Raw genomic sequence first — 144,179 nt, 5'->3', positions numbered from 1 at the left:
ACTAAGAGATCGACCTGGTAAGGAAAAGGTCCCAATAAAGTCCTTACCTTCTAAATACGGAGACCTACAAGCCAAGTTCTACCTCTGAAGTCAGTGCACTGGGCTGGAAGTTACAAAAGAAATGACACCTTTACGATGTAGATTGTCATAGGAAAAAAAAGAAGATACATAGTACAGGATACTATACTATTGCATTGAATTTTTTTACCTAACCCTTAATAGCTTTGGTGATGATAGCTGGATTAACATCAGTCAAACTGGTTGCACAAAATGGGTGTTAAGGACTAGGATAATTGTCTGAGAATGGTTTTGAAGTGTGCCTATCTGGGACAGGTAAAATATGTTAGATTAGTCTCTTGTATGATGTACAAATATATACTGACTGGTGAAGAGCTACTAGCTGAAATTGCATGCACGTGGTATCATATCAGTCTAAAGGAGAACGACAAATAACTATTATTAATTAATATGCAAAAAAAAAAAAAAAAATAAGAAAAGTCCTTTAGAAAATCTTTCATAAAGTAAGTTCTTGTCACTATTTTTAATAGCAATATTTTTCCATTATTTATTTACAAAATACTCAATTTTAAACCACATCTATGATTTTGTTAAATATAGTCTCCTTAGCCACTGTGGATGATTAAAGAATATAAATACATGACTACTAAGATCAACATTTAAACTAAAATTATCGGTGTTAATGGATCTAAATTAAAATTTAAATCATTTTGTAAGTCATTATCTCTTGTTTGTATATACAAATATAGAAATTATTTCTTTTATAAAAGGATGCTTATGGATTTAAATCTTACCTTACTATCTAAATCTATTAATTTATAAAAAATAAATAATTATAATGAATTTTTTTAATATCAAAATAATTAATATTATATATATGTACTGCATTGAGGACCAAAACGTACCAAACCTAAGTGTGGTATAACCCCATACCGTTCTAGCCCTAATAAATATATATTATATTTTGTAAATTATGTAAGATAAAATATAATATCAGTTATTTATAGAATATCCAACCCATCATTACAGTTAATATCCTTTAATTTGAATATCTTGGTATTAATGACGGTATATCAGAGGAATCATTACAGTTAATATCCTTTAATTTGAATATCTTGGTATTAATGACGGTATATATCAGGAATGATAATGAGGAAAACCTTCAACTTGTGGCACCTATCTATCAGGCACTGGTGGAAGGTTTTCCTTTCGATGAATACTGAATGGGGTACCAAATTATTAAAAAAATGTAAAAAAAATCAGGAATCGAAATTCATTTTCTAACAGAACAAAGAAGGATCGAAATAGAAAACAACAACATCAATATTTAAAACCTATATTCAAACAGAACAAAAGATTCAATATTTCCCTTACAAAGATGAAATATTTTTTTTATAAATTTTATTTTGTCAATCTTGAACGTACATAGAAGTGCTGAAATTGAACTTGGTGTAATTAGAAACACCAATAAATTAAAGCTGTTCAACATTTAAAATCACGTTAACTATACAAATTATATTCTCGAGTGATCTCTTTCTACCTTTAAAATCAAGATTCTGGAGCCCTTTAAAGGTATTTGTTTCATTTGAAGGACTGTAAAAGTGGGCTACGACTAAATGACTAGGAGGAAATGTGGGTTTTGTCGTGAGCCCAGTTGATAACCCTTACTTTTTTAAATTTTTTGTCTGCTCGTAAAAATTTAATACAATTTTGTTGTTTTTTATACAAAAGAGTTAGAGTTTTTACTATTTTTTACCAGACTTTTTTTTTTAATGCATAGAGATAAACTTCAGCACAGATGTTGTTAGGGAGTCGTTCCAAACAACAATTTGATTACATCCTATTTTCACAATATACATTATTTTATATAATTTTTCTTTATTATTGTACATGTTTTCTTAAATATAACTATAAGCCATCCATCAGCAATTATGCTTAGAGTAAAAGAGAGAGAAAATATATTGACTAACTAAGTTGCATATGATTTGATTCATTATTATATGGTCAGTGATACAGAAAAAACATGCCCTGCCTGTATGAGGTGGTCCATTGAAATCTGAACACTTACTAATTCAATAATTAATGAAGGTTCATTGACTAAAATTACTTCATATTTCAACATATCAAAGAATAAACAATTAGTTGCGAAATAAAACAAACCTCAGTTCTCTAGCTTATGTACAAGTGAATAAAATGACACTTGAACGTATTTGACAAATTTCCATTAGCGCACTCCAAGCATTTGGACGTCTCCTGGATCACGGTTTACCCCCTCAGAAAGTCTAAAACTGTGGGAAGGAAGAAGGGTTCAGCCAAAAAGACGAAACTGGACCTGGTGAAGCGAACTAGCAAATCTCAGGCTAATCTCTTCTAGTATGAGTGCCCATGCAAGAAATCTCGAAGTTTCACATTCGCCTCTCCAGAGAGCTATCCAAAATGTTGATAGAAAGAACTTTGTGAGGGTGAAGATACCATTTTTGACACTTGCAATAAAAAAAACCATCTCCTGCGTTACTAGTCTCTTTTGAATTCTTTTGAACACTTTTTTGACACTTCGGCCCCTCTACAACCCTATGCTAACCCCAAGATTAGCAACAACTAAAAAGCCACTCCACCTTTCTAACATATATTTCATACAACCCGGTATATGTACATTAGACCTAATCAAAAATATACTTTTTTGAATTTTGATAGGTTTCCGCATTTTTTCCGATGTTTAAGATGTGATAAGCTCGAAAATCATTTTTAAGGGATCTAAGTATGTTCTATAACCTGCCTCATCAGCTTTAATGTTTTTCCAAAATGCCGTTCTTGATGATTTAGCGTAGGTTTTGGACAAAAATATAAATAAAGCACCCCAATGAATCCCAAAAAGTTTATTTAACAAAAATATATATCCATTTTTGAAAAATACTTTGTATATATTTTATTGTTGAAGCATTAAGATTATCCAATGAAATGAAGGTAAAGAGAAGCATCTAGGTGTGTGGACCGCAGTATAGCCCCATCTATCAATGTTACTTTTTCTTATATTTACTCATTTTTTGCGGAAAATATATTAATATTTTTAAAAGATTATACCCTTAACACAATTTCTTAATTTTAAACAATTTGTTAATACCAACTTGAGTATCAGAATGAAAAATATTTTATATATTTAGGTAGATTGTATGATTTTATGACACCATTATTACTTTGTTGATGTAGCTGTCGCCATGTAATTTTGCCTTGAACTATTTTGCTTTAGAAAATTTTACCTTAAAGCCAATTTGAGACAAGAATATTTCATAATAATATATAAATAAATTATGTTTATAGGTCATTTTTGGCTAAAATTGATGTTCCTTTGGAATTTTTGAATCAAAATATGTAATGTATACTAATATAAAACACATTAAATGATTGTTTTGGAACCATGTTTTTTTTTGTTTTTGTCATGGAAAAATGACACCAACCAAATATCACTATGTAATGAATTTGAAGCAGAAACAAAGTAGATAGTAAAATTAGTATAGTAAAAAAAATATAAATTCACATGGCAACGATTCAAATAGAAAAATTGCAAATCACTTCTCTGTTAGGAATTATGATTAAACATGATGTATATTTTATACCAAAAAACATGCTTAATATGAGGCAAGAGTATTATGAAATCATTATTCCAACACAAAAAAAAAATATTTTAAGAAGTTTATAGTAATAAGTATTACATATTTTGATTTTGAAAATTTAGAGAGGACTTCAATTTCACCCCAAAACAAACTTAAAAGCCTCATTAATTTATATATTATATTAAAGCGAAATATCCACAAGGCAAAATAGCTGTAAGGCAAAATGTCCTAATATATTCATGTAGTAACTACCAAAAAACCCTTTAGCATTATTGTGTTATCTTCATCAATGACAATTATCTATGGAAGAATGAAAAAAAACCAACATTGCACACTCAACAGCTAGTTTTCCTTTACTTTTCACTAAACCGTGTTTTTTCTTCACAAAAATGACATGCCTACTTATGAATATGATTTTATATACCTAATGCTTTTTTAGCCTTACATTTTAATTTGTAAGCTTTCCTTTGTTTTAAAATTACAGATTTTTTCAAATATTAGTTTGACATAATGGTACAGTTTTTGGTCGATTAATAAAACTTAATTATTAATGCAAACATTTATAATTTTCTTCTGGTATACAAACCTCATATTATGTAAATAAGCTTTTGTTTATTTTTAATCTATTAGTTACATTGCTAATATTCTTAAGAATGAAAATATTTTATGCAAAAACTTTGAAAAATATTAGGTTATTTATACTCATATTCCATTAAAAAGGTATCTAACAAAGAAACAAAACATTTCTTAAATATATTTTTGTATTTTCACATTCAATCCATAAATTAAATGCAAGATTGGATCCTTTTGAGACTAAGTAATCGAGGTTTATATATTGAAATATGACCTAATTTAAAGTTTTTAGTAAGGCAATTTCCCTCAAATGGGAAAATATTACTTCCAATGTGTACTTTTAGAAAATGAATCATAGCTTAAAAGTGTTATCCACTTACACTTCAATGAACCATAACTTATGCAACATTTATAGAAGGTTATACTTAAGAGTTGTAGAAAATATGACGTAAAATGCATGCTTAGTGGGATTTGTTTTTATTCTTCTAATCTTCAAGCTGCTCGTATTTAATCTAATGAAACATGATGAAAGCTAAGCTGCTCTCTTCCCATATCAAACTGTCAGGGTTACTACGTTAATTTTCTGTTTTTTTGTATGATTTTTTTAACATACGGGCATTTCATAGTATTTCAATCGATGGTCTAAGCCATATTAGATTTTTGGTTGACATCGTAATAGGATTTTTGTATATTTCTGTTCTCTCATAGTTGATTACAGTTAATTTAATGAAACGTCATGACAGCTGAGATGCTCTCCTCAAAAACATTCTTCCAATTTTCAGGGTTACCTCATTAATTTTTGATTTATTTTTATTCTACATATCGGCATTTCATAATTTTTGGAGTTTTTGTCAAAACCTAAACCCCACCCAAAAAATAATATAATGAAATTTCATGATAACGAAGCTGTTCTCCTCAAAAAAATTTCAAATTATAGAAGTTTATCATTTTAATTTTGAATTTCTTTCCCGGCAGGTTATATGTTTTACAATTCTACTGATTAATTGTAATTTTTCTAAAGGGATACATATAGCACGTAGAAAATTGTTTGAAAACTGTATTGTTTCAACTAACCCGCATATTAGCAAACCAACCCTTCTCTCCCTCAACATATACATTACTCGATACAATACAACTTTTAACATAAATATGCAAATAACAAAATAAAGAAATAACTTTTTTACATAAAAAGTTACTGCAGCTGACATAATAACAATATATTTCATTGCAGTTTGCAATTTTTGTGAAAGCAACAAATAACATTAATTAGTTATTCAATTATTATTTTGTTACGAATAGTCTAAGCATCTACTCTAAATACTGGCGATCTTGTTTGATTTTTACATGCGGTGGAGGCATTGGTAAATAGGAAAATCAAGTTGGTCCTAATTCAAGACCAAATATTTAAGTTCATTCATATATTCCCCATAAATTATCCAGTAATCCTATGGCATATGTGGAGCCTATTCAGAAATAAATTGATATTCCCTCTGACAAACATAGTTTTCCAGGACTAAAATGCAAATATATTTGGATACTTAGAAAGGCTAATGTTAGAAAAGAGTTAGATCGAATTAAGACAAATGATTTTTGCAAAAATTGTTTATTAATTGTATCTAAATTAGTAAACTGATTCTATTTAATCTACAATATATTTCCCGTAATCCAGTAAAGAAACAATTCTCAAGACCACACAGACCAGACAAAAAACTTTATAAAGTCAGGATAAATGACTGATGATGATTATGCGTAGTTTTTTGGGCAAAAAATATTGATAAGACACACCATTAAATGATATAAAAACATTAAACTAAAATAAAACCATTTTTAAATAATACTTTTATATATTTTATTATCTAAGTATCAAGATTGCCCAGTACAATGAAGGTAAAGAGAAACATCTAGATGCGCGGACCGCAGTACTAAAATTGTATACTCCCATCTATCAATGTTCCTTTATCTTATATTTAGTCATTTTTCGCAGAAAAGACATTAATATATTTTCGAAAAATTATGCACTTACCGCAGTTTCTCTAACAATTTTTCTAATACCAATTTGAAAATCAAAATGATATATATTTTCTTAGACTTCTATATATAAAAATGTAAAAATCACAAAAAAAGTGATTATTTTTATTATGTATTTATTTATTGAAGATCTTTTGTTTCAAACAATCAAATCAATGCCTATTATATTCTATGGCTTGAAGGAGATACTCTCTTTGATAGGGATTTTGATTTATTATGTTTGCATAGTCAGTCATCATTTTTATTCCTCTCTCTTCCTTTCCTCTGAACTTTCCTTAACAACATTTCCCAAACTGAGCCTACAACTACCTTCCCTATATGCTGTCTACATCCTATGTAAAATAGCTTAATGTCTCATTGGTTTTATATAAGCTTAGCAACTCCCTTGTGAATTCCGATATTCCTGGAGGTGTTGTCAAAAACTAGGGCAGTTATCCTATCTGTGAATTTGTATATCTCTAATAGATCTATTGGAACATTGGCTTGGTATTCTCCTCTTGAGCTGCAAATCACTAGCACTCCCAACAGTTTTCCTTCAGGATATTCGAGTTGGTTCCATGAAAATCTGTCGACATCTTGATATCTCTATGTAGTGCATCAAATGAAGGAGGATCTCCAATGAAATTACATCTATATTTAATTAATTTTTGGTCCTGAAATCATCATGTTGAACAAGTATTTGATGTATATACAATGAAAAGATTTAAGTCAGCCCTTCTAGATTTTTGACTGGCAAAAACAACGGCTGTTAATGTGTTGTCCAGTAGTCCTAAATGATCAACAGTATTGCATATTAATTCACATTTAATACTTTTTTGGAGTTAAGTCATTTGCAGTGTAAGTCACTTTTGCCAAGTAATTTTATTAATCTTAATTCATTAATCAGAGCAAAAAAATTGCTAAAATAGTTTATTTATAACTTAATTCAATAACTTCTTGTCGTATTTTTACGTTTTTAGTAATAGAAGTCCAAGAAAATATTTAAAATAATATAAAAGGTTTATTTTTCTGATTTTCAAAATGGTACTAGAAAAATTATTCAAAAATAATAAAAATGAGCTAATTGCATAATCTTTAGAAAATATTAGCATATGCAAAAATGGCTAAATTTAAGAAAAATATTAAGAAATCATCAAAAAGGATTTCTGGAAAAGCTCTAAGGCTGATGAGGGTGGGTATAAGACATACTTAGATCCCTCAAAATTATTTTCAATCTTCTTACATCTTAAAGCATGGGAAAAAGTGCGGAAACATATCAAAATTCAAAAACATTTTTGCACATATTCCTAAATAGTGTGCAAATTGAAATATGATATAATCAATGATAATCAGTAAACACACCCTATCAGATTTTTATCCGAATTGAGTATGGATTTCATTTGTGTTCTTTGATGCCTTATCTACCATTTCTATTGACAAATTATTCCAATTATTCCTTTAGAGACACCACAAACTGCACTCCAAGTAGCATAAATTCACTGATATCTTGTTCACATCTGACATTTTTTATTTTTGTTCCGTATTAATTTGGTCCTAGTTTAGATCATATATAAAACAAAACAAAAAAATTAATGTATTAAACAAAGGAAGGTTCATTTTCTGGTAAATCTTTAATATTTTGATTAATGTAGTAGATCAAATGTTTGTTGAATTTACTTATTAAATAATAGGCTTTATATATACTAAAATAAACTTTTGAATCTTCGTCCTCCTCTGCCTGCTACAGTAGGGTTTTTTCCGGTAATAAGATTTTTGTACCACACTCTACTATTAAAAATTAGAAGTGAAGGGAATATTACATTAACCCCTTGATTCGTCTGGGGTTGTTGCAAATAGTCAACATTAGTATTTATTAGTTTTGCTACCATACCAATATTTTAGTTCATAAATTGGTAACAGTTTATCGATACTCCTTTATCTAAAAAAAGTCGTTTAGGTCATTATAAGGACTATTTTATGAAGATAAATTTTGTTGTATCATTAATGTAATATCAGCTGTTATTCCATATACCGAACTCAAATTTATCAAAATTAATAAGTAAATTTTTGTCACCTAGAGTTCCTTTTTTATTGAAATAATGAATTATAATTTTTTAACTATAAAAATAACAAATTATATCTTGTTGATACAACAAACTAAAGTTATTCAGATTAGAAACGAATATACAATTCTGTCATATTTGGACTAACGCTTTAATAACTATATAAAATAAACTATTCACTAACAGTAAGTTAAAAACGTCAGTACCTATGCACCAATATATCAATGTGACTATATATAGGGTATGTCGATAGGAAACTTGCAACGCAGGCTGGTTGACGTTAGCGACAACTTTTTTGATGAGGTCACAATGGAGCTAAGTTTAGTGTTACTGACTAGTTTACCGTATTAACTCATATTTTCCAAGAATTATGTCTTCTTCTAGAGGTATTAGGCGTATTTGTGCTGTGGCAAGCTGTACAAATCCATCAGATGTCCACTATTTCTGTATATTTATTTGAAAATTTATGTTTTGACCTTTTTTTCATTAAATTTATTATTTTAAATAATTTTTGTACTATAGTCGTCAGAGGGCAAAAATGTACGCTTATAGTATTTTCTGATGGGAAAATAAATTACTATATTTTGTCGAATAATTATCGATGTTTTATCGATTTTCTTCCTGAATTGGTTCTTCTGTGTCGTCACCAGTACAATTGTAAACAAAAGCAAATAAATCTCTTATCGGTACTTCTTATGTATAGTAACCATACCAATTTATACAGTAATGGTCTACAGAACAACTCTAATATTTATACAGATTCTGTTTCAAACCATAATCTTTGAGTAATATTATTTTTCATAACCAGAATATATTTCAAACCTTTCAAAATACTGGAAACCAATCACAGTGTGTTAGAATAAGATAATAAAAAACATATAGGCATACACAAACATTAACAAATGTTCAAGACAGAAGCCTAATTGTATCTAAAATCCCAATATAGTTGTTTAAAATAGTTATCACGCACCCTTCAAGCTGGGTTGATGCAGAAATGAATGTTCACGACCACTACCTGATGATATATTTTGTCGTTGAAAGCTTGTGTGAAAAATCATTTCTGTTCACCGAGTCTCCGAAGCATTCCTTTACCAGTTCTCCAAGTAAACAGGTTTTAAAACAAGGTAATCCCATAGAAACTGTTGATCTCTCTGAACTGCAGGAATAACAACAAGGATCCCTCCGGTGTTTTTGTTCTAACCAGATACGCTCTAACTAGATTTCTCGTATGGAGATGAACTATGTAGCTCATACATACCTAAGAAGCGGAGACCTCGACGTTTCTGCGATTTAATATCGATTGTACCGTATCTAATTACGATTCCAGCCATAATTTTCGAAAGGATTTAACATTTATTTTTTGTACGTGATCTCGTGAATGGGAGGTAATTTACACCAGGTAGTTTGCAAATGTTTTCTTTCTCCAACAACATAATCTGTGAATATTCTTAATTTATTTGATGAGACTATAATCATGGAAAATTCTGTATTTACAGCATGGGTTCTTTATTTAGACAAACAACACGATTTAAAAAAAAAAAAGGAGGATTTTCTTCTATACTAATCATCTGATTTTAATAAAAACCAATTCAAAGGAAAACTGAGTAAATAAAAAAAAATACTATTATGCAAAATAATCGTTTTTTGCCATCAATAGTGTCTTCAACTCCATCAAGCAGGGATTGATGACCATTTACATCGGGAGATTCCGGAGGTCTCTTCTGGATCCTAGACATTAGCTCAAATTTTATGCTGCAATAGGATTCGTTCGTATGTCACTCAACTGCTCCCAACACAAAAAGTCTATGGAGTTAAGATCCATTGAGCTTGGAGGGAAAATACTGGGTCCAGCAAAGTAAAAAGAAAAAATGACGTCATCGTGTGATCAGCACGCTTTGCTATTGATTCATAACCACCTTTGGGCTCTTCCAATTCTTTCCTGACTCTCCAGACAATGGACTTGTCCAGGTATAAGAAGTTTGCCATCTCTACAGTGTCTCGTTCAGTGTGGATCGTAACAAGGACACCCTACCTTTTTCCACAATTGTAGAATAAGTACTTTTTTGAGGGATGTCATTTTTTTAAATGACACCATACACTTTTGGCTAGCTGCTAAAACAGTATTCTACATGCGCATGCGCTCAGAGTTTGTTGTTAACCAATGGCCGCACATTGTACGTATGTAAAACCATCTTATGTAAATATTGAACGTTGTCTAGTTCATGTTCTAGTTTATTTTGCCTACTCATATATACCTATGTAGTAGAGTTGAGACTCGGCCCAGCACCGATTTTTTTCGGTTCGGTTTTAAGTAATATTTTCTAGACGGATTTTAACCGATTTTTGGTCTTGACCACGGTTTCAGACTGTAGACCTATTTGGATTTGGATTCGGTCTCACTTTATGGAACTATTTTTTTGGTCTCAATTTATGGACCAATTTTTTTCGGTTTCATATATTATGACGGACCATTTTTTTCAAGATACCCTTTGTCATACCTTTTTTTCAAAAAAATCTAATAAGTACAAGATAAGTTTCTAGAACCAACAATAGCTATAGCTGTCTCAGACCGATCTAGGATTTCCAGACCAAACCCCAACACTAATATGTAGGTACATAAAGTAACAGTATACATATATATTATATACAATGTATATTTTTATAAAGAATTGTTATTAAAAAAGATATATTTTTATATTTATTAAAATATACCATGGGAAGATATGATGGGAAGTTTCCTTTTTTAGTATTCTAAGAATATATGAAGGAATGTAAATATTATTATAACTGAACTCTGTGATTTGATAAGATCGTTTAGCGATTTATGATCAATGGGTATAATTATTTCCATAATTCACATTTTAAGAATTTTCCGTTTATTAATGCGTTAATAACATTATTATTTTCTTTGTGCAATGACAGATTAATGTTTAATTAATAAATAAAAACGAGGCTAAAAAAATGTGTTGCAACGTAAGTTTGATGTCAAAAATTGTCCATTTTGTTCCAAGACAATCAACCTTTTCTTTTCTTTATCAATTGAATAAATACTTGTATTAAAACAAGTTTTATTACTCACAAAAGATCTTTTTTTTAAAGAAGGAATATCGGACTTTGTAGATAAAATAAAATAATACTTTTCAAATTATGTCTCTATAAAACTCCAAAAAATTACAATGTGACGTTTAAGAAGACAATAACGACCCTAAATAATGATAATTAATCTTTATTATGGGACAGATACTTCCCAATTTAAACTATTGTCATTGTACGTTTTTCTATAGCTTGTGCAAGCAATAAGTGTTTGTCTTAACGTACAAAAAGGTTTTATGAAATAATATGTGGATTAATTTTTTATTAAAAGCACTAAGATTATTGTTCGAATCAGACAGTGAAATTAAAGATTATATTAGAATTGAAGCTTTCATTTTATGCATAAAAATAAGTTTGGGATCGAACTTTTACTTTAGAGAACCACTAATATATGCAAACTTAACATAAAAACATATTGAATATTATTTTTATTGTATCATATGTTAATTTTAATTAATTCAGCTAGCAACTCACTACTATTGGGTCAACAAAAGATAAATTTGAAGAAGCTGATCGCAAATAGTGTATCGAAGGGATGAATTTGGTCCATACAACAGGCTAAGTGACAGATAGAGAGATGTTTAAAAATTAGAACAAGAATAATAATCAGATTTCTATGACACTCCAGTATGTGCCTAAGGTCAGGGACGCCAAGTTTCTGGGCACTGTGAGAATACTTTTTGAGTGTAATGGAGACTTGAGCCCACTCTTGGTCAAGGAAATAGCCGACAACCGTCCCTGAGTGTGTCAATATATCATTGTTCCCTGCTATGTGTATCAAAAGTCTCTGGAATAGTATGAAAAGTAATATTACGACTACATCTCAAAGGACACTACGTACCCTTAGCTGACCATATTTGAAAATTATTTACTAATTTTATTCGGGTGTGTTAGAAGCATAAGCCAATAGACATATTCATATATTGTCAATGAAATGAGAGATTTTGTGCACGACATTTAAAATCCCCTGATTTTGTCCTTTGTATGAAATTGAAAAAAAAAAAAATGTTGCACGATTTGAAAAAGATTAAACTTCAATCCATGGTCTTTACCAAACTATCAATCCTAACCGATCCACTAAGAACCATGTAAGACCGAACCAAAAAATACCGTTTTCAGATCTAGTCTCATTATTAGTATTTACATACATATTCAAATATAAATGATCATTCTCCCATCAAATTCTTTATTTTATAGCCTTTTTAAAGGTTATAAATATTTAGCATAATTAATCTAGTTTTTAGAAGTGATAATAATACGATAAAGTGATCCCAGAATATAATAAATAGTATTTTAAAATGGCTAAAATCTTCAATCTTTTGCAGATAATGTCTTAGTTTTTTTGGTTTATGTACATTCATGTACAGTCAAAATTGGTCTAACGGACATCTGTTTTATATGTGTACTAGGCGGGAATTTTTTAATTTGCAATTATTACAAAATAGGACACTAGGCTTTAGAAATCACCTGCACTTCAATTTTTTAGTTTCCCTAGTCTGACTTCTTAATACAGGTTCGACTGTCTAATATATATATATAAATTGTCGTAAAAACATTCTTACAGCATTTTATTATACGAAATATCTGCATTTAAAAAAAAGATGTGTTGTTCAATTTGCTAAAGGTTCGTGGAGATATAAACCTATTATTTATGCAAATATATATATATATTTATGTTTGCAGTACATATGTAGGTATAAATTATACATGTATCAAAATGAAATATGATAGAAAGAATTTACATCAAACTCTTTTATTTTACATATTTGCCCTTGTGTGAAGTTTAACAAAGTTTGAGGGAAACACAGAGCTTTTGTAGGGCACATTTTACACTCATCTTCTTCTTTCCGTTTTTATTCTGTCATTTTTCGTCTCGCCTTAAGATTATTTCGATAATAAATATTAAGATTTTATATATTTAAGTTAAGCTCACGACATTTTTTACAACTAATCTCCTGTAACGTCAATGATATAAAAATGAAAGAAATCACTTTTTTTTGTTTAAGGGTCGTTTCTATCGGTATTTGGGGATACTTTTGGTCCTTATGACTGTCGGTACTAGAACTGATTTAACAAAGAAGATTTTTTATATATTTGTGTCTTCAAGGGCTGTGCTTAATATGTTTTTATAACTGATATGCAGGACTGAACTGGACTGGATCGAGACTCTGCTGGACTGGATCGAGGCTGAACTGGACTGGATCAAGACTGAACTGGACTGGATCGAGGCTGAGCTGGAAGAGACTGCAGTCTTCAGTCCTAAATAAGGACACAAGTACAACATTAGTAGTCTATGATCATCCTAACTAGATAGGGAGCTTTGCGTTTATTTACTTTCTCTTAAAGGTCCTTGCAGCTAATTTAATAAAGCGCCATGGAAGCTCAGTTTTTCTCTTCCTAAATATTTTTTAAATTGCCAAAGTTACCTTTAGTATTGGCTCGGTCCATATTTATTCAGCCCAGTAGAGTCCAGTCTTAAGACTGTTCATATCATGAGAACGGGTCCTTGGAATTTGTAATATATATAAAATAGGTATTAAAATTAATGCACATATCTTTAAAAAGATACTATTTTTGTCATTATAACACTGTACGATACGAACACATATTATATTGTTAATTGGTAATATAATTATTACAATACATAACGGATTAATTAAAAAAAAAAAAAAAAAAGATACCCTCATTGACGTCACAAGGGATTTATTTTACTTTCTTTAAGGGTCGACAAGGGGGATTGTCTATATGGGACCGGACTGGACTGCGGTCCTTTGTCCTAAATAAGGATCGACGCAACACTAGTTACCATGTCAATTTTAGTTACTTTTTTTACATACCGACACAATAAACATTTACATCTCTAAAAATAAACCTTTCTCCCTTGTTCAATAGGGAAATCCCTATTTTGGAAAAATTGATATTTATTTATGTCAAATGGGATTTTGATGGGCATTTGTGTAATAGTTATTGAAGCAATTTCAATTTTTCAAAAAATCTGGAACAGAAGTTATAATTTAAATATCAGTGTTATAGTAGTAATAATTTTCATTCAAATACAAAAAAAAAATCTGTGTGATCCTCACTCAATTCATAATCCTAATCTTTGTATGGTCCTTTAATTTGGACACTTAGGTAAATAAAGAAAAATACTCTAATAGAGATTTAAAAGTTTCTACCAAAAGTTTTTTTAGAATAGAATTTATTAACATTAAAAAAACCTTCGAAACCCCTTGGTTAGTGAGTCAGGCTATTATTGAAAAGAGAGGTTTAGTGAATTTAATAGAAACTTTCATTTAAAATTCGTTCCATTGTTTTTCCTTTTGACTTCTTGGATTCTTTCTTTTTTTCAATGAGAGGACTGAGGACAAAGATATCTTTTATTTCTATTACTGAGGTGTATCGCTTGAGATGTATTTTTCCTGAAGGTATATTTTATGTAATACACGCAAGTAATGAATATTTTATTGAAATTTTTACCAAATATAAAAATTAAATGTTTTTACTATAAGAAAAACATTTTGGATCTTTTTGAAGCACTAAACTCATTTTCTTAAAATCATTTTAAAAAAATATTTATTTATTTCCTGACGTCACTAACGAAGGGTTAACAAATAAATTTAATATAGTCCCGTCAAAATTAGAATATAGAGAAGACAAAGGCCAAGTTACCAATATTATTTTTATGAATTGATCAAGTGAGTTAATTGTGTTTATCCACGTCTACGTCTCAAGAAAATTAAGTTTAATTCAAGTCAAGTCAAAAATCATAAATAACCCTGCCTGGTATATTCTTTATTAAAAATAGGAAAATCAAAAATATTTCCCCATTCATTGGATAATTTATTAAGTTTAAAATAATAAACAATCCAAGGACAACAAGAATTTTTAGTCATTAAATTATATTTGTAAAAGTTGTTTGATTAGAATAAAAAAAAACTCTCATATAAATATTTGTCAATGAATTGTAAGTAGACTATTAATTCTTTTAACTATCATTGCTTTTTTATCCTTGAATGTTTATTACTGTGGAAGAAGGAGCACATCATCTCATTTGAGGATTGTTCAATGTCTTGAAAATATTTAATTTTAATCTAATTTTATTTATCCTATATAGAAGTAATTACATACAAACAATTTAAAAAAATTTCAATTGCTCTAGGAGTGAGTATTTATTTTTGTACAAATAAATTAGTTATAAATTTTGTAAGTTTATAGCCCCAGGGATGCACAAAAAATATGTTACAAGGCTTATAAAGCTTGTATATTCAAGTCTTAGCTACAAGGGATACAGTGTCCTCAAATTGTTTACATATTGTATATTCCCTTCCGAACTCATAAAGTCGCGTCTGAATTGTAGAAAAAATTCCTCCCATTGAATAATCTTTACATATTAACGTCTTCATTGATATTAGCCAATAACATCATAATTAGAAATGTATAAAATATCTGGCAAACTATTTTTGCAGATAAATGATACTTTTATGTATTCCTTTCAGTCTAAATTTAATTGCTAATACTTTTAAGTATGGTCATGAAACATTAAATCAGATTGTATATATGTAATTCTTAATTCCTCTTAATAATGTATTGAATTGGATCCATTCATATACATAGCAATTTTTAAATGAGGCTTGGTGAACTTCAATAACTGTTTTGCCTAAAAGTCGTTCGTTTGTTTTTCATTTTTATTTCTGAGATTCTCTTTTTTTTTCTTTTTTTTTTTCAATATAAGGACTAAGGCCTACAACAGTAGCTACATAAATGTAATATTGCAGATATTTTTTTTTATATAAGGCACGCAATCTTATAAAACGTGATGCGTTCGGATTTGATTCCAAAAATTCGTACAAAGTAGTGTTTGTTTAATTTTTTTTTATCAAAAGTAAAAATGTAATGTTTTTACTATAAGAATAACAAATTATACCTTGTTAAACACATAGACTCATTCTGTGAAAATTATTTAAAACTAAGAATATATTTTTTCTCGATGTAAGTATTTTTAAAGCTTTAATTGATACTCACGATTGCAAAAATGGATGAAATAATTAATAAAAGGATTCAAAATTCAAATGACGTAATTATTAGAATCGTTCAACTATTTATCATGTCCGATTTTAAGTCTAATATAAAGGACTAATACAGCTCTATTAGATCCACTTTTTATTTCTTAATTCATTTTTTGTCGTCAATTGTTAAGTTATAAATTACGTCACAATACTTTCAAATACAACTATAAAGAGTTGGTTGGAAATGAGAAATAAAATAAATAGATCAGCATTATTAGGAATCATCAAACAAAAGATAATTTAAGAAGGATACTAAAAAAACGGTTGGTTAACTCTATTCTAAAATAAGTACACGGATATGAAAGAAAAATGGTTCAGATATCGACTTTTAATATTAAGTTTCTTAACAAACTAATTTGTAATGAACACATTCTTTGAACTACAAGTAATCCTGCAACAAAACTCAACTCCTTTCGAAAAGTGTCGAGAATGTTTAGCTGGGACTAATTTAATTATTAATTGATTTTCCATTGCTAAAACTAAATAGCAATTATAATTTTAAAGTGGATTATATCATGAAAAAAATTATGAAACGTACAACTTTACTTATTAAACTAATAGGGTTTAAATCTTGTTTTATATTGATACATGACCAAAAATAATTATTTATATTGTATATATATGGAGACTAGTGAAGGAGATTGACTAAATATAATTGAGCAATCTCCACTCGTGAGGAAGCAAATTAGAAAATTAATTTAAAAGTTTCTAGTGAGATTAATTAAAATCTTTCAGAGAATTACTTTCTTCAGTAGTTATCTACAAATATATATATATATATACATTCCATTTTTTTATTCCACCAATAATTTCAAAGATGGAAGCCAAAAGGAACAAGGTACTGTACTGATGAGGAGGTATCCCTCATCGATTCTACAAAGCATCCCACCTCTGTGACGATTGTTGGGATCGTTGCATCTAGTGGCAAGATAATGCCGCCTTATTGGTTCCCTAATGGCCACAAAATCGGCAACAAGGAGTACTTGGAGATCTTAAAAATGGTAGTATTGACATGGCTGAAGTCAAATTATCCTCACGGCAATTCTGTTTGGCAGAAAGACCTGTCACCTGGGAACCATGTCAGGACAACGTAGTCTTAGAGTCTCAACCCTTTATGGCATCAACAATGGGACCCCTCTCCACTCCAGACTGTAAACCCTTGGACAGCGGCATCCGAGCCTCTGTTGAACAGAAGACCTATGCAACCCCATACTCAAGTGTTGAAGACTTCAAAGCCCCTGGATTGAGGCCATGCAGTTGTATACTCAGATAAATTTTAAAATTTTCTTTTGTTAAACTCTGTGTATTTTTGAGAAACTTGAAGAGGTTTATCATTGGTGAAAACTTTTACAATATGCTTCCCAAAACTATACTAGTCTACTATAAAAATATTGATGAGCGTGCGCCTCTAAAAATACCTACTATGAACATATTTTGAAAGGAAGTTCATAGTTTTTCAAAATGGCAAAAGTCGCTCAACCTATCAACTAAGTAAATAAGAAGATAAAGCATTCATTTGAAAGAGGTTTTTTAATGTTAGGCAGGAGAGGCGGGAACACGTTTCTAGTCATTACATACAATGTTCAAATTCGATCTATAAGAATTTAATATTTATAGAATATGTAGGTAGTAGTTACGTTCTGCATCATGCATGCTATGAATTCATCTTAACTCGGGTTCCAACCTTTGAGCTTTTAACATCATGTCCTTCCAAGATTGCAAGTGACAACTCTGTTGTTAAATCAATTATACTCCGGGCATACGAGAATGCGATGCCAATTAATATTTTAGTGAGTCATTAATTAAAGGATATTCATCTATGTAAGAACATTGAAGAACTAGACCTACGTTCGTAGAATCCTTCATATAAGGAAATCTAAGAGATTATTTTCTCCAATTCCGTAGTCCGCTATCATCACAGATTGTTATTAATCAGATCCTTCATTAGAAATCCTTTATTTATTAATGAACATAAAACGAACTTTGTGAAATAAGTTCGAACTTTAAAATTGCATTTTATGACTAGGAAAGTGGTTCCCGTTGGATAAACACGCCTTTCCGGTCTGCCACAAAAAAAAGAACCTTTCAAATGAACATTGTATTTCTACTTATTTACTTAGTTGATAGGTTGAGCGATGTTGGCCTCAAGAAAAAACTAGGACTCACCTTTCCAAATATGTGCATAGTTGTTATTTTAAGGCTCGTGCACCCATCAATGAATTGTACTTAAGAAAAGATGCGTCATGCTAGTTAAAATAATAATGAATCAAGAAACATGAATTGCAAATATGCTCACACATTCACACACCCTCGATCTAAAAATGACTAGAAATGATAAATTTTTGAGGAGTGTAAGGTGAATAATACTGTAATCTTATACATATGTATGTACAAAAATAAACTATTATATCTTCCTCCTCTTCCTCCTTTTTTTCTGCCTAGTTGATTCGTCTGGAAGTTCTCCAATTCTAATGAATACTTATGAGAATTCAACCCGTTCAATAATTTTTCAGGTAGGTATATGAACGGAATATAACCTTCGTGAGTTAATTAGTCTTGGATTGATGTAATTCAAATGAACACTGATATTAATTCAATATGGCCAATAAAACCAAATAGCGGCATTGTATGACTAAAGATGGACGCGTTTGATCAAATAAATTACTTTTTTTAGATTAGAAAATGAAAATGGTTGCTAGAATTTCCCTGTTCTTTTTTCTTCTTTTTTTGTTCTTATTTTTTAATAATTCTTGTGCAACATCTTGCTCTAGGCTAAATAAAGACTATAGTTTGCCGCTTACCTTGGTGCAATGTTGAGTATAATTAATTTTATCAGTCAAATACCGTAAAAAAATCCCTCCCCCCCGGCTGAATTGTAATTCATTGAATCTGAATTTATCAATTTTCCTTAGGAGTTTAGGAGTTCATAATTTTCTATTTGGATATCCTACCCACATGCCTTCTGATCCTCTCTTCATTTTCTGTACAAGGGATCCTGTCTCTGTGTGCATCACCCGGTGGATCTCATCTTCTTTAATGGAAGTATCGTTCATTGTGCAGGTGCCCCTTCCCATCAAAGTCTGTGATAGTGACTTCTGACAACGTGAATCATTGCTTTTATACTTAAAAATACATAAATTCCTCCAAATCTTCCACAGAATAATCGTATACTGCTATAAGAACTAATGAGTTCCATAAAAAGACAGAATAATCCACTTAAGGCCCAAGTGAGGAACAAAAAGAGTTCTCATCCTCCATCCATTGCTCCTTCATTGAAATTCTAAAGTATTTTTCTTCATAATAAGTCAACAATGCTTGGTCTCCTACTCCAATAAAAATATTTCATTGATAAGAGTCCTTTAGTTTCCTCGATGTTTATTAATATAACACAGAAATAACTTATCTCATTTACAATTTCATTTGTAAGGTGTAGTTTTTATTTATGTATAACCTATTTGGATAATTAGTATAACCTGAACCCTTGATTTCTATATCACTTGTGTGCCTCTTTTGTCATTGGAAAAGGAGTGGAAGATTATTGTAGGCTCCTAAAGATACTGTGCCTTTCTTTTCTCAATAGTTTTGTCTGCATTGTCAATGCATATTCTATTCTGCTAATAAGTATATTTATTTATCTATAGAAATATCTCATTTTATTGGATATGTATAATGTCATTGATAATTTGTTGAATCTATTTATCTTATTTATAATTAATAACTTCTATATTGTACCTTTTTTTATTTTTAAATTTGTTTGATTCTCTGCTTATGACTTCTATTACAAGTTATAATGAATATAATTCCTTTTTTAATTGTTTTTTTATGTTTTAAATTTATCCATATTCATTTAACTTACTATTATTAGCATACGTTATAATACTTTAATATACTATCTTTATAATGTTCACTATTTCAATGTAACGAGAAAGACGTCATACTTTGTAATAATTAATATTTCTATATAATACCGTGCTTCGTACAAATATTGTTGTTAACTGTTATTGACTATTTGATTTACAGAATTCAACAATTTTTATCATGGAATTTGCACTTTTAAAGTGCTTCACGTGAGAGTGCAAATTTGTTTGGTCATCGTCAAAGCATGCGTAACTGTGGGAGTATTGCCGTACAGAATACTCGTTCAGGAGTAATTCTAACGAACTTAAACTTTTTTTTTATCAAACCCAGGAGGCCGCCACACAAAATTTTAAACTTGGGATTGACTTATTTTCTAGGTTTTATTGATAAATATATTCAGGTTTTTAGGATTTTAATAATTCTTCTGGAATAAATTAGATATTTTTACATTCCATTTAAATAGAAAAACATAAATAATAAATTACATTATTTATTTGAATTTTTAGATTACTTTACAGACAATAACATGGACTATACACCACCAGCATTTTATTTCCAAATGCGTCCGTAAAACGGACTGGCTCATACTACTAATAGTATATATAAAAAAATCCTATCCTTAATAATACAGCAAGTCAGATGTTCATAGAGTGTTTATAACTCTCAGTATTCAAGGTAACATTTTTTTTCTCTCGTTGATTTGTCTTTTACCTATTCCCTTGGAGTATCTTTATTCTACCCTACTCCATAAGGATGTCTTGATGAATAGTTAATAGGATTGTGTCAAAGGAAGGCCTTTTACCGAGACGGAATCTTCATAAATCCAAATAGTGTACATCCAATTGCAATTGCAATCGTACATGATTTTTTTTTTACTTACAAATGTGTGATTTCGATGTGAGTAAGGTTTGATCAAATTTTATCTTGTTTGAACAAATTGCTCTGTACTTCTTTTTTCAGACATACCTTTTTTATGGTGATACTTAATTTTTAAGTAACTGTTCGGGAATATATTAGAAGTATAACTTTGAAAAGGATATACCTAGCTAGCAGCCTACATAAAAAAGGAGTTCGACAAAAAATAAAATACAATGGGGCATTATAACGTTGGTCGAAATTTGGGTATTTATGTGACTTTGAGACATGGCTTTTCATTTACTTTGAACGTAAATGAATTTTAAGACATATAGATCCAGTTTATACTTAAAAAATTAGCATTTCAAATTCTGGAAAAACAATAATTTTGGAAAATCAATGGTATATTTAGAATCAAATATATATTTAAAATTAAAATACCGCTTATTTACACTTCAAATAAACTGCATTGTCATTATTCTTTTTCAAGTAAAAGTCTCAAGAAAAATATAGCTTTGTATCTCTAAGTTGCATTTTATTAGGGTCGTATGACTCCTAATGCAATAAAAACTCATTTTGAAACCAACATACAATTTTTTATTAAAAATTCTTTTATTTTGATATATCTAGATTTTTTTTCTTACTCAAAAATTAACTCCAACCTATAAAAAGATTAAATATTGCCAAAAAATTTCAAATCGAAAAACTCTCTTGATATGAAACTATTTCATAGATCCAGAAGACAATTTTATAGCACTCAGTATAGAAGGTGAAAATTATTTATATTGATAAGTACGTCACCTCGTCAAAAAATGGCTCAAATAAATCCAAGGAGTGTACTTCCCAATCATATGCCAATCCCTATAGAGATTCAACAATTACATTAGTCCAAATATCTAGCTACTTAAACATTTTTAATCATCTTGAATCCAACATAGATTTTTGAAACTTTTTGAAACTATTGTTGTTTGTGTGTTTTGCTATCTATTATTTTATCAACTAGTTTGCTTGTTTTTTTATTATTTCTTGTGCGTTTTTGGATAATTTATTTTGAGCTTACACAAACAATGGTTTAATATAATCAACTACAAATAAAATATATTACCACTTTTGTTACAACACAGTTGCGATAATATGGTACATTCATTTGTTACGAGTATGTGAAGTACTCCTAATATAATATATGTATATGATATTTCTCATTTATTGCTTTTACTTCGTCCAAGAAGAGCTCATTTTCTTACAGACCATTTCCTTTACTAAAAATGCTGTCTCCATAACTGAAAACGGACTGAAGAATATGTATGTCTTTTTCTTTTTTAAGACGAATAGACTTCATGAATGATTCATTCAAAATAAAACTCAGCTTATGATCTAATAAATTTTAAATTTTTTGGCTTACTATAACATCGATGCATTTGCTTTTAAAACAAAATTAAATGTACATTGAATTGTAGTTAGAATATAATACAAAATTTTCTTTGTTTTACATTTTAAAAGTTAAAACCAAATGTACTCGTAGGAACTACAATCCTGAAATGTGTATAGTAAACTATGCTTTAATAAGTTTTTTGATACTTTTAGCATGTTATTATACTACTAGAAATGAATTGCGATTGTATTGATATCTTTTCATAGAATATATTTGTAGTGTCCTTAGACACTACAAATTACACATACAACTTGTAAAAGTATTATGTAAAAGAAACTCACTTGTGAGTATGCCAATTGCTAATTTATTATCTATAAACTAAGATACAATTATAAGAAATACAAAAAATAGAAAAGAAGAACAGATTAGAAACACCAGAAAAACCCCGTACTGATATTAACATATGATACATATGTTGCAGTCACTACATATTTCATGATCTATTTTTCTTAGATTTATCACATATTTTGCATAGCTTAATAAAAGATGTATATTGGAATTAATAGATTTCCAAAAACATTAAACTTTATTTTTCCTAATCCAAGTATTTATTTCCTCTGTGAGATTTATTATAAATTCTTTGTATCAATTTATTGATCTCTTCTGTATGTACGATAGACCTTGGACATATTTTGTTCTCACGTCACATAGTATATTTTCTTCATCTATTTATATCTATTCACACAATGGGTATTTCTGATGATGTTTTTTTCATTTCTTGTTCATGTCTCCAATATTTCCAATCGACGAAACATAATTTCATCAAATTAATTCTTGAGAACAAATCTGATGATATATTCTTTTAGCCAGATATATGTTTCAATTTAACATTTATTTTCCTTAATTATAGAAAATATCTGTGTTATTTAGTAGTCCATTTATGATTTTTAAGGAATTATGCAGTACTGTATGGTTTATAATCAGTAAAACACATAATATTTCTTCCTTCAAAACTGTGAGCAAAATGTCGAATTACTTCCCCAATTGCTAAAAGCTCACAAGAAAATACAGATTATTTTTACTGTCTGTCCAATACTGCTTGACTTAAGAAGGCCAAGGGAAAAAATTTACAGCTTTCTCCTTGCTCAATAACTGCTCCAATTCCACTTACTGAATTCTAAATCTACATTAAGAATGTTCTTACATATTCTTCTTTACTGTGCAAATAATTTCACAAATGTACATTCAGATTACTTCAACATGGATATTAATAAACGTTATACAAGCATTTGCTTCATTTCTCCCCGTATTTATAAATATAAAAAAAGCAATGGATCGAATCAAAACTAACCAACAACAACAACAACAAAAAACTTTTACGTCATGGATTGCTTTATAAAGTGCGTTTGGAAAGAACAAATACAAAAATATATCCAAGGGGCAATTTTTTTAAAGATTTCCTTTAGAATCACAAATGCTTTTAAGAACATTCTCAATATGAGGTAGATGCGGCTTTCTGAAGGTATATCCATATAAAGTATATAATATAAAGTCAAATATATATATATATGAGTTTGTTTGTAGTATAACCAAACGAAAAGTTCCATTTGTATTTATGTGAAATAGTTTTTTAATCACAAAAAAATAAAAATGATATTGCTGTAGGGATGCAGTCGTCCATCCGGCAAATCCTACAAATTAAATTTTAAAATTAATCCGAAAAAAATCTTTGGATTTACAACTTTAGTAAATAATTAAAGAAAATTTATGTCTTTTTATATTTATTTAGTGCTGGCATTCTATATGTAATTTATAGATATTCATATTTAGAGAATATATATGTATTGTCCTTTGATGTGAAAATTTCAAGTATGAAGAAATTTTTATCATTGAATTACTCTAGGCTAATTATTAAAAACAACCAGTAATTTTAATACTGTTATGCTTGGAGAATACTCAGAAACATGTACTTTTATTTAGTAGCTTATCATGCATATTTGTTGATATCTTTATTTATCAGTTCGTTTATTTTGTTTCTAAATATCTAATAACAGAAAATAAATATCACCATCAAGAATAATTTATCAAAAATTTATTGGATTAATTGATGAGAATATTTAAATAACATTTGAATCAATTAAAGAGTTTCAACTTTTTCATTCAGTATATCTTTGTTATAATTTATTTAATTTTAGAAGGTTATAGAGGCATTGCTTGAAGTTATTCTTCGACATCTGTTTCCTGCTTATTTTTTGAGTCCTAATTGCCTCATCTCTATTTTTTAGGATAAATACTAAGAAGAAACTGCCCTGACCATTTGAACAACCCTCTCACACTTTTTTTTGTGTGGTATGGTCATTTCAACACTTGCATTGGTGTTTGGGTAAATTTCATCAACTCAAAAGTTGCTTAGGAGCAAGTGAAACGTGGTACTGATACTCCTTTTGACCAGTCCATCAGGTCAATGATGCAAAAAGCTCCACTTTTTATGGCAGGCGTTTTCTAATCCTGGCAGATAGTCTACCCGTATGGCCGTTTTATCTACTCTCTCCCCTAACTGCCAAGATTCGTTTTACTCTTATGATGCTCTCATTTTAGTCATCAGAGCAAACCAGACCTTGTAGGATACAAGCAGATCTTTTCACTGTGTGTATCACGAGTTCATGCACCTATTTTTTCTGGGACTAGAGAAAATAAAGTTGATATATGTCACTTTGGGATTGGACCAAGATGGACAATACTCACCAATTATAAACTTAACTACAAGTCTCTGATTGTTTAGATTTTTCTCCTTCAGTTCATACTTTGATACCTAGAGTCTTAAAAGTTTGTTAGCGATTGTGACCCAACGGCTGTGGTAAACAGATCCAATCTCCGAGAATGCCATCCTTTCAGTTAACACTCCTTCTCCGATAGCACACACTATCATATAAAAATTGTGTTGATCAGTAGATTAATTTGGAATAACCTAGTCACACAGTTTGAGTAGTGGTGGGTTTCGGGGAAAGTTTGGATTGATATCCAAGTCAGTAACTAAGTCTATCAGATTTTCCATTGTTCCAGATAATTTATTATCAGAGAGATTGGGCCATCAACCTGAAGAATTATAAAGCGTAAGGGAATTTGTTACTATGCAGACTACACGTCAACCAGACCAGTTTTCTCCCAAACTACGTTTCAAATTTTCCCATAACTCCAGCATTTACACCAGTGTTCAAACTTTTTATGTCCCCTCCAATGCCCATAAATGTTTTATCAAAACCTCTCTCCTTTAAGAATTTAGATATAAATTTTGCAATTTGTGCAGAGTGGCATTCTTCCTTGTTTGTTTTCTTTGGTATAAAGTGGAACAAGAAATTACTCCCAGGCTCACTATCAACAGTATAGTGCCCTTGCTTGATCCTACCCATAAATGACTGTTCCTTGTCCATTTCTTTCATCACAATATTAGTCAACTCGATTATTCCATCAAAGAGAATACACGAAATTGGCTCCTCTTCTTCACACCTCTATCTCAAACTCGTCTTTCATCTTTTTCATCAACTTCTCCTATGATCTTTTTATCTTATTTTTGTCAATGATTTACGTTTACGTTTCATTAAATGAATTCATGACTATTATTATGTGTGGTAACTGATATAAAGAATATGTAAATTATATTCAAATAAATTTTGACTATGGATTCATTTAAAATTTAAAAGTTAACTTAAGCTACCAATTGGGCTCAATTACGACTTTTATATCTACACCAAACATCATCCGTTTGTAAACTTATTTAACTTAATATTAATTTTATGATTAAAATTTTAAAAACTTTTACATCAAGGACAATAAATAAACATTCCTTTAATACGAATATATGTAAATTACAAAAGAAAAGCGAGTATTTGAAAATGTATTAAATAAAAACCACTTTGACTAATTTTCAAAGTGAAATTGATGTTTTTAGGGTTATCCTATCTTTTTGAAAAATGAATTTTTGTAAAGTCTAGGTGAAAAAAAACAAAAAAAAACAGTATAAAAACACTACTGGTTTTTGATTATTGAAAAAATAAACTAACGACTCAGTCCAATGTGTAGTGATATGTATCTATGATCTTCTCATTGCTAAAAAGCGATTAAGTTAAAGACTGTGCTAGGTAAGGACAATGCTGCCAGTGATATTTTAAAATGTTATAAGTCAGTCGCGTCGCTAGCCACTTTTAATCAGATGTATAAGATTTTACTTTGAAATAGATCTTTTAACGAAACTAATCACCGATCTTAATAAAAACCAATTAATACAAAAAATAGATTATTGTTCAATATAATTTTTATTGCCATTAATAAGGCACTCTACTCGACTTCGAAGCAAAAGCAGGTCTTGGTGAAAGTCTGTTTTTGCAGATTCCAAAATTCTTTCCGGATTTTGGACATCAACTTCTTTTTTTTTGTTTTTTTGCAGGAGGATATATTTGCCTATCTCTAAACAGCACCCTAAACAAATAATTAGTCAATGAGGTAAATATTCAATAAGCTTGGAGCCATAGCAGTAGGTCCAACAATGTAAACAAATTTTTGACCTCATCATTGATTCATAATCACCCACTAAACTTTTCTAGTTTCTTCACAGATTTTCCAAATTCTACCTTGGAACCTATCTTAGAATAAGTATTTTGCTCTTAAACAATGACTTAACGCTATATTATATATATACAGCGTGGACAAGGTACATCCGGAATAACTTTTGACGGCTAATTATGAGACTTGCATAAGAGATAGTAAGATAATTTGTTATATATTTGAGAGCCACATTAACTTTAAAATGATTATTCATAATGAAAGCCTCCGTTCTCGATCATGATATGTACATGACACCGGAATGCCTTGCTTGTCTTTGCTACCAATGATGGATCCATACCCTTCATTGTATTGACGACGAAGGCCTTAAAGGCTTCAACTGAGGCACAATTATTCTTGCAAGTGATCCTCTCTACCCTGCCCCACAGGAAAACACCACAGTCTCTTTGGAATATATATGGCTTCCCATCAGTGACCTCATTTATCAATGGGAGGAATACATCCTTGAGAACGTCCTTTTATACCTCCTTTGTCACCTTCTGGTCATTTTGGAAGTAGTGGGGGCCTCACTTACCACCAGGACCATAACCGAAGCTGGATTCTTTTTTTTTTCATGACTGTTTGGACCTCATCAGAGTCCAGAAAGATTCATCTATCGTTTTTACAATTCTGCTAGGCGTCAATGGTGAAGATTTCCTCGTCCGAAAAAAACCGCACACAACCACCTTTGCTCTTCATTTGGTTCATAAGAATCTTGCCTTTACTCATTCTGTCGGGCTTATTCTGCTCTGTTAGAAGATGCTTTGAGGCTCTGACCCTAAGCAAAAAATACATGACAATCCAGATGGCATTTTTGATGATCCCTTTGCTCACGTTGTAGTCTTTGGTCCCCCTCGAAGTTGGTGTATCTGGATGAGTGTCAATTGATCGTTTCAAGCGAGTATAACCTTTTATTTTGGATTTTATAAGATTTTGTTGAGTGAGCTACACTCTTAGTCTAGCCCCCTCATCATAAGCTTTAATCATGTCATAAACTGTTGATTTTGGATATTTGAAGAAGGAAATTATCTCCTGTGCAGTGTGTCCCGCTCGGTGAGCTTCGATTATGTAAATTCTTATGACCTTTTCTATGCTTGAACTACGAAAGAAAATCTGTTATTAAATTCGACAGCTACCACATTTAGCTTGTAAAAAGTGTTACATTTATTATCACAAAACCTCTCCAATATTCATAATTAGCCGTTAAAGCTATTCAAGATTTACCTTGTCCATCCTGTATATATATAATAAAGCTATTTATAATCCGGCGTTGATAATTTATTGGAAATTTTATAAATATTACAGGTGAACACTCATTCTTTACTAATGGATTCAAGCCAAAAATTGAATTTATCTTTGTGTGAATTATCCAAAACGGATCTCAGTTGTTCTCTCAGTCATCTGAATTCTAAAATATGTAGGATTATAATAATTCGGCACTTTTATCGTCCAGAGTCATTTTTCTTGATTAAAAAATGTTTTTTTTTAAATTCTGTATCTTGTTGTGCACTCGATATATTTATAATTTTTAAGGTGAAAAAGGATGAAAAGCTACAATCTTCTTTAGACCCTTATAATTTATTCATAAAGTATAGTGATGAGGAATATTATAGCTTATATTATTGAAAAATATTCAATGTATAATTTAAAAGAAATATCTATTTTAAAAGGATTTTTATTTCAAATTGTATTTTGAGTTAACTCTACTCCCTTTTGAGGTATGGTTGTTTTACTTGAATAAATCCTCCTCCTGTCGTCCCTCGTGGAATTCAGATTCCAAATTCGAACATTTCTTTAGATGGATGATCAAGTTCGAAGTATCTTCCTTCGATTGCCTCAATCTTCCTTTTAGGAGGGTTTCTTGTTACACTGATCATAAACCTTCACTAAGAATCCCAAATGGCCAATGGAGTATTATTTGTATTTTGTAGAGCTGAGCGAAAGAAACATAAAATTAGATCATTCTTGGGGTAAAAATAATGAACCCGCCGATTACTTATCGTGAATGAATTTGCTTAAGTTAAATTTCATGGACTTGGAGCAGTGGCTAAGAGAGCAAATGGAAGAAAACGTGAAAGCTTCTTATCCCTTGGCAGAGTGGATTGAAGTTGAGGGGGAAAATATCCTTAGTTATGTTAAAACCAAGTCTGCAAGGCCTTATTTCCCTATGTTTTAAAAATGTTCTGCAATGAATCACACAGGGGATGAAAAAACATTAAGAAAAATTCAAGGCCAGTATTTCTGGACTCCGGTGTCTTCCAACATAAGAGATTACATAAGTCGTTGTGACGTTTGCAGCAAATAAAAGGAAATGGGATTAGCCTATTGACCGTTTGAAAAAGTTAAGTCCCAACAAAAAAATTCAATCATATCTACCTTGATTTAGTTGGGTGATTTCAAAAAAGCAGGGGACAAACAATGGCTCTTACAGTGATAGACAAGGTAACAAAGTGGTTAGAAGTTTATCCTTTACCAAATGTGAGCACTGAAAACATTATTAACCAGCTAAAAAAGAATTGGTTTTGTCGATTTGGCTACCCTAAAATCATGAAAAATGACTGAGAAGGTGAGTTTGGGGCATTAGTTGGAGATAAACTGGTTAATGATTTTAATATCTAAAAATATAAAAAAAAACCTGTATCATCCCCAAGTCAATGGTCTAATAAAACGGGAGGATCGAACCTTGGAGGAGGCTATGCAATGCAAGATATGGGAGACAGGTAGTGGTTGGGTTGATGTTCTATCAGATATATTGTTGGATTTAAGAACCACCCCTAAATCTTGTCAAAATTATTGCCCTGCAAAATTAGTTTTTGGAGAGGATATTCGATCATCTGGTTCTTTACTAAATCATGAGAAAAGTGTTCCGAAACAAATATATATACCGACCACAACCAAAAATATTTCCAATTCTGCTTACAAAAAATTAATGAACACTACTAACGTATATTTTTTTAATCCTCCAAGTAAGTCTTCCTTAGAACCTTTCTTTAGTCTACCTTATAAAGTCGTTCGAAGGTATAGAAAAAGTTTTATTACTGAGCGGAATGGTAAAACCATCTATTTCATTATATAAACTAAAAACTGGTTGAAGTGGGAAGTGTGTAGTGACTGCAACATAAGTGTCTTATATTAATATCTGTAAGGGGATTTTCTGGAGTTTCTAACCTTCTTTTTTATCTTTTGTATTCTTTATAATTGTATCTGAGAGTCAGTAATAAATAAGCACTCAACATGTTTACTAGTGAGTTTCTTTTTTAGGTGTCTAAGGACACTAAATATAGTCTTTTTTTCGAGGATATATCAATTAATCACGTATAGTTCGTAAATTATGTATAAACATTTTTTTCTTTATCTGAGAAAAATTTAATAAATATATCCAAATTAATTATTATTCTTGATTTTTATTATTAATTGGAAGATAACTTAACAATTTTTCTACTTTTATCACAATTCTTTGGGCTGTGTGTATCTGATATTATCATATTAATGGCACTATTAAGATTTCTACTATAGCTTTTTCTCATAATATTAAGTAATGAAATCAAAAACTGAAAAATTAAACTTGTTAAGGAATGATTAGAACAAAAAATTATAGGATAAGTAGCTATCAAAGTGATAAATAAGTTCACAATATAAAATAGAAAATAGTTTTCCTAAATTTTGGAGTTGAAAAAATTGAGACTTTGATTTTTATTTCTTATTATAACTTGTTCCACCACAATTACTTTGGTGGTCATATTAAAAGAAAAGTCCTTTGGAGAATAGACATCTCCTCTTTTAATTTACTCCAAGAGTTGATGTGTAGACTTTTCGAGATCAGATTCACTGAAAGTAACCGAGGGGAAATATTTGAAGATCTAGAAGAGTCGAAACAATAATTGCATTTAAGTTTTGAAGTTTGCGACTGTGCAATATAGCCAGAAATTTCATAAAGAAGAGCTTTGTCACTTCTTTTTAGTTGATAAGTCATCTTGTTTTCCTCGTTTGAAGCCAAAATTATTGTTTTGAATTTGTTTATGCCCACATCTTGGATTTCAGATCCACTTGAATTAATGTTCCTTATTTCTGGCAAATTAAGCCCCATCAAATTTAACAAGTGATAGAATTCAATTTTTTTTCTTAGCGTCAAGTATTTGTCTTAATGAAACATAATAGTTTGCTCCAGAGAACTGACAGTTTGGATTCTATAAAATCACTTTGTACTTGGCTTAGAAGAAGGTATTTAAAGTCCCAGTTCATGAGTAGATGTTGAGCAAGCCTTATTGCCACACTTGTAGTTTGATTCAAGACTGTAAAGGTTTCCATTGTAAGTCCCATTTGGTTATCTTTTGTTTCATCCTACTATAGAATTTACTAAGGCTCCAACTTCGAAAGATATTCATAATTATCGTATCCTGCGCTGAGTGGTTCCTTTGAAGTATCCCCTTCTCGAACTTCCTCAAAGGGTGTCTTACAAATTACGAGATTCCGAGACTTTGTTACAGCGGAGCCATAGTTTCCAGTAACTTTCCGCTCAGTGTACGTTGATGAACAATACTGAAGAACTACAACTGTGCTTTGGCTCCTCCTTGGATACAGATCTAGTTAAGCGACTGAATAGTTATCTTATCGTGTTATATCATAAGGGTCCATATTTTGTGAAACCTATTTCATCACTACTCAACTTGATTTATAGAGCACACTAAAATATTGTTGGAGTGTTATCCATTCCTTTACTATTTTAATGTACATCACACTTTTTAGTGTTTATTTTTTTTATGTTTTTTTTACAGACCAATATATACAAATTGTAATAGAATGTTCTATCCTTTACCTTTGTTCTTTCATGACACACTACAACCCTGGTTTTTGTTCAAAATAAATCAAAATTGAAACATAGCGTCATAAGTTACTTAATACACAATTTTTTTTTATAAAAATTTAATTTTTATTATTTGAATGAATATTATGTGAAACGTACGTTAAGAGATTAAGGAAGAACCATTCCCAAACCTCTGACTGAATCATTATTCGTATTATAAACATTATATTGAACATATTGTAAACCTATATGGTCCCCAGATTTTTATACTTTCCTTACCATGTACAGACAGATATTGGTAGTATAGATACAAAAGCATTTCACTTATTACCTAGGCTTATAAACATTTTTTTAAATGAATTATTATTATCATTATTTTTTGCTGATGTGCAGAGATTAAAATAATATTAAATGGCGGTAAGTTAAAAAAAGAAATCAAAAATTAACGTGGGTCAACTTTAGCTATGAGATGAATGCCACACGAACCCCACTCCGTATCTAAAAATGATATAGGCATAGATTACAGCGATGTCCATCCTCCACTTTACTCCCAGTCCAACAAGGACTTACCCTTATAATTCCACCACAAATTTTCAGAAATTATTTTCATCTTTTACGGACTAGTGATGTATTATTGTTCTCTCGTCAAAAATAAAGGTGATAGCTTTTGTAAAAATAAAAATTCTGGTAATAATTATGTAATGTAAAACCAGGTGTAAACTCCGTTCTATGAAACACATTGTGTTGAATGATGTTATCATGAATACGTCTCATCTATCAGGGTGATACATAAACATCTAATCTGTGTATGAACGATAAATATTTTAATTAAAGTATGTTACTATATGAATGTACACTCAATATAACGGGCCGTGCAGAATTATTTACCGATTTTTGTTCAGAACATATCGCAGACAATAATGACATTTGAATGACTTCAGAAACAATTTATTCATACATTTTTAGAATAATAAAATAGTTTGTGATCAAATTTAATCAATGTAGCCACCATTTGACTCAATGGCACTGGTCAGGCAACGTCTGAAGCTACCACAGACTTGCTGGATGTAATCAACATCCATGGAGGCCCAGGCATTGTTGACTGCAGCCTTTAAGGCATTTATGTTCTTTTGTCGTTTTTTGCAGCCTTGGTCTCCACGTGCGCCTAGATAAGGAAGTCTAGTGGATTCAGATCTGGGCTCTGAGGGGGCCAGTAGTCCTTGGCCAAAAGTTCATGTTGTCCTTGAGCCACTCCTGAGCTTTCTTGGAAGCGTGGGTGGGTGCTCCATCATGTTGAAAATCCCAAGGAGAGTTGCCGACTATGGATTTGATCCACGGAAGGACCTTGGACGCCAGAATCTTCACATAATCCTCCACTGTTAATCTGAGCCAGTGGGGAACCATACCGGCTTCATGGCCTTCCTGTTGGATCTCCAAATATCTCCAAAGCTCACAACACGGTCATTTTGCCTGTTGAAAACAGGATCGACCGTAAAAGTTTTCTCATCTGAAAAAATGATGATGCGTCCAGATGAGCTCTTGATATCATTCAAGATTTTCTTGGCACGCTCAAGTCTGACTTCTCGCTTATATTCAGTTAGCAGAGGGCGTTCAGTACGCCTCAGGGACTTTCCTCCAGCCCTGTTCAATGCCTCTTGAAAGTCCTCTTGAACACTGCCTTTACTTGCCTTGTTGAGACAGTGGGCTTCCTGCCAGTCCCAGGGGAATGCTTGAGATCACCCCAGCCTCCAAGCGCTTGGAAACGTTGTAAATTGTCTTCAACGAGGCCCCAACCTGTATCTTAATGTTGTTATGAGGCACTCCCGCTCGGAGGAGGGCTGCAATTTCGATCCTCTTGGATCTGATTTGACATGGTCTCACGTGTGGAAGTTGTTTCGCTCTCACAGGAAGGATTTTTGTTTATTTTAACAGTAAAAATACGAAACAATCAGATTGGTTGCCACAAAACCTCTTAAAAGTATATTTACATCATTGGTAAATAATTTTGCACGCCCCGGTATTTCTAAGTTCTTTAAATATTATTAATTTCAAGCTTTAACAATTCCCTCTTTTAAAATGAAGAGGATCTATGATTGTGAATTTTCCTTGTTTGGGGGTAGAAAATTCCACCTTGGTCATTTTCATAATTTAAATTTTGAATATAACAAGGCCACATTTAAATTAAATAATTTTTTTATTTTGAAATGAAGAATGGTTGAGGTTTGAAGACTATTAAATGCAAATTTCGTTGACATTTTTTCATATTTTTAGTTTTCTAATTACACTATTTCAAAGAACAAAAAATCCCAAATTAAAAACAAAACTACTTATTGATTTGAAATGACTGAGAGTTTTTAATTTAGGAGTTTTATGTAATAAAAAGATCACTGGTCATTTTTTTATTAATAAAATATCTTTTTTGTTTAAAATATTCTCAGATTAAGACAGTGGACCTTAATCTTATAGGAGATACCCTTTCTGATTGGAAAGATAAAATGTGATTTCTTTGGAAGATAAGTAAATACTTTAATAGTGCACAAAATTAACCATGCATCAGTTTCAACCAAAAACAACGGTCTTCATGGAATAAAAACAACAAAACAAAACATGAATTTTACATAAAAACATAACTCAATGAACCTTTGCTGCAAATCAATGTGTATTTTGTAGTTGCCTTTCAGACAAAAGTTCAGAAATCGTAGCTACACTTTGACAAGTGCAACACTCTTATCGTTTTCGCAACAGGGTCTGTGTCTTTTCTGCATTTTTATTTCGACCATCCTCGAAAAGGATTTATCAAAAAGATATGTTGGTACAACAAGTATGAGTATATCCTGAGCTTTCTTTACAGTATGAGGGTATGGTACAATTTTCTAACACCAAAACGTTGACAGCATCGTTGTTTTGAAGAGTTGCTGTTAAATCTGGCTCTTCTAAAGTTCAATGATTTCATCGATATATTCATCGTTCACGTCTGCAGCCCAAAATAATCAAGGTGAACGCCTCTCTCACTCATGACCATTTGGTGGGGAAGTATCCCTCAAGATACGTTGCAATCTCTTCTAGACCTTCGAATGATATCATTTTGTTGAGTTGACACTAACTATCTCTGAAAATAAATGGTAAAAGATAACTAAAAGCTCACCCTTTTCATATTTATTTCCTATAAATAAATATTCTCTTCCTAATCTCACTGTTATGACACATTTATGTATCAAATACCTATTTACTACTAATGGGCCTATCAATATGAGTATGATTTATAGATCAATCTTTAGGATATTTGTGATAAGCATTAATGGATTTGTGGTTATTTCTTAAATGTTATAGCATAAATGGCTATTCATTTTTTTTTTTGTTCTTGTAAAACAATCATAATGGATAAAATCGTGCTTGGAATAAATTGAAATATGTTTGTTTTGTAATGTGATAGTTATATTTGTGAGAAATAGGCATTTTGCATATAATACGGGGATTTCCATGCTTTTCAAAACTGCAGAGCCTTATAGCATTTTGTTTTATATCTTACTGCTTATAATATATGCTCAACCAAATTTATTACTTGTTTAGTCCCTCGCGGAGCACAAGAGTTCCTAGTCTCATATTTATAGGTGTAATTCAACAAAAAAATTCTTTTTTTTGACGAAAATGTGATACCTATAATGGTGTGATTGAACTTCATTATGATCCCCCCCCCCTCTTTTTTCTATAAAGGTGTACGTTTGATCATATCATATTTTTTTTTTCTACACCATATATAAATAAAGTGATCTTTAATTCCACAGCTTCACCACTCTATACTTTTTTTAAAAGATTTATAAGTGTGTTATTAATAGATGAATAAAAAAATATTATTATCAAAAAGTACGGCCCTTCAAAAATTGAAAGTCAAAAACTTAAATCAAGCTTAATTTTTATATTCATAACAAAAAACAATTTAATTTAATACAAAGATTTCCTGTATCAAGAAGACAGCTTTTTAATGGTTATTTTATTGTTTTGAGTTTCCATGTATCACAAAGCAAATATTCATCAGCAATGTTTATTTTTTCATCTTTAAAATCTCAAAGTTAAATATAATTATTTTGCAAAATTTCATTTTTAAATAGGTTTACTGTCTTATCATACAAATTTAAATCAAATCCGTCTCGTCGTGAAAATATATTTCGGAATAACCCATATACATAAATTAGATCAGTGGTTCCCAACCCAGGATCCTTGGAACCCATGTGTTCTACGAGAAATCAAAAAATTAATAAATATAATATTTGGATATCCTCTACAATTAACCCATTCCAGGCGATAGGTTAATTAACTTACTACTATATATATTTAAGTAAGAATTTTCTTATCTACGTGAAATATTTATTAATTAATTTTTGTTTATCTGTCTTTGGAGTATGTTACTTAACATTATTAAAAAAAAATGAAACTATAAATTATTTTTTGGAGGAGTCCACATTACTCAAGAGTCTAGCTCGAATCAAGAGTGTTGTTCAAATTAAAATCATTGCTTCCAGGAAAAGACAACTCTCAATGTGAAGCATAAGGTATACATATTCAATTTTATTTCTAAATGTTTTTGTGATCCTTGATGTTACTACGAATGAATTATTAATCATTTCTATATATTTTTTACAGTTTTATTCATTTTGAAGTAGGTGGTAAAAAAATTAACCTCTTGTCAGTAAGGTAACCATAGTTAATTTTAGAATATATTGTTTTCATAGGAAATATCTTGCTGTTAACAAAATTTTAGAGACAGTTTCAAGGATATTTCATTTTATATGACAAGATACCTCACCAAAAGGAAAAATATTAAAATGTCTTATGACCTCAATTTTGATTTAAAAAAATTGAAATACACTTGCAAGTACCCAATCATGTATTAAAAAAAATTGCCCATTTTTTATGAAAATGAAACTTAGGAACATGTTCAGCATATGTACGGGTATTTCTGTATTGAAAATCATGTTTTTCTTATCAAAGCTCTCAGGGTAGGGATTTCAATGTTATATTACTTTTTTCTGGAAATTTAGACTATTTTACGCACTTATTTATATCTTAAACTTATTTTCAGATTTAAACAAACTTACATATGAAAATTGAACTTAATTAATATATGTAATATTGATTAGAAGATGACAGATTTAAAAAAAATAGTAGTAGGGTACAGGATGTGGATGGTCCATTGAAATTTAAACACTTAATAGTTCAATCATTAATGAAGGTTTAGTGGTTGAAATTAATTGATGTTTCAATATATTCAAGCATAAACAATTACTAGAAAAGAAAAAAAAAATCTGACATTTCTAGCTTACGTGCAAGTCGCAAAAATGACACTTGAAAGTGATGGACGAATTCCATTCGTACACTCCAAGCAAATGTGCGTCTCAAGGACGTCTCTGTCTACGCTGTTTACTAGTCCAAAACGTTGGAGAGGAAGAAGGGATCTATCAAGAAGACTAAACTGGCCCTGGAGGAATTGAAGAAAAAAAAACCTCACTTCCATGAGGCTCCATGCAAGAAATCTCAGGATTTCACACCAGACTGTCTAGAAAGCCATCAAAAAAAGTGGGTGGTAAGAACATTTAGGGGATGGAGATGCCCTTATGACTCAATTATGAAATACTGAAATAACCCATCTCCTCCCGTGGCAAGACTCTTTTGAATGAGTCATTTGAGTTCTTTTAAACTCAAATTTTGACACTTTTGCCACTCCCATCCAGCCCTATTGCTAACCCCCTCCATTACACCTTTTGGGTGCATACCAAGGAAAATACCTTCAGTGTCCTTCATTCAAACACCGAGGCCCTCAATGCCACTATGAGTACACGACAGAGGACTTTATATACTGCAAGTATCAGGCCTTCCGCAGTCCGATGAAAGTCATCATTGCCGCTAAAGGTGGCTACATTAATGATTACGAGAGCTCAGATAAACATCTATGTATAGTTTGTATTTTGTTGAAATTCTATTGATAATTCATAATTCATCGTAGAAGTTTATTATTCAAAGTGTTCAGATTTTAATGAGCCATTTGATAAATTATAAAGCGGAACATAATTTTAAAATAGCTTGTTTATTATTTTTTAGACTAGGAACAGTTGTCCTGTCGCTTCTTGTTGGTGCTGTTATCATATTAGTGTCGCTAAGCCTTTTTTTAGGGGTGCCATTCTCTTAAATGTCTTTAAAGCTCCTTAAGTAAATTTAAACTTAGAAATGATTTATTTTTATTCTAATTGATTTGAGTAGATTTTTCTATATGAATCAAATCAAATCCCATTATAGGATCGTCTTGTTCTTGCTCTTGATGAAATTGACGATGATAAAATAAGAAGAACGATGATTTTTTTTTTTTGTAAAGGGGAGGGAAAATTGAGAAAGGAGAAGAAAAAGCAGGGGGAAATAAAAAAGAAGTAGAAAGGAGAATCTCGAAGAATGGAGTAGTTAATCTATGGCGCAAAAAATCCCCCTTCCTTCATTATAATATTAGTTGTAGTTTTAATATGGTAAGAACCATCGTGGAGAAGAGTAGATGCTCAACATCCTTCTGTACAACTCACAACAACATCTCATGAATTCTTCCTTTTTCTAAAACAATAATAAGTCATGCACTATTTTCAAGTGAATTGAAAAGAATTTTCGGTAAGCATTTACTCATAGTATCCTAATTTTGTTGTTCTTTATTACTTAATAATTCCATGGCCATAGATTTGGGATACACTATTTGATATTATTTATCAATATCAAAAAAAAAAAAGTTGAACAAAAAAATAAATCCCTTACAAAAATACCCAGATTAATAAATGGATTTCCACAATGTATTTTATTTTATTTATGTGTCTGATCTTTTAAAAGCATAAACATGTAAAAGGTTTTTCTTGTTTTGTTCTTTACCTATCACCAATACTGGGAAATCATATGCGGAATGATAAACAATAACTAGCCAATTATTGTATGTATAATATACATAGAGTATTAAGATGGATCGTGATTGATATATTACGAAAAATATATTTGATGCATTGATCAAAGCTATCTCTCTTGAAAACAATAGTTTTCACAATTCCTGTGGAGATTTCATGAGGGCTTGTGTATTAGTATTCTATTGCTAAGATACTTGTTTTTTTTAAAGCCCAATTCATTTTGTGCACATTTGATTAAAATCAACATTTTCAGTAGTTTTTCAAATGTTTATTTCTGCGCAGAGCATTTCACGGGTCCCTTTTTTTATAGGACAGAATGTAGTCTAGCGTGGCAGTTCAATGAGACATAGCCCTCTGTTAATTCTTCTTAAAACATACTACAAGTATTTTGCTAACCGTGTTCAGCCGTTCCAACATATAATGGTTATTTTAGCAATATTTATTTGCTCTGAGTAGTTGTTATATATTGTATGTAATACTATCAATATCTGTCCGCAAATCGATCACTATTTATTAGGACTGGTACGGTGCAGGTTTTACAGTTCCGTTTGGTATGCTTTTACCCTCGGTGCAGTACGCATAGATTCAATCACAATATTAAATATTTTGATATTATGAAATTTGGGTTATTTTTTTATCATTCTTTATTTTGTTCATATATTATATATAACATAAATAAATCGAAGTAATTGCTTTGGTTTGTATTTTTTACAAAATCAAACAAATTTTTTGCCTCATAAATAAATTCTACGCCTTAAATATTGATATAATACTTACAAATCTGAGTCAAAAGAAATAATGACTCACTAAATGAAAACATGTATCCCAGTAGACGAAACCCCAAAATTGTGTTACGTTAGTATCCTTCAAAAATTTAACCTTTATTTTTATGCAAATGCCACTTAAATAAGCAAAAAAAAGTTTAGTTCTCTATTAAAAAATATTTTTTCTCCTTTTACACAGAAATAAACTAATATATATTTTCATTTATTGATTTTCAATTTTGTGCTAACTTGGCCCATGGATGAGACAAGTTGGCTCAAAAAATTGCTAAAGTTATAGTTGATATTACAACTTCAGTACCTCTACTTATTTGATGAAATACATAACAAAAGTGGCATATTCTTTGTAACTTTTCTAACCAACTAAGGAAGTCTCAATATCACTTTTACAAACTAGAAGTGCACCCACCGACCTCACTTTTCCCTATTAAGTTACCAAGTTGTTTGCAATAAAAAAAAATCTCTATTTGTTATTTCTTAATTGGTAGTACTTCGATAGCACTCAGATTCAATAAAAAAATTTATCTCATTGATAAAAGAAATGAATTAACTAAGTACTTTGAAAACTTACAAAAAAAGTTTTTAAATTACAGAAAATAAAAAGGTATATTTGCTCAAAAGACGATGCAATAGCACATACACCTATTTGAATATCATTAACCAATTAATTATTGTCAGCCTACAGAGTTGGGAAATTTGCCAAGCAGTTTGTGACTCTACTTGGACTAGAGTTTCCATCTTGAAAAATGAGGGTTTTGGCCCTTAAAAAGCGAGAAGTAAAATCATATTTCCCTAAATAATTAGTGAATGCCAAAGAAGAGAAGACAAATGGTTCCACAATATAAAGTATTTTTTATCCAGTTCATAGTCTTACGGAGCTTAGGCTAAGAAATTTCTCTCCTCTAGTCGATAAGAGCAATATTTTTGTAAAACCATTTTTTTATTGAAACAATAGGAGAGAAATATAAAGTTATACATATGTATACTGAACTTAGAGAAGCTCCATAGCCATATTGGTGTTTGGGGCAGAAAAAATTTGTTTATGTTGTAAAAAACAAAGAAAATTACAAAATAAATGATATGTAGCTCAACCTATGATCTCATGCGACAAAGATTTATAATTTTCCCTGTCAGAGAATTTATATGATTAAGATTTTCTTTCAACATGTTATTTTATATAAACGGCAAGAATTAACATAAATGCTTATAAACACTAGATTTACTGACATCCACGAACGTCACAGAAAGCAAAAATCAAGATATTGTCCTTACAATTTGAGTAATATTTGGGAGGAGAGAAGCTTAGCTGTCATGATGTTTTATTAAATCAGCTGCGATCAACTATGGGAAGAAGGAAATAAGGACGAATTTCACTCTATTTATAACAAAGAATTACTTCGATATCAATCCTCAATTAAAATACATTTGATAAGTGTTTCTAGGCAAAAAATCATGAAATATTATGTGTTTTTGTCAAATTATAAGTTGTAGTAAAAAAAAAATGCAGATGACACGTTGGATTGAATAATTCTAAAGAAACCTTGAAAAAAGTCTACTGCGTGAATTCCTCACGGCTATAAAATTATATTAATGTCTAGCCCTCCAAAAATCTTGTTTCCATGTATGATGGGAAACTTTGACTCAAAGCCGAGATGAATAAAGTAAAATCCACTTGACAAAAACTCTTAGGTTTTTTTTAATTAAGTTTTGTCTACAAATTTAGCTTATTAACACAAACGAAAGCTAAAGTTATTATTGTAAAAATTGTGCTATAATTGTATTCTTAAAAAAATATTCTGATTAATCCCAAATTGCAATTTGCAAACATACATTATCGCAATCAAATAATTAAAAATTGATTGATGTTTATGAAAGACAATATCAGTACCAAATTAAGTACCATAACTCAAATTAAGGTTGTATTTTAAATAAAATATTCTTGGATATTTCAACTCATTCCCGCAATTGTAACTCAATATCTATAATTGTCCAAAATATATCCTTTAAAAATTGGGATGTAATTATACCTATTTGATGCAAAATACAAAAACTATAATAATAATAAGTTAGACATCCTTTTTTTTCTTAATTTTTGTGTACTTTGCTTAAATCAATCCAATGTACTTTTGTAATTCAAATACTTATAGTAAAAAAAATGCAACAAATTCATTTTAAATTGGAACAATAAATATAGTTATTTATTTTAATTATAATGTTAATAGTATGATCAATTTTTCTTTTTGCTAATCTTTGAACAAATATGAAATAAAAGTTTTCTAATTCTGTGGGTTTAAAGACTCTCTATTTTGAAATTTTGCAAATTTCAATTATTTTTTTAATTATCTATTGTAAACTGCAAAGTAACTACTAAGATACAGTGATTGAAAGTTGACAAACCCCGTTTTATTTTAATATAAAAGAGATCTAATACGCTCATGGAAAAGATGGAAAGGGACAATCCAATAAAACGAGGCAAACTCTTCCGTTCGGGCAACTCTAAAACCGACAGAGCCGAACAGGTTAGCGTGGACAAGATGGTGTGTACAACTTTCCTGATTTTAATGTTACCCTTGCTCGATGTGATAATGTAACCTAGTGCTTTCTAGGTAACTATATGTCCTTTTGAGACAAGACAATGTGAACACCATTTTTCTCTAGTGCCAACCCACTATTCCTTAGCGTATTGTGAGAGTTAGTCCAACCACATGCACCACCCCATTACCAATACTCAGAGTGTCTACGTCAATGTAGTGTGAAAAAAGATGGAGAAAACTCTTGGGAGAAGGATACACATCACCTTTAAGACCCATTTCGAGGTCATTAACAAAGTTCGGACATTCAGCTCTAAATTATAAGCAACAGTTCTTTTTTTTTTACTCTTGTAAATCTAGTTTTCTGGCTAAATTTAGATGAATTTAAAAAAAAAGAATATAGGAAAATAGATATCTGATACTATTCTATTTTACTGTGAGTAAACTTTAATGAAACGATAAACCTTGAATGTATTAACCAACATGTGTAATTAGTATGTCCTTTATCTTTTCTTTTTATGGATCTAACATAGGAAGAAACATATTTAAAAATGCAACTAAAATAAATAATGCATAAAATTATAGAATTGAATTATACTGAGTGCACATGTTATGTTTGCCACCATTTTGACTTACTCTCATTTGGAAAACACATTTACCTATGCAGATGATTTTTTTTTTGTTAGATAGCTTATTAACACTTGCACCAGTTGAAAACATTAATTGACGAATTAGTTATCCAAAATACTCGGAAAAGGCGCGGAGCCCTCCTTGGAATCCACACCAGGAGCAACAACGTAACAATTGTTTGAACTCAGTGACTCAGTGAGACGTTCATTTGAAAGATTAGGATGTTTTTATATGTGGCAAAATGGCTCAACTCCCTGTCACAGCTCCATCAAGATAAAATTCCTGGGTTTGCTACGGAGCCAAGTGGTGAAGGCCTGCTCACGCTTTCAACCTCAAATAGAGACTGTAATTAAGGCTGTAGGTGATTTTATTAATTAAAACAAATTCGAATCTATCAAACTTTCAGAATCCAGTTTTTATAATTGTGTTTGAAAAAAAAAATATATATATATTTGTCGTGTTTATGTATTGAAACTAAAAATCTAATTTTGAAAGAAGGTTACTTGAAAGGTTTTTGTTATATCCTTAAGAGAAAAGCCAACTACCGACAACATGTAATTACTAACAAAGAAAATAGCTTCAAGATACACATACGGTGGTTCTTTTATTTGTTACTTTGAAGCCTAAAAGAAAAACATATTTTTGAGTAAAAGTAAACTTTCTTTGAAATTCAAAAAATTATGTAACTTGTTGGGTGAATAAAAAAAATTGTGGTACAGGAAAAACTAACTGTTCTATTGAGCATGCATTTGTCAGGTCGTTACTTTTATTGTATCACGCAATCTTCCTCCAAAAAAAAAAAAAAAAACAAGAAGAAAGGATGAAATCATCTGTTAGTTAGACAAATATGTCAATTAAACAAACTATTATTTATCTCTTAAGTCCTCCTAGGTAGATTATCATTGTTATATTATTTTTCCACAAATTTTAAAACGAATTAAATATATATTTCATAACATTTGATTTCATACTGTATTATAATATTACATAGTAATATTTAAATACAAAAGCGTAGATATACATTTGTATTTCTATATGAGGCTAAATATTTATTCATAGAATATATAAATATATATATACGAGGAGGGATCAACAAGAAATTGTATTCCTGTCCTTTTGGAAATAAAGTAAAAATATAGTATTGCTTATTACTTCGTTTATTAATGGAAAAAAAGACATAATGAAATAGCCATGACGTATCAATGGAATCGACAGCTGACAACAAAATACATTTGATATTTTTTGGTTTGCGAGGTAACGTTGTGATGTTCATCTATAGGTAAATAGATCGTCCAATCTCTGAACTATTATAACTATAAGATTAAAAAATTTGTTTTGCTTGAGGTTGCAGCCGTCCCAAAATTTTAAGTCTCGTCATGTTTCGTCATAAATCTTAAAGAAGTGTTCAAATTCTACGTAAAAGACATCGTATTGAATTTTTTTTTTCACTAAACGACGTCATTATAGATATCCTTCAAGGACGTAATCCTTTAACAATCTTCTCCATTTTTTATAAGAATAACAAACACTTTAATTCCGGATTAATTAAGAGTCCTAACAAACTATTCCTGTGGAAACCATAAAATATAATTAAAGTTTAACTACACCAATTCAATTGATAAAGTGAGATGTTTTACTATACTGGTTGTAGAATAAGTACTGAGCCTCTAGGTAGTCATTAAAATACTCATATTTGATTAGGATGATGTTGTATAAGGAATATATTATTTGATGATATTTTTAAATATAACAATGTACATTGACTATGAATCTGGCCACCATCAGTACTAATGACAGCCTCCAACTATCTCCGGAACCCCTTGCACACATTGGCAATGAAGTTTTTTTATAATCCATCACTGCTGGTTAGCGGAAGTCTTCAGGGCATCAATATTCGGCTGGCAAACTTTGCAGTCCTTTTTCTCAATTTTACCAGCAAACGGTGTAATTCAGTGGATTCAGATCTGAGGGGGGCCAAAGGTTCTTGGACCAGAAGCTCATGCTGCTAACCATCAACTCTTGTACAATATTAGCAGTATGGGCCAGAGCCCGTCTTGCTGAAATACGTACGTGGCCTTCATGGTCTTGGTGATCTATGGGACCACATTTTCCAGCAAGTAAGTTTTCTGTGGGTAACTAGTATACATAAGGAAACCAAACTGGAGGTGTTTTCTCTCCAGTTGATTCCACAGGCTCGAACATCATCACAGAGGCCAAATATTTGGTCTTGGTGACTGCCCTGATGATGTTGTCAGCCTTACCAATGCGTACGACTCGATAATTTTTCTTGTTGTGTTGAGGCTCAACAGTAAAGGTCCTTTCATTGGGGGAAAAAAATTACCTGGTTACTTCTGTGCTTAAGATCATTGAAGAGTTGTTCACATCACTGAAGACGTAGTTCTCTTTGACATTGGGACAGGAGGGGCCTCTCAACTCTTCTAAGCGACCTTCCTCCAGCCTTTCACATGGCCTGCCCAAAGTAGATCAATGCACCTTATTCTTCTTGGCCTACTCTGACATCCTAATCATTGGGTTGACCTTAAAGGTATCCATGGGTCTTCCACTCTTGTGTTTGTCCTTAAGGTTGTCCATATCAGGCAAACGATTTCTCACCAAACAGACTGTGGCTTTGCTGACATTTAAGTTCTTCTTGATGTCCGAGGTGGTTCTCCCGGTGCAGACTAAATTACTTTTGATGGCTTTTCTTGCCTCCATCGATACATATACATAATTTTTATTTACACCATAAACATCATTCAAAGGCTTAGAAAATAAGTTATTCAAAAATAATCGGAACTTTATTCAAAATACCTATTCAAAACTGTATTTTTAGAAAGTCTCTTTACTTTTTCTATACCCAAATATATATATGAATGAAAAAATATCATTTGGAAATGATGTTTTAAAATTTGGAGCGTTTTTTAAGAACCAATAACAGGGACAGATCGAATTATAAGTCCCCATATTAAGAAAAAATACAACTCTAGTATTGCTTATAATTTGTCATGAGTTAATATTTTTTCTATTATAAATAGTTTTTTCCCATCTCTTACAAAAACTTCTGAAATTTGAAAACGTCTTTAAGTCTACTAAATTGATTATGCAGAATATTGGTATGTAATACCTTCGTGACATATCAATGGACATAACCTATTATTTTAATTACCATATAGACCCGACTACTTCTCTTTTTATATGTTCTATGAATAAATGAAATTTTTTATTCTACTAAATTATATTTTCGAATATTCTTATCCTCTTCAAGCGCCAAGGTATATGTGAATTCCGTTTTTGTACGTAACTTTATGTTCATGTCGTTTAAAAAAACGCTTTGATCAAAAATATTGGAATATAAATTACCTAAAGTTTCCACCGAATAAGTACATCGCCTACACCGTTTATGTGCATCTATCGGCCAACTTTTATTTGATGATAACACCCTTTATCTTCCTATTGTCCACATTTAAAAAAAAATTGCCACTCGATTTGATCACAAAATCAAAGACTATATACTTAACTTGCAAAGTAAAGACTCGCAACTCGATTTATATGAAATTCATTACTACGGAACTGGACTCGATAAAAATATTGAAGTACTTGGATTTGCATTATAAAAACTTATCTGACCTTTGTTTAAGACTATAGTTTACCGCTATAAAAATAATCAAAATGATCGAAGTTGTGCATTGAGTATAATTTCAGGATCATATTCTCACAATACTTTGTTCAAAATATTATAAATAGAATAACAACAAAATTAATAGATAGGCCCTTAAATAAGACTATTACTATGTTATTTAATATTCTAAATTTTATTAGTATAGACACTCTTATTTGTTATAAAGTTTTACAAGTGTTTGGAAAATCCAACATATACATATATATTTACGTTAGTATCTCGATTTTTTTTGTGTGTATTTTGGGAATGGTAACCTATCGCAAGTTTTTCCTTGGTATAGAAACATACAATGACAGGTCTGAGTCCCATAGAAAAAGATTTAAAGGTTACACAGATAGAGAAAATATATACCTAGAGATGACAAGACATGACTAAAGGGTGTTTCATTGCCTTCAGCTATTCACTTTTGTCGTATGATATAGGGATATATTTAATATCTTATTCCAACTCGGAGATTTAAAAGAAAATAAAGATACAAAATGTGAAAGAACTTATTCTGAGTTTTTAGAGTCATAGAAGTCAAATTATTTTACCGTCACTTGGGAAACAAATATTGATTTAAGGAATGACTTGTTTTAGTCCACATTGGACGAAAAGTTCTTATCAAATTTCAAAATAATCTCTTAAGAGATGGCAAAATAGTTACTTATCAATATCAATTGGTTCACAAATTCATTTTCCTCGCCTTCTCTGTTCGAAATCGAAATCCCGTATAATGGATCCTGAGAATAAAAACGTTGTTCTGTCGGTTCATACTCCTATGGGAAGGGATGAAATTCAAATTTAAGTAGTTTAAAGTACAAGATAATTCATTTTCCACAAATTCTAAAAAAATCTTAATCAGTTCGATCATACTATGTGTAAGACCTATATAACGTTTTGGACACTATGGGAAGCTTTGGAGAACCAGATTTGTCTATAATATTTTTCACTTTTATTTCGAAAATATTGACAAAGAACAGAATCACCTTCCCATCTACATCCCCCTCTCCCCCCTCCCCCTCAAGACGAACATCCACGAAAGACTAAATAATATTATTAAATCAAATATATTCTGATTTAAAAAAAATATCTTAATATGTTATGACACTTTTATATCTTTTAATTTTATTGTTAACCATTATGTCGGACAATACTTTTTCATGGGAAGAAAAATATATTTTTTTGAAACCAAATGAATAAGGTTGATGTAGTGATTATCAATTCTTTCTGACTTTTCTTAAACATGTCTTGATAATCTTTCGAAGATGATTGACATATTTCTATTAATAAGGACTTCTATTAACAAAAATGTAAATGCTGCAATGTGAGCCATTTTGCTGACGAAATATTTTTACAAACAGAAAAAGAAGTCGACAAATAGACTGTATAATAAGCTTCTATTCGGATTATTAGTTTAATAACTTTTGAATGAAATTAAAGATGGACAAGGATCTTCTTAATTATGAAATAATGCTCTTTGACAAATTATACATTTAATAACTTTTTGCAAAACATACACATAATAGTCTGCAATGTAAGAAATTGAAGCACTACACAGATGAAATGTTTTATTATTTGCTTCGTCATTGCAGCAGTTCAATTCAAAATATGCCTCTGTAGACTTGTTTTGGTTGTTTATTTAAATAATTTGACGTTCATCATCAATACCATTGGTCACAGTTAACAATATAGTTTCATCTTGTGGAATACAGTTCCCAGTGACATTTTGAATTAGTCCTCTTCTACCATGGCTGATAATTTCCAAAATTAAATATTCAACATTAAAAATATAACAATGCACCAAAATTAAACCACTAAACATTTTAAATATTGTCTGGAGGCACATTTAAATTGATTCTTTCATCTGATTGCAGCAAACAGATGTAATAAATGATCTTACTAAGTTTATGAGAACAAACATATTCAATATTCATATCAAAAGACTTTAATAATTCCACAAGATGCCTTAGAGAATATATGTATGGAATTTAGAAAAATGGGGAAGTGCGTCGCCTAGAAGCAATTATTTTAATCCCGTCACTTCTTGTTAAAACTTCATACAAATGAATTACTTTTTTGAATATTTCTTCTCTTCTGCTTGAATTATATAAGATGGAGGCATGTTCCTTAGAATTTGTAGCTGTACTTGGATGTACTATTTATAACATCAAAACCATGATTATTATGTCAAATGAAAATTGAAACTAATAGCTATAAACCAAAGAAAATACGTTAATTATAATTTTTAATTGATGAACGAATCGTTGTAATTATATTGAATCTTCTTTGGTTTTAATCTGCCGATTATTTGTCAATGAATTAATAACTCCGAAACTGCTCTAAATGGAATAAGCTAAATAGATCTTCCTGTGAATATAATTAAGATGATGGTTCAAATAATTTAAGATGTACTTAAGTCAAATAAAGTTCAATTTTTTCCTTCGGATTAGAACATATCTTCAATTACACATATTACAACAACTGCATCCATATTTTTATGATCAAAATGTTTCTTCGCTGTTTGCTTAACTAAGCCAAGTTAGAGCTCTTGTCACCTATATATATTTCTTTCTGTATGGTTAGGCATCACTATTGAAATCTTTAATTTTCATATTTCCCTAATAATAAACTGTTAGGTAGTTGTTTTTTTTTGGTTGTATTTTTTATTTTATTTCAATGCCTTATAAGAAGTGTTACAATCGTTGAATTGAACCCAAGTATGCCCCGTTCTGCTTTGATAACTTGTTACGAACGAAAATCCAACTTCTTAATCCCCTTCTTGGCGCACTATAATTCACGACTGATCTGGTGAAGTGCAACACTATTTAATAAACACTAGTAGTATACACTCACACCTGAGGACTCAAAAATTATAATCCTTTTCGAAACCGTCTATCCTCAGTTCAAAAAGTCTCCCCATTTTTTACTTGACGCTATTCGAAAAAGCTGACAAAAAACTACAATTAGATGTTGATTTTGTTTTTGCACAATCAAAAATGTTTAAGTAACAAGCAAAATGGTAGAGGGTGTAAGATCTCCTTCACGCATAAGTGTATCTCCGACAAGAAGATTTTCATTGTGGGCACTGTTCTGAACTGGAGAAATGATCGTTCCTTGGCTATATCAAGAACTCAGGTCAAAGGAACCTTCAGGACCAAACACCCAGCTTAGTTCAGGGTCCTCGGCGTCGTGGTGTCCAACCACAGTAAAGTGCTTCCCTAATTATTCAAAGTCAGCAAAAAAGTCAACACGGACGTCTACTACAACGCCCTAAAGTATCAAGTCATACCATGGTTGAAGAACACGTTCTCCAGGAACAACTATGTGTTTATCCAAGACGGGAACCTGGTACACAAATCCAAGAAGGTACCATTTCTGCAGAGATAACAAAGCTGTCTTCTTGCCGGCAGACTTCTGGCCTTGTCCTCACCCGACGTAAAGCCCCTGGACTTCGCTGTTTGGTGTATCTTGGAGGCCAAGATGAACATGACTTCCTACCCCAATGTCGATTCCCTGAAGGCCGTGATCACGGAGGAGTGGAACAACTTGTCCTTGGACTTGATTAAGGCTAGCTGTATTTAAGTTATTCCCTTTATTACATCCATCACTACGAATGGAGGCAGACACATTGAATAAAAAGTGTAGAAAACTGTACTTAAAGAAAAATTATAACTTCATTATGTAATCTTTGAGTCTAGATACCTTATAATGTTCATAAAGTTGGGAATTAAAAAAATGATTTTGTGAGTGGTGTCTCTTGTATATATAAACAAGGCTTTCAAAAAGTAACTATTTATTTTAAACATATGCAATATACATTTATTGTCCCTACAAAAATTTCATTACTCAGCAGTAGGATATAGCTAGCTTAAATATGCTGCATTTTTTGATATATACTAGTGACTATTAAAATACTGAGCAAAAAACTACATTCTGTTTGCTGCCTTTCAAATACTAAGGAATAAACTTATAATTATATCATAACTATTATACGCCAATACAATTATTACAAACAATAGAACAAATCAGAATTAAGTAATGGCTAAATAACGCTCGTATATAGATTTAAAAAGACTTTACAATATGTTAGCTCGAAACCAACATTGCATGGCTTTCTAGTTTACTATAGCTTGTTAAATTTTAACAAAAAGTTTAATTGGGAGTGTTTGCGAAAAGTAACATTAAATTACAAAAATTTATATATAAAATTTTTTTTCTGGTTTGAATTGTTAGCTTACTATTATCTTGTATTGACTTGAACTGTAAGCACTTTTATTAAATACAAAGTAACATATCCAAAAATTTACACAACTTCTCTTTACGCCACTTTTGTGATATGTACTTGCAATATCTTTAAAGTTGTGAAATAATATACGATCCATAAAATGTAATGCAATGTGAAACAAACATAAAATATATTTTTCGGAAATGATAAAATATCACGAGCTGACATTTGAGGTTTCTTGTTCATATCCATCATGGAAGTAAGCTTGTTTAATTTAAAAGCTTAGTGCAATTTAAGCTATTTGAGGATGCTTCCGTTTTTTTGCAATGAGCATTTCCTTTTAAGAACGTAAAAGGAATATTATTATATATATTTACAAAAAAGTCAACAAGTTGAACGCTACGTGTGGATAGATTTTTATAGTAAGTAATTAATTGTTTATGTACGTTACATCAGTAAATAGTAAATTTTTATTCAGATCTTTTTCATAAACGTCATAAATTGCAAGTTGAAGGAAGCCATCTAGGGCCCTCAAAGTTGACGTTTTTAATACATAATATTGATAAATTTCCAATAAATCCTCATGAAATTTAATTAAATCTCTGTATAAATGAAAAGGGCATTGAATGCAACTTGATTTGAATTATAAAAAGTGTTATTTGAATTAAATAATAATAACATGCACTAAAAGTAATTATAAATTGCTAGATTTGTTCAATTTTTTAAAAATTCGATTAGGATAAGAAATTTAGGATAATTATAAAAAAATATATACTATTTCCATGGTAATAACGTTCGATGTTTTAACGAATTATTTTTCAAGTATTTTATGTTCCATAATTTACAGAAATATTGCAATAGAGGTTAATACACAAATAAACTTGGTTGTTTAGGACCCCTTCCCCCCCCCTGTAAAAATAAGTGGCCTACATCAACAATGCTGACGTCATGTGAAAACGTTCTATATATGCATTGGAATGCTTCTTTTTCATACAGGACTTATTGCCAAAATTTTATTATTGATAAATGATACTTTGCTTATATTTTATTATACGTAATAAATTTTATTAAGGATTATTATAACAGAGAACTGAAGCATTCAAAATTAATGTTTCCTTTTTGTTTTCCTCGAGGTCAAAAGAATTGCAATCCATGTCTTGTGTCTACTCCTACAATTGATTATTTGTAGGCCTAAATGTATTTTTCCTAACTATAACAGATGAAAAATATTGCACAATGCAACCATTTTGATCGTAGCATTTATTTGTTGCACTGTCTAAATATGAAGCTATAATCACTGAAGAATCCAAGTAAATGTCTATTAAAAAATATAATATTATATAGGACAAATTGAAATTTAAAATAAAGATTTAATTATTCTTCACATAGGTTGGGGAGACCGGATAGAGACAGTCATAACATGGTTATGTCTTTTTCTTGAGCATCAAAAAAGATACAGTCACAATATATACATAACAAATGTGTAAAATAATACAGATTGTGGTTGGAAAAACAGTTATTATTATTTTTCAACAATATTTGTGTAATAAGGTAGTCAATTTTTTCATTGTTCCTTCTGTAAAATATGATTTAAACTATGGATTATTTTGATATCTGTTGACATGTTTTTATTAAAATTCAAAACTTAGTTAATTTTCAAAAATTTGAGATATCAAAACTTTATGTTGTACAGAGGGGTCAGTTGGGGCACGTACTGAAGTTTTCTTTATATTGTGTATTCTTCTTCGTTGTTTTATATATACAATGAGCATGCTTCTTAGTAGATTTAGGACTCTTGAACGATTTTTTTGGCCAAAATGAGCAACAAACAGCTCTTTTTTGAGAAATGAGCACGCAAAATAGAGAAATTTGATTTCAAAGAGAGATACAGGTTTGTTAAGAAAGTTAATGCTCATTGGTTTTTTTATATATTTATCATAAATTATTTTTAAATCTTGCTATATTATATTGACAAGTCAAGGTTTTGTAAAGATTGTCTTCCATCAACTTTTTCCTGCCATTAGTATTGGTGGTTTTTTAGCATACCTAAAGGCATTTTGACGTCCATATTAGTAGTTGGATCCAATTTGAAATTGGCGTGGTCTTCAAGAGTTTTATTATGATGGAAGCATCTCATCTTCACCGCCACTGATTATACGTCCAACTTTTTCGGAGAAATAAAAGATCAGGATTTTGCAATTTGGTGTAAAAGTAATTTTCTTTTGATGCAAGATTCGAGGGAGATTATTCATTATTCAATAGTCATTAGTGATCTAAATTTCACCTTAGTCTAATTGGCCAATGTCAGAACCTGGCCCTCTCACAAATCCCATAATGTAATAATAACCCTGATTACATCATTTATCATTCCAAAGAGAGAGCCAAATGAAGGGAGTTTTTTGCGTCTGGATTTTCCTTCAAGAAGTATCATCAAAGAATGATCTAAAGCTGAATTGTAATCTAATTATATAGATTCCAATTTTTCTAAATTTATTTTACAACAGTTTAGAAAAAGGAACAATTTTCACACACAAAAGGGGGCAAAAAAATCATTTTTTGAGGGATGGAGCAATCGCTCACAAATCCTAAGTCTATTTCTTAGCTAAATAAGGGCCTTGTAAAGGATTATAAAATTGAACTTCTCTGATCTATGGTATACCTATTATTAAAAATTAATATGCTACAATACATGAACAGTAATAATTCAATTTCTTAAAAGGTATTTTTTAGTCATTCAAAATAATTATATAATCTAATTTCCCTAATTTCTTACTCAAACTCAATAATGCAACCGAGTCGTACTCAAATGCAATTTTTGAAAAGACAAATGATTGTTGCAATCTATATAATCAATGCAAGGTATGTTTGAATCTAAGTATGTATGTCAAAAGTAAGTCATGCTTGAGTGTCTATTCATGATTAGTGATGAAAATGGTGTATACTTTGAACATGTTAAAAAAGAGAAACAAAAAATCAATATGGTAACCCTGGCAATGATTAAAAATATCATCTTTTGCACAATACTGTACTCTGTAATTCACGAAAATTCATTCAATTCTATTGATATTTAAAAAAGTTGTGTTGTTTTATTCAAATTCATATTGTATTGGGTCACAGTTTTGAGTGTAGGTTATAAGATAAATACTACAAAAAAAAGGTGTGAAATTTCAATAATATATTGCAAATGACTTAACTTTCTACTGGACAGGTTCTTTGAAGGAGGTAACTTCGTTTATGGGAGCAGTTTTTGAGACACTGGAATTCTGAAAACAAAGTTTGTCTGTTCGTCGACACCTAAAAACTGCGGCTATACCAAGTACTACCGTTAGTCTTTAAATAAATATGTTCGTACTTTGTGCTATATTTTGACGTTTATAAGACAGACCAGTTTCGAATAATTGAGCCAAAGACTATTGCCACTATCACACGTCTCCGTTGCTTAACAAATATAAGTTATTGTTTTTTGTCAAATTATAATCAAATGCCCTTTATGTCTTTGTAAGATTTGCATAATTTACAAATAAGTAAGCAATAACTGTGTATATTTGAAACTATTCCAAACATTGATTAAGCAATTAAAAGTTAAAAAAGATAGAAATATGTATATATTTGTAGCCGGCAATCATTGTTTGCTATTCTTCTTGGGACACCAGCTGAAAGAAATAATACAATTATTGATTTTTGATGTGCAATTGTAAAGATGTACATATATATTGATTTTATGTAATATTTGTATGTCTATTGAAGTATGTATAAAAGTAATGCGCGAAAAACATTCGCCAAATTTTTTATTAATGTGCAATATTTTATTATGATATAAGTTTGACGTAATTACAGAATTGTAGTAAAAAGATTCTTTCATGCAATGGTTTCTATATAAGTACATACAGGGAATAGTGAGAATGGTCGATATGAGATTTAGATTACATAATATATGTATAACTTATTCACTTTTAAAATTACAAAACCTCTCTAGTATAACCAAGACTGGTTTTATTCGAAAATATATATTATTTTATCGTCAATTAGTCATAAATAAATATATAATTGGTATAGAAAGTGATTGTTCTTCCTCTACGTAAAATATACCTTCAACTTGCGCGGTTGTTGCCACACTGGCAAAAAAATCTGGTTGAAAGATGATAAAATAAGAGCTTCTTTGCCAAAATGTCCAACATCAAAATTCTTGATAAATGTAAATCAGCTATACAAATTGATTAGATATCTGATAAAAAACACAATATATTCATTCTTGTAATATCTGATGAGTGTTTATAAACAACTATTATTGTTTATATAGATGGTAAATCTGGTGATATCCCTCAAAAAGTTGATTGCTGTATTATTTTGAAAAATGAAGATTTTGAAACAGAAACTAGGTGTACAAATAGAGAGTTAAAAGAACGGTTGTTCAGGTAAATGGAATACTTTCTTTAGGATTAAAAACAGAAGACCCTATTAAAAAAGTACTAAATTAACGTAAATTGCTGATTTGAGGTGTAAACAGAAAAGTGATGGAATGGAATTAAAGAAGCAAAAAAAATTGACAGACCATGACATTTCAAATATATCGGAGAACAAACAAAAATTCGATATAAATTGTTTACCTACAAAAATAAGAGTAAATTGGATAGAAAATGAAGTATATATTAAGCTACAGAATGAGATATTTGCGTAAGAATATCATGCATCAGCGCCGATGATAAGTAATCCATCATATTATTTTCAAATAAAATTCATACTTATAGAAATGAAAAAGAAATTATAAGTTTATTCTAACAGGTTAATTTATAGGTGAATTACTCTACATAAAGTGATCAATGAGTTATTCCAATTGAAGAAGATTAATAGCAATCATATCTAAGTATAATTTATTATATAAAGATCAGGAAGTAAAAATTGAACTTGCTATCACAAGAAATTTTTAAAATCAGTATGAAATGCAAGAAATATCAACTCAATTTCACAAATGTGCCCTGTCTACATTTTGAGATATGGCGATAATAACTATTTGTGAAATACTAATTCATACTTAACATGTTGAATAATCCACATGTAGGTTTATAATACATAATATAAGTTTAACATTCCTAAAGTGTAAGGTACATATTCTTGCAGTTTTTTTTATGTAAACATATGTACAGGGGAGAACGAGGCATGCCTGATAATAATTTCTTTCTAAAATGAACTACTAAGGTAAAATAATTCTTAAAATCAAATCAAAAATACTAGTTTAACAATTTTAAAATTTATAAAAGGGATATTAAATCAATTTTACAAGAGGTGAGACATGAACTGCATGATTAGTTAATGATAATCCATCTATAGATAATAACAGCTTCATCTAATTCAAGACAAATACGATTAACTAAGAAATAACTGAAAATCTAATTAAAGTGTCATGGATATTCCCTAGAAAAATGTTTTCCTGCGATGAAGTTTAATAACAGATCCTTCTTTCATGCTCAATAATAAATGCAAACTGCGATTAGAAGTTAGATGGAAAGGGATATAAAGAAATCTCTAATAAAAAATTAGCTCTTTCTTCGAGATAATTGAATCATACTTGATAATTGCAACTTTTTCAAGTTTCACCCACAAAACATGAAATTTTCCAACAAGATCTTTCATCAAACCATCCACAATTCCATAATTGATTATTTAGACGACAAAGTAGGAGTTTTAATGGATTATAGGATAAGTCCCTGTCTCCATGTTCATGATTCATCCCCTTTTAAATAGAATGGATTGTTTTTTAACGGAAGGATTATTTATAATATATTTTCAAGGCTCTCTCTGAGAGGTTGCGTGGCTAGTGTATATCCAGTTGTTAATTAATCTATGGTTTGTCTCTCCAATCCTTTATTTCAAAAACTGTGCCTAAATATATATACATCTAGGTGTATAGATATAAGTTTATTGATAACTATTTTATGTATATGAATTATTTTTGTCATCGAATATTAAACAGGATTTCATATGCTTTTATGAACCAATTCTATTTATGTACACGTTTATTTTGAAGCAAAGATGTATTCGAGTCAATTCTAATAAAAAATGATTGTTTTTTGCAATTTTTTATTTATGAGATGCTAAAATGCTTGTCGAAGTTATAACTTTTTGTATGCAAATGCTGGAAAGAAAAAAATAAACAAAATATTATTTTTGGTGTTGCATACCCAAGTACTCATACCCAAATAAAAAAATGTCTTAATACTTTGTGACATGGCTTCTGGGTTTCTTAAGATATTGAATACACTTGGGATAAGTCCTTATCATACAGATGCAAACACTGGAATCGATATTGACCCACTCTTCTTGGCAGCATCTCCAAATGTCATCGACATTTGTTAAATGTCTTGTCCACACTGACTTTTTTCAATGTAGTCTATAAATTATCCATAGGGTTAAGGTCAAGATTTTGGGTTGCCCAGTCTATGACCCCGTTATTGTTTTGCTAAAACCACCAAGGTCTTCCAAGCTTAATCATCTTTGATGATTGTTGCATTTCAAGAATCTAGATGTAGTCTTCCTTTTTCATGGTGCCATCAATTTTGTGAAGTTATCCAGTTATATTGCAGCAAAACAAGACCAAATCATGATACTTTCACCACCATGTTTAGCTGTTGAAATAGTGTTTTTAATTTGAATGTTTGGCCCTTCTGTCAACAAATGTGCCGATGCTGGTTGCGGCGAAACAACCCCCTTTGTCTCATTTGACCACAGCACATTGCGCCAGAACTTGAATTCATTATCCTTGTGGTGATTGGCATACTTCAGCCTGGTGTTTATGTACCTACTCTTGAGGAGTGGAGTCTTTCTTGGCAAACAACCCGGAACCCTTTGCACAGTTTATCGTTCAACCAAAGTTACTATTGCTTTCAACCCTTGCTTGATGGATTTGACAGTTGTTGTTGGATTCTTGGCAACCTGTCGGACTGCATATTTCATTTGTGATTAAATCAGCTTGGACTTCCTACCCCGTCGAGGAAGATTGTTTTTGAGGCATAAAAAATATTTTATATAAGATGTTGATATTTTTAGTCAATAAATAGTAGTAAGTATCAAAAACATTACAAAAAAATAATTAAAGACAATTTTTCATGATTTCCTATATAAGTATATATGGCAAATATTGAGAGAGTAAGAATACTTTTGGGCTCAAATGTACATATATATATATGGAATATGATTTTAAATATGAAAAAATAAAATTCCTCAATAACTATTTTATATACTGTGTGGTCCATTGAAATATGAACACTTATTAATCCAATAATTAATAAAGGCTGAGAGATTGAAATTAATTCACATTTCGATATATTAAAGGATAATCAATTAGTTACAAAACAGAACTAACCTAACCTCTGCAGCTTACATATATGCAATTCAGGAAAAGGACGCTTGAACGTGATCGACGAATTTCCATTCCCGAACTCAAAGAAGAGCCTTGTGAGGGGTTTGAGGCCACTTTTAGCACCATTAATGATAAAAACCAATCTCTTCCGATGCAAGACTCTTTTCAATGAGTCTTTTGTGTTCTTTTGAACTTTTTTAGCCGCCTTACAGCCCTTAGGCCTACCCTCACGACTACAACTTTTGAATGCATGTCGAGGGAAGACTGGCAGTGTCCTTCATCCAAGCACCGAGTCTCTCAAGGCTCTGTTATGACATCTGCAGTGGGTGCCAGGCCTTCCACCGCCCGCTGGAAGCCATTATTGCCGCTAAGGCCAGCTACATTAATTATTAAGGGAGCTCGGACACACATCTATTTAAATATTGATTTTGTTGAAATTCTATTGTTTATTTATAAATTAAATCTTGTTGAATTTTAAAATTCAAAGTGTTTATATCTTAATGGACCACTCGGTACTACAATTCTATAAAATATATTGATGTGGAAAATTACGACATACAACATGATTAGTAAATAAATATATATACGAGGGTATACATATATAAAATATCATATATTGCTACTCAAGGAGTAATAGATTCAATTTACTTTCTATTCAAAGGTATCCCTAAACATACACACAAACAAATTGCCTAATTCCCAAAAGTATATATTTACAGTATTCTACGTTTAAATGCCCAGCATAACTTTTACTACCCTTGAGCAGTTAAAATAATTATTTTTACTTATAAGTAAATGTATAAATAATATATTTAGATCGACATATATTAGGGTGAGCTTGATGCCCAACTTTGTTTGGCTTGATAGAAAAAATCAAGTGATAGATGATATATATGACAGAAAAATAATTTTTTAACAAGAAAAGTCCATGATAAATTTTGAGGTGGGAACAGATTTCACCAAAAATTACTATGTGGTTTGGTAACAATAGACCAGCTTAGAAATGCACTTTTTTAATATAGTAAACCAAGCAATTATATGTTTGTAACACATGGGCAAGTAATAAGTTCCCAGTTTCATACATAGATGGTGCTATTTTTCACAATTCATCATATTTTCAGTTAGTAACAGGCTTCAAAAGACAGCTTTCAAAATTTTTTGACAATCTGTTCTTTAGTTTGTGAGCTATTCTTAAATTTGTGACGCTGCTTTGGGTATGACAATGGATCAAAAAACAGTTTTTTTTATTTTTTATTTTATACTGCTTCTTGATGTGACAAAATACTGTTCTAGCTAAGCAAAAGTGTAATGGGGATTCCGTTCCATAAAGTGATGAAAATCAAATATAATAATTCAAGCAAATTTAGAAAGAAAAAAACCCCGTTTTTTCTTAGTTAATGCCGGTACTTTTCATCCCATTTTGTATGAAATATTATTAAAAAGGTATCAACTATCTTAATAAAACTCATGTTATAACTTTTTTTTTTATATCAAGACTTTATTCGTTTAGAGAAGCTACATATATAAAAACATAACTAAATAAACATTTTAGTTTATAATTAAATCCCTAAACTAAAGTCAATACAACAATTAATTAGCATTGTTAGTCAAAAGATAATTAAAATACTCCGTAGTAGTTTATCACATTTCATAAAAATCATCAATAAAATTAGTAAAATGATCTGGTAGAAAACAAATGAATAAAAATTATTAAAATTATACAACTAAAAAAAAGTAGGATGGAGACAAAAAGAACAACATTTAAAGCATTAGATGAACAAAACTTAATAAAAATAGCTCTAAATTCTTCATTTCGGATAGGGTCGTCTTTTGTCAGCTTCTCTGCTATCCTACTTCTACAGCTCGAGAGAGCTAACTCTATGGCGCAAGTTTTTGTAGGAGCACTCGAAATATTTGAAGTGAGCCCGAATAAAAGAATAGCAGTCACGAATTTATCACTTATTCCTGCTATGTTAAGCAATATGAATTTTTTCAGTATATGTAGTGAAGAGCAGTCTGCAAAAGCATGAATAACTGTATTACACAATTTTCCACTGTCCTTGTAAGGAGCATTGAAGAATGTACATCCTGAAGATATTTGATATTGCGAAGTAAATCGCTTTCCATCTTTTACTTTAGAAATTGAACCCATGATTCTCTTCTTCCATGATATAGGCAGGCCCAATATTTTTAAGAACTTGTCCCAGATTTTGTCAGCTTCCTCCTTATAATTTAATGCAAAAGACATTCTCAAATGCCATGGAATGGGCATCATGTGATTGTCACAGCTCTCTTTAGTGGATAAAAAAATTTCCCAGAGTTGAACATTGAGTCTTTGCTCAAATCATGAAAGGAGATAATACTCCTCGATAAGGCTAATCATTCTAATTGTTTTGGTTCCACGAGGTTTTTAAAATAAAACTTCTTCTTACAGTTCTGTCGTACCACATCAATGGTGGAGGTGGATGAAAATGAGGGCGTTCCTTTCCAAATAATCCTATGTGCTGCCGCTAAAGATGGAGATAATTACACCAAATGATCATTTATAAAATCTTTCCCAGCCTAACCCATGTGTACATCGGGTGAGAGGACATAGTGGCTCGCCACTCAGTCTCTGGATGTCTTGAAATTATAACTTTTTGATAGACTTTGGGCAGTATTCTTGAGAGCAGAGAGAATCCTCCACCCACAAGAGATCTAGGTCGTTTGATTGAGGGTAATTAGCTCATATGAAAAAGCATATTAAGCCAGGACTCTTCTTCTTCAATTACTCTATCAGCGAGCCAGGGAATAGCTGTTGCCTTATATAGTATATTAGAAATAATTAAGAAATTATATAGATCAATCCTCTTCTGAAGATTGAAACTTCTCTATTGGTAAATGGAAGAACACACATACTTTTTTAGGAATGTCCAGTTGGAATTAGAGGCACCTTTTGAATCCCATAGAATTCCCAATATTTCCACTGTGTCTTTAATTGAACATCCGGCAATTTGAATAGCCTTACATGGTCTCCATTTACCAATAGGAAGAACAACGGTCTTTTTATAGTTGATTTTCAAACTGGACCTCATTTCATACTTTTTGAAGAAGTTCAAAATCACTTCAATTCGTCTAGTTAATTGAGCCTCCGACTTAGCTTCTAACAACAAAGTGACTTCGTCGGCATACATATCAATTATATGTATGTCTCGAGGTCCCAAAGTTCACTCAAAACCCCTTAAATTTCTTTATAATGGAATCTCCAAGATCTTTTAATGCAGAAACGAATAATAGGAGGGCTGAATGACAACCTTGACGGCAACTCTTTCTTAAGGTAATTGGGTCGCTTTCTCCCTCCCCATCGAAATAGTTGATGTGCCATTAAATAGAAGAGCTCTAATGGGACTAAAGAATTCTTTTGGAAGAAGTCTTATAACTGCTTTCAATATATGACTGTGTAGGACAGAATCAAATGCTTTGCTAAAGTCCACAGCTATAATTGCGCCAAAAACTCCCTTTTTACGTATAATTTCAACAGCAGACTGTACATTTCTTGAAATGTCTGAAATCTTCCTTCCCTTTAGGAAGCCTTTTTGTTCTTTCCCAAGTTTGGAGTTCAAAATTGGTTCTATTTTACTGGCAAGAACACCCGAAAGAATGCGATAGCTCTCATTGAGTATCGCGATTTTTTTTATTTTCCTATTAAAAAAGAAGTAAAACATGACTTTTTTCCCTTAAATTTTTCAATTTATATGGTCTTTGAGTTTTTTTAAATTTAAACCATATAAAAGTACTCGAATAACTTTTTTTTAAACGTACTTTAAAAAACTCATGTAATTAGAAGTAATGGTGTGATTTAAAAAATCATAATTTCGTTTGAATAGTTCTTTTTATACCATGATTAAATTTTCATATAAAAGATTATGTTCGATGAAACCTCTTTTTCATACATTGTAGAGGAAATTGTGATTGATATAAATCCCAACATTATTTCTAACTTAATGAATATGATATGGTTCAAAATCAGTAAAAATTAAAGCCCATATACATTGAATGCCATTAGGTCAAAAAAAAATTACTCTTTATTTCAATACAAATAATGTAGGGATGGAACGAAAAAGTTCAGGCGATTTTGATTCGGTTACCATCTTTATGAACAATTTCAATACCAATTATTATTTTATAAAGAGGAACATCATAAACAAACAACAAAATTATTTACTTTTTATGAGTTACAGCTTGACGAGAAAATACACAATTATATCAATCATAATTACGATTATAGTTAGTTGTAAATAATCAGATATTAAATTATTTAAAAAGTGATAATTCTTTTATGTAGAAATATGGTACTGAATCTTAGTTACACTCTAAAAAACATTATTTTTTTTAAACGCTTGAAAGGCCAACCCGATATCCTTTGAACATTTTAAGGATAATATTTGTGTTTTAAGGCTTAAATAATAATAATAAATACTGCTTTGTATCCCCTATAAAAAAAAAGGTCTGAATCTTTTTTCTGTTTTTAAGTCATATCCCTATATATTTATAAATGATATCCAGATCGGGGCTCAAATTAAAAACAGGGCCTCAGGCAAGTGTCTAATGAATTTCCCTCATAAAACCGACCCAGCTCACTGATTTGTTGAGGCATGTACGGATACCCTAGTGAACATACATACTTTCAACTTTGTTTTGCCCTTGAATTGAAATAGGTGTTCTCTTATCAGATTTACTTTAAGAAACATGATTATGATCTTTAAATAATGAAATTTTGATTTTTGTGGCCTATGGTATGATTTTTTGAAATTATTTCTTTTACTGGCCTCCTTCTTACACAGATCTCAATTTAAAAAACTTTTCCATTTAGTCCATTCTGGAGAGGGAGGTTAGTGTGACACCAGTGTCTACATAGGATAACTTGTCGGAAAAGACCGTCCGTAAAGCGTGTAAAACATCTTCAAAGCGTCTGATAGCTGGAGTTGCTGCAAACTTGTGGCCATATGGAATGAACTGGCCCATCATTTTAAAGGAAAGTTCGCTGATTGCTGTAAATTTTTCAGCAATTTATTCGCGAAATAAATATATATGTACTTTTTTAGCTGTTAAATTTGTCCTATGACTTACCTTGTATAAAACAATATTACCATATAAATACATATACCAGGTACAAATTAAATATTAACATACTCATACAATTCAAATATCTTAAGTTGTAGGTGACTGATGCTATTTTATTATTGATCTATAATTGCTAAGCGAGTGGGATACATTAATTAAGGTCACAGGCTTAGTTAATGCAGGTCAATCTCCAACTAAGTTCTCAAAGCTAATTGTTGTTGCCAGCAAGACTTTTTAAAACAGAATGTTGAATGTTTAAGGAAAATTAAAAGGAATGATGGAATTATGATTCAATCATTATTGTATAAAACTATCAATTACGAGGATAAGTTTAATGTGGCTTCTCTATAGCCTAGCTGTTAATCCTCATGATTATTTCTTGCTGGCCGCATGTTGCGATGAAGTTATGTAGATCACGTAATGAAAGTATGTATTCAATGAAAGGAGTTTTTGGGCATGTAATGATGTAATTATATCCAAAATATAATCGAATATCATGCCCTGTTTCTGTAAAAGGATACTACAATATTAACATCATCTTGGTGACAGAATGAAATAAAGATACAACTGAGTGTATTCTAGATTGCTTTATAAGTCGCCCGGTAACCTGTTAGATTGTGTGAAAAGGCTAAGACTTGTACAAAAATCACTTTTTCTCATTTTTGTGATTGTTTGACTCAGTATTGCTTATGTGCTCTTAAGAGGTGAACACGAGTAAAGAGCAAATACAACATTTTTCCCATTGATGTTTGACTTCCACCACGCTTTTTAATATTGACGTCAAAGAGTATATGCTCTTACTATTAATCAGATAATTTCTTGTATTATATAGTCTGAATATACCGTAAGAGCATATACTCTTTGACGTCACTATTAAAAAGCGTGGTGGAAGTCAAACATCAATGGGAAAAACGTTATGGTATAACCTTGTATTTCTATTAACCTTGTTAATAAACTAAATCATGGTCTGGGAAATGTCCTGTTGAGATCTGCTTACAGATTCAATTATTATGATCATAAATTTTTCCATCCTATACTATTACCGAATTTTGTTTTATGTGAACTATTTTTAAACATGAGTTATTGGACAATTCTCGTCCTTTGGCTTTAAAGAGATTTCAGAGAGTGACTATAAATTCATAATATTTTCTATGATTATTCCAGACAATGCATTTCGATAGTGGCTACATGGAAAGTGATGGCTTACCTCCAACCATTCCACCGCCAAAGTGGATCCACAATGTATCCTGCTATAATCCAAGGCTTGTACACGACATGAATGCAGTAGAAGATGACATTGTTTCCTTTGGCGACGTCATTAAGTTCTTCATGCTCCTTCTTACCACGTTTCTGACCCTCACGTTCAATACAGGATTTTTCATCGTTTTGAACTCCGAATATTATTCACCGTGGATCAAATCCCAGCCCAAATATCTCCTCGGGTTCCTTGCAATAAATGATCTTGCTAATGGAGTTCTCATACTTGGTTTTGGAATGTATCCAGCCATGTTTGAATGTTGGCCCTATGGTCAATTCTTTTGTCAGATACAGGTAATTACTTAATTTACTTACATATGAGGTGCATCAACATAAAAATAATTATGTACAAAAATGAGAAAATCCAAATTTATTTTTATAAATAAATATCCATAAGCCCAATATTTCATAGACATATTTTATTCATTTATAGGATTCATATTCAATTTTTGGGATAAGTTGAGATTTCCAAAGAATGTTGACTATGGTTTAAAAACTTCGTTTGTTAAAGACACTTAATTTGATCTCGATATGGCTTCTCAGATCGAATTGATCAATTTATAATTCTTTTAGGATGACCATTAACTTTTGCAACATTGTGTGCAATTTACATTAGTAGCTCTCCCTTCCAATGGCCAATTCAAATAATTTGCTGATGGAAAAGAAACATATTATTTGAATAATGCAATAAATGATATCCAGATAAAAATTATTATAGTTTGTGATAGTACTGACGACACACATTTTTTTTATTCATGCATTGAGAGCGCTTGTTAGATTTATATACTTGATTCAATTTTTTTTGTCTGTAAGTAGAATCCATCAATTGTCAAGTGTTTTAGTCACATATCTTTTTATGAATCAAACTTTTTTGCACTTCTTTAAATATTTTAAATGTTCACACTTCGATAACTATACGTGAATTTTTCAAATGAGTGATTCTCAGTGTAAAAAAAGTTAATATTTTCATTTAAGTTACATTACGTTACTGAGAAAAATCAATTTAAGTCAACGTTTCTTATATTTTTTAAGTTTCTAAAAATTTATATTGACATTAAAACAGCAAAATATCACAAGGACTACCAAAAACTACTCTAAAAGCTTTCTAAGAGAAATTCTAAAAATAATTAGACTCTAAACTGTATTAAATATGAAGATAATAGGTTTGCCGATGAAAGCCCATCAGATTAAATAAATAATCAATTAGACAATAATTTTCTATCTCCAAAATAAACTTCCAAGCATAACTTTCAGTGCCTGATTTTTTCGGAAAATATCCCCCCTGCCCCCCATTAACTACAGATTTGCAGCATCTTCTATTTCTTTACATTTTTCATATTTAAAAAAATTGATTTCTCATTTGTTTTAAAAAAGACATTTTCGACTTTGTTATATACTTTGTGTGATTCTTTAAACCCATATTTTTTAAGTTTTCTTCTTCCTAAAGTATACGAGCCTTCGCATATATTACGTGCGCAGGTAGGGACTTGGGCACTGGCCAGTATTTAAATAACTGAGCATTTCAAGGTGGTTGAATTAGAAAATTTGTATTTTTCTAAAAAAAATTAAATGTCTCAATTTGAGAATTTTTTTTTTTCAAACTTTTTTTTTCCAATTTTTTTTTTTTTTTCCAGGGGATTTTATTATTTTTAGATATATATATACAACATCAAATGATAATAAAATTCAGAAGGAAAGCGAATAAAGATAACATAAATAAACAATCGTTTTTAGTAATATCCCCTTAAAACTATAACCCACTATCACATTTGTATACATAAAAATTGAAAAAAAATGTCACAAATAATTGCTAAAAATGGCGAAATTTATTTTCATTTTCTATAATAGAAAGAAGTGATATCTTTAAATTTTATCACCTTAAAAAAATTTCAACTCTGAAATAAGATAAGTTTTTTTTGTCTCTTGAAAAAAAAGTTCTTCAAAATTAAGTTAAAATTGTCAAAAAGACCTCCCCCCTCAAAAAAAAAAAATCTACATACCCCCCTGATGAAGACACCATTATAAACTCTTTGAAAGCATTCCTTCGCCGGTGCTTAAGTTCTAAATCAAAGACTTGAGACTTGAATTAGACCTGACAGCTAGGACTCCATAGAAAATTGATTAGAGTTCATATTTTCCACAATTTTTCTCTCATTTTTTACTGAATATAAGATACTATAGAACGTATCCTTTTATATAGAAAAAACTCAATTCGAGTCGGAATAAGTAGCAGAATATTTAATATGAATTGCTTTGTTAATTCTTTTTAATACTCAAATATTTCGAGTTTTGATCGATGAGAATTTAGAAAAATTGTTTCTGAGGCATATGAGGCCTTTTTTCAAACTTTTAAATATATTTTCACTACCAAACACAAATATGTTATCCTATAATCATCATTCTTCCCTTGGAATTAATATTATATATATACTTGTATTTAAATCTTTGTTCCCTTCTGCATTAAATGACCACATAGTTCATTTTTCTTAATAAATGGCTCTTACAAAATGTTCAATGCAATTTTTTGAAATTTAAATCAATTTTTAATTTATTTTATTAAATATGGCTATGTTGTATTTTTTTTCCCTAGAAAAAGGTTATCATGTAAAAGTCATAAAAATTATGATTTTTGTAGATCTACATAAGAAATAAAGGTATTTCCAAATTTTGGTATATAGTAGTGAAATCGTTTTGCTGTGATATAATAGTTCTTAATCCTTAAACAGCAAGTCTAAGTTGAGTCTCAAGTCTTTGCTTAAAAGTTCAAGTCCTTAAATATTTTCACAGAATCCTGTTCAAGTTGTTAGATTCTAACTTTTCAGCTCATTTCAGTTCTACAAATATAATAAATTGTTCATAATATTTAGTTTTTTGTTGAAAGTATAAAATGGCTTTCGAGTTCAAGTTGAGTCACAACTCTTAGCTATAGAGTCCAAGTCAATTCTTGGGTCACTAAATGTTGTAGCACAATGTACAACACAATAGGGTTACATTTTTCTCTGGAACTCAATTTGTATTGGTTTGGGTCACGGGCATTCCTAGAGAAACTATTCTTAGGTCAGAACGAGTACATGTAAAACTAATAATGTTTACTTACACTTAATCAGTGCAACTCTATCTCACAAATTAAAGAAACATAAAAATAAAAGATTGATTATCTGATTGTCAGCTGTCAAATTTAGTGACAAGTCATTAAAATATGGACTCAAGTCCAGGTCTAATGGCGAGACAAGCGTCCCAACCTCTGCAAACACTAATATAAAGTCAATTTATCAGTTGAGTCATACTTAGGAATGTGAAAATAGTTGAATTCATTGTAAGTGTACCTAAAAAAAAATTTGTTGGTAACCTACAAGATATTAGTGATGATAAAAATAGATTATTCCTCAGCAAAGCTATAAACAAAGTGGCAATGCTAAGACCAGATGATCAATATTTGTCCACATATAGTTGACTGTGCTACAACTTCTTGTACACTAGGACTGTCGAACATATTTGAATATTAATCTATAACTAGCTATGAATTCGCCCTTTTAACTGAATTAACAAGTTTAATCCTGCAAAGGGAAGAAAAAGTTGGATATATAGGGTAAATGATAAAGTAAGTCATCTGTGGTATAATAAAAACAACAACAATATCTCACATGGAAAATTGTCAATTCTCATAGAGCATTAATCTAGTGCTATGTCGGTTCTTATTTTGGAACAAGGATCACGGTCCAGTCCTACTTGACGGTGCTTAAGGAACATAATATCAAATCTTCGTTACGTCGATGAAGGTGTTTTTCCTTTCTTAAATTATTCCGTTTAAATAATAGAATGAATTATATAACTAAGTAAAAATAAAAAATCTTCATATTACAATAAAAAAGTAATCGTTTTTACAAGATATATGCAATATATTAAATACATTTAATATACTTTATTTGGCTTAAAAAACCAATGATACTTTTATAAAAAATTCCAAGGATCGACAGTTAAGGTCCGGGTTCAATTATCGACCGTCTTAAGGACCGTTCCCAATAATCAATAGTCCTACGGACCGATCGGACAGGTCCTAAGACTGCACCTAATAAATAAGAAGGGACACAATTGATTCCTCCCTATTTTAAAAAATCCAAACGTATTATCTGTTAGGATACATTCTTTTGTCTTCTCTCAAAGTTACCAACAGTGGCTTATCTTTTTTATTTACACTCGCAAAGATTTTAACAAATTTCACATCTATTTGTCATACTTTGTATTTATGTATTGCTCAATATTATTAAACCATTATATTGTTGAATTAAACATTTTATTATTCTTAGGCACTCATTCACGGAGCTTTAACCCAACAATCCGCCTTGATTTTTATGATTCTTGCTGCAGAGAGATACATGGTATCCGTTTATCCTCTTATTTATTCCTCTGCGTGTAGCTCCAAGGTAAGTCAATTATCTTATTGTAAAGTTATGAGACTTTCTTTAATAATAATCGAATTATATCTACAGCTATTTTCAACAAAAATTCGTTATCTTTCAATCCATACAGTTGTATTTTCTTTTCTTTTTTCTCTCCCTCTCTCTTATACTTGCAATATTAAATTATTTACGGTGCATAAAAATGTTTTAAAAGAAATACAAACTAGATGAAGTAAAAAAACCAACTTTATTACAGTAGAATATAGTCACTAATAGCATACAATAATTACCAATTTAAGTGACTCTTGATAAGTATAATACCTATTGAGGTTTGTTGAAAATAGTTGAAATGTTAGAGGTAAAAAAAAGACGATGAACATGGCTGTTGCCTAACTAAGCACGAACAGCTTTTTTGCACACTCCCGACATCGACTGTCTAAAGGGAAAATAAAAATTGGAAAAATAGTTGCTAATCTACTGCATTTCTCTTGTTACCCACTGTTAATAATAATTTCGAGAATAGTTGTTGATTATTATAAACATTAAATATATCATTTTATCAAAATAAAAATCAAGGACAGAGTATGAAATGACACAAATTCTGAACAAAGGCCTTTGATTGATATAAATTAATATAAAAATTAAATTCTATGCATTACCTTTTTTTGAGTTTTAAGTACGTAGAGTCAGCTCCCTTAAATTATACGAGAGTAATATTATAAATATCAATGAAAACAGCTGAAAAGAAAATACAACTTTGTTTATTTCAAAAAGGGATCCGCGAACATTCAAATATACATTGTACTTTGGTGTCAGTTGTGGATGTTTCTGCTACCCCTGCGTATTGAGTATGAATATTTTGAGCGTTGAGGGTGAATTCAAAATAGCTCTTGTGATGTTGTGAGTTATTCCAAATACTTTTTTAATAACTGGGAAAAACTAGCTAATAACCATCTGATTATGGACCTTATTTCGTTTTTTTTTTTGTAGGAAAGGTTGCAGGATCCAATAAATGTATGAATGTTAAAGGTGGAATGCCCCAAGATATCGCTGTTGGGGCATTCCACGTTGAGTTTGGATATTGGATAAATTTGAGTAATACTCTGTATCCGTGGACTCGTTTACCTCAAACATGACAGTAAAAAATACCCTCATATTTTCTCTGAAAAATGGGTACCATGCAGGTATTTAATTGTCAGCAATAAATTTTGGCCGAGTAAATATCTTACATCTATCACCTTTAAAGAGTAATTTTAAGACTTTTGGTATGAGTACTAAGCAGGATATGATGGCTGAGTAAACACACTTTTTCATAGTTTTTTGTAACGTCATCAGTCTTGAAAACTCAGAAAAAAATAATTACGATTACACCACGTATAATATATGTGTAAATCCATTCTTCCTGCTTTCACAATCATCACTATGGTCTTGGAGGGTGATTCCACGCCCGTTTTTATTTCATTTTGAACTTTCTACTGCAACTTTCAACATGAAACAGCTTTAGTTTCTATAAATATTTTACCTATTTGCACAAAAAACATAAAACTATTTTTAAAACTTGCAATTTGCCATTCAACTTTGAAACACACTATTTGATGGCTTGACTATTAATATATATTTTAAAGGTTTCACATACAAATTATTTAATCTTGAGTTTTGACCTATCATTTACCGATGATTCTCAAGTTAAGTATTTCTAAGAATTTTAACTTTGGTGGCTCTTTGACAGTGCAGGGTGAGATATATTGGGCTTATTGTTACGTTTGGAGGTTTGTCCAAAGAAATTGTCTACACTTTTCAAATGTTTTATATTTCTATAGCTTTAAATTTCACCTATTAATATATAACTGAAAAATAATCTAAAAGTTCCATGTTTCCTCTCTCTTTTGCCAGTCCAGATTTATTTTTAGCAAAAAATCTACTCGTAAAAGATAGCACCTTTGGAAAATAAGAAAAACTTCTTAGCTTGTCTAATAAAAAAAATCTTACACATGTTGTAGGTCATATTTTTGGAACTCTAGTAAATTCATTCATCTTTCATTATAATATATGTTTTTACTTGACATTGATGTGAGATATGTTTTTTTCATGAAGGTTATGACTTTATGAATACATATATAGAAATTCAATCATTCAACATAGAAATTAATATCAATTAAAAAGTGCACTCATATTATGCGCATATACATGACATATAATATAGAATCTTGTCTAAAATGTAATTAAATTTCGGGTGCATCATGTGCTTGATTATCTAAATATTGATATTCAATATTTTTTGGTTATCGTATTTCATACATGTCAATATCACTCTTTATAACTTCTCCTTTTCTTAATTTATGTACAGGATTGTATCACCAAAAGAGTCTTAAACTACTCTCAGTGGTTTGTCTATCTATATTAATAAATCAAAGTTTATATGAATGTATGTTTGAATTAAAAACAATCATTTTTGATCTAATAAATGACAATGTAGTCATATTAATAAAATTTAGCTAAGGCTCAGACAGGTTGATCTCTACAGACTAAAATACTCCCTAGTTCCATAACGTCATTTTTTTTCTCAAGCTGTTATACTTATTATTTTATTCTTGAAGAGAGAACATATAGATACTGAGTAACTACGTTAGAGTGTGCTCATGAAAATGGTGGTGAGTAAAGATTTGTTGGGAGTTATCTTCTATATTTTTATGCAAAGTTTGTCTGTATGACAACGCCTAATAACTCTGGGCCAATACCTGATACTTCCGCTAGTTTTATAGTATGTATTAATAGTTTTTCAATGTAATTACCCTTGTTCTGCACAACCTGACGGAGACTACTCATAACTGACTTACAGCTAGAACACACTACATCTTCCGAAATTTTAAACCACGTGGCTCCTTGAGATTATTTTTGACTATAAGGCATTGACAAAGAACTTAAAAGATTAAAAAAAGTGAGGTACATTTACCAAGATCAAAATGTACTGTTTATTTTGTAAGACAAAACTATATTTTTTCATGAGGAGGATGAGACATAACAATATATTTTTTTTCTTCCTAATAAAATTCTTTTGGACGAATTCACATATTCGTGATAAAATTAACAAAGTTAACACGCAATTTTATGACTTCATGTACATTGTTAATCTTAAAGATAGGGGCAAAATACTTTTGCAGAAAAAAGTATGCCAAGAGTATGAAAAAAATATTTAGGTTAGAAAATAAGAATTGAGAATTGTTTAAAAAATCTTTTCTATGGTAAAAATGTCTGTATATTATGATTTTTTATTTTTTCAATCCTGTATTTTGTGCAGTTTATGCAAAAAAAAAAAAAAAAAAAATTGTGACCAGTTTTGCACAAAAATGACTTTTTGCGAGACAAAATTTTTGAAATCCAAATTTTCTAGACGTATAGAATCTAAAATGTATAATTCAATCACTATTATTTAAATTAAAATAATAGATAGTTGCCAGGAATTTCAAATATACTGTCTGTTCAGTTCTTTATTCATAACTTTTGTGTAATGAGCGTTTAAAAATGTAATATGTCAAATGACCAACGGGAATATAAGACTCATACTTTTCGATAAATGCCTGAATTTAAGTAGGGATATCTAATAATAAAAAAGGTCTACAGGCTTGATCTACCAACCATTTCATTGGAAATTTAATCATCTTTAATTTGATACTTAGTTTATACTATTTCTTGTACAGGAATATTTAAAAAAATAAAATATTACCCCTTCTGCCTAATTTTATTGTCTTGTGAAAAAAATACTATCCGTCATTAAAATGGATGATACATAAAAACGTCGAGAGCTTTATTTTACTTTATTTACAATTTACGCATATAAAATTTTATGCCACATTTCTCATTACGAGATCCCGTAACAAAGATACAGTATGAACGATATTCGTGCAAAGTTAATCGATTATGCCCAGGATATCCTTCTTTAAGAAAATGATAGGCAATTTGAGGCATAGTACTTAATATTTTTGATTTTTTTACTAATCAACAGAAACTTTGTCACAGAACAACTACAGGTTCTCAAAACCACAGGTGTTTGACTAAATGATTCATTTTTTGAACTTGAAAATACTGAAGAGGTATTTTTATTTGAGTATATTTGACTACATATTTGAATTCTACTTAAAATTTTGGTACAGAAAATATGTATTACTTATAAGAATTTGACCCTTGATGTTTTCCGGTTTTTGTGCAGTTAAACCGGGGTTGAATCTCAAACCATGTCATTTAGTTATTCAAGTGCAACTTATCTATCAATAATATACTACAACCTCTATTCTTTCAATTGCAAATCTATAAGTAGTTTAAGCTAAGAACCATTGGTTTTCCAAACTATTTTGAGTTTGACACTTAAAATATTTTGCTAGACAATAATAAAGATTTTAATTCTACCTTTATTGAAAAAAATAAGAACTACGACAACAAAGCAATCGAATATATTGTTAATATAAAATCATTGATATTTATGTTACTACTTGGAATCATTTTTTTGTGATCAGTTCTCTCTTTTTTTTTTTTTGCGGTAAGTAAAGTCAAATTCAGACACAAACAAATATCATTACAGACTCTGGATGAACAAATAAGTTTATAAACGAATCAAGGTCTTAATGCTCGGGATGTGCAATGTACATTGAGCAAAGCAAGTCTGTTTTTGGTTTAATTTTTGACACTGGAACTTTAAGAACATTCTCAATGTTAAGCCACGATCTGTATTGTTTGTGATGTAAGTAAATACGGAAAATGTATTCTCACATCCATAAGTTGAGCCAAATACTATATCTTATTTATATCATAAATCCAAAATTGGTTTAGTTTTTTAGTAATAACATCTGTTTTTAGTGTTTAGTCACTTGAAAGTTCAATTAGGGTATATGAGTCGACAGATGATTAGATGTGGTGGTAAAAATGGTGGATTTAGTAATGTTTTTCAAGAGCACTTTCTTCTGGGAAATACTTTTTAAAAATAATCCAAAAGAGAATTATAAAAAATATGTACATTCATCATTTAGTTTTATCCCACTCAAGGTATCATAAATTTAAATTATATTCTTCTTTTTTGGAAATAATTTTCGGGAGACCCACTTTGGGAATCACTGTTCTAAGTGATACTCTTTTATTTCAATTACCACGAAATTTAATATTCTATTACTTAGGTATAATCGAAGTCGGTCCTTCAGTCACTTCAGCTGACAACTTTTAAGCACTGTATATTCCAATCACATAATTTTCATAAGTTTTCCATATCGATTTTATATGTTTGGTGCTCCTGTGAAGTTGAACTTACAAAATTGTACCACGTCATTGTAATTCGCTTTTTATCCACTTCTTATTACTAATTCCAAGAAATAATTGGAATGTATGAAGTATTATGATTTTGACTTCTTGCGTAGATCTTCCACCGTCTTTTTAAAAGTTATACGAGTATAAATATACTGATTTATTCTTTGGGAAGTACCGGTTTGACAGTGACCAAATTATCCCATTAGTTTTCAGTCACTCCTAAAATTTGTTTGATGGAAATATTGGACTTTGGTATCATATAAGTTTTTTGGATATCCAAAAACATTATAAAAAACTATCAATAATCATAAGTGTATTTGTATGTTTTTGATATTATTATATTACTGCATATCTAGACAATATTAGAGAAAGTACTCGAAATTTTATTACAATGGGTTGGATTGTAACTGAGCTAAAGGCTTTACAAGTCATTGTGGTTTTATCATCTCTGATGATGATTCATCAATCAATGATAAAATCTCCTACGTTTTCTGATTGTATTTTTCAACAGTTTTGCATAATTTATGCATCCTCCTGTTAGTCTTCAAGTTATTTGGAGTATTCTCTATTAAATATATTCCCCACATTATTATTATTTGAGCATCAAATAATCTTAAATTGTGCTTCTCTAGACCAGTGTTTCTCAAAGCGGGTGCCGCCAATAAATTAGTATTTTGACATTTAATTAAAAAAAATCATTCATTATATATATAAATATATTTGTATACATAAATACATTTATTTGAAACAAAAAAATTATATTATAAATTTTAGACAGATAAGTATATAAAGTTCACCGTGAAATTCGTTCTCCAATACTTATTATCAATACTATTTTATGTCAATATCTCACCAGGTTCAACATGAATGCAATGCAGAGCATATTGTTTTATTGTTTAAGGGTGAAAGCACATTCAGTTTCACAAAGGTAATTATGGATCGTTCCCTAGAAAGAAAAGCCTCACAAAAATTCCTAAATTATTGACCGTAAAATAGAGCTTTAGCCTACTTTATGCGAGTTTTCGTCTTAAGTTTGTATTAAACGTCGTAAGGTAGATACGGAGTGGTTCATTAAAATCTAAACGCTTTGAATTTTAAACTTCATATAATTTATTAATTAACAATAGAATTGTAACAAAATGAATACTATAAAAATTTGTGTGTTTGAGTTTTCTTAATCATTAATATAGCCTCCTTTAGCGTCAATGATGGCTTCCAGTCGGCAGCGAAAGGCCTGGCACCTTCTGCGGATGTAGTCCTCTGTCATGAAATCCTAGTGCTGTCTGACAGGGTCTTTAAGGTCTGGGATGACGGATACTACAGGAAAAGAACTCTAAAGAATAATTCAAAAAAGTATTGTAATGAAGAATATAGGTTTCTTTCATTGCTGGTGTCAAAAATGGCTGTCCACCCTACACAAGGCTCTTTTCACCCACTTTTTTGATAGCTTTCTAGACAGTCTAGTGTGAAATCCTGAGATTTCTTGCATGGAGCCTCATGGACTTGAGGGTATTGGCCTGGACTGTTTTTTTTTAACTCCTCCAGGTCCATTTTGGCATTTTTGAAAGAGCCTTTCTTCCTTTCTAACGTTTTGGACTTACTGACGGTGTAGACGGTGGTCCTAGAGTCTTTAGTTAATATGGCTCCCTGTTAGACAACATCCTTGAATGTTCCTTTAAGTAAAAGTTATTCCTGTATGTCAGCCTCACGATGCTTTCAATTTCTTTTGAAGCTCTATCAACCGTGACGTGTAATGATGAGTTTTATATCATCTTTAACATACAATATATGTTATCTAACACGGCAAAAGTGTCACTGAAAAACTCATTAGGATTTGAAACGATAATTATGACTCATATATTATAAAATGTTGAAAATCTAAGCTCGAAGCAGAGTTTATATTACAAGACAACGATGCCACAGAGTAATTTGAATTATTCGATAGAAATTTGACTTCCCCTTAGTGTTTAAAATTTGAGATCTTGTCATGTATTGATTCAATAGAGGGCGCTCCAGTGGTATTTCCTCAACATAAACAGTCCCTATACGTTTTAGCCACACACCTACTATTGTAAACTTAAGGTATTTCATCTCTTAGGCAATCCTGTAACCTGATCAACAAGGGAAGCAGGTAAAGAATTGAAATTTTATTTACAAGTTTTAATGTCTGATGGAGGCGTTCAAGTAGTCGATGCTGTTGTGTTAATTGGTAGAGACTTTCCTCTCTAACTCTCTATAACAGAACTAATTCGTGTGGTTCATATTTGGGGAATTAGTGGGCCAGATCTTGGGTCCCAAACTGGCATCTGCTTTCCTTTCAACATGTTTTGGGTCTTGTGGGCCTTGTGAGAGGGGGAGCGAGTCTTATTGAAAAATGAACTCGACACTATTGGCCTCAGCCTTTATCAAAGGTATAACTTGGTCATACAGGAGTGTACCTAGTACCTGTCAGCACCCGACTTCTCTTTTGACTCAAAGAAAAGGGGGGGGGGGTAAATAAAGTAACCCGAGTTAGATGTTTTGTTTATTATTCCCAATGATAAACAAAACATAAAAAGATTGTCCTGATTTACTTGAACGACCCTGTAGTAACAAATTAATTGCAAGTATTTAAATGGCTGGTTCTACCCGAGTCCGAAATCCATTATCTGGGTCTAAAACATATCGAAAACCCATGCATACCATAGTATAGTACAACAAAAAAAATTCAATCCCAAATTTGGACACAAAATGGTAGTTTAACTAAAGATTTTTGTGACATATTGAGCGTAATAGTTTTAAAAAATATGTCAAAAAAAATAAAACAGATTTCCAATGTTATAAAGGAGGTTGTTTCTACTGAAGGGATACTTTTCAAAAGATGTTGTCTCCTGATTATACATATAAATTACATATTTTAAGGTTTCAATTAATGTAAACCTCCTTCAACCCGAAAAACATTGAATATGTAAATAATATGACAAAACTGGAATAAGGAAATTAAAAGTTAAATTCAATGTATATGTTTTATAAAATTTTTCTTTTTTCTTTTTTTTTTTTGAATGGGAAGGGAACATCAAGTAGTTTAGTTACTTATTTTTGAGATAATTAATAAATTATTATAAAAAGTTATGAAGATGAAAATAAAAACATTTTGATAACTTTTTAATTATTATTATTTTTTTTTACTATTTAAATGAAATTTTATACATATTCTTTTTGTGTCATTGTAACGTATTGTATATTGTGGTATTAACATGATTTTAGTTCTCGTTTTCAAAAAATTTAAAAGCTCCTTAATTTCATTTTCTGGGATGTCCATATTTATAGATTTGGGAAGTTTAAAGAAATTTTATTGGACTTTTTTTAAGGGCTCAAAAGAAGCTTCTTCCCCCCTTTCCGACCCGTATTGTTATTTAAGGCATTGAGCACGAACATGAACATTAAAGTTTCAATTGCAGAAGGTTTCTAAAAGTAACCTTGTTGTTTTTTTTAAATCACGTTTTTGAGTATTATTTCCATTCAATGCCATATTTTGAAAATACAAAACTATATATTAAAAAAATATTTAAGGTAATAACAATTAATAAAAACATTTCAGCATTCAAAAATTAAACTATTTATTTAGTTATCTTCAATGCAGTTCCTAATCATACAAAAGTATATTTAATTGAAAAATCATAAATGTAAGTTGAAACTTTTTCTATTTTTTTAAAAATTGGTTTATAGATATAATAGCTCAAGCTAATTATTAAACCTCATATAACAACTTAAAAAGATTTAAAAAAAAAACAAGATTCGATTTTGATGGATTTTTCCTGATAACTTTCAATTTCCTTATAAATTATTCAATAAATAAGCAATATAAGGCAGTGAGAAAATGTTTCGAATGTTTCTTTTAATGTTGTAATATAAGGAATATTCTTTATTTTAGCTATAAGATAAAACAATTGAAGGAAATATTTAAATATTTTAGCTTTCAAATATTTATACATTTATTTTGTAAGATTTGTTTTTAGATAACTAAATAAATATTTTATCTTTTGAATACTTGACTGTTTTTTTATCATTTTCTTTAATTTTCATTTATAAAGTTATTTCATATCGAAAAATGTTAGCCTAAAAACGTTATTTAAAAAAAGCTTTAAAAGACAAATAATTTGCAATTGAAAATTTTAAAGATCCCTTTCTTGTTCTATAGCTCAAATAACGATAATAATACTGTCTTTTTTTTTTTTTTTTGTTTTTTCAAGTTCATTGCACGATGAATGTGAGTAATGAGAACAATGAAAACCTTTGTGTTTTAGTTTGAAAAATAATTCTGAGCAATGCTGGATACTCCCGCTAGTAATCAAATATAGACTTAATAATCAATTCAGGGCATCCGCAGAATTATTATTATTTATTTATTTTTTTGGAGGGGAAAATATGACTTTTTATTAGAAAATAAATCCTAGTTTTTGTTTTGGACACTTATTGTGGCGTAAAATTTTTTCATCCAATCGATTTTTTTTTGTATAAAGTTAAAAATTTCTTGATTTGTGGGGGTGAACTACATCCCACCCCTCCTCCGGACGCCCCTGAGATTTAGTATTTGTTCCATGAAATTTCATTTCGCAAAATGTGTATTTGATGAGATTGTTTTCATATGTACATATAAGCAACTACCCGGTATTGCTTGGGCCAAGGACAAACCGGGAAAACACATTGGTCAATATTATTTTTTCTTAAAGTTTAGACCCCCCTTCGTGTGGGCAAGCATTATAATATATGTATCATTTTGAATTTAAATAAAAAATGTTTTATGAACTTCAAAAAACAAACTAACATATATGCATCAAAAAAATGGGGGAACAGTCCATTTTTTATTTATGTCAAAAATTTGCCAAATCGAAATTTACAAAGAAAATTGCATTAAATATTTTGCATTAATTTTGCGAAAAATATATATATTATCCTGGATTGCAAATGTAAAGAGAAAAACAAACCTACGAATATTTTTTTTGTATTTGCAAAAACAAAAAACTTATTGAGAAAAAGATTGTCAAAAAAAAAAGTGTTATTGTTAGATTCTTAAATTATAAGTACAAAATGCATCCTTTTGTGGCATTTCTTAGTAAAAATAGAAATTTGACGTTTGATTAGGAAAAATGGAAAATATAGTTAGAAAATTACAGATATTTAAGTTGAATATCAATTTTTAGATGTCAAATTTAAATACCAAGGAATTTACAGACAAATTTCTTCAAAATTTATTTTCTCGACGAATACCTTATGCCATTGGAAACACATTTTTTTGCAATTACAAAAAAAATAGTGCAATTTCCACTGCTTTCTTATTTTGCCAATATCGTTTTTGATTTTGAATCAATATAGAAAACTTTTTATTTTACTCGTATAGTTGTTTTTTGAGACGCCAGTCACTTTTTGATTTATAACTAAACCCCCTATCTAGTCTCCTTGAGCTCCCAAAAAACAAATTTATGACCCCCCCCAAAAAAAAAAAAAAAACTTTTATCCCCGTGTAGGCCTGACCAGGCTTAAAAGACTCACCCATGCAAAATGTCAGCCTCCTAGGTTCAACGATGTGGGATACATAAAGGACACACGAGCCCTATTTTATATGCATTCCGATTAACGGCAAGAAATCAACTAATTTTAAAATCAAAATTTTGAACTTGGACTTAATGCTAAATATTGAAGGTCTTAGTCTTATAGCCTGAATGTATTTGTCTTTATTTTAAGATCAACACAAATGCCACAAAGTTTAATTTTAATTAAATGAAAAAAACTACCAGGATCAATTCTTGTTTTTTTGTTGTCAATTCCACAAAGTCTTGGTCTGGTAAAATGATCTTGATTCTAACACTATTTTCATTTGCAATGTAAAGGAAACTTCTTAGATAGCACGATGTTAATGATGAAATTTTTAAGGACTAAATTATTAAGAATCTCCAAACCTTAAAACTATTCCTTTTCAAAATCAGGAGGTTTTGTGATCACACATTTTAACATAAAAAATTTACTTGAAGGAAAGAGCACATTGAGTGCCAGACAAAAAAATCAAAAATCTAATTGTAAGATTATTGGACCAGCTAGTCACAAATTTGTGATAACATTTTATAGTGTCAAATCGAGGTTTGAGAAGATATAATTTGGACTTTTTGACTAATTTATCCAATTTATAGGTTTGACCCAACATTTGAATAAGAAAATCTACATCAAAATATAATTTTTCTCGATAATTCTGTACAATTATTGTAAACAGTTGCTGATAACATATTTCTTTTTGGAAGTATATGATAATTTACGAATTTACATGACACTTATAACAAAATATGATTTAAGGTATTTCAAGGATATTTCCGTCTCTGGGAGTAAATAAAACCCTCCAGAAAATAAAAGAAGGGGGTTAAAATCTAATTCAATTTTAACTCTCACTTTTCAGATGAAAATATATTTTAAGGATCCTAAATTGAATAATTTTTAATTTCCACCCAAAAAAAAACCCTTCCCTAACTGGAAATTACTTTTTCTTATAAATTCTGATTTAATCAAATTTTACTCTAGTTATTTTCGACATATTTATCAAATATATATACTGTTAATGATAAATTCTATTTATTTTATTAATCAAAAAATAATTTATACTACAGAGTCCACTCCACCAGTGGGGCCACGGGGGTATAACCCCTAACTTTTTTCCCATTTATATTGTTACCACAACATTTTTGGAAAGAGCAAATAGCAATTCAAAAAATTTTCTATGGCTATGATTAGGCTTTTAAAATAAAATAATATATTTCATTCCTAACGACCACTATGAGTTAACCCTATAGCAGACTAAACAATTTAACTATTGCATCACCAATATTTTAGTCCTGATTTGAACTGTAAATAATGGAATCAATTCATATGAATTTGAAGATAATTTATTGTTGAGGTTTACGCTTTTGCATAGATAATTTACTTTTATCTTTATATTTTAACATTTGACTAAAATTTAGGGGTGAGCCAATAAGTTTGCTTGTTTTGTCACTAAAAAAGTGTATTTTCCCATACATGTCCATTTAATATAATCTTTCCTATGATTAACAAAATCCACAAATGTTTTATATAATCATTTAGTAATTAATATAAAGGAACTTCATCTTGATTTGAAGACAATAAATACTTTAGATATGTTTTATATTTCACAGCATAATTCAAACAGTATTGTAAAAGTAACTTGTCTTCTCAATGTCATCGAGTTATTCAATCCAAAGAAGTTTAAACTATAATGAAAAGGCAACTTTTGTTTGGAACTATCATCTTTCTACTGGACATTGAAAGTTGAATATAAATCTAGTGGAACCATTCAATCATTCTGAATCATGGCTGAAGTATTATATTTTATGAAATCCTCAATATTAAGCGATTTATTTCCAATGATAATAAATATGGCTTCTTTTCAAAGAAAAGTATAGGTTAAATATATCAAAGTTCATTGTATTGTACTATGGAGTGGGGGTTCGGACTGCCTAACTATATATGTATGTACATTGTAAACCTTTACTCATAATTAATCTGGATTTCATTTGGGAAATATATTGATATTCAGCTACAGCAATCCAAAAATATATATTACGAATATCAAAAATACTCGTTAATGTATTGAATTATTTTTTAACAAAAATTTGTATTTCTTCGCTTTCTATATATAATGTATCACTTATTATTTTTTGTCCAACTATGTGTACATTTGATTTGGACACTCCACATAACAGTTATTTATATAACTTCAGCCACTTCTTGTAACATTTAGGACTGATAATTATTAATTCAATTTCGAAATCAGTACAATGTTTTCTAATTGTTTGAGTATCCGAAGTTCTTCGTTTGGTTAAATTTGTTTTTCCTTAAAATAAAAAAACATTTATTATATTCCTATGTATCACTTGAAAAAATAAACTTTTGAAATTCATCGACATAAATTTGAAATTGAAAATTATACAATTTAGCAACATAAATTAAAAATGAAAACTAATGAATCCCTTTACAAATAGATAGTCTTACTAAAAAGCCATTTTTAAATGGCTCATACATAAAAAAAAAAAAAAAAAAAAAAACGCCCATAGAAGACTGAAACTTTACAAACATAACTTTTTCATCAAAATGTGATAAAACATGGAACTTACAGGTAACCCTAAAATTGAAACACCCTTGAATACACGATAATATAATTTTTTTGTATAAAATTGACCTTCAATTTTGTATATTACCTTAAATATATACTTTTCTAACTTAAAATATTATATAACTATCTCTTTAAGTATGAGAGGCCTTGATCAGGCCTTGATCACGGTATTATTAAGTTTTTTCTTATTACTTTGAAAATAGATTAAAAACCATGCATTCATGTTTGAAAAAGTAATTTTCAGTTAGTTTTGCGACCAATTTTAATTTTTTTCCACTAAAATACTACTAAGATATGTAGTAACTAGAAACCCCTAAAATCGAATTTGCACATTTACATGAATTAAAACCATCACCCCGATAGTAAAAAAAGGGTTATAATAGACTTATTTTAAATTACTTATGAGTGATCAACTAATGTTTACTCTTATTAAAGGTAACTTGATTACTATCAAGTACAGTAGGAAGGAGATTGAGTAAGTAGATGGTCATTTGTGCATAAAAATAATTATTCTATATTTTTACTATTATTTTTCCTTATGTAATAAATTAAACTTTACATCCTTTGATCATTAATTATGTCTTTGTTTGTTTGTTTGATATTTCAAACCTTCTCTCTAATTTTTTTAAAACATAGAGATAATGCACATAGAAACATTCATATTTTTTGCATCTTCAGTATATAGTTGTATAAGAAAAATCTGAATGAATAAAAAAAATTAATTTCAAGTGATGCGTATCTCGTATAATATAAAAGCTTACATAATAAATTATTTCTTAAAATCTTAATTTACAATGCCTGATTAATTGATTGTATTTTGTAGCAATCGTCGGTAGTACACACCACCGCCAAAGAGGTAATCAAACCTAACAATATAGTGTGCCAACCCCTCTCTAATATTTACAAAAAAAAAAAATCTTCTAAATAGTACACTTTCAAAATAAAGACTGCACATATATGTAAAGAGTATTTCCTGAATACACACAGTCGTTTCATTTCGGCTATTCCTTACTATTTTATTAAAAGGGCTTGACTAACTTTGCTACAAATAAGACCCTAATTATACACATATATGTATATACATTGTGTATCCCATTAGATAAAGCAATTTGCGCCATTCAAACAATGCAAAGAAATATACATGACCTCCTTAGTTGAGTCAAATCGTCATTTAAAATAGCACAAACAAGCAATTCCTTGATTATGCATTAAAATATTCATATATCTTATACCCTGCAATGATAATTCAAACGTTACAAAAACCCTGTTATCTCAAAATATTACAAAAGTTTCCATCATAAAATTGACATTACAACTTTGTTTACATAATGACTATGAGTGGTACCATCTTTTGGTAATATATTGACATAGAATCCTTGACATAATTTTTGGGGGTTTTGCGTAACAGGACTCCCTTGGACATGCCCCCCTATGTTATAATAGAAGATAGAAAAATAAATTAGAAAGCTAGACACATATATCTAAAGATTTGTATTTTCAACTCTGTCTTGAGAAATAATAAGATGTAACCCGTGTTCTTCGATGTTATCCTTTTTAACTTTAGCCAAGGATTTGTATTAAGTACTAGTATATTTCATCAACTTTTGAATGACGTATTATAATTATCTTGGATTATTTGTAATGCTTTAGTTGTTGAGTCATTTTCTATGGTCTCGAAGTATGTAAACTCGGAGTAATGGACTTGCTACGATATAGGCTCCGACTCGAACAATGTTATTATAACATAACGAGGAGGGGATAGTAAATGTCCAGGGGAGGGGTCACGTACCTAATTGTTTGTTACAAAACTACATACAATGTATGAAACATTGTGGATAGTATTTTTTAGTTTGCTCATTAGCCCATATAGTTAGCATGGTATAGTTAAAAGGAGATTTTGTTAAAAAATGACTCAATTTTAACAACTTTCTTTTTTATAATATTATTTTTAAAATAAAGTATTTAATAAATAATTAATCTTTGCACTAACTTTCATCTTTTCAATGACTGATTTTTTTTCTTTCAGGATTGTAGCACTCTGTACAAAGGGGTCAGTTCAAACAAGAGTTTTAAATTTCCTCGTATTATTTTTTTCTTCTTTACTATTTTACAGTAAATAACGCTCACATCCATTTGTTTGTAGACCTCAGGGTTTTAACATTGATCTTATTCAATTAATAATATTGATCAGGGGTTTACCTTTAAAATGTTTTAACCTGCTTTAATATATTGAAAGTTGATAATTCCACACGGCTTAGATATATAGTACTCATGAAAATATTATTTAGCATTGTCTAATTTTCTTTATATCTTTGCCAAATTCGATTTATAGTTTCATTTTGTGAGTCGTATTTAAATAGAGTTTATAAAAAAACCACTGACTGAAACAATATTTAAAAAGGTTCAAACGATAGTAAACATAGTATACATGTCTGTTGTGTTAAATTTAGGCGTATCTAAGTCAAATCAGCTTCGAGTGATTTAGTTCAAAACAAATAGTGTTGTTCCATTCTCCTCGGCCCAGATTGGATCTAAAGTAAATGTATCATATATATAATTATAACTCAAAGGTCCAATATTTTTTTATGATATGCTTGATTTGATGCCATTGATTATTATTATTATTATTTTTTTTTTTTTTTTTTGGGGGGTATTTTGATTACATTTATGTAAATACTATATTAATGAGTTACTTTCAGGATTGAATAGGTGTTGTTAAGGTATGTGCTTAGACATTGATATATAATCCGAAGATAATGATGTTATTCATATTCATGACGTCAAGATATTTTGCCTCTTATATTCTACATTGGCCAAAAAAATAGCCGATTTTAATCAAATTCATATATATTTTTTTTATTATTTAACATAACAATTTTTAAAGCATTACAATAAAGTATAAAAAACAGGCCGATCTTTGAGCCATCTTAATGAATAGCTTATTGTTATAATGATTCATAGTGAATGAAAAAATATTCGAATCATTTCTTTGTAACCTTGAAACTTATGGGGATCAGGGTACTCTAAATTCTATAGCGAAAGGTGAATAGGAAATGCCCCATAAAGCGGGAACGGATGTGTCTACTTGTGAATCTGAATATAATTTTTCAACTTCCAAAGCTGTTGACAGAAAATGCCCTTATTAAGTAAAACTAGTGCGTATGCTCATGAGAGACAAAAAGTAACATTGAAGATTTTCTCAGGAGTTATGAATGTAAGGCTTTGTTGGACTCTGAATAGAACTGGGATCGACATTGGAGTGATTTCTGATCATACCTTTGACATATACAGAATGGGATGTGATCAATTTTTTTTGGGTGTTGACGTTCATTTTATGTTTATTTTACAAACCGACAAGATATGCACAACTGACCAACATCCCCCCACCCCACTTTTGTCAGTTAAATCTCCTGCGCAAAGGTATTTCTTTATTCCTTTCTTATATCCACACAATTGTCGTTCATAAACCCAGTTGAGTCATATGTAAACTGTTAGGAAAATTTCTTTTATAATTAAGTAAAAATAATATGAACTTTTTATTCGTCTAAATGTGTTTTTAACTATCGAAAAAAATAATTTTTTTAAATATAAATATTCTTCAAAATGTTGTAAATTTTGATGTAGCATCATTTGTAAATCGTACAATTACTTAATGATAACTCCTATAAAGTTAAAATTTAGGCTTGAGATAACATTCTTTATTTGTGAAAGGGTTTAAAAAGCAAGTATGGAACAAAGAAAAACCTATATTGCCTAATGAGTTTTTACTCTATAAGTAGAGGTGAAAATAAATATTTTGACATCAGTATCACATTGTATTTAAACTATTTCATTTTTTAAATACGTCAGTTTCAACGTTATTTGACTTTTGAGTGATTGCAAATCCATCGATATTATATTCAGAAAGAAGCTTTTAGTCCCAAAATCCCTATCGTACTCTTAAGGTAAGAAATGAGGTTAATCAAGAGACAAAGACCATCAATATTGTGGTTTTGTCGCACCACAGACAACCTTCTTTTCCTTTCACACCTTTTCTAAATCATAAAAAAGCGGAAGGCTTATATTTTGTTACCTCCTAAATACATTTGTATTTTCAAATATGAATAATTGATAATCTCTAATGTTAATTGATAACTGAGAAGAACTTTTTCCATATGAATCATTGTCGTGTTTGCTTATATTTTAATTACTTATTTTGTCTCTGGCTCAAATTCATAACATAAATGAGATTGCGATAGTATGCATTGAATGGGTGTATCATAGTTCTATCATTATTCAACAGAAAACAACCATTAAATGTTTTTGTATAATACTAAAAATTACATTTTTTGATTAAAAACAACGTATAAATCTCATTTATTTATTTGTTAAGCGGAAATATCCATGTGATTTAAAGTTAAATTTTTTTTAGAGAAAAGACTGAAAGCAGAATATTCAGAACCAATTTGAAGTGGTAAGCAAATTCACAAACAGATAGAATACTCCTTAGAAAAACAGAAGGGCATTTTACATTAAACAGACACAAATTTGTAAACTTAATAATATATTCCCCATACAATGAATATAATGTTCCTTCTCCCTCGTAAGGGGTATCCTATGTAAATCAAAATGATGAGTAGTGATGAAAATCCTGTGTATTCTGGGCATGTTTTCAAAAAAAGAAACCAAAAATTTACAATGTAACCCCGACAATTTGAGGAACATTTTGGAGTAGAGCCGCTTAGCTTTCATGACATTTCATTGGATCAGCTGCAATCGGTTGTGACAAAGGAGGTGGGCAAGAAGGAATTAAAAAGTAAATTAGGAAGGATTAGAACGAGATTCTACTCAAAGTCCAACAAGGACTTACTATATTAACTCTGCAATAAATCCTGAAGGTTACTCGGCGTCTTTTATGAGCACACAGGAATGGTCCATCAAGTTTTGAATCTTATTGAATGCAGTAAAAAAGAAGAGCAATACTCAGTACTTAAATAATATTACAACAACTCAGGAAAGGATCATTCATTTTTTCAGAATATCATCTCCAAAAAGAGGGAGAGCTTTAAAAAAAACCTCATTTTCAACACTAATTACTACTTTCCTATATCTGTTCCACTTTTTTTAAGCTTAATAATTACGAATATAGAGTTGTAAATCTTTGAAAAAATAAACCTGCGAGGTTTATTTGTGGTTGGCAATCGCAATAGTGTTTTTTTTATTTGTTTTTTTTTAACTTCCAAAGCTGTTAATATTACTATGTAATTCTTGAGGGAAGAGCATCTAAGTATAAAGTGGATGTGCTCATGAATGACGTAGAGTAACCCTCAGGATTTCTGTGGATGTTACACGTGAACGTCCTTGTACCAGTATCAAAAACGAATTGTAGATCTTAGATTGTAGATATTTCCTGCCTTTTCCCACCATAGTTAAGTATCAGTCTCATATCAAAAAGCTTTTAAATATAAACTCTCGTAAATTTCCTTACTAATGCATTATGATGATCTTTTAAAAAATATTTGAATTTAAAGAAATAAAAGGATGCCAAAAATAGAAATAAAAATCTTAATGCACTCATTATAATTCATCATTGATTTATTTTTGCTTTTTTGTTAGACAAGAAAAAAAATTAAATAAAAATACAAGCGATAAGACTTTATTAGAGCGTGCAAAAAAGAATATATGAATATTTTATTTCTTTATTTTAAAAAGTTTTATCGATTTTTCTTTTGAAGCATCCATAAAAAAGGTCTACTTCATACTAATGTTTATATAAAAACTGTCTGAATTCAGAATTTGAAGGAGAAGAAAGGGTGGGTAGGGACTGGGGTTAAAACGGGTCTACTTCATTGGTGGGTAGGCTGACACTTAATTTTTTTTTGTAATTTTTACAAGATGTATTTCATTTTTTTTTTTTTTTTTTTCAAGAGTAAAAATCAATTATTGCTTAGTAACACAGGGGAACATTTAGGAGGGGGGAATATCGTACAAATGAATTGAACACAATAATCGAATTTATATATGAAGGATCTCAGTATTTCACTAATTTTAATTCTGAAATATCTGGGATTTTAGGGATTCTGATCTATTATCGTTCAGAGTGATTAATTTCCCTTTAAAAAATCCCGAAATTAAAAGCAGGATATACAAAACTCATGTACAAGTAGTTTTTATGATTAAAAAGTGTTTTTATTGATGGTGTATCTTGTTCCAAACTCGATATATTTCTATTTTTAGGCTTAAAAAAATATGAAAAATGACACTTTTCTTTATAGTATTATAACTTCTTCATAATTTATACATAGTGAAGAGGAATATCATGACTTATATTATAGAAATACATTCAATATATAATTTAAAAAAAAGATATAATTATAAAATATGCATCTCTAAGATTTTGGTTCTAATTTGTAGTGATCCTATTTTTTTGAGGGTGTACTACCAATTTTTTTCTGATTTCCATGCCAATTACATGAGATCATACCTCGTAAAGGGAAGATCGAGGCTATCGAAGGAAGATAATTTTAACCTGATCATGTAACTCAAAAGATGTTCGAATTCAGATTCCGAATTCAACGAAGGACGATGGGAGGAGAATTCATCTGAGGAAAACTACTAAACTTTATAAGGGAGAAGAGTGGACTCTGTACATGGAAATGAGATACCAAAATTGAAATAATAAAGTGATCCATACACGAGATCAGTAGATAATTTTAATATTTCAAAATAGGATCACATGAAACATACCAAATGGAATCACTTAAAAAATACAGAATGTAACGAAAAAACTTGGAGATGCATATTTTTTAAATTATAGAATGAATATTTTTTTATAATATATATTCATTAACACTATTTATTAATAATAAGTTATGCGGGTCTAAAGAAAAGTTACGTTTTTCATCATTTTTAAGCCTAAAAATTGAAATATATCGAGTTCAGAACAAAATACAGAATTTAAAAGAAATACTTTTTAGAAATAAAAATCCTTTTACAGAAGTTTTATTACTCTGACTTTTAATTTGCGGATTTTTTAAGGTATAAAAATGACTCCTAACGATAATAGTCTCGAATTGCTATAGTTTTTAAGAATTTGAATGACTGACAATAAAACTGAGATCACTTTTGGATTCTGCACTCAAAGATAAATTCTTTTATGGCTTCAATTCACTTGTAAAAAAATTGATGCTGGTGAGTCCGCCCAATCTTGATCTTTGATATATTTTCTAAATTTGCTATTTGCGATTCATTTTTTATATTCATTAATAAGCATTAGTTTACATTTTTGGATGTTTTGTGTTTTATTTTAATCAAACCTGGTCCAACGGTCACTTGTTTTAAGTGTGTCACCGCACTAAGCGGCAATATCCAGCTTTCAAATTTAGAATTGATCCATTATAGGAAATTTAGTTTAAGAGGTCACCTGCAGTAAGTGGTTTCAGCTTATCATTCCATACTGCTTGATATAGGTTTGATTACTGGTGGTTAGTTTTAAGAGTGAAATATTGTTTATTACTTGAGTATTCAGTGAGATACAAGTATATAAAATTTAGTTAGTTAATTTGTTAGGGGTTGCTTGATACACACTACTTGAGACAAATTCTTGAGATAATTAACTTTAAAAAGAAATTAATTACACTTATCCATTTGTTATCTATTATGTTGTATTCTATATATTTATTATTTATTGTTGCAGTCCAAGTTAAAAGAGTGTATAAAATGCGAAATATACCTATATTGTTCGTTAAATTAATAGTTATATTTCGAACATACATTTTTATTTTCTGTTTTTATTTATAGAATCATACATGTATCCAATTTTTCTACGAGGTAAATTGGTACAATAAATTAAAGCACTCAAATTCATATTACAACTAAATTACCATTAACTATGTAGTAACATTGGGCTAGAAGTTGGAAATTGTTTTGAAATTTACAAAAAGAAGTTCACTTGACGAAATAATTTAAACATGCTGACTAATATGCAACACAGTCAGTTTTGTACGGGGTAACCCTGTTTTCTTCCTGATAAGCATTTAACATAAACAACTAGAGTTGTATTGATAATTTATGTACGACTTAACATCGGTCCTGCTCTACAACCGTCCAGTTCTTGTTATCGATCTTTGAAAAGTCCTAAATATTATAACACCCTCAAGAAGACACGATTTTCAATAATATTTTTGTAAAGTAACTCAATTTACCAATTGAATTGGTTTAGTAAAACTTTAAATATGCGTACAACACCCTTAATTTAGGGGTTAAATAATATAAGAATGGTTATGTCTTACAGTTAGGACCTGATTGTCTTAAAAATTTACTACCTCAGAATATCACAAATATTGGATCCTTTTTATACTTTTTTTTAAAGATATGCTAAGTTTTTGGAGTACAAAAAGAAAGTAATACAGTTGAACTTAAAAATAACCCATCAAATTTATTTTCAATGTCTCTTCAACGTATGAGACAAGGTAATACGTATAATTTGCAACCATAATTATCTTCGTATGCGGTATTTAAGGTACGTCATTATGTAGTCAAACAGTGTAGTTACAGAACACCCTACATTAGCCTGACTGGTTTTTTACTGGCCACAGGCTAGAGGGCAAGCATAGTTTACGAGCCATTCTTACAATCCTTAAGATTCAGGACAGGTCCAAAGGGAAAGTCAAAATTTAGGGGGCACTACACAGAGCCATCACTAAGATTTAAAAGGAGGAGGGATTTTCAATATTTCTTTTCAAATTTTGCGACTGGTATGTGGTGACTTTTAAAAAAAACAAATAAGATTGACCTTTTTCTTTTCTAACAAATAATATAAGGCCTGTTTTTAACAATTATAAATTTTTATAAAAGTGGTGTTTATTTAATAACGTTTCCCCTTTGTTCATTTTTCATAGTATATCCGGTTTTTTAGACAGTCATATTTATTTCTATTTCAAGAAGTCCTTACTTTACAATAAAGCCTTTATATATATATTTTTAAAAGTTACTATATAAATAATTTAAAAAAAATCTGACTCTGATCAACCCCCTCCCACGTCCCAACAGGTCTGCCTCAATATCTCTACATGCAATAATAATTGGTTTTTGATTAGACAACAAGGAATGATATTGTAATTAAAAATATGCGTATCTATTTTAAGTTAAATGTAGTTTGTTTAATTGGAAATTATTTTTCATATTTTATTATGAAAACCAAACCTAATTCTTATATGATATTTTAATTTCTTAGGTTTGCGTTGCGGCTGTCATACTTTCTTGGGTCTTCTCAGTTTCTCTCTATAGTATGATTATCCTTCCTGCAGATGGTTTTCACTTTAATGTGAATGGACTCATGATTTGTGAGCCATTCTATCTCTCAAACAATGTACTCATAGTTACATCTTGTCTATTTTACTTTCCAACAACAATGGCGCTCATGTACACATATGGCACAATATTTCACTCTACCAAAGTCAGGGCTCGCTATAAAAAAGTGGTATTTTCTACATTTCCTCGATTTGCAGCTGGGGATGCTGCAGCTAAGCAAGCAGAAAAGGTAAGCCATTAAGACTAAGACTAAATGAGTTTCTTTCTATTTTGCAGAGGTTTTATTTTATAAATTTTAGATATTTAAGCAGCCAACCTTTTAGTATTTGAAAAAAAATAAAAATGAATCGATAACGAAGAAACCCCAAAAAAGCAGCTTAGCTATCACGACGTTTCATTATATCAGCCATAAATGGCTAATTGAGGAAGGAAATAAACGCAAATCCAACTCATTATCTAGCAAGAACATTGGCCGTAATTACTCCGATATCGATCATTAATTCTACGCTCTACTTCCTCAAGAAATCCTTCGTGTTACTCTTCGTTTTTCACGAGTGCACTCACACGTAGTTACTTTATATCAAAATGGTATCTCCTCAAAAATAATTACATATCTTTGGAAAATAAAACAAGCTCCTTTAATTACCAGCTACAAAAAAAATGTATTACGGAAAATGCTTACAATTTTACAACTCTAGCAATAGTGTATTAAGACAAGGAAAATATATTAGATAGGCATTAAGAACACAGTACACATCTTGTAAAAATATATTCCTGTTTTCATTATAATACAAAGACCATTCTATCTTTACTTAATTATATAATTTATGCTATTATATATAATAACAGGTTAACTAAAAAATTCTGAGTGTTTTTTTTTATTTATTTTAACTATTAAATTAACATAGTTAGGATTACTCTATTCAGATGGCTCCAAACAGTTTTCTGACTAATTTTCTTTTCCCGGGAGAGGAAATAATTGCTCACATGCCGGTTTATCTGGACCATTTCCATGATTTTATCGACATTATCGATGTCTATATTACCAGAACAGAATTGTTTGAACCACCAGTTTTTGTTTCATTAGATAGTTTATAGGGCGTCCATAAACAGCAAAAAAATGGCCGCCTGCTCTGCCTTTTTACTTTGGTTGTAGTGATAATGAAGAATTTATCGATTTTTTCTTTATTACCTCCATTTTGGAATGTTGTAACACACAACGAGCTTCACCAAACACAAAACTGTAAATCAACAGTTTTAAGTGTTCCCTTGCACTTTATGCATGCTTTAAGCTTTTTTTTATTCAATGTATTATTCATGAGATATTCATGATTCACTAAAGACCTTGAGCGAAAAAAGCTTATAATTTTTTACCTAACCTAATATATAACTGAATAACTAAAAAGGTAAAAAAAAACATCATCATCAATGACGTAATAAGGTATCAAATTTACCATTTTTAAGGAATGACAAGTAAAATCAGACTGCATGCGGTCTTCTGTTTTAAATAAGGACAAACCCAACACATAACATTATAAGTGTACAGAAAATGCCCAACTCCAACACACAGTTTTTTTAAATTATAATTTTTATAGCTATATAAGTACCATTGAGTCTACATACTTTAAATATTGATTTAGTTTATAACTATAGGAAGATATTAATTATATTTAGTCAATAATTGTGCTACGTAAAAGAAAATATTTGGAATATAAGATATTTAACAAGATGAACAACAAAGGAACAGGATCAAAATATATCCATAACTAATATACACATCAGTTTCTTAACATAATGATTGCACTCGTACCCTAGGAAAAACAATACACTCAGCCTTTTACTGCAACGTTACACTTTACACTAATGAGATTGTCGATTCACAAGAATAAGTAATGAACTAGCATGGCTGTGGTTATACTCTACGCAACATCATAATTTAAAAAATGGATTTATGTTTAGTTGACAAATTATTCAAGGTTTTATCAGACTTTGCTTATAAAGATTTAAGTTAAAAGACTCTTGAACGAATCACGTCAAAAATCCACAAAAATATTAAATTCAAGGCCATTGTAAATATAATGTTAATATTTGCACAGTATTACAATATGAGAAAAAAAAACATTTCAGATTGAAAAATAAATTAAATACAAATTTGTAAATACTGAAAATATTCATCCATACACATCTGGGATATTTTTTTTGTATAAATCTTTTCAAAAATAGTTATAATAAGCAGTAGCAGGGTTGAACTCCCGCAGGAGAGACAATTTTTAAATTTTTTTAACACCCCTCCTTATCAGATTTACAAAATCATTACAGCTTAAAAAATATATATTTTAGGGCAATTTCAGACTATGTAATTTTATTTTTTACAAAAGTAGTTCCAATTTTCTTTCAGATTATTGTACGACGTTCTAAAATATTTTTTTAAATGTCAAGAATAATGTCGAATCTTGTTCTTGTTTTCAGGAAATTATTTATTTTTATAATTTGCCCCAATCAAATAATCATCCTGCCTCTCTGTAGGCAATAATTATATATTTTGTGTTACGTTTTTTGGATCTTCTCTTCCAAGAAAAGTATTTACTTTAGGGTTTATAAGCGAAAGTAACGGAGATTAAGAATATTAGTTAGTTAGTTAAATGCTTATTACTGTTATCCATACATGTCCAGTGTAGGCATGTCCAATGTGTCTCAATTTTTCTCTTCCGAGCTTGATACACTTTGACTTCGGCTTATTAAGCATAGTATGAGTATGTCACATCAATATTGATGGAAGAAGTCATGAATTACCCTCTTTATTTAGCTTGGAGGCGTCCAAATACCAAACTGGTTTTGGCTCTCATTATCCCTCTTCTTAATATGGTCTGCAAATTCATTTCCTGTCATGTCAGAATGTCATTTGCACCATTCTAGATATATATTTTTCTAACTCATTCTTTGATGATAGTTTCTTTACATTTAAAACTTATTCACAAGTAGTATGTGGATTAAAGATGGCAGTAATTGCTGGTTAGGAGTCTGATCTGATGTTTATTTATTTTCTCTCCTCGTGGGGTTATCATGTTGATTTTCGAGTTTTTTTAAATTTTATATGGCCAAAATACACAAAACTTTCATCACTACTAATAACTTCCCAACAAGTTATCCGTGTTTCTCTCTCTTATCCATGAGTTCATGCACTTAATATATAAATCTTGTCTCCACAAGAAAGAAAAAATAATGATTTTTGCTTTGGAAAAAAGAGAGAAACACTTTTCCGGTTAAAACATGGAAAAAGTATAGCAGTCATGGAAGTTCATATTTCTTACAATTATATAGAAATGGCAATAAGAAATGCCCTCATTTTCAATGCCTTTTTTTGTTATTTATTACGTACTCAAAAGTAATGAAGATATAAAGATGTATGTACATTTGGGGCACACATCAATTCATGTAGCTAATCGATGGTATATGTATATTTTATTAATCATAGCACTTTAAACAATATATTCTTTGATTGATGGTTTTAATGAAAAATAAATTTGGTTCCATCAATAAAAAAAAGTGTGGAAGAAGGTAGTTATGTTGAATGGATGAACGTGGGAAAGAGGTATGCATGTGAAAATTGTAAAAATACTCGTGAACATAACAATTTTATAATATTCCTATATTCCTTCCTAAAAATCCCAAGAAAATAATAATAGCTTACAGAATATCAATACTCAACTTGAATTAGTTTTATTTCCTATTCCTCTTTAGTTTCAATAATATCTGCTGATAATTTTCTCTATACCAATTAACCCTATCCTTGTATCGTTGATGAATATTCATCTGTTCAAGTTTCCTTATTAAGGCTAAAGAGACAGCCAGTTCTATGATCGTTACATTGTACTTTCATTTAGCCACAGTGAAAAAAACAGATGAAACGAAAACAAGTTCTGAAAGAGTTGATAAGAAAATATAATTAAACGTATGTAATCAATTATTATTGAATGTATAAAATCCTAAGATTTTGACATTTTGATACAAATAATCACAAACGAAACATCAATATCCAAAATTCTAAGGATACATTCGAAGGAGTGGTATCTTTACTCATTAACATACATTTAAAAATAAAAGTATATATTGGTAAGCTTAAAGATATATCCTAGCCAAATTCTACTTCAGGACATCCAAGACAAATTATCTATCTACATATTTAGTATTATTGAGATGTTTATACAAAAATGTTGTATCCACAAGGATGAAATAATTATTTAATTCCTCACACACTTCCCTTCTTCACACATAAATCACCAAAATGAAGGTTCTACCTTCTTGAAGGTAGGGGAGTAGACTTTGTTCAAGCAAGAACTTGTCTCAGCATTCAGGAGTGCCATGGCCTCAGCCTGACAATCCCGTACTTGGCAGCCAAATTGTAGACGTTGTCCTCTCCTCAAGCCTTGCTCTTGGCATCAAGAAACTTTTTCCCTGTGCCTAGAAGAAGGTGAGTTTCAGAGGGAAGATCAAAGAGATGTTCATGGACGCAGTTCTTGAAGTCTTTGGCTTTAGAGAGGAGAGAACCACTACTACTCTTTTTGAACTCCATTACCTGCTCCTTGATACGACTAAGAGTCCTTGGAATCTCGGTATTTTTGAAAGGATTGGAAGCTTCATAGACGTAGCAAAGATGCGTAGAACTGCAAGACTGAAAGTCCATAGAGGCAAAGAAGTCCAAAGAAGAGAGGTTTTTTGGCAGAAAATTGGATACTTACGTGTTCGTAAGTTTCTAGGACATTGTGAGCACCGCCATAAAAACCAAGTGCTTCACTCCCAAGTCTTTGAAGCCCTCGATGGATCTGCTGGAGAATTCTTTTTCTGTATCAAATTGAGACAAACCTTGAAGAAACATCCCCCCCCCCCACTATCTAGTCTAGGCTTGATGTCATAGTCTCTAATAATATTTTTCTTGACATCCTTACAGATTGGAACAAGTCTTTTGTCAAACTCAGTAGATCCCTCCTTATGTTCTTTCCTAAATTCCAGCCCTCTCAAGAGAAAAACTCCTGGCATTTAACTCATCTCTCTGTCAAGATCAGCTGAAGCTTTGGTCCAACCAAAAGCCAACCAATATTTATCATCAAAGATTTGCCAACCTGAAGGGTCTGTCGACCTGACAGATTGACAGAATGCTGAGTAGAGAGGAAAATTTGAGCAGACATCTAGCTTCAGTTACCTTGAAGTAAGCATCACCCATCTGAACGTGGGATGAGATTCCAGAGATGTTTTGCAGGACAACATCACAAGAACAAGATTAGGTCCGGTCACTCTGTGTAGCATTGACAAGTTTCCATTTTCCTTTCGGTGACATTTTTGTGAGAATTTTAGAAGACCTTGCTATTAGATGGCAGGTGTACCTGATTCCTGCCTCGAACTCCTGTTAGCGTTTTAAACAGATCTGTAGATCCTTGGGCTATTTGCCAAGGAGGATTGTGGGTCTGCCGAGAGAAACAGGGGAATCAAGAGTGTATTTGTTTGTCTTGCCGACCACACAAATGTAACAGTAACAGTCCACTTTAGAGTTATGGTGGGCCCTTGTAAGGAGGTTGGAGAAGTAATCTTTCACCTTCAAGAACTTATAATCCGTTAGATTGTTTTAAGCCTTGAGGGAGAACTTCCCTGTTCACCTTACCTCAAAGCCAGAAACGGCAAGATTAGCAGATCGAAGATGGAAGACAGTCCTGATGGTCCATATAGCCACTGAACACGAAATCGAAGACCTTTAGCTTTTGATCCTCTGAAAGAGGTCTCAAGCTAGCTTTTTTACAATATACCCCACATCTTGAAGGCATCTTGCTGCTTAGTGCTTACTACATTCCCCTTAAAGCAAAGGGATAAATTCCATATAATATTACTATTTACGTATTTAAAATCAAATTAGCACATTCTTTCACTTCCAGTGAACATCAACTACGCAATTAGATAGCTAGAGATGATATTTTTTTTATTGATAGTGCAATAACAAAGGAAGAAAGGATACTAAATGTTCATATTAAGTATCCTAGTTTTGTTTTGAATTGGTATAAAACCCCAGATCTAAGATTTTATACAAATTCTGGGAGTTGAGAGGGATATCTACAATATAAGGTCATAATATTAGAATTTTTTTTTATGATATTGCGCCCAGAAGCTTCAACAAATTGAAAAAAACCATTTTTTAGATGATTTAATTTCATTTTTTGACCACATTTGGAAATAACAAAGTACACACTATGGTTCCTTGCCTGGAATATTTTATTGTCAATAGATTCTGGATGCCAAATGTCATAGCTTTTGAGTTTGGTGTGTCATTTTGATGATTATTTTTGTTTCCTCAAAACTATGCTACTCTAGGTCACTATCTGTTTACTTTGATCTCCCCTCTCCCCCTCGTCACGGTGGATTGTATCTGATCCAATGAAACTTTATGATAGCCAAGCTGCTCTACTCCAAAACATTCTTTAAATGGTGAGGGTCACCATAATGATTTTCGAGTTTTTTTTTTTTTTTTTTTTTACATGCACAAAACACATTTTTCATTACTAAACATTTGTGTTCATTTCCTTCCTTTCACTGCCGATAACAGCTAATTTAATTAATGTGATGATGTCTAACCTGCTCTCGTCTTAAGCATTTTTCAAAGGGTAACCACGTTCATTTTGTGATTTCTTGTACTTTGACTAATTGGCAAGTCATATTTTATACAATTATATACATTCCCACTACTAACTTTTGTCTGTGTTTAAAAAAAAATTAGGATTACTTAGATGTAATCTTTAAATATAAAAAAAGATGTAGTAAAGGGGGAAAAACATTAGTTATACAATATCTAACCATGTAATCCAAGTACATTATATATTCTTTGGACATTGAAAGGTCGAGGAAAGAAAAATCATTTTTATTTCGCCATCTTTGATGTTTGAATTAACTTTAGTGTGGATAAAGTTGAGTATTCTTCGTAAAAGGGGAAAAATAATTTGTATGATTTTTTTACTCAGTGTGTTGCAAAGTTTTTTATATTATTTGAGGTAAGAGAGAAGGGACCTTTTTTGTTGCATAAATAGTTGTTATACTTTTGAATAATTATTACTTTTTTGTAAAGACGAAATTCATTCAAAATACACATGTTTTGTGCGTAGTGTTGCATGGACTTGAGTCTAACCGAACTGAGTCGAATCGAATAACTAAGAAAAGAGGGGTAAAAAAATTTATAAATAAATATGTTTAGCAAGTTGTTGTTGTTTTTCCGTTGTCCCGTTTTTTTTTCTGTTTTTTTTTTTGGAATTGGTAATGTAAAAAATTAATTTTCTTTTCCTTACCTGTTGCCATTATTATTTAATTTCTGGGAAGTGAACTTTTTCTCCTACTCAATATTCCTTTGTGCTCTTATAAGACGGAGTAAGTCCTCGTTGGACTAGAAGTCAAATTGAGGATCAACATTAGAGTAATTCTCGTCAATGTCCTTGTTTATTTCCTTCTTCCCTTCCCCTCTTCAAAAAGCAACTGTAACTGATATAATAATGCAACATCATGACAGCCAATCTATTCTTCTCCAAAACATTTTTCAAATCGTCATCCTAATTTTCGGTTTTTTAACATCACCAAAATACACACCATTTTCATAAAAAAGTATCAGGATATCATACAACTGGGACACATAACAGTTGGTGTGACATTCCGCAACACCAGCGTCCTCAATCAATCTTTACTTATCTATAGGGGATTTTTATTTTTTTTTAAATGATTATTATTTTCTGAGCTACGAGATTACAGTGTTACATTTGAAAAAAAAATACTGTTAAAATAATATTTTTTCCAAAAAATCTTTTACAGAGACTTTTAACTATCGATTTCAAGCTTGCATTTATTGATAGCAAGAGTTGCATGATTCTTTTATAATATAATTTTTTTAAACGGTAAACAAATATAGAGATAATTTTTATAATTATGTTAAGTGCAATTTATTGTTGATACAAATACATTTTCAGCAAGAACATCTTTTAATGCAAATTTTTCCACCCCAAATAATCTAATTATCATTTAAAGCACAAAGTAACTAGGGCTACCTATAAGGCTCCGTAGATTTCCGCGTCCCTATAGTTTGCCCTGAATTTATCCAAATCATTATTATTATTTTTTGCCTAAAAGCTATTTTATCAATCTTTGATCAAATGATTACCAAATCCCATGGCTCACAAAGAAAGAAACCAAAGAAATCACAAAATGTATCCTTATGCCCAATGCCTTATTCAATGACATATTTTAAGGGTGTATTTTATTTACTTACTTACACCAAATTTAGATGTAAGATGACCGAGTATTTCTTGAATGTTTAATATTTGCAAATAAATGTGAGATTATTTAATGCGTTACAAAGCCATTTTATAAATCGAGTCTGTCTTATCAGGGATTAAAAGAACATCATAATAAATTGTGATTGGTTAGAAAGTCAATAAAAGATAGTGCTGGCAAAAAAAACTCCAGGAAGAGGCTTACAGATAAAAATCAAAACAACTCAATAAAAAATGAAGTCGAGAAGAATTTTTTCCATTTGAAAATCAACTCATCATTTAAGTTGAGTTGATATTTGTTTGACTCGATACATCACTATTTATGAGAGAGCAAATGAATGCATTGTTATTATGTATAAGAAAATATGACGGATTTTTAGTTTATTGTGTTTTTGAGTGGTACTTATCAGCACTTACTTTTTTAAGCATTCCCTTCTTTTTAATACAAATTTCTTATGAATAGAACAAAAGATATAATTCCATCAGTACTTTAATATTCTTCATACAAATTAGTAGTGTTGATACTCGGTCTCAGATTGATTTTCAGACAAGACCACAAGCCAAGACTTCGTTTGATGTCAAATTATTTTTTGATCTGGTAAAATTATATAGTTATTTTGCAAAATTCTTAGAAAAGGAACTAAAAAATGAGCCCTCATGGGCTTAAACATCTCAAAAGTTGACACTTGTAAATATAATTTCGTGCATTAAAATAAATTTTCGCAACTCCACTAAGGGGTCTGAAAAAGTTTCTGTATGAAGTAAGACTTTTTTATCAATATAAAATCTTTACCGATTAAAAAAAAAGTAATTTGTGTATTCTGTAATATATTTCTAAAACAAAACGTTGTGTAATTTAAAGCTGAGTAATTCTTACCCTATCCTGGCTAGTTACGAAGTGGGTTTTGTTTATCTCCTTCATCTCATAGGTGCTTGCATCCAGTTTAATAAAATGTCACTACAGCTAAGCCTCTCTCCTTTAAAACATTGTTCAAATTCTCAGGGTGACGACGTAACTTTTCGTTTTTTTTAAACATACCGTTGGATAGTGTTATGTTCATCTTTGGTAATGACCAGTGAGATAAACATCGTGTCTCACTTTTTTAGAATTAAATTAGACATAACATGTGTAATCATTCATTAACTCTCTGTATTAGACATTCCCTGTCTAAAAAATGAAACTAACAATATATCATAGCTTTTAATATTAGTGGAATTATTTAAAAGATGATATATGTACGTTAAAAAATATCTGTTTTGGCTCGCAGAAAAAAGGAACTGTGTCTATGCGCATACATTAAGGAAATTCAAATGAAATACAAATTGCTTTGAATTGGAAATCTATTTTTGTATGAGGAAAAACCTTTTATCATAGCTATTAATCATATATACAAATAAATGTAAATACATTACTATGATATAAAGTGCATTTACTACTACACTTGAACCTTAAAATGGATTAGAAAATATTAAATCGTTTGTAGAGTTGCAGGAAATATAATTTATGATAAGTTTAAAAAAATTGCAATTTGGCAATCTGATCAAAGTTGATATTCATGTAAATACCCAAGAGTGTATGAACATAAAGACAGACTTTGCTCTATTAATATGGACTTTTGAGTAGAAAACATTTAAGTAAAAGTTTTGTTTCCTAATGGTGGATGAAGAATAACACTGAGGATTGGTTGAGGAGTTACAGGTGTAGGTCCTTGTTAAACACTGAGTAGAATTGCAAATTCAGTGACGAGTATTTTCTTCCTATGCCTTTGCTAGATGCGGAGTAGAATTGGTGTTTATTTCCGTTCTCTCTGTTAATCACAGCAGACCTAAGAATTCTTAAGATTTGTAGGATTATTTGTTTCTTTTTTAAGTATACCGCCTGGTCATATTTTGTACAACTCTCATATTTAGTCTGTAGAGCCACTAATTGAAATGTATTCGTAATTTAAAAAAAAAAAAAATTATGATGAATTATAACGACAATTCATTAGAGATATATGTATTTTTTGAGTATGTATAAATGTACAGAGTGCGATAGGGAAATTTTCTGCGTCATCTAAATTTTTTTTTTGCGTCAATGAAGGTTTCAGATGACATTTCAAGCAATTTTACGAATCATGTGTTGCTTTTCTCGCGTATTGTTTTGATTTGATCAAGATTGCACAAAAAATGAGTGTACAGGAATCAAAAAGGCAAAGGGTTTCGGATCTGTTCGACAGAAATGTTAATCCAAAAATAATTTCAAACATTATCAATGTGACCGTGGGGACAGTCCAGAACATCAGAGTAGCCGAGGGTAATGGAAAGGGAGTCAAAAGGAAGGCAGGAAGTGGAGGAAACGGTTTGAAGCAAGATGGAACATTTCTCAAGTCCCTTGAGAGTAAGATCAAGGAAGATCCAACTACATCAATGTGCCACTTGGCTCACAAATTCAAGGTGGATGAGGAGGGCAGTTCATGATGACCTTGACTTTCAGAGCTTTTTCGGAGCTCCAAGACATCTCCTCATCGACAGGATAAAGACTTAAGGCTTGGGAGATGCAAAAAACTTCCTAATTACTTGACGATTCATCCATTGACTATGAAGATCTTCTCAGACAAGAAGATCTTCACAGTCAAATGAGAAAATCGGCGCTGAGGGCTACTATAAGGTTCTGATGTGGAAAATCTTTTTGAACAACTATGTGTGGACTCAAGATGGTACCTCTAGCAACACGGCCTTGAAGACACATAACTTCTAGAAGAAATTTCTTACTGCTGGGACAAGACCTTCTGGTCCTCTTCTAATCCTGATATCAATCCCCTCGACTTCAGCGTGAGGAGAGTCTTAGAAAGCAAAGTTTGGAAGATATCAAGCAATAAATGTGAAGGATCAAGAAACAATGGACCAACATGAGCACAATTTATATTGGGGCAACCTGCACCAAGTTCCAATCTCGTGTGAGTGCTGTGATAGAAACTGGATCCGGACATATTGAATAGTTCCTACCAAGGTTGATTCCTAAAAGTGTTTTAATAAAAATTTTCATTTTACATTTCTTATAAAAAGTTATTAAGGTTTTTGTTTAGTGTCTTAAACACAAAAAAAAATCCCAATCACACTCTGTATATCAATCATATCTTTTGAATTTTGCATTACTAATGAATAGTAATTTAAGTAATTGAGGGTACTATAGAGGAATAATATTTGCATAATGTAAACTCAGGATTTTTTATACAAATTAGAAGTTGTTATGCCAACTAATCAACATATATACATTTATGCTTCATGGCTTTTAGTGTGAGTGGATTTTTGGCCAAAATCATTTTTACCGAATTGCATTCCGCTGAACAGACATTTCGCCCAAGGACCATTAGGGACATTTTACTGAAAATGATTTTTAGTATATTGATGGATATGATTTTATATTTCAATTTCAATACAGCAATAATGTTCCAAATTATGTTGATTTTTTCACTGTTTTGCCAGTGATTTTTTAAGATATCCCATTTTTTCTTTGATCTACTTATGATTGAAGCATCAATTGCTCGGTTAGGGATCGTGACATAATTAACATTTACTTGTTTCCATGTAGCAAGTGGAAGAACATCAACCATCATAGTATCATACTTATTTAGAGGTATGTACTACATAACGTTTGTCGAAGTAGATAACAGTATTTTAAGAAATAATTAGAAGTCATTATTTTTGAAAGGTTATCAAAAAAGGAATTAAATATTTATATTAAATAAAAAAATATTTATAAATATAAAAATATGCTTAAATAAAAAAAAAATCAAATATAGAAATTAATCTCTCTACCTTTTTAATTCAGTACTTTTACTCCTCATGGACAAATGAAAAAACAATCAAATCAATTTTTTGAATCAATTTCAGAGGGAAGAAAGTCTCATGTCAATTTTACAAAAATGACAAATATATTTTTTACAAAGCGCTTCAGAAGAGGAATTGAAGAAAAAGGTAAAGCGTTTTAATGCGTCTTGATGTCAACAAAGATAAAACAAAAATCCTTGATATTGATTCCAATAAGTATAATTTGATATCCATGTTTGGATGTGAGGTCGTCGAGCATATAAAATAGTTGGGGATAACATTCTCAAGTCTAGGACCAGACAATAAATATTTAATGGAAGAGATGAATAAGATTGAATGCAACGCAAAAATAATCAAAGCTGCCAATATGAACTTCTCCAAGAAGGTATTTTTATGTGAACTCCAAGTTCATTTACTACCTAACGGGAGACTCGAAAGGTATCCTCAGTATTGATAGAAGTTTCCAAAGTATAAAAAAATTTCGTTCCTAGAGGAAATATTAAAAATTGGAATTTCCAAAAAGTATGGGCAGTTGTGGGCTCAATTCTTCACATGATTTTAGGGCGAGATAGCGGCCGTTTTTTGAGTTTCTCGACTAATCCACACTCCAGTTTTTCTATCCTTGTTGCTGTGCTGGGTGCGAATCAAATCAGCTATTTCCTAGTTCCAAAAGATAGATTATACTTTTCTTACTTTAAAATTTCTGAGTTGAAACTTGGCCCAGGGCGTATTTTTTTCCCAGTTCGTTCCAAGTGATTTTTTCCCTATAAAGCATTATTCTCAATAAGGATGAGTGAATGATGTTTTTTTAAGGATACAATTTTTGTCTTTTCTTAACAAATAAAGATATACGGTTTTGTCTTGGAGTTTAATTCGTTTAAGTTCACTTTCACATTTTTATGAAGTTAAAGAGTGTTATAAGTGGATATAGATAAGGACCACTATATACAGTGCACCCTGTGTTCAGGTTCGATGCTATATGTACACGCCTGCAATAGTTAATTAATATGAATACATTTTTATTTCAAAATATGTTTATGATATATGTCAGGTGCACAATATACAGTGTACCCCGTTACTTTTTTTCATACAGACAGACACATTTTGCCGAATAAAAATAGTAAATACTTATTGTATGTTTCTTTAATTGGCAAGATAGAGTTGAATCAGTTATGTTTAAGTAAACATTATATGTACATAGTATCACAATTACTCCCTATGACCTAAGGTTAGTCGAAATACAAGGTTAGACCATCATGTAATCGAGCTTTCTAGAATTTTCAATTTGATATGTCGTACCGACTGCGGGGCAAGATTGACAAAACACGCAACCACTCATAGTGTATGACGTCATTATTGCTAGAATTTTTAATTTAATGTATCGTCCCGCCTACCCGTCAAGAAAAAAATATTTTGAGAAAACACGCAACCATTTATACACTATCACTTCTATTTTAAAAAGAATGTGTGGAAGTCAAACATCATTTGTACATGCATTATGGTATAACCTTGTATTTCTATTAACCTTGATCTGAACTAGGAATTGTCTTGAAGTCCATACATATAATTTATATTTCCTTCCCTAGGAACATACGTGAACTATTCACTTTGAGTTTAAGTGAATAGTTCTTTTTATATAATAATAAATTCTTTTACTAGTTTGAAATTAGAAAAATGGCAAATGTATAAAGGATACTTATATTTTTAGTAAACTAATTAAATTAGACAGCTGACTTACTTCACTACAACATTAACGGAAAAAATGCCTTGCGTAAGGTGCTTGACAATTTGAGAAGTTTTTTAAGACCCCATAACAGCGACAGGATTGATTTTACGTCATATATATGAAGGACTGATGCAATCATATTCCAACCCATTTAAAAATGTTTATAATGGTTAATAAATAATAAAATACAACAATTTTAGCATTAAAAAAAATCCGGGATTTAGTCTAATAATGATTTAAGATTACATATTTTAAAAAGTATTTACATAAATGGAACACATATAATTTGTAATTAGATATTGTATTTCGTGCATAACTTAAATTATTAAAACATCCAAGGTATTCTCCCACTTATTTTTTCTTCGGGAAGTAAAATCATGTGTATGAAATAATGCACATGAAGTACTTTTTTTTATTATTTTACCTAGTCATTTTCTTCGAGATAAAGTCATTTCAGAGTACATTTTTATTAGGATAGTCTATAGAGAACACTTTTTGAATCTTCATTTAATTTCCTCTGGGTGAATTGATAGCTATTTCTATAAGTCTACACCGGAGGATCTCAAACTGTATTCAACATGAAACGTTCTTTGATTCAGAAACTATTATGGAGAACACCAGGTTTTTATAATATTAACATTCCTTATGAACCCTTTTATTTCGCAAAACCAATATTCGAGACCACTAGTACCAATATTGGCATCCCCGACGTTCTGAAGAACTAAACCCATCATCAACCTCAACAGGCTGATAGACAAGTTTCATCACTATTTTTCGGACTTCAAAATGGATATCCCAATGATGGAGCTCACGAGGGATACCTTCAACTTTCGGATTGACAACTTCCCAAAGACATCGAAAATCAATTTCATAACTTGAAGCATTGACTTGGCGTAATGCATTCTGAGCCACAATGCATTGTTTGTGTCCTTGTGTTGCTGTGGTGGCACTCACACAATAGGCTGCATTCCTCCGCCCCATATATCTGTGCGGATCGGTGTTTTCGAGCATGTTTGAGATCAAAATCAAATTTCAAAACCACCTGATTGAGCTTGGATCTGGTTTGCCCTGCGCCATTTCAAAAGTGGAACCGAACATTGAGGTGCTCGTGAAGGCTAAACAAATGGAAAAGTATCATTAACCTTTATGCGTCTAGTGCTGTATGTTGTTCATGGGCCAAATTTATTTTAAAAAACAAAACAAAAAACATAACGAATATTTACATATATATTACATTTACATTTGGCAGCTGTTCAGAAGAAGTATTATGTGTGCAAACAAAAATTAAGGGACGTAAAATGGCACAAAAAGGTAAAGCGTATATTTACGTACTGAACACTGCCTGGGTTAAAAATGAAATTGTCAAAGGTTGATACTGTAGTTTACTAAAAATTGGTAAAATGGAGAAAAAAGATTAAGAACGCCTGTTTTATATTGAAAGAAGCAAGATATTACGAATACCCATGAGTGAAACGTTGTTTTTTTAATAAAGATTTCTTGACTCACCATACTTAATCTGGACTCATGAAACCTCATAAAAATGTTACTTACTAATACATTGAACATTCTCAAAAAACTGTAAGGGTACAGTGTTTGAATGGATAAGTTAAAATAGTACTCCTTAATACAAATAATATATTGATTTTTAAATACTTAAAATTGTTATGCGTCCCTAAAAGAGAATTGAATTTCTGTAAAAGTGCTCTGTAAAAGCCATTATTTTAATTAATATAATTATAAAGTTGTTTATTTCATGATTAAAATTAATTAAGTAAACAATAAGTATCTGTCAAATACAACAATAGTTTGCCATTATTTTTAATCTATGCATTATTAAAGTTGTATTATTTCTATAAATGTTGTATTTGTAATAGATTGATCCATTAAGAACTTTTTGTAAAAATGTTGACTCTCATAGCTCTAATATACAAAAAAGATGAAATTATGAAACAATTTTAGAGTTAGCCAAACACACTTCATCTTTCAAAATTGACGTTTTTTTCGAAAACTTTGTCTTCTCTTTTTGATAACTTCAAACCACAAGAAGCTATGATTTAATGTATTGTATAAATTTTTTTATATAATTAAATTTCTTTAAGAAATAGTTATATTAATTATAATTGTATGAAGGATATATTTTTTAGCTTATTACTAAGAGTGCACAAAATTTATCTTTTTTAAAACTACCAAATTTTTATAGTAAAAATACACAATATTTTCATTATAGGTTTTTTTAATAAGTCCTTTTTTTTAAAATTAGTCATTGAAATATTTTAAGAAATAAAAAAATAAAAAATTTATATAAATCTTCGATTTTTTTTTAACAACGTAACACAAAATTGACACAATTAATTATTATTATAATATAAGAGTAATATTAGTAATTGAAATAACCTCGAACAGTCTTTTCTACTTAATGTACTTTTTTTTAAATCGGGAAATCTCTTTCGATGATCCTGGCCTGTTTGTAATAAAAACTGTTTTTGCTCGTCATCATTAGTAATTAAGGAGTAGAATTTCTTCATGAGAACAAATCCTCTTTCAGCTGAATTTTAAGTTGTTAACGATTGAACACGTCACTTTATAGTCATCTCTTGACCTCCAAGTTTCAGGGTCAGCTTAAAGAATTTATTTTTATGCCTAAACATATAGAAAAGTTCAGAGTATTTTTTGAAACAAATTTTGCAAATTATAATTTCCCAATATTTTTTTAAATCTACTTTTATTCGTTTTGGGATATTTGATGGCTTAATAAACCCTTCCGAATTTATTCTTGAGATGATACTTGAGAAGGTGCTATTTTTTTTGTTTAAATACAAAAGGTGCTTGAAATTTTGTAATTGTTGGATGTGTTGTGTTTTAATACAATACAATATTACATATATTACAATATGGCTGACTTTAGACCGGCCTCTATGTAGCCTTCCTCCAGTTTATGGCTTTTTAAAGAAGAACGTCTGAAGCATCTCTGATCCAAATTTGGATTAGCTCCGAGCTGCCATCATTACAGCGTGGCACGCCATGAGCGCGACCTTCAGTGTCAAGAGTTACCAGTCTGTTTGCAGGCAAGAAATAAAGGAAGACATACAAAATAGCTAAATATAACATTGAAACATATCACGAATTTGTTTTTAAGTTGTCCTTCCTTAATTAAAAACAAATCACGTTTTTATAATCTAGACATGCTCCGGTTTGGGTACCCATTTTGTAGTATGACAACGTCATTGGCTGATAAATTTGATGAAGTCCTCTCTTTTTTTTTTTTTTTTTTTTAAGTCACTGAACCAAAATATTTAGAACTTTGAAATATGGAAATGATTTTTCTATATGGACATGGTTTGTTTTCAATTTGTTTATCCCTTATTAATTGTCTTATAAAATTATTTTGATTTTACATTCGATGAAACAAAATAGTATATTAATTAAAAAGTTTTTTTATATTGTTACAAAACAGAATTAACATAAAACTTTTTTCCAGAGATTTCTAGAAGAAAAGATGATTTGTGATACTATGTCAAAATCCTCAGCCGCTATTTCTTTGACTTTCATTATAGTGGTAACTCCATGGTCAATTCAACAAGTTATAACCTCTTGTACTAAAACAACTGTAAGTAATTTATAAATGTTTTACTATTAAAATTTTATGTAGTCATATAAAAGTAATTCAAGTTTGTAGTTTTTTACAAAATAAAATATAATATAATTTTTTCTAATTTGCAAAAAAAAAATCAATTTACACTCCGTTGATAATAAATATCAAAAAATTGAAATTTATTGTTTTTTGAATCAAAATTTTTAAGAAAAAGAAATGAGAAATGCACCATCAATGTTTAACTACTTCCATTTTATTTATTTTAAAACAGACCCCTTAAAATATACTACTGTTTTAATATTTAAACTAAATAGTCTAAGAATTTGATAATCTTATATAAAAAGTAGGATCATATTTGAAATGAACATACGTCTTCAAAAAGAAAATTAACTTTTATGGCAGAAAATAAATTATTTTGCATAAAAAAAGTGGGCTTACCCTTTGAAAGGGTATAAATACTTAAAAAATGTAAATTAAAAATTCTCAAAAACCAGATTTTGTACAAAAAAATAAATCTACATTAGAAATATCGAAATTAGCTCGTCAAGTGCTAATAGACTTGAATAAGGATGTAAAAAGATTTTTTGGGTGACTAGTAGTATCATGTAAGGGATACTAATTGATAATCAAATAATCTGCCACTTATTCTTCAAGTTAACAGTGAAATCCCAGTAAATACAATCAGGCAAAATTCCCAAAATGGGCATATTGGCAACTGTATATATTATTTTCCTCATAGAAGAAGCAAAGCAGATTGACCATAGGAAAAGATTGTGATAAATTATGGCTTATAACTGTTATTTTGATAGTTGATAAGTTATAGTTTTATATTAGTGTTGGCTGGTGTGACTAAAACATAGGACTCAAGGCAAATCTTTATTTCTTGGTTATATATGACAATTAAAAGGGGTTAAATTAAATTTATTATGAGGGTAAAAAAGATTATGTAATTAAGAGGTAAATAAAGTGTTATAAAGCACCCCTCTTAACTTGAAGATATTTCCTTGGCTACCAAAAAAACCTTTAAACCTGCAAGATCTTAATGTGAAATGCAACATATGCCATCAATTTATCATTTTTCTTCGGGGCAAATGTAATTTTTTCTTCCCTTTGTAGAATTATCCTTGTTAATTCAATCAAAAGGATCAATCCATGTTATGGTCATTAATTTACTACAAAATTGACTTCTTTTTTATTTAACTCTTTATACATGCTGTCGATATAAAATTCATAAATTGTCATTCATAATAAAACTATAAGAGAATCAGTAATAGAAAAGTTAAAATGTAATGGGTTGCCTGGTTAATTATAGAGTAATATTCATTGTATCTTTCAGTACATTCACCAGCGGCAAAATAGTTGTCGTGTAGACATATATATTTAAAAAAATGTATTTTTTTCGTTATTTGCTTTATAGCTTTGGGATGAAAGATGACTGCATTGTGCACGTCTGGGTTATTAATTGTTAAGTAATTAAAAATTTTGTTTCTAATTTAAGAAGAAACATAATTATTTATTTATTTTTTAATCATTTTTTCTTGTTTCAAGTGAAATAAAATATCAATAATAAAATCATCAACTAAAGTTGACTACACATTTATCTAAAATAGTATATAATCGGTATATTAGTAAGAATTTGATATAATTTAAACAATAATATATATTTTTTATAATTAATGTCAAAGCATGGGTGCCAAAACCATCAGTCTCTTTGTATATTTTTTCGTTTTCAATTTAACTTGTACAACCAAATTGAATGTAAAAGGACAATATGTTAATTTCGAGTATTTATGACCTACTTAAAGGAAAATAAGGATGTTTTTTAATACGTACTCATTACTTTATTTGTCCTGTAATGGCATAATGAATCGACAATAAAGCACGTTTATCTATTCTTTAACAACCTTTCTAGAACCATATATGTTTAAAGAGTATAAGCCACACGAGAGAAGAAATACATTAGAATATATTTCTTTTAATACATCTTTGGGCATTTAAGGAACGACAATCAGGATTAAAAAATATACCTGGGTTCTTTTGAACTGGATATACATCGTATATTCATATATCTACGAAATAATCCAGTGTTTCTTAAAGTGGGGGTCGCGAAATGATTATTTCCTATAAAGAAGAATATCATTCCAATCGATATTACTTTCAGTGGCATCATTACTTAAAAATGATGAATGTACATATTTTTTATGTATTTGCATGATCATTTACACAAAAGTATTTCCCAGACAAAAGTATGCCACAAAAACATAAATGGATACATCCCAATTTACGCCACATTTAATCATCTGTCGTCTGATATTGAAGATGCGCTAATTGAACTTTGATGTGAACAAAAACTAAAAACAGATTTTGATACTAAAACATTTACCGTATTCTGAATTTCTTTAATTAAATAAGTACCAATACTGGCTAATCAGTTTTAGATTTACTTATATATTTTGTCTCAAGATATGTATTTGAAAATACTTTTTTCGTATTAACTTATATAAAAATAAATACAGATATTGGCTTAACGTAGAAGATTTTTGAGTTTCTGAGTCCAAAATTAAACAGGGAATGGACTTGCTTTGCTCAATAAAAAGTACTCATTCACTAATCTGTTATGTTATTTGTTTGTGAGTGTCAATTTTGACCTTATTTACTGCAAAAAAGAGAATTGATGCCATAGAAATCATTCCAAGTAGTACATCTATGGCTGATTTCACATTTACAATACATTCGATTATTTAGTAGTTGTACTTTTTTCTTATATTTTCTGGAATATGTAGAATTAAAATCTGCATTTTTGATCAATATAGTCGAAAAACTTGGAATTTTGTTTTGTTTTTGACAAATATAGGGTGACTTTATATAACTAAGAAATGAAACAGGGAATCAATTTAAAACAATCGTGTTACAAGTGTCAAAACATTCTGGTGGGTTGATCTATATATTTTGAGTAATGAAAATAATTAGTTAGTAAAAAAGTGCTTTAAATTCCTAGAGGTATTTATCACAATACTAATTTTTTTTTATTATCTTTTTCTTTTTACAAATAGGGGGAAAGGTAGCCTTTAGTTGGTCAAAGAAACGTTATGTGAACGTTTTATGTATTGAGTATTCTTTCATCATTCCAAAATTAAGTATAACACACTGAATTACAAGAAAAAAAAGAAAGCATTACTTACGTAGTCTGGAATAAAAAGCCCTCCTTTGAACATTTTCAACATGCATTAATTTAATTTGTTTTATAATAAGGTTTTCTGATCATTGACAACATTTGTAGAAATTTAATGTTAAGAAGGTGCATCATCTTATTTTACAAAGTATTATTTCTAATCGGAAAATACTATAATCTTATGTATATAAACTGTACTGTAATTACTAAAGTTTGGAATTTGGGATTACAAAATATTTTTATTTTACCTTTTATTCATCTTAACTATAAAATCAGCTTCAATTGTCAAAAAAACAAAACACTATTTGATGTGTTTTAATTTGAAAATCTGTAAGATATCGAAGAAATAATTTTTTTATGTTGTTCCTTAAAAATCATCAAGTTAATCAAAGTAATCGTGATGGATAGATTAGGGAATTAAATCTATCTAGTAATTCGATGCATAGGATTATGTAATTGACTTGTCAAATAGCTCCTTTTCAAATAGCCATAGGAATTTTATTTTTTATGTGAAAATTGTGGTAAAATATACCAAGGAATGTTCTCAGTTACATATTGTTAAATAATTTATTAGTTTAAGCCTGAAGGGCGATAATTTTATGTAGATTGTCATCAAAAAATAAAGAAAGTTCTTCTAAAGCTAGGTCGATGGAGAATGCATAATTAAATGTTGACCTAGCAAAGAATATAACCGTCGGAGAATCTGTGGTTAGGGAGGATATTTGTCCTATTTTAATTTCGGTGTTTGCAAAATATTGTTCAAATTGAAAATTTCTTGGACGATCCAGATTACTTGGGATTGGGCCTCTGATATTATTAGATATCCTGTATTCAACGCATCATGACATTTTTGGACTTTGCAGAAAATACTCAAAATTTTTAGAAAGAGAAAAAAAAACACAACTAGTTGATAGGTTAAGATTAAATTTTCTATAAATGTAACTCATGTGAATTTTATTGATTTTGGATACTAATGCTTTTAAATTTGATATCAGAATATTTTATGTTTAAAAGCTTTAATCTGGTGAAAGTTTTTAAAATATAAAATGTTTAATAATATTAGTATAAATACATCTTCAACAGAAAATATTAGATAGTTCTAATTTTCACAATTTATTTGCTGTCTAAATAAAAGTTAAATAAAATCTAAATACATCCTTTTTCTTCTTTAAGAAAATAAGATATCTTAAATTAGAATGATATCTTTCAACAGTATTTAAAATACATTTCTCTAAATTGCCTCACATTATGATTATTTTAGTGCTAAATATGTCATAGCTAAATGAATATACTCTTTAAGTACTTTGTATTTTCGCAAATATATTGATTATTTTCTCTTTTTCTTCTTTTTTACTACTCAAATCACGTTTTTTTAGTACAAAGTGTCTAATATATTGGTATCAAATACACTTTCTGAGTTTATTTATGATTAAAAAAAAATCCTATTATACTTATTTATCATTTTGTTGAATAAAAAACTGTCATTCAAATTTTTAAAAATACGACATAATTATTTTTCCTCCTTTCGTTTTTAGGGTCGATTTGTTAAACATGGGTTATATTTATATGTTATAATCTTTCAAAAAAGAGTTATGGATGAATAATTGTTTTTACTTGCTTCTATGTTTCATTAATAGGGATTTTAATTTTTATCAGATAAAGCCGAGATGTCTTTCTTCTCTAAAAACTTTAGACGATACTTTCGTTACTTTGTGTATGACATGATACTTAGGGAAGTTGAAGCAGCGAAAAGACAAAGCTACAAAATTGACTTTAAGGAATAGCTGCCCCGATGAAAGGCTCAGTAGCGTTGTTTCGGTCCTGGATATATTTAATAGAAGTAGCATGCATTTTGAATTTTGGTTATTAGTATGGACGTGCACTAATATCGCCCACTGGACTTTCCTTTCTTCAATTTTTGATATTGGGAACTCCCTATCTTCTTACTCAGAGCTCGACAGTAAAGATAGTTGTAGGACAATCTCAGAGTGACAACTCCATTCCCCTTTCTCTCCAAGTTGCATTCAATACTTTTTACTTTTTTTGAAAATGCATATCTCTTTTCATGCACTGAATTAGGTAAATTTGATGAAACAGCTTACCGCTCTCAGCCATCTTGAATGCCATAAGCATAAAATCGGTCATTTAACAAATAATCAACCATACAAAAAAACTTTTCACGCAAGTGAAAAGCTGTATCTATTTTTCGTAATTTATCATCAATTTCTTATTCGTGAACAATCACCGAGTAGTCTCGTCCAATATATTGCCTTGTTTTATTAATTTCATTTACAGGTGAATAAAAATATAGAATTAGCTGTTGATCTAGCATACTGAGAAAGATGGGTAATATTTATAAGAGCCTCTTGGTGCGAAAGTTAATGTGAGATGTTCATGTTTTTCCTAAGAAGGATATGTTTAGCCTTTATTATCAAATAAAAATGTATTTTTTATGTCCATTCCGCATTAAAAAAAAGGATTTTCAATTTACTGATTGTAATCCAACGGTAAGTTTTTATTTCTGGTTCATGTATTAAGGTATATAAATACATTGAAGTATGTCAATCACAGAGGTATGGCACAAGCGTAAAAATGATGATGAAGGATACTTTAAACGAGTCAGAGCTCAAGCAAAAATAGGATATTTAAAGATAGTAAGATCTATTTTTTTTCTTATTTTCAATTTTGTGTACCCACAAAAATAAGAGTAAATTGGATGGAAAAGTAAGTCTAACAAAACTCGCCACATGCATTTTAACAACACACCAAATTTAAAAAAAATGAAATGATACAAAATAATTATTATTTGAATTTCATAATTATACTTCTATTTATTTAATCATTGATATCTATTGTTAATTCATTTTAAGTTGTCAATTATTGGATTTAGTGTAATAATTTAAAGAGACTTGAATATTCAAATGTGAAACGCCACCAATCCAGATACAGTAAGGAAATTTTTTAATTTACTTGCTATTTTGAAAACTAAGAATGAAATCGTTGCCAAACAAGATACAATTATCAGAGGGAAATTAGGTTAACTTTGTTCAAGTATTGATAAAAGATATGATTCTATTCCACAACACGTCATTTAATAAAAACCTTGAATCTTAATTCAATTCAATTTAATCATTTTAGAGGAACATTATTTTTTTTAAATCAACACTTTTGAGATTTTCAAATCAAAACGCATCCATGACTTTTTTTGGACAATTGAAAGTTATTTTCATGTTTTTATTCATAAAATGCAAAATAATCTAGGATACCAAATACCGAACTTTTGTCGTAACTTAGATTTATTACATAAAATACAAATTAAATGTAGGGTGTGTCTTTATTTTCAAGAGCAGGCAGTATAAATAATTTTATTTATGGGTGCACGACTGAAACTAAGTTCTTGTTTTGTTTTTTTCACGCCCTCAAAAATAAATTTTTTTAAACAATTATTTTATAAATCATAAATATTATATTTATTTTCCATACAAATTTTTCAAAATACAATTACAAGTGTACAACACAGATATAAAACTTTTATCCTAAATATAATAAATTAAATATATACCTTTTTTTTGTATCGTTAAAAGCATCATAACTTATAAAATAATGTTGGCATGAAAATATGTAGGGGAAAATATTCTAAGTATTGTATTTTCTTGTGAAAATGAAAATATAATATGTATATGGAAAATTTATGTATATATTAAATAAAGGATTGACCTAACATATGTACACTTTGTGCCCCTATACTTTATTACTAAGTTTCAAAGACGAATGAGTCTACATGTAATCAACCAAAAATATAACCCCATGTGTTCGAATACTTCCAACCGGATCATGATCAAATTGACTAGAATAAAGAAAAACCAGTCAAATATGTCTATATGTTACAATAATACTAGTCCGTTTAAAATTATAAGCCTGAATGAAGGTGATCCCATTGAGATCTCACTCTAACTTTTTGCATATCTATACAATATGAGTAGGTCAAAGTTCCGACAAAAAAGTAGCAAAATCAAATTTGAAGCATGGCTGGGGCGCGATTTTATATTTCTTTCAATAATGTTTCCACTATATTTTTTGAACGTAGGCCATTTTTTTTTACAGAATATGAATTGAAGCTCGGACTCCTAAAAGTATTTTTATCGAGAAAAAAAGAAAGGGGTTTATTCCAAATGGAGTAATGACTTACTAAAGTTCCAAGTCTTTCGAAAGGGTCAAACTTTGAGGGACTTCCAAACCTGCCTTCGTACCTTCACAAGTCTAAAATTTTACAGATGTTGTTTCTTTGACGGGTTAGATATCTTTACCAAATTGATCAAAATCTGTTTTGACGAAGTCAAAAATTTCTCAAATGTGTGCACACTTGACATAAAATTCTGCATCTCACAGGAATGTCCATTCTCTAGAGGTTTCGATCAAGAAGGAGTGGACCAAACTAGGGTCAAGGTCTGCAAAAGATTCAAATCTCATATTAAGGCTCACATATTGAATAAAAGTTGTATCAAGCACTATTTTCAAATGATTTTGTTAATTCGATGTCCTCACAAAACCTCTCATTTAAATTTTACTCTTGAAAAAAATACAATGCGTACTCTGGGATAAAATCAACCCTGTATATAATTCGTTTTTCTGCAGAACTTAATTATAACGTTTAGTCATGCTGATTTATTATAGTAATTATAATAGACGTGATTTTTTTTGTATTTAATTTACAAATAAGAACAAATATAGATAGGAAAAATGTAATACACCCGTATCTTTTATGTATCTCTCAACTTTTTTTTCTCAAAAAGAAAAACACAAACAAGTACTTTCAAATAAGATTAATTAAAGAGTACATGGAAAGATTTTTGCTACCTTACAATTTATAGCTCGATTTGAGCATGTACATGGATTAGGTGAGAACAAATGAATTGCTGACAAAAGAATATTTTTGATAAATCAGTGGGAGATTCCAGTATTTATGGTTAGAGTTGTAAATTCTAAGCTTCAAAAATATTCAAAATACAGATATTTAAAAATAGGGTATGTGGCATTGAGGTTGAAACATTAGAAGCATCTAAATCCTGAGCCAAAGAACAGAAAAGGCTGAAATTTTAATAATTTTACTAATATTTCAATATGTGCCAAATTTGAATTTAAAAAAATCAATATTATGATCAATTAAGAATTTACAAATTTGGATAAATTTTATATGCCTTCAGAACTAACAATTGATACTTTTTTTCGCTTTCTAAAAGACCTGGCATTTTTAAGATCAAAGGCGTGTTTAATAACCCACCATATAATATATATACTTCCAATGCATTATCGTATTTTTCTCAAAATAGGAAGAAATATAAATTCTTTTATTGATACCTTATATTTGAGCCATGAACATTGCATTCCTTTTAGTTATTTTGAAAGTCTCATTAAAGGTATACTAATACATATAAATACCTTTGTTAGAAAGAAAGATAAACCTTTCTTTTTTCTTTTTATCTTGATAAAGCCTTTTAATGTGGTAGGTATATCTTATATACTCAGTCGCAAAAAATGCCTCACTTTATCTACTCTTGTGATCATCTTTAATTTAACATATTCTTTCTTCTTTATTCAATGAAATAGTATGTAGATAATTTGCTTTTTAGTATGTGTTTCGTCAACATAAAAACAATCTTCAACAAAGTCAAGAAAAGAAGCAAATCCCAATTTATTTTTACTTCATATAGTTACAAATACAGTCCAATATTTCATATACATATTTGAGTGCATTTTAGAATTTATATTCAAGTATGTGGAATATGTTTAGACGCCCAAGAATTATTATTTTCTTTTTAAAGAGACAAGAAGCCTTTTGCAAAAAAATTAAGTTCAAAAATTCTGAATTTGACTGTAAAATATGTCTTCCATATTTACATTTTCAATTGTATGTATTGGGAGATTTTTTTACATTACTTCCATTCCAGCCCCTGTAGAGACACCTTTGACTTTCGGTATCAATTTCATACCTTAGTTAGTTATATTTTAGTTGTAATATCAATTTTAATCTTGTCATTTTTTTTATATCAACTCAATCAATCAATTGGCAAATTGAGACTGCAGCGATTATCGATAACTAAAAATAGAAAGGAATGTTTTTTATCAGTATCATTAAAACGAAATGTAATTCTTTGGAGCTGATGCCCAAAATCTAGCAGAAAGTCTGCTAATGGAGACACTTATCAATATATGTTCCTGTCTCAGAGCTCGATTGACGCTAAAGGCGATTATATTGAATGATAAAAAACATTTTTTGATTCAACTTTCATTGGGGATTGGATTGTACTAAAATCGGATGATTCATTTAGGAAAAAAACATGTCGGTTATTAAATGGAGCTGCACCTTGTATATTATTTGATTATGAACCTTGGTTGATGAGAATAAAAATGCAGAATGAAAAATATTATTTCAAATTAATTTCTACAAGTCAGTTTTACATTGTGGCCTGCTAATTTATATATTTTATTTTTAACTTATATTATAAATGCTTATAATAATTGATAATTACTGTATCAATAATAATTAACAGTTGGCAACAAGAAAAATAGAGAACAGTAGCTCCAGTATGTTTTATCAAATCTTCCCATTCCCTTTTGACAGTAGAGGTTGAGAGTGAATAAAAAGGCTAGTTGTGTTTTACATTTCACTTTTTGAAATAAACAAAGAGGTAGTGTATTTTCATTTCAGCTGTTTTTATTAAATTTTACTAGTTGACTCTTTTATAATTTAAAGCAGCTGATTCAACGTATTATGAACTCAAAAAAGGTATTACATAGCATTTTTGATTTGCTATATTAATTTAGATCAACCAATGGCCCTCACTTAGAATTCCTGTCCTTTTATACTCTGTCATGGATACTTATTTTGATAAATTAATCAATTTAATTTACGTAAGAATTAATAACTAATTATTAACAGTTGGCAGTAAGAAAAATACAGAAGACTAGCTACCAAATGTTTTTTTCAAAATTTTCCTTTCTCTTTTGAGGGTGAGAGTTGATAAAAAAGCTAGTTGTATTTGCTACTAAGATCAGTAATCATTAGGGATGGGCATTGAGCGAGTACGTGTAAAAAGTGTGAGCGAGACATATGGTAATGTTGATTCAATTGATGGTTTTGGAGGATAAAATATCACGGGATTCTACTATAGAAATGAGAATCTTCGTTATTTCCAATTAGACTATGATCTTAATTTAAAAAGTAGTCGAAATTTTCAAATTCAGGAATATTTGATTTACTTCGTGAAACTCTTATAATAAATTTCATATTTCTATATTATATATCGATTAACATTGATATCTCCTAAATTTATTTCCTTAAAATCGCTAATATGATTTTTTATACAATGAGTAATCAAAAATTAATGGTGAATACTTAGGAACATAATCTGTCTTTATCCATTCATACTTCAAATACACTAAAAAGAGATTAAACTACCTTAAATAAATTCCACATCTACATGTTCGAATCCATGGAGCCTACCCAAGTGTTTACTCGAAGAAACGGATCTTAGAAAAACACCTTGCACACCATTTGAGGCTAAGATCCCTCTAAGACCATTCAGGCTGTTGTTCTTCGTTATTCGTAAATCCAAATACAACTGCAAAAAGCAGGCCTTGTATTTTTGAGGAGATGTAAATACGAAAACTCTTCAGATATGTTCTCCAAGCGATAAGACCAAAGCCAGATAGAGGAAATTGACCAATGATACTTCTAACTTGATCATCCATTTCAAGAGAGCAGATTCGACTACTTTTTACGAACATTATTAAGATAATTTATTAAAGTAATATAAGTTGTACTTATATTACTTAAGTTAAACAAGTATGGGTAAATTTAAAAAAATACAACTCTAAATTATTTTAATTATGACTAGAAGTTATAAGTAGAATAATATAAGTTATTAATATAAAATAAAACAAATGGATTCAACAAATTATTAATGACACAATACATATGAAATGAGACATTTTTATACAGAAATAAATATACTTATTAGTAGAATAGAAAGTGCATTGCCAATGTAACTAAACCTATCGAGAAAAGAAAGGCACATTTTCTTTAGGATCTAGTATATCTTCTACTTGTTTTCCAATGACAAAAGAGGCACACATATAATAAATAAATCAAGGGTCCAAGTTATAAAGATAATTAATTATCCATATAGATTATACATCATAAACTCCAGTTTATAAATTGAATTTTGATTGAAATAAGTTATTTCTGCGTTATATACATCAAGGAAACTAAAAGACTCTTCTTATTCCAAGAAAAAAAATTATTCTAATAAGAAACGAAGCAGAGTTGACTTAAGAACAAAAGAACTTCAGAATTTCAATGAAAGAGCAGTGGATGGACAATGAGAACTCTTTCTGTTCCTCACTTGGGCTTTCGGGGAATTATTCTGTCGTTTTATGGAACTCATTAGTTCTCATAGCAGTATACGATTATTTCACAAGGTTAGAAGTACTATCTGTACAATGAACAATCCTTCCATTAAACAAAATGAAATCCACACAGAGACAAGATTAGGGCACGTTGAGTAAAATCCACCATCACCACTTTATCTTTGTAATTATTCTTCCTTTTTTTTTTCTCTTTCTATACCAAGAAATTTTTTCCTTAGACTCAACTAGATATTAAATATACTATAACATAGAAAAGTATAGAAATAAGAAATTAATCAATTAGATACTACAAATTAATATTTTCTAATTTTAATTTGAATGAGTATGAATCAATGAAGTAGCTAAGAATTAATGATACTAATTTATATTTTTTCAATAGGAACCCAAGGTTCCACCACCGTGATATAAAAAAATAACATTTATATATACATATATATATATTAAAGTTTTATTTGTATCATAATATTTAAATAAGTAAAGAAAAATAGACGTTTAAAATATATATCCATAATAACAAGCATATTTTTTCTATAATATCCTTGAGTCAACTTCAGATCAACTTTCAATATACTTCATCTATTGAGATGAAGAAATATATAGTCTTTGTAAAGTAATGACATGACTTATTCATACCTTTTAATTATCTAGTATTCAACTCTATATTTTTTTTGTCCGATTATCAAAGGTTCAGAGAAACAATAGTTACTAATTTGTGTTTTCTCTTCAATCCCTTTACTCGTACAGACACTTATAGTGGATATAGCTCAATGGTGTGATGTAAAATGTGATCAAAAACTTATTATATTAGGTTGCTGAGGGATTAATATTTAGTTGAGGCCAGGGAAAAAAGTTCTTGGTATAGAAAGAGAGAGAGAGAAAAAGGAAGAAGAATTAGAAAGAGAAAGTGGTGATGGTAGATTTTAGTAAACGTACCCCGAGATGCCTTGAACAGAACATGAAGAGAGGATCAGAAGGTGTGTTTCTAGGATATCGATATGGAAAAGTATGAAGTCCGAAAATAATGGATAGATGGAGATCTAATTAAATGCAATGCAGGCGGAGGGGGAACTTTTTTAAGGCATTTTACTAATAAAATTGATTATATTGAATAATACTAAGGTAAGTTGAAAACTATAGTTATTATTAGAGGGAGAGATGTTGTACAAGAAATATTAATAAAAAAATGAATGAAAAAAGAAATAAGAAAAAAAAGGAAAATCGACCAATTGTTTTCCTTTTCTAATATCAAAACAGTCATTTATCTGAACAAACAGCACATCTTTAGTAATCATATGTGACAACTTCTAATGGAAAATAAAGTTTCAAATTCCTAAATTTTTTTTTTTTTTTGTAGGGATGACTAAATACCCTTAGGGAATAGACACTAAACATATTAGGATTTGAATTGAAGTAAAGAAAGATTATGTATGTACTTCAGTTCATAAGTCAGAACTTTTTTAAACAAAAATCCCAATTAATTTAAAACTCTGAAGATTTGAATCTCATTTTCTAATCAACACTTGATTTTTAGTGTTTTTAATGGTCATTTATGATTAGTAATTCATATTAAGATACTGTTAGTTGGAAAGTAGATAGTAAATAACTAAATTTATACTCATATATTTTTCAGATATAATTTGTACTACTCTTAACTGAAAATAGTTAGCTTCTATAGCAGAAATCTGGGTATCAGGATATCTGGAAAAAGTTTTATTATAAAAAAATATCCATTTTTCATTGATTAAATATAACTATATTTCTACCAAGGTTAATAGAAATACAAGGTTAGACCGTCATGTAATCGGGCTTGCTAAAATTTTCAATTTGATGTATCGAACCAACTGCTGGGCAAGAAAGGGAGATTTTGACGTCATAGTGAATAGAAAGGGTACCAAATACAAATTCAATAAAGGCTAAAATTAAGAGCTGGGACTACGTTGTGGGCCATGAGAGAGAAGTTTGGTATTCTTGGAGAATGATATTATATGTTATTTACATTTTACAAAATACATATTATTACGATAATAATACCTATTCGACATTCCGAAACAGTATAATGTATTTGCACAATGAAACGGTTAGTTGTGCAGTTGCCATTTGTGATTCTCCTAACAAAATCATTTATCATCATTTTCCAAAGGATCCCTCAATGAGGAAAAACTGGGAAAGTGCTTGTCATCGAAAGGACCCCTTAAGAAAATACCCTAGAATTTGTGAGAATCATTTTGAGGAAAATGCTTATAAAAGAGATTGAAAGGTGAACTGCCGGAACTACTTTTAAAAAGAAAATTGAAAGAAGATGATATCCCTTCCGGAGGTCTCATACCTGGAATATGATTTGAGCAAGCTACATGGACAACCAAATGAATTAGGATAGCGGACCATTTTGAAGAAGATTCTAATGAAATATATTTGGAGACATTAGACAAATCATCCCAAACCAACGTAAAATCAACTCAAACACTTGTGTTTGGAAAGGTTACCGCATCTAATCAAGCATGTGTATCTCGGAATATACAAATTAGTAGAGCTTCTAATACCAGAAAAGATCCACTCATTCTAGAACTCTAGTCACTAAGGAAACAGAATGCAGATTTACACGAAAAAGTGAAAATCCTTCAATCGGAAAATAGATTAATAAAATACAAATCTAATTTTAAGGAAGCGATGAAAGGAAAACTATAAAAGAGATTTACTAAAGCTCAATGTAAACTCATTATCAGTGGAAGAGGTTTCGAAAATGAAATGAAGAGGGTTTTTTTTTAAAAGACGAATATTGAAGTCTCTTTCCTCAAAAGCCTACTGTTACATTCAATCCAGTGTTCTACTTCCGGTTCCTTGTGTAACAACCCTCAAACACTAGATCCGAAATTTTAAAACAGCTCCTGGTTACAATCAAATATGATTAAAATTATCGCTCAACAATCAAATCCAACGATACTCCAAATGGAAACTTAGCTTTCTTGAGCTTTGATGAGATGAAGCTCCGACTATTATCCAAAAAGGACTTTGGATGTGCCTATGGAGTAAATTTAGATATAGAAAAGGATATTATCCAATGCATGATATATGTGATTGTAATAATGAAGCAAATTAAGGGAAATAAAAAATGGTGAAGTGCTGTTGCCTAACTCATCTGCTTTGATGGCCTACCAAGAAGGCATAAGTATATCTTCAAAATCTTTGATATCATTGTATCAATACATAAATAATGAAATTGGCCTCCCATATATATTGACATCTCGTTTCAATCAAGATTGTCTTTAAATTTTTTTTTTTAAGAATAAGATATATTGAACGAACCCCATCTCATACTAGTACGGTAGAGGCCATGGAACAATTTCGGATACTGGTAATAAGTGGCTCAGAAAAAATAGTTATTGAGAATGCTCCCGTCAGATCTGAAGAAGACCAATGTTTTGTTTCTATGTTTCAACAAGTTACAGGTTGTAGTATCAACAATGCACTAATGCATATATACTAATCCTGCATGTCCTTTTAGGTCCTATTTTGAGATAAGCAGATTCAGAAGATAACATAGAGTTTTATCAAGACTTAGATGATATAATTTATCCTTAAATCATGAAAGGTGAGATTTAGGAAGATAGAAATAATGATGAAAATACAATAGAACAAACATCTAATGATTTACATCTTCCTAAAATATGTGAAGATGAAGGATTTATTTATATTGCTGGATATGTGGCCAAATTGTTACATCAAAAACTTCCCACTCTGGGGTGTAATACTTACAGCACCCAAGTTCCTCCAAGTCCATGGCTTAAAAAATTATCAAGAGGGGGACTGCACTGCCGGGATTTTTGTGGAATTTTGCAAAAAATTGAGAAGCATTTCATTAAGTTTCATGGGAATTTTCCTGATACCGAAATATATGTGATGGATCGACTCATCAGCATAATTGTGGAAAAGTATCCTAAGGAAGAATATTAAGTTATAAAAAAAATTAGGACTCGTACATTCATTAGTTTATTAATATTATAAACAAAAGTAGCATAAAAAGAAAAATATCAAGTAACGTGCGAAAAACTGTGTTCTAGCTAAGTATAAAAACTTTGTCAAGCAATTCTTCGAAAATTGGACTGTCAACATTTATTTCAAACACAACTGCTATGATATTGGGAGCGAAGTTTTCTTCTTGTGTCAAATTCACAAAGAGTCAATATGGGAACTCTTTGACAGTGGAATAATTAGTTCTATTTCAATAAAGTATTCGTTTTAAGATACTTAAGCTTAATTAAATCATTACAGAACAATGTACATTATGATTTATTTTTTTAAATTCATGATCCTTAGTATATGTATTAATGTTGCACTTTATCTCAATGACCTATTCTTTAAAACCGGGAGTGACGGGGTAACACGATCTTTTGTTAGTTTGAACTCCACACACACATTCTCCAAGGAGTCTTCCTCTAGTATCTTCTATTTGATGAAGAATGATTATGATAATTTATAGCCATTCTAAAAAATGACAGTCAATACAAATAACTTATAAGTAATTACAATATATATGGATTGAATATATTGTTCTTGGATTGAATGCTAGAATTGATAATGACAAGGGTAAAGAGTTAACACAGAATAACTAATAAGTAATGACTAATAAGCCTTCAATTTAATTTTCCTAATGGATTTGAGTGAAATCCGAGAATGTTCTTTGTTCCTCGCTGTAGTCCACTATGGCAAAGTAATCCTCTGTAGAAACTGAGACTTAGCTTCATATGCTTCACTACGACGTGGAAGATCCTTAATGGGTTTGAATATCTTTTATTAGAATGAAATTAAATCAAATCAAATTGTAGAATCAAGAATGTAGATTGTTTCTTTTTTTTATACGATGGAAAGTGTAAACAAAAGACGCAACTACTTATACACTATGACGTCACTATTAAAAGTGTGTTGGAAGTCAAACATCAGTCGTAAACACGTTATGGTATAACCTTGTATTTCTACTTACTATTTTATCAACATTTTGTTTCTGAATTCAATATAGCCTGTTTTTATATACTTATGTCTAGAGGGGGGATGAAACAATAACAATATTAATTTTGGAGATGGAGAGAAGTTGACTCAAATACAGTGCATTCAACAGTTTGGGAACTAGTCATTCATTTGTATGTTAAAACTAGAACTCGACGGTATATCAGTGACCATATTTAATTGACACATTTTAGTCAGCATAGATAAATTAATGATCGATATAAGTAAATTATTACCAATATGGCATTTCTTTAAAAAAACCAAATCCAAATAAATTAAAAAAAAACAACATCACACTATTTTTTACAAAAAAAAATATAATAAAAGTTTGGAATTACTTAACCATTGAAAACATAAATGTTGTCAGTGTGGTAATTTCTGAACTTTCTTTCACAATTAAGGTTTGTTACATTACTTTTAACTGTATTTTAGTGTTAGAAAACAAAAAAAAAATGTCTAAAATTATATGTGTGGCCACACTGGTCTACAATAAAATTGAACTGAAACTACGACTTTAAATTATAAAAAGAAAAGTTATTATTCGTATCTTATTAAAAACTTTGCCTCTAATTAATTTGATTTACTTTAGGTATGAAAAAAAAGTACGCATAAACTTCCCTAAAGTTCATGCTAGGACTTTTTTTGTATGATATTGACTGGGATTTAAAGGTTAACTTGAAAAAATAATTGGCTGATTAATTTTTATTGGTTCTTAATCCTTAAATGCTAATTGGTATCCATCCAAAAAAAAATCAATAGTTACTGATTGAAGTTAAGTAAAAATGTCCGATATCTTTTTATTGAGGACTTTTCATTTGTTGGTAAATTTAGAATGAAGAGTCCAAGGTTCATGTTTTGAAATGTGGACTCAAAATCAGCACAACGGAAAACAAAGTAATATACATCAATATCACCCGAACACCTGTTAAAAAGTATTCATGTTAATTTCTAACTATAAGAAGAAGAAATGATAAGAAAAAAAACAACAATTAGATCCTTACAAATGGATTTTTTTGTGGGCTCATATACACATATAAGTGATAATTTTATTCATTTTTATTTGTAACCGAGCTACCGGATTGATATTATCTAGTAGTACACATTTAATTATTTCAATCTGGAAAGACATTGAGCCAAAACTAGGGAGTAGAACAACAATATATCATATCTCTGAACAAAGCAAGCTGAGACGGTTGGATGGATCAAAAAAGATTCTGAATTATCAACCGGCCAACAAAAATTCGTGTAAAGTTTAGCTCTTTTCTGATAGTTTTTTTTCCCCCATTCATTTTTGTGGAGAGGAGGAAAAGGCTCAATGCAGATGCTTTCATCGAACTTCTGGATAATAAAGCGCAACTTTGCACCATAGAAAAGTTTGGGCACAACTTTGTATTCACTCAAGATGGAGTTCCGTGTGATCAGAGCGCTAATACCCAAGCTTTTCGGAAAGAATGCCTTCCAGACTTTTGAAACCTCAGCATGTAGCAGTCCTCATCTCCAGACGCGAATCCTTTAGACTACTCTATGTAGCCGTGTCTACAGGAGAGGGTGTGTGCTATTTCTCACAGGAGTGTTTTCACACTAGAGACTGCCATCAAGAAGGGGTGAACCAAGTTCGAGTCTGACTTAAGGTCTGCAAGAGATTTTGGCCATGTATGGAAGCAATCATTAGAGCTGAGGTCTCATATACTGAATAAAAGTTGTGCCAAACACTATTTTTAGATTATTTTGTTAATTAAATGTCCTCAGTAAGCCTGTCATTTAAATTTTACTCTTGAAAAAATACAAATAATAAAATTTAAACCACTGAATAAGACCAACAAAATATTGAAATTGAATTTTATTAATTATATAAAAACTTTTCAGCCACCATCGGTTGTTGACTTTGTGGTTTCATGGATAGCAGCGAGTCATAGCTTTTGGTCACCGTTTATATATTGGTTATTAAACGAAAAGTTTCGGAGGGCAACATTACATTATTATATCACAAAGGTAAGGCTGTTTTCATCATATATCTCTAATAACACTATGTTAAAGCATGCATGCTTTAACATAGTGTTATTCAATATCAAATTACCAAAACGTTTTTATCTGCACAACTCATAATTTAATTAAATTTAACATACTTTACAGGGTACATGAAGATTTTTTACGTGTAAACTTTTAAATGTTTTATTTTTTTAACAATAATATGATTGGTTTCTAGGTTATGAAGTCCTTTATTTTGGTAATTTCCATCGATATTCTGATGTACACTAAATTTATAAATAGTAATCATACCTTCAGGCCCTTGGTATTAATATCAATATGTTTCTGAAGAATAAAAAATCTTATTTTAATCTTGTTAATTCTCCAAACTGATAAATGAATCATAACTGTTCAATTACAGATACGATGTTTACCTCTGCCGTTAACCTGGTCATCAGAAGCTGGAATGGATACGATTGGAGATGTCGTCTCAGCAGGAGTCAATGGAGGTATCACGGATACAAATGGAATACATGAAAAATTTTGGGGCGAGATTTTAGATCGTGCTGTTTCCAATCATAGCTTACAAGTGCTGAATGAACGCTCACAAACCCCTCCATCCGGGAATAACGGGTGTTTGACAACAACTTTTGATAGTGAATAGTTATATTAAAAAAAATATAGTCAATGATTGTAAATACGAGCCTAGTAATAATTAATTAACCAAATAAGTGAATAATTTAATATTATATGTCATAAAATAAATTGTTTGCAAGAAATATATAATTTAATTTACATGGACATAGCTTAAATATGTATCAAATCTTAGAATAAAATAATAGAATAACCCTTTTGAACGAGGGTTATTCTAATATTATTTAAATAATCCCATTAAATCCCAAATGTTAGCATTTCAAGATATAGACATTCTAATCGAATAACAATAGAATGCTCTTCAAATGCTCAATAAGTAGGTTTTTAAAAATGTATTAGAGTTTTTTTTTATGGAGAAATTACCCGACACCATTTAATTGTAGATTAACACTTGTTTAACATTTTTGTAGGTCTTAATTCAACAAAAAGATTTATCAGATGAAGAAATACATTATGTAAATATTGTTTAAAGAAAGGTAATAGAAAAAATTTTAAATCTTAAACTAAATTGACTTCTAACCAGATTGGACTGTATTTCGATTTAAAAAAAGTGGAAATATTTTTTTATATAGTAATTCAAAATTGTATTCCAATATATCTTTTTTATTTATTTTTTATTGGAAAAATAAACAAACTAAAGGGTCTGTAACTGTGTAATTTGAAATTGAAATACTTTTTAGAAATATCTTAAAAGAAATGTATACACTTTAAAAAATATAATATTTTAGTACAAATAAGAAATAATGTGAATTCTTTCTTCCTCATTCAAACAAGAAATAAAAGTTATTTGATGTGGTAACAAATTAAATGATCTATGGGATTTTGTATATTCTAAAAGTAAAATATAGAAAAAATTTAACTGGAACCAAAAAATTTTAATTAACAAAGGAAACAATATAAATGATTTAGATTTTATTTATTGATAAGAACTTTATTATAATCTTCAAAACTCAACAATTCCCCTTTTCAAAATGGTGAAATTTTGTCATCAAAAATAATATCGATGTTTCTGATTCTTTGTCCCTAAACTGTTAAGGTGCAAGCATTTTCGCATTATGTTTTTGGGCCTTTATATATTTATTTTTGGAGCAAAAGTTGTGAGATACAACAAAAGAAACTCTTGTACATGAAAAATTTCAACCAAATCAAATTATTGGTTTGACTGTGATTCCTAGAAACCCCCACAGACACATATACACAGACATTTGCTATATACATAGATTAGTCGTATAGAACACGCAAAATTCATTCTTATATTGCAAAAATAATCTATTTCATAAATAATTATTTTTATTTGGCAACAAGAAAAATACAGATAATTTTTTTTTCTGTATTTTTTTTTGGGAAGTTAGGGTGTGATTGGATAAAAAGCTCTACAATATATAATTATGGGATACATTAACAAGGGAAGGATCAGCAAAAATAAACAAATTACTCGTCATAATAAATATAGCTACCTACACTCAAGGAATAAATCGTAGAATTTACATATGTTGAAATTTTTTCGGGAAATGAGATCAATGATAAGGTCAATAATGATTTATAACAGATAAAAAAATATAAATAATTGGAAAAAAACAACTGTGAAAGCAATTTTAATAGATACTTTGTTATTAAATGATATTGTCCTAATATATATTAAATACTTAGAAATATTTACATTGGACTATTCAATTTTGATTTTTCTTATAAAAGTTTTTCCGCTAATTACTTTGTTGAACATTAGGTCAATTTTTGGTGGAGTAACGAGCAAAGTAGAACTACGACTCATTGCCCTATGGAACCTTCTCAATTGTCAGTATAGCTGTCTGTTGAGTCTTTAGGTCGATTTTTAGTGAAGTATCGGTAAGTTAGACAAAGACAGTAAATATTCTACTTAGCCCCTTGCTCCACCAAAAAATCTACCTAATATTTCTATTTTCGGTAACAAAATTGATCATGAACACAGAGATAATTTTTCCAGAAATAATATTTGTTTTGTAACCGAAACTATAATCAAATTTGCATTCTTTTTTAATATTATATATATTAAGTGTTTCATCTCCATTTTTTTAGTAGTGGGAGCAGGAAATAAAAATTGTTTTATTTATGAATTGATTATATATTTTTGTAGGATATGGTTTTTTCAAATGTCTTCACAGAACAAAAATTTGTTTACCAATCGAACTAATATGTAGAAATAGTATGTATTTATAACATTTCTGGTTATACAAAGAGAGTATCCACCTCTAAAAAGGGATTCTGGCCAAAAACTATGTTTCAGAGTACTCTCTGACGGTATTTTAAATAAATTCATTTTTATATTTCTTACAAATATATGCATTAAAAATATTGTATCTTGTTGACTTTCTTGAGATACAATGTTACGAAACGAAGAAGAGACCAATACTAAAATTGGCGACAAAATTAACACTACGTAATCAATTTAATTTTCATGCCTTTTTCTATTTTAAGAGCTCTATATGCTGTTAAATTTCTTGTGGTATTTAAATAAACCTGTGAAATTGGAGTGAAGGATTGTGGGACATATATATCTACATGAAGACAGTCTTACTTGTATTACATTAATGTTCACGGTCTAAATCCAATTATAGTATAAAATATTTTTACAAATAGAAAGCCCGATCATGCAATGTTATATGAATATAAAATTACATGCAGTATACTTATTTCATAATATTTAAAATGTTTAGTTATACATCGACATGGCAAGGAAAAACATGGCAACGGAAAAAATGTCAAGGAAAAAATGGCAAAATTAAAAAAAGGAAAAGTGTCTAAATGGAAAAAATGGCAAGAGTCTTTTAAACTGATATAATATCTATCACCAATATAATATATGATAAGAGAAAAGAAAAATAAAGAAACACGACAGTGGTTCCAATGGAAGGAGTGCTAACCACTTAATTCTCCGTTATTAATTACAATATCATTAGATATGATGGACTATTCATATCTGACAAGATTCCCCACCCAAGGAAGGAGTCGACTCTTCTCTTTTGAGGCTTAGCTTGGTTTTCTTTTTCCGGTAAAGTTTCAATCTGCCATCATTCCCGTAGAAATTGAAATTCAAGCGTCTCCTGTTGAGGATAAAGTATCTCGGATTCCATCTTTTGTACTAATTCTTAGACAAGATGGAAGTATTTCTGTCTTTAATTAATGAAGATTCATCTAAGCATATGAAAAACACTTCTAGATTAAAAATTTGTCGCTTCATTTATCCAATTGTTTGTGTGTATTATGTTTGATATGTTTCAACATTAAAATAATATCTAATATATCATATTCATGCTCTCATAATCATAAGTAAACATATTTATTTAATCACAAGTTGATAGATGTAACTTTTATAATTTTTTTATTGATTTTTTTTCCATGGAATAAGATTTAAATTACTTGAAAGTTACGCATTTTTTAAACATCCATAAGCCGAAAATAACGATTGAAATTACTAATTTGATCATATATATTTTATTCCTAAAACTAACTTTTTAAGGGCCTTTGAAAAAATATTAGTATATTTAGGATCAAAAGAAGTGGACTAATACCCAGCATGATCAAAATAAATAAAAAAGATTGTATTTCTCTGTAATTGAAAGGTAATAGGTATTTGAAGTACACACAACAGTCTCACAAATTCCAAACTATTAAAATACAATATAGTTAAGAGAAATATAAGCCACCTGAAATCTTTGAGGTCCTAAAACCTTCCCATAGAGTTGGATCTAACTATACGTACCTAAATTAACCAAATTATATAATTACATGAGTGTCGAATAATTTTTTTAGAGTCGTTTCTGTCGTCATAAAATATGTATTTACATTTATTCAATCAATAAATTAATTGACGGAATTAACCATTGACAAAGGAATTTACATTAATATTTGTTTTATAAGTTAATGAAGTCGGAGCTGGATTCTCATTCTAAATTGAAATGAATGAATATATAGAGTTGGGCAAGAAAGAAGGTTTATGAAGAGACGAAGACCATCGTTCTATTGCAATTTCAGATTGCTCCAACTGTACTGAGCTTTACAGTTTTACTCGCACTCCCCAACGACTCGAACTTTGACTACTTGCCGAATTATCTCAATGGTTTGTCACTCCACAGCCAATCCCCTCTTCTTCTGACACATCCTCGATCATAACGAAGTGGAAATCGCTAATTTTGCATAGTATTTTGCAAATGCTTGTCCGTCAATCCAAGAGTCTTGCCCAATATGAATAGTCCATCATGTCTAATCATATTGTAATTCATAATTGAGAATTAAGTGATTAGCACTCCTTCCATTGGAACCACTGTCGTGTTTGTTTATTTTTCTTTTCTCTTATTATGTATTATATTTTGGGTTAGATCAAACTTTATCAGTTTAAAAGAACCTTACCATTTTTTCAATTTAGACACTTTTCTTTTGTTGCAATCTTGGCATTTTTTCCGCTTCCATTTTTTCCATGACATTATTTCCCCCTGCCATTTTTTCCTAAAATCATCGACATTGGGGGTATATAAACTAGTTTAGAATCAGACAGGTAAGTTTTCAACTGTATTTATGACTTAAGAATATGAGTATGACATAATATTATAAGACCCTGAACAATTATATATATAGGAAGGTTGTGTTAATTGATTCAATTGTTGCGTTTTTATAATTTATAAATTCTAGGTCGAAAGAAGATTTACTTTGTTGAAAGCGCTGAGGAATAAATATTATTAATCCTATCATAATTAGATAATAACATTGAAATATTTTCTAAACAGCAAATTTGGTTACATAGAATACTTTTATCAACAATAAATTGTACTTTTGATGGGTATAAAGTTCCAGATAATGGTGGATGTTTTGCAAGGGATCAAAGTATCCCAGTGAGCAATCAAGGATTTGAAGAACTTTTCTGTATCATATCCCCTTTTAGAAACAAATGATCATCATTCAATCTATTTATAAAAATTTTAATAAATATGTAAATGATATTCCTATTGAACTAAGTCAAACAATTTTTATATACGGGTACAATTTATGTATCTACAGTTACTATGTTGATATCAATATATGTTACTATTCTTTGTCCATCATACATCAAAATGACAAAAGATCGTCACTATGATAAAGCAATCACAATCATGAATAAAACATATGTTCTTGTTGTTAAAAATATTTCATTATAATATCAAACAAATAAAATAATTTACTAGTAAGGTGTTGAGATATCAAAACACTCATAATTAAATATATATTCCTTCTAAAAAAGAAAAAAGCAAAAAAAAACAACAAAAAAAACAGACAAACTTAACCTCATTTTTAAATATCAATTAAACTTTCATATTTTTAACAAAATTAAAGTTTACTTCATAAGAAAAAAAAGTTTTACTTCATAGAAAAAAAAAACTTTTCGGACAAAAAGGTGGAATAAAGTTTGATTCTGGTACTGTTACTTTTAACGCAAGTAATTTTATGTACAAATGACAAATCTTGAAATACCCAAGCCCATGATATCTCATACTTTAGCTCCCATTATACGCCTGAATGTGTATCACTCTAAGTCCTTATCTATATATTGTGTACACTATTTAGATAAAATAATAAAATTGTTCAAGTTGCAAGCCAAAATTGGTGTGTTTTATTTTAAACGAATAATTTAGAATACTTGTGGAGTGGATAATGTTTTAATTGGAATATTTTTAATGCATGGTCAATATATTAAAGATATTCTTTTCTTTAGTCAAAAAGTAGATATACTTTTTGACTAAAGAAAAGAACATTTCTGACGAATTCGTAGCACATAATGATGTTCAAACGCCCACAGTATTTTTATATTTATTTTAAAGTAACTATATAGTTTCATTAGATCAAAAATAAACCAAATCATCTCGTATATTCGGTAATTAATATGACTCATGTTCTAAATAAATAAAGTATAATAAGACCTATAAATTGGAGCTTGTACAATATGTTTATACAATTTACATCTTCTGCACAACATATATTTGTAATTTCGGATATTTTATGCACGTTTCCACATTAACAAAGGACTGAAGGTAGAAAGAGATACAAAGTGATGCAGAAAGGATAATTGTATCTATTTCATATCTATAGTGGAAACGTCGAAAAACATGTGTGATCTCTCATAAACATAGATTGTAAGTGATACAATTAGGTATTTTTAACATTTTATAAATTAATGTACTTAGAAAATAATAAATATATTAAGTAAACATTCATAATTTGAATATCTAATATTATTATTAGATACAAAATAAGTAATTCAACACAAAAAATTGGTTTTCACAAATATATAAAAAGGACATATATGTAGTATGTAGAATTTGAAATTATTATTAGGAGTGGCCCAATTTTACATTACGTTAAATCTTGAAATTCAGAGGGCCTAGCTCCTCCCGTCCCTCACAAACTATGTCTATGGTGTACTTGAAGTGTCAAAAAGATATAAAAAAGTTACTTCAAGGAAAGAGTTATGAAATTTTAGGATGACCGTTGACATCTATGGCTTTAGCATTCATAGTCTTTAATTGTGGAAGGTTATTGTAACTTTATTTAGCACAACCTAGCATAGAAGTATTATTAATTTTGTAAGGGACTCTATAATCTTAAACATATTTATAAGTTTGTTCTTGGTGTTACCACAAACAGAGTGAAAAACTGTGAAACAGATCAGTCTGAAATTTAGCAAGTTAACGTTTAAAAAAACCAATATATTTTTCAATGATATTTTTTTTAGGCCTCTGAGGTCATTAACAAGTTTTTTTTTTTGACATAAATGAAAACTCTTTTCTCTTTTTATATTTCTCTCCTTCTATTTTTTTTTTTTTTTTTTTTTTTTTTTTTTTTTTTTTTTTTTTTTTTACAATATTACATGTAAATAATATCTATTTCGCCAACATTTGTGAAAGGACTACCTTCTATTTTCAACGTTTCTAAATCTTTTTTACTCTTTTTTCATTCCTTAGGCTTCTTTTTCTATCGCACCGTTTTTGAACCTTTCCATAATTTTAAGTTCTTGTAACTTTGTAGTCCCCATATAAAAAATTCTAAACGATGCATCAAATCCTTTTATTGATTTTGGAGTATCAGACTTGGGCTTACACCTTCAAGTTGTTTATGCTTGAGATGGTGATAATCCAGATGTCCACACATTTCAAGCAATGAAATATTGGTAACATGAGTGTAATAAATATTTTGATCACTTCCAAATTTATGTCTCTCTCAATCATGAAGAGGCTTTTATTCATGGCTGAACTGAATCCAAGTGTGGTGTGAGTACAAGAAAATAATTTACAAACTTTAGTTTCAATATTAAACATGTCTGACAATGTAGTGGCAAAACCTTTATTGTGCTGTGTTGAATATTCCATCTTGGCATCTCTCATTTGATAAATGGCTTTTCGTCTTTTTGTATAACACTGGATAAAATTTGAAATATCAATTTGTACTGGTAAACTATATTCTCCTTTGATTCTCTTTCTGCTCTTATCAAATGCTAGGGGAAGTATACATTTTGACTAATGTCTATGCCTACAACAAAAAACTTCCCAAACCCCTACTTTGTTTTATTGTTTACGGCATAAATTATCATTGAGCAGAATCAGACGCAGATTTTATTATATGCTATGAGGTTTTAACTAATTAGTAAGTTTGTGTTGAATAATCTATAGTCAGATAGATTCTATCTAGTGTATGCTGCTGAGATTGTCAATTAGTGAATCAACTCTTAGCTTTTATCATCTCGTCAACATATCTCAGATTCCTTGAATGAAGTAGTGAATTGAGATCAACATTTTGTTCGTTTTCAACAAATAATTTCCATGTTATATCAGATGAAGAGTTAGGCACTTTCATAAGTGGCTGAAAAGCTTCACATGTAGAGCTACCAAGTTAATTCATATCAGCCAGGGTATCTTTTATCCTATCCCTTACTTTTCTTTTAAAAATTGGTTGGTGGGACGCTTTAATCATTGGACTGAGGTCATTCTATGGTGGTATGTTTAGTTTCTTTCTTTTCAAGCTCTATTATTAATTCACCCATATCTCCAAGCATATAATCAATTTCCTTGGTGCTTGGAAATCTAAGCATGTATTATCGTTTATACAAAGTGAAGATAAACTACAGAGAAAGCTGTATAGTTTTCAACAAATTCCAAAATAATTCTCTAATTCACAATCTCAGGTGCACTCAACAACATAAGCTAAGATCTCTCTGATTATAGATTCTTCAAGACAAACTTAATAACTAGTTAAAACGTAAGTACTCCTTGTTGAGGGAAGCTTTTTGTATTTGCTTACATCGATACTCTTTTTGTCATTTTTCTGTGAAGTATCTTGGTAGAGGCAAATTTTTCTTGAATAACCACTTTTATACATTTTTGGAAATGTTTTTTTGAGTAGTAGAAAATTGCATTGGTACAAGCTTGCTTTTTACTATTTTAATTGTTTCACCCTGCGGGATGTAAGAGAGTGTCCCTGTTCCCTTATCACACCGTGCAATACATGGATAATATGTATACAAAGTTTGAATATTTTGCAATATAAATGTTCAAAGAATCATAACATTGATTTGGAATTAAATAAAACCTTTGAATCCTTTTACAAATAGAGAACTTTATATAAAAAGTCATTTTCAGATTACTTTAGACGTCATAAAAAAGTCTAAACCGTTTTAAACATAACTTTTAAATCAATACACAGCAGAAGATCAAATTTTCAGATCCCTCTACAAATGAAACACTAGTAAACAATCAGAATATATCTCTGAACTTTAAGCAACACTTTATTTTTTTAAAACATTATTATATTACAGCTCTAAGCATAAAAGTGCTTTAATAATCACAATATTTGAGGAGTTTTTTTCCTTTTATTTGAAAAAAGAATAAAAAGCCACAAATTCAGGATTGGAAAAGTAACATTCAGGGTAGAAATGTTTTTTTGCGTTCAATTTTTTTTTTTTTTTACCTAAATACCGCGAAAATAAGTGGTCATTAGAAAAGTTGGGCTAAAATTGAATAAACTCAATTTCATAAAATGACCCCAATCTCTTAATTAAGGACTTTTCATTTAAATATGTGGATGAATTAAGATATTGAACAATTTTATCTTTATTTTTAGAGTTCCTTTATTTAAGCTAAGATACTTATATTTTCCCGGTTATGGCATTTCAAATAAAATCCCTCATTTTTTTATTATTTTAGTATGATAATCAATTTTGGCTATTTTATATGTTATTTAAAAAATTAAGCAAAGGGTTAACAAGAATAACTTATTGATAGAAATGGACAATAATTTGCGGAATGTAATTCAAATTCGAGAAAAATCTTTATAGCACTGACTGGCAGAATTAGAATCTCCAAGGTGAATTTGATTGTCACATTATATGTTACAGATTTATTCATCCTTACAAAGTTTATCTCTGTGATGGTGTGAACTATTGTGTCTAAGAATATTAATTTCATTATTCATCTGTATCCAATTAAATCTCTTATGAACAACAATTTAGCCTCTAAAATGTAGTATTAGACATAATTATGTTTAAAAATCTGCTCTCCAAGTGGATATTAATATATCGTCTTCAATATAAAAACTATATAAATTAATAACAAATTTGAAATGCATCACTTGTTAAATACAATATGAAGTTTGCTGTTCTCCTTCTTTTTGTGTGGATAAGCCTTTGTTCAGCACGTAAAAAATTGTAAAATCCTAATTATATATTTAAACAATCAATATATGTTATAGAACTCAAAGCAACCCCTTCGACAACCACCTCGACAACTACAACCACCACAACGACTACAGCCACCTCGACAACTACAACCACCTCGACAACTACAACCACCTCAACAACTACAACTACCACAACGACTACAACTACCACGACAACAATCCCTACAATCTGGTCTACAACTAGTACGCCTTCAATTACATGTCCAGTAACAAAAAGTATCATTAAAACATCTACATAAACTTATAAAAATTATAATGTATTATTACCCCCCTTCTAGTCTGTTTCACCCTTAGGCCTTCATGTAAGAAAATCCAAAGAATATGGTGGCTTCAATTGGTCCTTCCCACTTTAGAAAAGGCCTGTAGAATGTGTGGTACGAATACCTATAAAATTTCATTTTCTTAATAGATAAATATATGTACACATAATTATACTTTTTACAGAAGCCTTCATGCCAACAACAACGACGACAACGACAACGACAACAACAACGACAACGACTACGACCACGACAACCACAACAACGCCACGTTAGTCATCATGAGCAATGCTCAATTAAACTCAATGACTGGTTTATTTCTTTTGCCTATTTCTTTCAGGTTGCATGGATCGACGTTCCTACTGCAGGAGGTTCAAAGGTGTATTTTGCTATTTAAGATCATACGCAAGGAATTGTGACAAGACTTGCGGACTCTGCAGTAATTATGATCATAGTTATAAAATATGAATACTAAATAATGCCTCAATTCTTTTCTCTCCTAGACTCGAGCTGTCAAAATAAAAAGCCAACACCTTGGTGTGAAAAAAGAACAACACAATTGAAATGCAAAAATAATAATTATTTAAGAAAAAATTGTGCCCTTACTTGTAAACTTTGTGACGTTTAGAAAAGTCATTCATATAAATTATGTACTTATATGATAACAATAAACTTGCAACATTTCATACTAGCAATTAATTCAAACTCATACGACATAGGTATATCAGGGTTCAGTACTCACTAAATCGCATAGGTTCTTTGATAAATGTCGGCTGTTCATTTTTTGTTTCTACTCAAACACATAGTGAATTATAATATTTAAGTCAAAAAGCTTGTCAATAATTGATTCAACACCAATTTAATATCTGATAACATAATATATATAATATAATCACGAATGATCGTCATTGTGAAGTTCAAACCAAATGAATTATCAGGAAACTATCGATCCCATTTAGGTCCATTTCTAGATTAATTGCCTCATAAATATCAAGAAACAAGTCGGGAAATACATATAACAGCTCAAACAAAAGTTTAAAACTATATTCAATTTTTAAAAACTGAAAAAAATTATTTGTTTTTGACAGGGGCCTAGTTTTTTTTTTCAATGGCCAGTCTTTTCAAACGTACTTAACCCCTTCAGAACCCCCCCGTGAATGGAAAAGAAAATCAAAAATAATTTTAGTAAACTCTTGATCGTTTTGATCATATTAGAACTAATTGAAAATATTTTTTTTAATGATAGGTTCGCCAGAATATGATGGGACACTCGTGTTCCTCTGGGTGTGAACGTTAATTTTGTATTATGTATAAACAAAACACTAGAGTTACGCTTTGGAGTTGAATTCTTAACATTTATTAATTCTTTTAATATACTTTTTATTTTTAATTCAATCAATTAATAATTTTACATGTGCTCTATATCATTTATAAAAATACTTTTTTTACATAATTTAATTTGATTTTAAGTGTTAAGGTAAATTTTATTAGTTTATACTTTCCTTGTTTCTTGCTTTTGTATCTTAATTTATATATGTTCATTACGTGTCATATACATAATAAATTACTTTGATTTGTATTTTGATCATATTCGAACCTAGGTTATATATTTATGAATTCTAAAATAAAGACTAGAAAAAAAAACACTAAAGAAAATGTTTTCAATTCTTGTTAACATTGATTTTCATCCAAAGGTTTCTTTCATGTCGAAATTTGCCTCTAAATTGTAAATTTTCAATTCAAACTTGATTTTTAGTATAAACTGCCTAACCCATGTTGGTTGACGATTGTATTGGATATTTTTGTGGCTTATGTGGGGCTGGTTTCATTGTGAGTGAGCATTGGAGCATCAATAAATGTATGTGGCTCTTTTTTAAATTTTTTTATAATATGAAATATGAAGTCATTTTTTAATGACTTTTTTAGAAGGATAAAAATCTATTGTGGCAGCCTTATTTAATATAACTTTTAGTAATCTTTAAATTAAATAAAAAGGATGCTTTATCAAATTTCTAAAATGACTTTTATTAAAAAAAAACAATGGGTTTTTATGATATTCTTTCAAAAAGAAAGCACAGGGAGCCAGTCAAAAGTGAAACCTTGGGCAAGTGGCCCCTAAAACTGGTCCTGGTTCTAAGACTGAAATAACAGTTGTTAATGGCAATGTTTGATTAAAGGCATTACAAGGCCTACATTTTGTTTCAATGTCTAGTTCTTAATGTCCATTATGCAAACATAGAGTGTGTATGAATAAATATTATTTATAATATTACTCTTTCAAAGTGTTTCATGTTTAACATAATTTTGAATTGGATCATAATTTTGGTTCAATTTTAATGTGAACACTTTAATTATTTTATGTATTCTAAATTATTAAAGTAGTTTTGACTTTTCCAAGCAAATTAAATTTAGTTGGACAACATGAAGTTCCTGAAGTGAATAGTAAGATAATAATCAGAGATTGGAAAAAGTCCTTATATTGCAAATACAAGTGGTGTCTTAATTCGTTGTTGTCAAGCTTGAATATTTTGATCGAGTGTAAATTAAGTTCTTACAAAATTAAAAAATTCTTAAATGAATAACATCCCGTGTAAAAGTTGAAATCAATTTTTATTCCGACTCGAGTCGCGATTCTAAGCTTTCGAGTCAAAGTTAAGTCTGAAGTCTTTGATTGTGCTATCCAGTGAAATAACAAGTTTTTCAAAATATTAACTCAAGTTCAAATCAACTTGCAACTCTCGAATCCTCACTTCTAAAACTTTATTTGACTTTTTCACTTTTTTATGAGTTATCAAAAAATAATTTCTATGGTTTCTCTCAGACTCTCTTCCAAGAAGAAAAAGAGAAATTCTCAAAATGAAGTTATAGTCAGTTGTAATTATTACATGTACAAAAATATCCAAATTGTTTACTGTTTGAGAGATAAACTCTCAATTCTTTATCAATAAGTGTGAGTAACAGTCCACTTCTTAACCTAATTGGTTGCTTTTACTACCTGTAATGTAAGAAATTGTATGTTTAAGGAATGTTACGGATCGCACCTGAAAAGCTGTGAACAAAGATATAAATCCTTCTCCAGATGCAAACTTTTAAGCCGGGTGCACAGTTTCACAACCATTGTTCTAAAGCAAGGGAGCTCAAACAATTCAATGAGAGGGATACACATAGAATATATAAACACGTACATAAAAAAGGAGTTCAAATGATTGATCAAAAATTTCAACTGACACAAAAGATATATGGCTTCACATTTTGTCTTGGATTAACAGGTTAAGCACTTCATTGACATTATTATCAACAATTCCAGCTAGGGAAATTATATTTAACTCTGATTGACTCTAATGATGTAATAAAAAGATAATTAATCATTCTTCCCCCCCTTTAGGTGTCGTTGAACCTTTCTACCCATTGTCAGTTTTTTTTTCACTGCAACAGACAGAGGAATTAAATATATACTGGGTTAATGTTATTTATTAGTACGTATTTTATTATTGCAAGATCATAGATGACAACAACAATATATTCTATCTCTGAACAGAGCAACCCGAGAAGGTTGGAAAGAGCAAAGAAAATTACGTATATTCTAAAAGGCCACCAAAAATTTGACAATATTTCGCAGTTTTCTCATTTTTTCACTTTAAATAAGCAGAACAGCTGCTGTATTACCAACAAACTTTCCGACAATGTGTCAACTTCAGTAAGGGTTGTCCTCAAAACAAAAAAAAAACAGTGGTCAGATCAGGCGAAGTCTGCCCTTCCGTTTTTGTGGAGAAGAAGAAACGGCTCAACACAGAGGTGCATATCGAACTTCTGGATAAGAAAGTGCTACTTAAGACTAGAGAACATTTTGTGTAGAATTTTGTTTTCATTCAAGACAGAGCTCCGTTTCATCACGCCGCTAAGTCCCAGGGGCAACTTTCCGCACATGTGGTCACCCTCCTCTCAAGACACAAACTCCTTGAACCCCTTGACCTACTCTATCTAGTTACGTATGGAAGAGAAGGTTGGTGCTACTCCTCATAGGAGTAGAGGCGTCCATCAAGAAGGAGTGGATCAACCTAGAGTCTGCCTACATAGTCAGGGTCTGCAAGGAGTTGAGGCCTCGTATTGTGGCAATTACTAGAGCTGAGGGCTACGATAATGAGTAAAAGTTGTGCCGACCACTATTTTTACATGATTTTGTTAAATAAATGTCCTCAAAGAACCTCTTTTTTATATTTTACACTAGACAAAATTGAAAATAATACACTGTGTAGCACTACATAAGATAACCCTGTATTTGAGCCTCACCGGGTCAAACTTCCAATCAAAATCAATTAGACGTCTAATTTTACCTTTATAATTGCATGTCTTTATCTTTACTCTATCCTATAACCTTCCACCCAAAAACAAATAGACAAAGTTCAAAAATTAGTTGGAGATTTGACAATTCTCTCTGTTTTGGAATTATTATTCAATTTTTTTTTTTTTTTTTTTTAATTTTTTTTTTTTTTTTGTTAATTAATATTTTCAAATTTTTTTTTTTTGTGAATCTGGTTACCAAAGCTCCATTCAAACTCAAACAGTCAACGTTCAGAACAACACTGATAGGGGAAAAAGAAGTAGAAAAATCCATGGATGCCAATAAAATAAGCAGTCAATTCTTATTAAGTAGATATTTGAATGGCATACAAACAATTCTAATTTCTTCTTCACTTACTATTGATAATAGAAAATATATGTATAATTGTGTATATACTGCTAGTGTTGTGACGGACCTTCTTTATTCGGTACAGTCCAGTCCTAGGGCTATCCTTATTGTTCCTTAGGACTGTTAATACTAGAATTTAGTTTAAAAAAAAAGGAGAAACATAGATGTGGTAAATCATGAAGAACTAAGATTTATTAGTTTTTAGGACTAATATGAAGGACTAAACTGATGAGTCCTAATTAAGAACCGGAACATCATTAAATGCTACTACATATGTTTAATATATTAAGTATAGACATCTACATATATATGTAGAAACGTATTAAATCAAAATCAGTGGTTCTCAACCTGACAGCTTTATCAATCGAGTAAACTTTAGTTCCCAGGTTTGGAGAGTCAAGACTCAAGTCCAAGTCCTCACCAATGCCATGAATTGAGGGATGGAGAGGAAAAAAGTTGAGGAGTACTGCTTCAATTAATTTCAAGAATTGATATACATTGATAAAATTTTTGCACGAGGAGAGCTGCACCAGTATATATTTTACTTATTATAAACATTGATTAATGTCTATTATACTATGTTTGTATACATATATACACACACTTGTATCTACAATATATTAAAAGTCTTTTACAAATATAAATTGTTTGATTTATTCGTATAAAAAGAAATGACTCATACAAAAATATTACTTAAATGCACTTCAAAGGGGTAATTTATGATTGATTTTTTAATGCTAGTCCAGACGATCATCAAAATTTGAAATCAAATCAATGTGGGGGCCAACATAAAAACAATATTTAACAAAAATCAGGCAAAGGAGAAAATCCCATGTTTTGTATTTTTTTTTTCTAACACATAACATACGTTACTCCCAATGACGTCACATATGTATGTTATTCTTGGATTCACAGGTTAAGCACTTCATTGGCATTGTTATACACAATTCCAGCTAGGGATTTAATGTTGAATATTTTAATTGAGTCAATCTCGTCCCCTTTAGAGCTCATTTTAAGTGAATCATCATAATTTAGGGTGTTTAATGTTAAATCTTGTCTTCAGTTGAATATAAACTAACTATTGAGTCCAAGCCGAGACTTGAGTAGTGGTATGTCGATGCTTATTGAAGATTGAAGACTGTAATCCCGTCCAGTTCAATCTCGGTCCTGTCCTTTTCAGTCCTGCATATCAGTGCTAAAAACATATATAGTTGGGTCCTTGATGACGTCACTTAACTTTATTTCCTCTTTTTGAAACAGTCCTAGTACTGAAAGTTCGAAAGATCGACAGTGTTAAGGACCAATCCCAGGG

General features: G+C 30.0%; 2 protein-coding genes across 2 annotated transcripts; both read left to right on the top strand.

Annotated features, from left to right (window-relative positions):
• The first annotated feature begins 38,413 nt into the window (after nt 1-38,413).
• Nucleotides 38,414-128,329, top strand: LOC121113691 (trace amine-associated receptor 8b). The gene is made up of 7 exons (XM_040707535.2): nt 38,414-38,567; nt 64,302-64,688; nt 68,702-68,818; nt 91,456-91,761; nt 108,844-108,972; nt 127,427-127,552; nt 127,950-128,329. Exons 2-7 carry the CDS (start codon nt 64,305-64,307, stop codon nt 128,190-128,192), a joined length of 1,305 nt encoding a protein of 434 aa, XP_040563469.1. The 5' UTR covers nt 38,414-38,567; nt 64,302-64,304; the 3' UTR covers nt 128,193-128,329.
• A 9,401-nt stretch (nt 128,330-137,730) lies between these two features.
• Nucleotides 137,731-138,863, top strand: LOC121132241 (uncharacterized). The gene is made up of 6 exons (XM_040727623.2): nt 137,731-137,875; nt 137,930-138,133; nt 138,196-138,291; nt 138,362-138,448; nt 138,518-138,616; nt 138,681-138,863. Exons 1-6 carry the CDS (start codon nt 137,824-137,826, stop codon nt 138,803-138,805), a joined length of 663 nt encoding a protein of 220 aa, XP_040583557.1. The 5' UTR covers nt 137,731-137,823; the 3' UTR covers nt 138,806-138,863.
• The last annotated feature ends 5,316 nt before the right edge of the window (nt 138,864-144,179 follow it).

Source organism: Lepeophtheirus salmonis, chromosome 2, assembly GCF_016086655.4.
Source record: "Lepeophtheirus salmonis chromosome 2, UVic_Lsal_1.4, whole genome shotgun sequence".
NCBI lineage: Eukaryota > Metazoa > Arthropoda > Copepoda > Siphonostomatoida > Caligidae > Lepeophtheirus > Lepeophtheirus salmonis.
This window is presented reverse-complemented; position numbering and strand designations above follow the sequence as displayed.

What these genes read in the sequence shown, in the direction of transcription:
- LOC121113691 (XM_040707535.2), top strand. Translation starts at nt 64,305, where the DNA reads ATGCATTTCGATAGTGGCTACATGGAAAGTGATGGCTTACCTCCAACC. An exon ending in AATTCTTTTGTCAGATACAG is followed by an intron (nt 64,689 to 68,701) that starts GTAATTACTTAA and finishes TATTATTCTTAG; the next exon opens with GCACTCATTCACGGAGCTTT. An exon ending in CCTCTGCGTGTAGCTCCAAG is followed by an intron (nt 68,819 to 91,455) that starts GTAAGTCAATTA and finishes TTAATTTCTTAG; the next exon opens with GTTTGCGTTGCGGCTGTCAT.
- LOC121132241 (XM_040727623.2), top strand. Translation starts at nt 137,824, where the DNA reads ATGAAGTTTGCTGTTCTCCTTCTTTTTGTGTGGATAAGCCTTTGTTCA. An exon ending in AAAGGCCTGTAGAATGTGTG is followed by an intron (nt 138,292 to 138,361) that starts GTACGAATACCT and finishes TACTTTTTACAG; the next exon opens with AAGCCTTCATGCCAACAACA. An exon ending in CAAGACTTGCGGACTCTGCA is followed by an intron (nt 138,617 to 138,680) that starts GTAATTATGATC and finishes TTTCTCTCCTAG; the next exon opens with ACTCGAGCTGTCAAAATAAA.